The sequence below is a fragment of the Pseudorca crassidens genome, chromosome 17, assembly GCF_039906515.1.
Source record: "Pseudorca crassidens isolate mPseCra1 chromosome 17, mPseCra1.hap1, whole genome shotgun sequence".
Classification (NCBI taxonomy): domain Eukaryota; kingdom Metazoa; phylum Chordata; class Mammalia; order Artiodactyla; family Delphinidae; genus Pseudorca; species Pseudorca crassidens.
Window position 1 is genome coordinate 22,288,640 of NC_090312.1, and position 144,179 is coordinate 22,432,818.

At 38.9% G+C, this 144,179-nt stretch overlaps 2 protein-coding genes across 3 annotated transcripts; one reads left to right on the top strand and one right to left on the bottom strand.

The window, feature by feature from the left end:
• Positions 1-7,002: 7,002 nt before the first annotated feature.
• Positions 7,003-12,926, bottom strand: UTP23 (UTP23 small subunit processome component). Its single transcript, XM_067711435.1, has 3 exons — positions 12,627-12,926; positions 9,013-9,187; positions 7,003-7,825 (listed from the first exon to the last, which is right to left on the bottom strand). The coding sequence occupies exons 1-3, from the start codon at positions 12,812-12,814 to the stop codon at positions 7,442-7,444; spliced, it is 747 nt and encodes a 248-aa protein (XP_067567536.1). The 5' UTR covers positions 12,815-12,926; the 3' UTR covers positions 7,003-7,441.
• Positions 12,927-26,675: 13,749 nt separating this feature from the next.
• On the top strand, positions 26,676-113,900 carry EIF3H (eukaryotic translation initiation factor 3 subunit H). Of its 2 annotated transcripts, none has more exons than XM_067711437.1 (8): positions 26,676-26,848; positions 46,654-46,810; positions 98,973-99,140; positions 100,660-100,759; positions 101,978-102,127; positions 109,681-109,798; positions 111,807-111,939; positions 113,677-113,900. In XM_067711437.1, the coding sequence occupies exons 1-8, from the start codon at positions 26,717-26,719 to the stop codon at positions 113,772-113,774; spliced, it is 1,056 nt and encodes a 351-aa protein (XP_067567538.1). In that variant the 5' UTR covers positions 26,676-26,716; the 3' UTR covers positions 113,775-113,900. The 2 variants fall into 2 exon arrangements, with proteins under 2 accessions (XP_067567538.1, XP_067567537.1); XM_067711436.1 differs by having other exon boundaries at positions 26,677-26,848; positions 109,678-109,798.
• Positions 113,901-144,179: the final 30,279 nt, after the last annotated feature.

Here is a 144,179-nt window from a genome sequence, read left to right on the forward strand (position 1 = left end):
TAGCTGCCCCTTAGAAACATCTAGAGTGCAGAAGTATATTTTGTTCCATCCACTTGGCTGTATGACTAATTCATGAATAAGTATGTATTGTATACCTGCTGTGTATATATACTTTTTTAACAGCTTTATTGAGATATAATTTACATAACACAATTCACCCTTTTAAAGTGTACAGATTCAATCGTTTAATATATTCACATTATTGTACACCTAATCACCAGAGTCAACTGCAGAATGTTTCATTACTCTGAAAAGAAACCTTGCACCCCTTATCCCCTGTCCGCCTGTCGTCTCTGCTAGCCCCTAGGTATCCACTTTCTGTCTCTATAGATTTGCCCATTTTAAACATTTCATATAAATGGAATCACACAATATATATTTTGTGACTGGTTTCTTTCACTTAGCATATTTCCAAGATTCACTCATGTTGTAGTATGTATTGGTATTTCATTTCTTTTTATTGACAAGTAAATTATATGGATATAGCACATTTTATTTATCCATTAGTCAGTTAATGGATATTTGTATTGTCTCCACGTTTTGGTATTATAAATAATGCTGCTATGAATTTTGTGTTCAGATTTTGTGTGGACATATACTTTCATTTCTCTTGGTATATACCTAGGAGAGGAATTGCTGATAATACAGTAATTTTATGTTTAAGCATTTGAGGAACTGCCAGACTGGTTTCCAAAGCAGCTGCACTATTTTACACTCCCACCAGCAATGTATGTGGGATCCAATTTCTCCGCATCCTTGACAACACTTGTTATTTCTTGTCTATTTAATTATAACCCATCCTAGTGGGTATGAAATGGCATGTACTTTCCATTTATCTCTTCATCTTCACAATAATTTTATTTGGGTGGTTTCTGTAGGGGAGAAAAAGGTTGTGAAAACTTCTTCTTTTATAACCTTTAAAGATGATGTTAATGCTTAGATGTGATTTTTTTGCCTGATCCCTTCTCACCTCTCTTTATAATAGTACCCCATTTTTTTCTTTCATGAGGACTATCCCTTATCCACTCTCAGTCTATATAATTTGAGTAGAGCTGACCTCCTCCCCTCTAGCGCCGGAATGAACACCTGAATCAGGCCTGGGTAATTGGAAACGTTGTATTAGAACAGGGCCTAGTCGCAGAGGAAAACCACACCAGTCATGTGAAAGAGATAATGTAATATAAGCATGTATTAATTAAGTATCAAGTTGTTGACCAGGACCCTAAATAGGTAGAAAGAGAACCCTAAAGCTCCTGGAGGTACAGCAACTGCAGGAAGCAGCTTCTGCCCTTAAAGCAAGGGGATAAAACGGAAGAGGTGAGAATTACTAAAACGGAAGTGTGGAGAAGCAGCCCTGGGAGTTGAAACCTCGGAGAAGGCAAACTCCAACCCATCGGTGCAGACGTCTCTCAGCTCCGAGGAGGGGCCCCATGGGTCTGGTACCCACACACATCTCAGCAGAATGGGCTCCAGCCCCTTAGTGCTGATGTCTGGCTCTCTGGTGGGGGGAGAGGGGTGGATGCAATAAAGCTGTTTCTGCAAGTGTTGCAAATTGGATTCAGGGACCGTGTTAGTAAGAAACTGCAGCTGCTAGAGTGAAGAAGTGACCCTCGCAAAGGCCCCAAGCAGTCAGGGAGTCTACAGGAAGCTCACAGGAAGAAGCATGTCCTTTCTTCTTCCATCCTCCTTCCAGGTCCTGCCTCAGCGCCCCTCAGTGGCAGAAGCTACAAAAAAGCTGCCACCAGAGAATTGTGGTTTGCAGAGCTCCAGCTCCAGTGCCACAATGTGGAGCATAGAAAGGTGGGCTTGGAGCTGGCACAGGCCACCCCTTCGGCTACTCAGCATCCGTATGCACCCTTCTTTACACATTTAAACTTTCAAACAATTAACTCCCTGTTTCACCTAACATGATGCAACTGTCCTTCATACAAATGAAGGTATTCTCACACTCTTCACAAAATGAGAAGAGGCAAAATCCTAATGGTCATTGTAGCTGTCTTTAGGTTATGTTAATTACCCCCTCAATTTCAACCTCAGTCCCAGATGAAATTCTGTTTCTGAAGACCAAATGGTAAAGTTAACCGCAAATAAAAAACACTTGTAGGGGGTGGGGGAGGGATGGACTGGGCATTTGGGATTAGTAGATGCAAAGTATTATGTATAGAATGGATAAACAAGGTCCTACTGCATAGCACAGGGAACTATATTCAATATACTGGGATAAACCATAATGGAAAAGAGTATAAAAAAGAATGCATATGTGTGTATAACAGAGTCACTTTGCTATACAGCAGGAATTAACACAACATTGTAAATGAACTATACTTCAAAAAAAAAAATTAAAAAAACACTTGGGGCTTCCCTGGTGGCACAGTTGTTGAGAGTACGCCTGCCGATGCAGGGGACGCGGGTTTGTGCCCCGGTCCTGGCAGATCCCACATGCCGTGGAGTGGCTGGGCCCGTGAGCCATGGCCGCTGAGCCTGTGCGTCCGGAGCCTGTGCTCCGCAACGGGAGAGGCCACAACAGTGAGAGGCCCGCGTACCTCAAAAAAAAAAAAAAAAAAAAAAAAGAGCAAGATGGAAGCTACTTTTTTGTAGCACCTAGCTTCAGAAGGTACATGCCATCATTTCCATAGTATTAGTATCTATTTGTTATATGGGTCAGCTCTATCCAGTGTGGAAGAGGACACACAAGCTTATGAATACCAGGAGGTGAGAATTTGGGGGCACCATCTTGGAGGCTGGCTGTTGCAACCATGTGTTCCATGTTTCTTTTGACATCAGCCAGAACCTCAATTTGTTCTTTAATTGGTGAAGCAACACAAACCTTCATTCCTGAAGTGTTTGAATACACCGTGGTTCTGCCTCTCTTTGTTTGTAGTGGTTTTTTATTAACTTTTACTATCAGATATAGAAGTAATAAGAGGCATCTTAGAGACTCTCCTCAGTTCCAGAAATAGTCCTCTCTACTCTCAGCCTGTAGCAGGAATCTAATTTGCTCTTTGAAATTGGGATCAACTATCCCAGCCAGTAGAGTAACTCTCTTCTCTGTCTGTTGGTTCAGAGGCATAAGAAAGAAACCCCCAAATGACTTGGTGGCAGTCTCATCTTCCAAATGAATGGAATTATTGTTGCACCCTTGGTAGGAGCATTTTACCCTTAGAAACAAGACGTCCAAGCCAGCAGAGCTCAAAGTTGTGAAGGGAGGAAGCAAAAATTCTCTGAGTGGGTTATAAAATGTAATAGTGAGAGGATCTCCTCCCATTTCTATGCTGGACCCATGTATTCTAGATGTGGAAGAGACACACCATATATTGACCTCTGGTTCAAAGTTTATACTGCATCTTGTAAGAGAATATCCATCCTTTCAAGGTGTTGTCTCCAAACTGGCATTACTTACATAATGATGTATTATAGCAAGACCATTTAATACCACAAATTCCTTGATTAGAAGCAGTGTTGGGAGAATACCATGATGGCAAACAGGCATTTTGTTAAGTGATACTGACAGATGCATTATGGGAAAGAAAAGAAAACTCATATACAGAACAGACTCTGTTCCATTAAGGATAAATTTCTATTCCCTCCATGATGGAAAGAATCCAGTGTAATCAACCTGCCAGCAGGTGGCTGACGGGTTCCTTTCCCCTCCCCACCAGAATGGTGCCATACTGTGGGCTGTGTTGTTCTCAGCAGTAGTGATAACTAGGTCAGGGATGTTGTTGAAGCCCATGCATAGTCCCCCTTTTGTCACCATAGCCACTTTTTTCATGGGCCCAGTGAACAAGCACTCAGCGGCGGGAAAAGACATCTAACTGACATCTATAGAAAGTGCCATTCTGTCCACCTGATTTTTGAGAGCCTCCTCTGCAGTGAATGCCTATTGATGGATTTTCACATGCGACACAATTATCTTCATACTTTGTGCCCATTCTAAAAGATCCATCTATATACTTTTTCACCACACATCTTTCTCACAAACCTTCCAATCCTATTCTTTCCAAGTCCCTAACTTGACTAACATGTTTGTAGTACTTGCACCTTCCTGCTCATCAGAGTCAATCTGCGTAATCCCATCAATGTAGTGGGTCAGTGCGACATTGTGTGGAATATCAAGATGCTCATGATCTCCACAGACTATACTATGGCTGAAGGCAAATGAGCTGACTTAGCATGAAACAAGACTGTAAAGGTATACTATTGACCCTGTCAAGGAAAAACAAACGGATTTTTGGTGGTGGTCCTAGCAAATTGTTAAAAATAGAAGGAGAGAAAAAAAAAAAAAGGATTTTCCACATGAGGTGCCAGGAGCTGTGTTGATTTGTTCCAGCGAAGATATTACATCTGGAAGAGGTCCTGCAAATGAGTTACCCTCTGATTAACATTAAAATAATCTAGTCATGCTTCAAGACCCATCTGCCTTCTGCACAGACCAAATAGATGTGTTAAATGGAGATGAAATAAGAGTCAACATTTCTGCATCATTCAAGTATTTGGTGATGGTAGTAATCCCTGCAATCCCTCCAAAGATGTCTTATTCTTTTGGTTTACTATCCTGGTAGGGAAGAGAAATTCCAATAGCTTCCCTTTGACCCTTCATACTCTAATGACCCTTCATAAATGAGAGAGCTAATACAGGGACACAATCAGTTGCCTAGTATGTCTTTAAGTTGCACATTCTGGAACTGGAGAAAAAACACAGGGTGGGCTCACGGACCTACTGTGACTCAAACTTGGCATGTAACTCAATTTATCACCTGACCACCATAAAACTCCATTTTGAATGTTGGACCAGTTGCATTTTGAAACCCTAGCAATCAGCATCAATTCAGAGTCAGGGTGTAGTAATCTCCAAAAGTTCTAGATATTTCTATTCCCCAAAGCACATTCACTCTAGAAAATGGCCACAGGTCCCTTTGGGGAAGGCTTCACGCGGACTTCAGTAGTTGTGGCTCGCGGGCTCTAGAGCGCAGGCTTAGTAGTTGTGGTGCACAGGCCTAGTTGCTCCGCGGCACGTGGGATCTTCCTGGACTAGGGCTCAAACCCATGTCCCCTGCATTCTTAACCACTGCACCACCACGGAACTCCCTGTATTTTATTTTTTATATTTTAACTTAAAAATTACTATTTTATAAAAGTGAGTTGACTTTTCCAGCTCTCCAGTTTGGACTCTAATAATAGGCAATCAAATAGCACTGAATAAATATAAACCTTGTTAAAAATACCTAAAATTTGTGCATTTGAGGATATTGAAACAAGTATCATCAGTGTACATTTCACTTGCTTTATCACTTCATCTACACTTGATTTGCTAATCTTAACTCTTGTCATGATTGAAAAGTTATTTCTCCTCACAAGAACTACAGAACTATATTCACTTTTTTCCAGTACCTTTGCTTTCCTTTGAAAAAAATGTTCCTACCATTAAGAATTTAAACCAGAATCATGAAATGACAATAGAAAACACTCATCTGGCTTGACAGGTAATATAGCCTGTGTGGTCCTCCTGGTGTAAAGCTAAAATTCCACCTTCCACCAAAAAAGCACCTCTTGAATTCAACTGAGAATGACATTTCTACAGGAATAAATTTGAATTTTCTCATATTTAAGAAGTTATTTATTTTAGCCATAAATAAGAACTTATTCATGACGTACTTCATACATGATCATGATATTCTAAGGATACAGATTAGAAACACTATTTGAAGGTATCACAGGCAGCTGAAAGGAGCTACTGAACAATCTGACAACTTTACACTTCAAACTTACAGGGTTACTTTAATTTTGGCCTGAAGGATGATTAAAACAATTGGGGAGGGGGCCGAAAAAGAAAAGCTTGATTATTCAATTCCTAATTGAATTAACCCTTTAGACAGTTTTTTTAAAATTTATTTATTTTTGGCTGCGTTGGGTCTTCGCTGCTGCATGCAGGCTTTCTCTAGTTGCGGCGAGGGGGGCTACTCTTCATTGCGGTGCGTGGGCTTCTCATTGCAGTGGCTTCTCTCATTGTGGAGCATGGGCTCGAGGCACGCAGGCTTAGTAGTTGTGGCACACGGGCTCAGTAGGTGTTGCTCGCGAGCGCTAGAGTGCAGGCTCAGTAGTTGTGGTGCATAGTTGCTCCACAGCATGTGGGATCTTCCCTCACCAGGGACCGAACCCATGTCCCCTACATTGGCAGGCGGATTCTTAACCACTGTGCCACCAGGGAAGCCCCACCTTTAGACATTTTTAAAGTAACATTTAAAGCCAACCTGAAAGAGTATTATTTTGGAATTTTTGCCATTTAAGATAACAATTACATCTAAAAGAAAATCGTCCTCCAGAACTCAAAAAAAGGGATTTTTTTCTACCTAGGACCTTATAAACAATTAAGTTCTCAAGAAAAATTGAGAGAAATGATTTTTCAACAAAGAATTCTTTATCTTGCTAGATTATGAGTGCAAAAAATACAGGTTTAGACACACTGGTTGAGCCTCAAAAAATATACCTCCTACACACTCTATGTTCCACCACAGCAGAAGAGGAAATCAAGAATGAGTAGAATGAAGAATCTAGGCTACAGAAGTGACAAAGTAGATTCTCTGGATAAGGACAGGAAATGTCTGGGTGATAGCTGAGCAACATGCTTGGCAGAAAACCTTTCCACATTGGAGGACAGAGGGCTGTCTCCAGAAGTATTCCAGGGGTAAGAAATGACCTGATATTATATTGAAAATTATGAGATCCTTTCCAGAGTTACTGGAGAATATAGTAAGATCAAGTCAGAGGCTAGAAGAAAATGAGACCATTATTAACTTCTGGAATAACAAAAAAGTAACATAATCAACCATAGCAGGCTACTTGGTTTAGCGGTAAACAGAGTTTATAGTCATCAAAATGAAAATACTGAATTTGGGATGTATAAAGATTGAAATATTAATATATTAGAAAAATGGTGGAGTAAAATAAGTAAGCAAAATTTCTACTCTTTCTAGTAGGAAGTCAATAAATAATGGGCAGATCCAAAGGTAGCAGCAGATTCATTTTTTTGGAAATGTACATGTAAATTCTAAAACCACTACATGAGTTGAAAGAGAAAGTTTCCTTTGTGAATGTGAAAAAGGGATTACCTCTTTTTTGTCACAAGTGTTTTGGTACTATATGATTTTTTTAAACTATCTGCATATAATGTTGGAGGGTGGTGGGCAGCAGTAAGACAGAAAGAGACAACAGTTTTACATTAAAAAACAACCTCCAAATTCTCTAAGAAAAGTGAACATGATCACACCTAAATCCATCCATTCTGGGTTTTTTTTTTTTAACAAATAATTTTATACAAAGGCTTGTGGGCCAATATTCATTTACAAAAATAAGTTTAGTCTTTTAACATAAGTACTTCTACAGTTTCAAAAAGAAATTCATTTTCATATTTGCATGTCTTTAAAAGTATCCAAAGGACTCATTACCCTTCTGCATTCTGCTTTTCGGAAAGTATTTTTGAGGTAGATCTGTTTCGGATTCTTTTTCTTTTTCTTTTCTTTTCAGAGGCAGATGAGTTTGTATCCTGTGTTTTTTTCTTTTTCTTCAAACAGCTAAGAGGATTAGGGCCACTTATTTTCTTGTGCTTTTTTTTCCTTCTCTGTTCAGGGTCTTTTACTAAACCCTGTTCCTCTTTGAGTTGCTTGATACTTTGTTTCTCTTGCCCTGAGACAAGCTGACCTGACTCTACTGCTTTAGCAAATGCAATTGTTTTTGGAGAAGGTTTGTCCAAGACTATAGTGTTCTGAATAATGAACATGAGAGGAATTCCAGGCTTTTTCTTTACTTTCATAGACAAATTCTGATCCTATTAAAAACAAAAATAGAACTATTTACTTCAAATATATCAATTGAATCAGATGCCTTAAAGAGATTTCTAAGAACTTAAAGTGGGCTATATTGAAAATAAAAGAGATCCCAGGTTTTACTTTTCAAATCAGTTAGGTCTTACTAATGGGAGTATATTTTATGATAAAGAAAGGAAGAAAAACATAAAAACTGACCACAGTTAAGTGGCAACAATGTGAATGGGATTTATCAATATTTTATATTGATCAATATTCTAAGACCATAAATTTTCTAGGACCTCGAATTACAAACTAATGCAAAGGTAAATATACTAGGTGATGTTCCTCATTTCTACTCTGAGATATGTTTCAGAAAGGGTCAAGAATGCTCACAGAGGGCTTCCCTGGTGGCGCAGTGGTTAAGAGTCCGCCTGCCGATGCAGGGGACACGGGTTCGTGCCCCGGTCCGGGAAGATCCCACATGCCGCGGAGCGGCTGGGCCCGTGAGCCGTGGCCGCTGAGCCTGCGCGTCCGGAGCCTGTGCTCCGCAACGGGAGAGGCCACAACAGTGAGAGGCCCGCGTACCACAAAAAAAAAAAAAAAGAATGCTCACAGAGATTGAAAGAATAAAGTTGGAATTAGCTGATTCAGATTCTAGACTCAGCTCTGCTTCTAATTGTGTAATTTTATAATCCTACAAGCAAATTTAAGGAAATCTGTATGTGTGTAAGCTTATTCATTAATATCGACCCTGAGAGTCTCTCCTCCCCTGCTTCCCAGTCTTTAAAAGCCTGAAACAGTTCCATACTGGAGGTATAGTCTCAAACAATATGAAACACGACTTTCTAAGAAATAATATGAAACACGGGAACGTGAAAAAACATGCATAAACATAAAATGTAAAATCTTTGCTCTACTTCCCTTCCCTTCAAGAGCCCCAAAACATATCATCACATCTGTCAATAATTTTTATTTTACAAAAGGAAACTTCAGTAATTTAGAAGAAAATCATTATGCTTAATGTTCTCTCCTCAAGTTCTGAAATGACAATTGCTTTTGTTGACTACAAATTAACTTGAAAGCGTGCATTTTAAAAAGTTGAAACACTTAAACCACTTCCACCTAATTTTTTCTAACCATAAATAGCTCCATACGGAGTATAAATAGAAATGATTAAGATTGACTCTGGTTTTAAAAGTGGTATCACCTGTGTTGCCACAAAGTAATGGTGAGGATTCCCATCTTCCACCATGGAAAGCAGACATTCTGATCCACTCACTGAATTCTTGAAATGGGGACAGTTTCGAACCTGGCATTTTTGTGCAATCAGCTTTGCCCCATATAAGTCCTTTCCCAATGTTTCCAACTCTTTTAACACACACCTGAAAAAAAAAGTTATTAGCAGCTCACAATTATAACAGACGCATATCTGTTGTTCACATAAATTATAAAAAAAAATACCCAATTCTTCTTTTTAAACTACAAACCATACATTAAGCATTTCACTCTTAAAAGACCCGAAAAATGCATACACCAAGTAGAAGGAACATAATAAACAGTTAACATGTACTGAGCATTTATGTGCAGGCAGCATGCTAACTGCCTTTACATAAATTCTCGCTTATCTCAAAACAGCCCTACAAAGTTGGGCAGCTTACTTTATTTTTTTTCTACTTTTATTCTATTTATTTATTTTTATTAATTTTTCTTGGAGTATGGTTGCTTTACAATGTTGTGTTAGCTCCCACTGCAAAAAATGAATCAGCCACACACAGACAGATATCCCCTCCCTTCTGGACTTCCCTCCCATTCAGATTAGCACAGTGCATAAGGTAGAGATCCCTGTGCTATACAGTATGAGGGCAGCTTACTGTAAAATTATCCTTATTTTAGAACACCTCATTCTGAGAGATTTCAAGTAACATGCCCCAATTCAAACAACTAATAAGAGGTAGAGTTGAAATGTGAATCTAAGTAGTTTGACGATAGATGCTTTGGACCAACCACAGTGCTACAGGCTTCTTCAAGTGCAAATCGGTGCACCTTCAGAATATTTTCAGCTTAGAAAAGTAAACATTCTCAAGTCACTGGCGTGTTTAAAAACAATCACAACTTTCTTTCACTTTGCATTTTCATATTAATATCAGGCAATGTTTTTCAAAGTGTCATCTATAAACTACCCCTATCGGAATGACACAGTGATATTAATTTCTAGCTCCTTTCTCATCCCCAAATCTGAACTCCTTGTGGAGTCAAACATTAGCATCTTAATAAGCTCCCCAGGTACTTCCTCTTAAACATTACGACGAGAACTACTGAGTCAAAGATTTCTCAACCTTAGCCAGCCCTTGCCTGATTCTACCTTGCCTCACCTGCTTTACCACACCATTAGTTTTTGATTTTTTTAAGAGATTTTGCTTCTAAAGTCATCCATTTTGAGTTTCAGGCCTAAATTGCCAACTACTTATTGAATATTTCTTGTGGATGGCCCGCCATCAGCTCTTTGTCAAATTCACGATGTCTAAAATCAAACTACTTTCCTGCCTCCAGACTTCTCCAGGGCTTGCTACCTCTTTGAATTTATTATCTTCTCAGATACTGTTTCGAAATCAGAAATCCTATTTAACCTTTGCTTCCTCACTCCTACCCCTGCCCCTACCCCATCAGTGGTAGTCCTATCTCAGCTGTTGGAATCTACCTCTGTAACGTCTCCTTGTGAAATTCCCACCTCTCCTCTCTCAGGTTCAGGCTCCCATTATTTCTTGACTAGACAACCACAAACAAAACGTGCATGTCTTCATTCTCTTGCTTCTTCTTCTTCTTCTTGCTCTTCATTCTCTTGCTTCTCCAACTTACCCCTCACATAGCTGCAGTTATCTTTTCTAGAAGATACTTATCAGGTCTGATAGCATTTATCTCTTGATACACACCAAGAATTGACAATAATATGCTTTAAAATAAACTAGCAGTAACTTATTCTTAAATGAATAAGAATGACCATGTTGGGACTTCCCTGGCGGTCCAGTGGTTAAGAATCCGCCTTCCAATGCAGGGGACGCAGGTTCCATCCCTGGTCAGGGAACTAAGATCCCACATGCTGCGGGGCAACTAAGCCCACGAGCCACAACTAGAGAGAAGCCTGCACGCCTCAACGAAAGATCCCACATGCTGCAACTAAGACCCACCCGAGGTAGCCAAAAAAAAAGAATGGCCATGTAAATAATTGCAATAACTGGGTGACAGACGTTTCGTTATACTATTCTATTTTTGTGTATGTATAAAATATCCCATAAGTTAAAATAAATTCTTTAGGGGGAAAAATGCTGCAGAATATAATTTCATGCAGTACTTCTCAACCTTTTTTATATTACAGCCCTGTATTAAAAATGTTAATATTTCTATGGCAGACAGGGGTAAGTGGACAAGGCTTGTAGCCAGAAGCAATCAACTCTGGGGCACACACCATCTGAGAACTTGTCTGGGAGCTCTGAAGGAGATGGGGATCAAAACTTAGGGGGTAACTATGACCCATTTGAGGCTCTGCTTGAATGAAACCCACATGAAGTTCTGAATATAGAAAGCTGTTCATGGAGTAGTGTTATGTGAGAAAAGCAGGCCATTAATATCACATGCAGAGTAAGAGCCCATTCGTGTGTGTGTGTGTGTGTGTGTGTGTGTGTGTGTGTGTAAAGAACTGGATGATACACCACATGCTAACAGTGGTCAGTCACTGGTGTGGTATTATAGGTCATTTAAATTTTCTCTGTTCACTTTTTAAAGGAAATATTCTACAAAGGAAAAAAAAAACAAAACTAAGTTTATGAATAGTAGTTCTTCATTATGCAGACTCAACTTATCTTCTTATCAGCTTCTTTCCCAAATATACGCTGTGCTCTAATCTCTTTCCCTGGCATTTCACAACTCCACTCCACTCCTTTGTTCAAGAGGTCCCTACAAGTCACTTCTCTTTTCTTTCACTCAAAAAATGTCCTTCCCCTCAGAACTGAACCGTGACTGGGCTCAAAAGTTATCTCCTCTGTGGAACCTTCCTTGATTCCATCTTTCCTCCAGTCAACCCCCCAAGATTCCATCTTAGGTGTTTGAAGAAGTGAGGAAACTAGGGGTCAAAACACACCAATTAGAGGTTGATTTATGCACTTCGCTGGCCATACGGGCTGGGAGATCGTCCTGTTCACCAAGTTATCCTCTGCTAGAGCAGTGCTTGGCGTATGGCTGGTGCTCAATAAACACAGCTGAATAAACAAATGACCTTGCACAAAGTTAGGAAACATCGAGTCCTGACTTATCTTTCTGGGAATCGAAGATATTACATCATGGGGCAGTTGTGAAGCTTCAAAAATTCTTAAACTGGGAAAAGCTATGCAAACAACAAGCAATCACTTAGAGGATACAGGTCTGAGATACCAATAAACGCTCTACACCTCGTCCGACTTATAGGAAGTGTGTTAAGTAGTTACGAGCTTTTTTCTACAAATGAGTAATCCAAGGCTCAGAGAGGTTAAGTAACTTGTCCGAAATCACAAAGCTGGTAGAACTGGGCCCAATACTGGAAACCAGGTCGAACGGCAAAGCACGTGTTCTTAGCCTCCAGGTTAAGATGAATACTCGCCGGACCTTATACTGTCTATCTACTTGGTAGATACTCGCCCACCCTCCTTAGCGGTCCCGCTGAACTGTCAGCTCCGCGTGGGCGGCGCGCTTTGCCCCTCGAGGGCTCCCAATGGATGCCTGCGAGCAGCGGCCTCGCCTCTACCGCACCCGCGGGGCCCCCGCGCCTCCACCCGGACCAGCCAGGCCCACCTGGTGGTGCACAGCTGAATCTCCCCCATGAGGTAGCGGGGCAGCTGCTCCCGCAGCTGGATGCGGCCCCGCAAAGCCGCCTGACAGAAGGTGCCGTCCAGCAGGATCTGGTACGGCTCGCGGACCCCAAAATTGTTGCGGAAGAAGCCAAGATGCTTCTTGGCGTGTTTCTGCCTCGTGATCTTCATGCCTGGCTTTCCCGGAGCGAGCCACCGGACCAGAAAGCAGCAGCAAACTCCCCCCACACAGCCCGCTATCGGCAAGACGAGCTTCTCCCGGAAATGAAGAACCCTTGGCCCCGGAAGCAAACGCCCCATCTGTGGGCCTGGTTTACGTCACTCCCAAACGAGAGCGCGCCTTACCCGGTGCCCGCGCTTTAAGGGACACGCCCTCGGGGGCGGAGCTTGTCTGTAAGTGGGAAAACGACTAAGTGCTCGATTAGAGGCGCACATGCGCAGTCATGGTCCAGGTTAAAAAAAATACACACTGCCTCTTGCGCGTTACCTGGCACGGCGTCTGAAAAATCCACGGTATAATAATAATCAGTGAAAATATTGAGCCTTAATATGTCCTAGGCACTGTTCTAGGTAATATACCTTATATTTTTCCCTTTAATGTTAATAATTCTCAAATGAGGGAAGAAAGCGACCAAAGTATATTGGGCGACTATGATTGGGCAGGTTTGTAGTGATTGCCTTCCTATAAAGAAGTTAAGCACGTTTACTAAGGGCACGTGGTTCTTTAGTGTCAGAACTATCACCGGAACTCAGGTCGCCTGCCTGAAGTTCAAATATTCTTGCACTCCCCCTCACCTCCCGCACACATTACCGCCATAGGACCACTCCCACTGAAGAGCCAAATGTCAGGGCAAAAAGTCCTCATCGTTTTGCATTTCCTCTTCTCCTGGAGACCATCCTAAATCACTCGCATGGAGTGTTTCCGGAAGACTTATTCAAGAACTTCGTTTTCCAAGAGTCAGTGTCCCTAAACTAGAGTGCTAATTCTGCCCCTCACCCAAGCCATTTGACCTTGAGCAACTCCCCAAGAAACGGGTTCAGCTTCCTCACTGTCAAATAGGTTGGCAGGACTAGATGACTTTTAAGAACGCTTTTTATGTCTATAGTCTCTGAGGTAGGAGAACGACATACTGGGCTACTAACAGGGAGGTACAAAGCTGACCGAAAGTTTAGAAATTACTTGCTCAACTTGATTAATGAAGAGAGTAAATCTGAAAATTTTGAGTTCCCCCGTGGCTAACTGCCACATATCCACTTCAATTCTAGGCAAAATAACCGAAGAATGGGGAGTATGGAATTTTGCATTTTTTCTTCTGGCCTGGAATCTGTCCCAAATCTCGTTTTAGCTAAAGATTGAGAGAAAGAACCAATGCAGAAAAATAACTTACAAAGTGATCGAGATGTGTTATTTGCATTTGGGGTTTTATTTGAAGATATAGATTTATGAAATTGGAACCAAAATCTTCTATAATGTTAACCCTGTCTTGATTCACAGCACAACACCCCTTAGATGACTGCTTTCATTTAACTGAAAATAAATTTAGGAATTGGAAGACATGAAGAGTTATTGTAGGATTGGATTTATGGTTCTTGAGTATAATTGCTCATGACCTTCCAATCTGAATACTCTCTTTATCCCTGTGTGCCAACACCCCACTCTGACTATAATCCCGCCAAAGACAGAAAATATACTATCCCAGCCTTGCAAAACAGTTAAAACAGTTTTAAAAACAGGCTCACAGATTTATCTACCAGCTCCATCCTGTTAGCCACGTTTCACTACTAAGAAAAATGAGGTTCAGGACTAGGGATTTGAGTCATACTCTAGTTTTTTTGTGTTTTTTTTTTTAATTTACTAGACTGTAGCATTTTTTTCAAGCTCTATGTATATGACAGTGCTATTTACACAACTGACCCTTATTTCACAAATAAGAAGACAGTCTATACTGCTGATTATCAAATCTAAAACAGAATTTTCTGTTACAGCAGTGTTTCTCAAAACATGATCCTGGGACCTGCAGAAAAGTTCTTAGTGTGCTTGTTTAATATGCCCATTTCTGATTCAAAACAAGTACTGAGGGAGAGGGATACTAATCAGAGAGGAAGTGACATTTATTACAATATCCCCAAGTCATTTATTATGCATATTGGTGTTCCAGAAGGACTGTCTGCAGTAAAGCATCACTGTTTACCCAATGGGACATTTTCATTAAATGGTCCACTGAATACGTTTTGGCCTGATGCCAAATGACCTGGTATTGGAAAATCAATATTTGGCCACAACAAAAGGCAGAAGCCAAATATTGCCATTATTGGAGAAACTATTTGGTTATAAGTTTAAATCTGAAATTTTACTTTGAAAATTATTATAATATTATTAAAAATTTTTAATTAAAAATTTTTAATAGTCATTGAAAATTTTTTTGACCTTAGAGTGCAGGAACAGTAATGTCTCAGCATTGCTAGCTGCTATTTTTTTCCTCAGGTCAGTACACTGGATATTTTCCAGGCCAAATAGACATTCAGTTGAGGTAGGAGATTCATTTATTTTTCTTTATTTTTTCATACTCTTCATATTCTTTATTACATCTGGATCAAATATAATTTATAATATGATGTTGTTGTACATGATTTTGAAGTTCTTCCTTCATGAAATTTTGAGGAAGCCAAGTTGACCTGAAAATGATTTATTCCTGCAAGGTATGACTAATTCCCAAACAAGAATTTTCATGAAAGATTCATGTCCTAAATGGAATTAAATAGGTAAATATTAAATACAATTCATAAAGGTTATTTTGTTTAATTTCATAAATACTAGTATACCAAATAATTCAGCAAAGATATCTATTGTGATATTATTCTGCCTTATATTCATATTTAAATATTTGTTAACATCTGTTAGCTCCAAAGGAATACAACATTTTCCCTAACGTTATCCAGCTAACATTCTTTAAATAAATATTTTCCTGAAATAAATAATGTAAAACAACTTAGGTAAACTGGTTTGTATTGAGGACTTATTAGTCCTTCACTAAGATCCCCTAGGATAAACTCCATCTGGGACTTGCTTACTGTGAGTTTTTATATATAGGGGAAGGTGTTATGAAGGTTGGTTCTGGAGGCTGCCACGTTTTTAAAAGTCATCCTTACAGTTTTCAAATTAGAAAAATAACACATGCCTGTTATAACGAGAGGAACAATGGAACAACACAGGACATTCATCTACTCTTCCTTGCCCAAATAACACATGTTAACCTACTGTGTAACTTCTGTAATTTTTTAATATTCATATACTTATTTGCCTACATATATGCATACATATGTAGAGATTTTTGTCACTCTATGTTATTCAAAGATAGAATCGTATTTTATCACTTCTGTACATTTTGCTTTTCTTACCCAACAAGCCTTGTGGAAATCCTCTCCACACATACTCCAAGTCAGTTGGCATAGTTCTTATTCATTATTTTTAATGGCTGCTTGAAATTTCCCACAAAATCACCACATTTAACATAATGACTGTGACACAGACTGTAAATTGATGCTCAATATCTCTTCTCTTTAGTAATAGGATCCTAATTTTATTCTGGACAATAGTGTGCCCAGAAAAGAGAATCCATTTCCCAGCCTTCTGTGCAGTCAAGTACAGTCAAACGATTAAGTTTTAGCCAAGGGTATGTAAGTATAAGTGTGACAAGGGACTTCTGGGAAAGCTGCTTAAAGGAACTTAACTTGGTGATGAGCACTTTTTTTTTTTTCCATTGCCTTTCTAACCACTCCCTGGAATTTGGATGTGACGAAGGGAACCCTAGCAGTGTATTTTAGACCAAGAAGTAAACTTGAGGATGGAGGCCATGTGCTAAGACAGCAAAGTAGATAACAGAAGCAGCCTGGCCATCAATGACTACGAAACTACCTTTCCAAATCTAGACTTTCTACCTCTGGCCTTGTTTTACATGAGAAGAAAAATAAACTTCTATTTCAGTTTTAAAAAATTATTTTCTTTTTATTTTTTGAGACTATAGTTTTTAGAGCAGTATTAGGTTTACAACGAAATTGAAAAGAAGATATAGAGACTCCCCATGTAGCCCCTGCCTCCACACATGCATAGCCTCCCCCATTATCAGCATTACTCAGGACTTTGCTGGTAGTACAGTGGTTAAGAATCTGCCTGCCAATCCAGGGGACATGGGTTCGAGCCCTGGTCCGGGAAGATCCCATATGCTGTGGAGCTACTGAGCCCACATGCCACAACTATTGAAGCCCGTGCTCTGCAACAAGAGAACTCTGCGCATAGCCCCTGCTCTCTGCAACTAAAGAAAGCCTGTGTGCAGCAACGAAGACCCAATACAGCCATAAATAAATAATTCATTAAAAAAAAATCACTCACCAGAATGGTACATTTTTTTCAACCAAGAAGGAACCTACATTGATAAATTGTTTCTTTTATATGCAGCCAAACCCAATCTTAATTGACAGAGTATGTTAAAACTACTTGCCAGAATTAGAGAATTTTATATTGGCAGATGTTTTCAATAAAAGTTTGATGTTGGTTAGTGTTTGCCAATACAATTACCCTTTCTTTGAACAGGTTCAAAATCCTAGTTTATAAGTTTTGTGAAAGGTAAAAAACTTTTTCAAAGTAAAATAAACTAAATCCATTTTACATACTATAGAAGTTATCTTGACATTTGTTTCTTTTGAACGTATAAACAATTTGATTTGAACTGAGAATGTCAGTGGGATATATCCCCTGTTTGGAAAAGTTAGTTAAATATGAAGAACCCCAGATGCTTGGGCAAGAAACATCAAGGAAATGTTAGTGTCACCCAGTTGTCAATCAAAGAAAGCGAGCAGAATTTCTGTCTGTTGGCCCAGCTAGTACCAGTGGGCTCTTCCTTAAATGACAAAGGAGAAAGTGTATCTTGGAAAAAAAATTCAAGGGATTGCTCTTTGTCAAGGATATTTCTAAGCAAGACAGTGATCAGGAAGTAGTTCACCATTGGTTATCAGATGACTGTTGTCAGATGGCTGCAAAATTAGACTAGCAAATTTGCTTGCTAAATAGTTTATTTGAATGAAATTATACAGAGAACAAATACTGCCATGTGAGGTAAGTTGAAAGGAATTTACTATTACACAATAGATCTGCATAGTGCTCTCCATTGGGATTTTACTACAAAATGTTCAGTGGCATTAATTGAAGTAGTAAAAACATACAATGGTAGAGAAAAAAGAAAAGTTAAGAAGTGGTAGCAATGTGCAAAATGTTTTACTTTGATACATACATAACAAACTGCCCTTTGAAATTTAATTAAATCATAACTGAAACTGGTAGAGAAGTTCATACTGTATGGGGTCATTCATTTTTAATCTATCAAAGCATTTTTAGAAGATTAATGAATCCTTATAAAATTACTCTAAGTAAGCAAATATTATTACTGTTACTTAAAGGAGTTTAAAGATTGAGAATTATGTCAGATTATGACATTAAACGAGTTCCTAAAAACACTATTTATTTATATTGAACAAAATGTTGAAGACAACCTTTTCACTCATGGTTTCGTATATATTTTTAAGCAGCAGGAGGACTTCAGGGCAGAAACTGAACTTCTGGTGGCAAGGCTTTCAATAATTCAGTAGAATATTATTTCAAAGTCTTATATTTATAATTGAATTACACCAATACAAGGTATTAGTTACATGATATTATACCAAATAAAAGTCGCTCTTAGAATCTGTGCAAATGTTTTCAATGTGCGATCACTTTCTTTTAATATTAGTTGATAAGTCATACATCAAAATACTGGGATGAGAAGATCAAACATCATTTTAAAATTATTATTTTAGCAAACACATAGAAAATACCCACATGCTGAGTCATAAGAATAATGAATATTATTTTCTTTTTACTGGCTCTCTCTTTACCCTCTCTATTGTGACTTTTCATAATTTTGAACAAATCACTTAGTTCTTCAAAGTATAACCTCACATAGTGTGTATGTACACAGAAGAAGACATATGACTTAAATTGATCCCAGACTAAAGAGAAAGACTTTTTCCCCATGGTTAGGAGAAGAGGTTTTCTTTTTCTTACAATAAACATTAAAAAAGAAGCACATTGTGTTCTTTGCTACTGGCAGGTATTTTGAGGTTATAGGGGTAGCCAGTCAGTTTGTGGACAGAACCAAAACACGGTAAAAGAGCAACGGGCTTCCCTGGTGGCGCAGTGGTTGAAAGTCCGCCTGCCGATGCAGGGGACATGGGTTCGTGCCCCCGTATGAGAAGATCCCACATGCCGCGGAGCGGCTGGGCCCCTGAGCCATGGCCGCTGAGCTTGCGCGTCCGGAGCCCGTGCTCCGCAGCGGGAGAGGCCATAATGGTGAGAGGCCCGCGTATCGCCAAGAACTGGAGTCTTTATGCTGCTTCATTTGGAGTCTGCCCCCTTCTATACATTTAGTTATGTGATAGAATACATTTCCTTCTTGTTTAAAATAATTTAAATTGTTTTTTGTTTACTTTTTTTTGGTTGCTTGTAGCCCAAAGCATCTTAACTGATGGAATATTTGTTAAATCTATGCAAGAAAATGTACTTTTAAAGGGAAAATGATAATATTACCTGTATAATATTTTACCTTAAAGAAGTTTAAGATGTTCTGCATATGTTCTTGTTTTGTCCTGGACACCATTGTGAAGAGGCTGGGATGCAAAGTTAAGTGTTGCTATTAGCTGCTTTCAACTATCTCTCAAAGGCATTTTTTCCATTCTAGTTAAATATTAAAGAAAGCAGTTAGTGTTTTAAGCCAAATGATTTCTTTTGGCCAAATGAATATTTGTGGACTTCTAAAGAGTTTATGAACTTAATTCAGAGCTTCAGTTTTGCCCTGTTTATATGTTGTTTCTTCTGGCTTTGCTTATGTCCAATTTTTGTGTCCCAGGCCTTGTTCATGAATTGTGATGGCACGGCATATTCTTTTGGAGAGGAGGAGATAGGACGGCTCTTGCCCTTTCCTCCCATTTCTATGATCCCCTTCTTATGAGTGAATGTTATTGGAAGGTAGGTTTCCTGTTTCTCTCTATACCTGGTTACTTATGACTCCCTAACAATGGAGTGACTAATCTGATGTTTGGGGAGATCCTGTCACCATGCCATAATGGTATCTCCTTCTCAAGGGGAAAAAAAGATCTTTGTGTTCCTTTCCTAGAAAATAATCTACAAAGAAGAGATAAGAACATACACCCCTTACAGGCTTTCATTGAAAATTTGATTGAAAATGGCGCTTCCTTGACTCCTTTCTTTCTAATGGGTACTAAAGCAGAACAATTCCTCGGTTGTATGTCACGAACATGTGGTTACTTTCCAGAGGGACAGTAAATAGAAAGGTCAGATGACTTTCTACCCTCTTCCTTCACACCAAGGCTAGAACCAATGCTATGTTGGTCCTATAGAGGTTGCCTGCCAACCCTGAGCTCAACTCAGACTGTCAAGATGTCCAAAGGAACCTTGCCTTCCATAGAGGTCTGGAAGAAGGCAACAACTGAATAGGAATAAACTGACATTAAAAAAAAAAAATCCTTTGGCTCATCTGAATACTGAATAGGAATAAAGTGACATTTTAAAAAATCCTTTGGCTCATCTTTGGTGTCTTGACTCTTCTATTTTATTGCCTTGAGAGGGATTTAGGTAAATCTTAGCCAAGTGAAAGAAAACAGCTCTAGTACTGGCTGGGTCTAAGGCATGGACTGGTCACAGTCTGACATTCACTGGGCTGTGTTTTCCGAATGGGTTGAGTTACTATGCCACAAAAGCAGAACTAGTCAGACTGTTTATTTTTTCATTTTTTCGCTCAGGCATGGCAGGCTATCCTTTGCTTCCTGTCCTCATGCGGTAATCACCGTGGACAGGGCCCACAGCTTGCTCTGGAAGGCCTTTACCATCCTCTCTCTTTTTGCCTCTGACTAAATTTGAAATATTTCCAGCACATATAGAAGTATGCTAAAAACTTTAGCTCCAGTGACAGAGAGAATGAAGAACATATTATTGGGAATACAGGATAAATTTATTTTATCTGGTATATGAATATCCACAGTGAAATTAATAACCACAACATCAAAACTGCCTTTTGGAGGGCGGCTAAAGTACAATTTAATGGTTGTGAGCAATCTTCTTTGGGTGATCAAGTATATTCAGTATTCTGTTATTTAATTTCTTCTGCATGTTTGCAGGCTTACTTTGCTCTAGGATCGTGAAGAGGAAGTTTAGTTTATTGATTTGAGATACATCCTCTTCTATAATGTATACATTTAGCTATAAACTTTCCTCTCAGTACTGACGCAGCTGTGTCCCACAAATTTTAACATTTTATATTTTCATATTCATTCAGTTTACTGTGTGTTTTAAAATTTCTCTTAAGACTTCCTGTTTGATCCACGGGCTAGTGGAAGCATGTTCTATAGTTTCCAAGTATTTGGAAAATTTTCTGTTATTTTTATATTTTGATTTCTAGTTTGAATCCATTGTGGTTGCTGAACATACTCTGAATGATTTCAGTTACTTTAAATTTGTCAAGGTTGGTTTATGACTCAGGATATGATCTCTATGTTCCATGGGGATTGGACAAGAATGTGTATTTTGTTGCTGTTGGGTGGAATGTTTTATAAATATTGATTAGATCCTGTTGATTGATGGCATTGCTAAATTCCTTTATATCCTTGCTGATTTTCTCTCTAGTTGTTCTATCAACTGTTAAGAGAGGAGAGTTGACATCTCTAACTATGACTGTGGGTGTGTCTATTTGTCCTTTGAGCTCTATGAGTTTTTTCTCAACATAAGTTCAGCTTTGTTGCTAGGACACACACATTTAGAATTGCTGTGTGCTTTTGGTGATTGACCATTTTATCATTATATATTTCCCACTGTCTCTGGTGATTATCTTAGCTCTGAATTCTCTTTTATCTGATATTAATACAGCCAGTCCTTCTTCTTTTGATTGACGTTTGCATGATAGATTTTTCCATCATTTTATGTCAACGTGCCTATATCGTTATATTTGAAATCAGTTTCTTTTAGACAGCCTATGGTTAGGTGGTTTTTATCCATTCTTCCAATAGTTGTATTTTAATAGGTGTATTTAGAACATTTATATTAATCTAGTTATTGATATGTTTAGGCTTAAGACTGCCATTTCATTTTTTCCCCCTATAATTCTCTGTTTTTATTTCTGTTTTCTTTTTATTGCATTCTTGTGGGTTATTTGAACATTCTTTAGAGTTTCATATTGATTTATTTATGCTGTTTTTGAGTGTCTCCCTTTGTAAAGCATTTTTAGTGGTTCCTCTAGGTATTATATTAGATAAAAATAACATCACAGTTTACTGTTAAGTCATTTAACCAGTTCAAGTGACTTGTAGAAACCTGACCTTCCTATATGTCCCTTAACCAGCCCTTATTTGCTTTAAGTGTTTCTTCTACGTATATTTAGAGCCACACTAGGTAATGCTATAATTTTTGCTTTAACTCTCAAAAATAATGTAGAAAATTCAAGAGGAGAAGGAAAGTCTATTGTAATTACTCATATTTTTGTTTACTGTGTTCTTTCTTCCTTATGATGTTCCAAGGTTTATTCTTTTATTGTGTCTTTTCTTTTTAGAGAACTTCTTTCAGTCATTCTTTTACGGTAGGTCTACTGGTAACAAATTGTTTTAGTTTCCCTTCATCCAAGAATGTTTTGATTTCTTTTTTATTCCTGAAGGATATTTTGGCTGGATATAGGTTTCTGGGTTGGTAATTCTTTCTTTTACCAGTTTGAAAATATTAGGCAACTTCCTCTGGTCTCTGTGGTTTCTGTTGAGAAATCCACTCTAATCTAATTGTTTTTCTCTTATATCAATATAAGGTGTTTTGAGGCTTCCCTGTTGGCGCAGTGGTTGAGAGTCCGCCTGCCAATGCAGGGGACACAGGTTTGTGCCCCGGTCCGGGAAAATCCCACATGCCGTGGAGCGGCTGGGCCCGTGAGCCATGGCCGCTGAGCATGCGCGTCTGGAGCCTGTGCTCCGCAAAAAAAAAAAAATTAAAAAAAATATATATATAAGGTTTTTTTTTTTTGCTTTCAAGATTTTTTCTTTGGTTTTCAGAAGTTTGACTGTAATATGTCTTGGTGTGAAGTTCTTTGGATGTATCGTGTTTGGCATTCACTCAAGCTTCTTGAAACTGTAGGTTATGACTTTTCCCCTATTTGGGAAGTTTTTATTCATTATTTCTTTGAATACCTTTTAACCCCTGCTCTCTTTCTTTTGTCTTTGTGAGACGTCAATGACAGGATTGTTAGATATGTATTTTTTATAGTTCCAAAGACCTCTGAGTCTCTGTTCATTTTTTGTTCCAGTCTCCCTTTTTTAAGTTGTTTTTAAAATATACATAACATAAAAACTTATATTTAAAATCCTTTTTTGAGTGAACAATTCAGTGCCGTTAAGTATGTTCACATTGTTGTGCAACAATTACCACTGTTCATCTGCAGAACTGTTCCATTATCCCAAATTGAAACCTGCATCCATTAAACAATAACTCCCTACCCCTCCGTCTTTCCAAGTCCTGGTAATTGCTATTCTACTGTTTCTTCTCTACAGATTTCACTATTCTAGGTGCCTGATATAAATGGAATCATACAATATTTGTTTTTTTGTGTCTGGCTTATTTCATTTAGCATACTGTTTTCAGGGTTCATCCTCGTTGAAAAGGTTCAGCATGTCTCTGACTTTCATTTCTTTTTAAGGCTGAATTATATACCTTTGTATGTAAATACCACATTTTATTTATTAATTCATCTGTTGAAGAACATTTGAGTTGCTTCCACCTTTTGGCTATTATGAATAATGCTGCTATGATACTGGTGTACAAATATCTGTCTGAGTCCTTGCTTTCAATACTTTTGGCTATATTCCTAGAAGTGAGATTGGTAATTCTACGATAATTTTTTGAGGAACTGCCATACTCTTTCTCACAGTGGCTGTACCATTTTATATTCTGTTAATTTATGTACAGACTGGGTGATTTTTATCATTCTATCTCCAGTCCTCTGATTTTTTTCCATTGTCCTTTCTTTTCTGCTGTTAAGCCCATCCATTGAGTTTTTTTATTTTTGGTTATTGTATTTTTTAAGTTCTAAATTTATATTTCATTTTTATTTATATCTTGGCTGAGACTTTGAACTTCTTTTCTGACACTCTTTTCATTTGTTTCAAGTGTGTTTGTAATTGTTTGTTGAAACATTATATGGTGACTGCTTTAAAATCCTTGCTGGATAATTCTAACGTCTCTGTAATTCCAGTGCTGGCATCTATTTGTCTTTTTCCATTCAGTTTGAGATCTTCCTGGTTCTTGATGCGATGATGAGTGATTTTTTAAAATTGAGACATAGACTTTTGGGTATTCTGTTACAGAACTCTGGATCTTCTTTTTTTATTTTTTAAACTTTAAAAAAGTTGAGGTATAGTTGCTGTAGAATATTATATAGGTTACAGGTATATAGTGATTCACAATTTTTAAAGGCTATACTCCATATATAGTATTATAGAATATTAGCTATATTCCCCATGTTGTACAATATATCTTTGTAGCTTATTTAATAACTAATAGTTTGTACCTCTAATTCCCACACCCCTATTGCTCCTTTCCCCTTCCCTCTCCACACTGGTAACCACTTGCCCTCCAAGTCCATCCATTTTGCTGCAAATGGCAAAACTTCACTCTTTTTTATGGCCAAGTAGTACTCCATTATACATACATACCACTCTTCCTTATCCATTCATCTGTTATTTGACACTTAGGCTGATTCCATATCTTGGCAGTTGTAAATAATGCTGCTATGAACATTGGGTTGCATGTATCTTTTTGAATTAGTGTTTTTGTTTTTCTCGGGTATATACCCAGGAGTGGAATTGCTGCGTCATATGGTAGCTCTATTTTTAGTTTTTTAAGAAGTCTTCATACTGTTTTCCACAGTGGCTGCACCAATTTACATTCCCACCAACAGTGTATGTGGGTTCCCTTTTCTCCACATTCTCGCTAACATTTGTTATTTGTGCAGAACACTGGATCTTGAGACATATGTTTTAGCTGGTTTCCTCTGACACAGCTCTGGCAATGGAAGGAGGAGGGAGTCCTTCTTATCACTGCCCTAGGAGGGTACAAATAGAAGTTTCACGTTCAGCCTTCATTGATTCCCTTGGGGGTAGGACTAGTTCCTTGTTATTGCTGGAGGATGGGAGTTCCAGCTCCCACTACCCGTAAACTTATATCTCCTGGATGGGAGGGGTAGTAATGCTTCATTACTGCTCTTCTTGTTTCCTTCACTGGCATTAGGAGTGGGTGGCCTCATTACCAGCTGTGGTGAAATCTTTAGTCTCCACTAGGCCTTCTTTGACATCACTCCATTGGGGGATGGAGTGGGTGCCTATTACTGTCTGGTGGGGGTGAAAGTTCAAGCTCCCCACATGGTCTCTACTGGCAGTGTGCAGAGAACAGACTTTTGTTGGAGTTTTTAAATCTGTGCCTGTTGATATTTTCAGGTGACTGGACTTCAGCTCCAAGTCTGGGATATATGCGGCAAATAGAAACTGGGAAATCACCACTGTGTTGCTCCTTGGGTCTCCATGTCCCTAACCAGTCTTTCTCCTTCTCTTCACCTTGCAGAGTCTTCTTATGTTTCTTTTATATATAATACCCTGGGATTCTGTTGTACTTATAGGGAGGAATAGGAAAAAATATTTCTGCTTCATCTTCCCAAAAGAAGTCTGGATTTTGAATACATTTTTAATGTGGAGCCTACAGAAGTTTCCAATGGAGCAGGGGTAGGGTGTGAAGGAAACAGAGGAGTCAAAGATGGCCCCAAGGGCTTTGTTCTTATCAACTAGAAGAATAACACTGTCATCAAATGACAGGGGGAAGACTGTGGGAAGAACATTTTTTTCGAGGGAGGTGGTATTTGGAGCTCAATTTTTGAAAGGTTAAGTTGGAGGTGCTTGTGGGACATTTAAGTGGAGATGTTGAATAGACAGATGGATATGCTGGTGTGGAGTTCAGTGGAGAGGTCTGGGGAAATATAAATTTGGGAATCATCAGCATTGCATGATGACCCTTGAGATAGGGAGTAAAGATAAGGGAATGAAGATGTACAAGGACTGAACACTACTGCTGTTCTTAAATTAAATTAATTTAATTAAAATAAATTAAATTTTAATTTTAAAATAGGGAAGGGTAAAGAGATCAGCAATGGTGACTGAGAAGAAAGGATCAGTCAGTGAGATAGGAAGGAAACTAGGAATCCAAGTGAAGGAATGTCATTGCTTCTAGACCCTTTCTAGTTAGGGTGATGATCATATTGATTTCCTGTTTAAAATTCTACTTCATTCTCACTCTCTCTCTTTCTCTCTCTCTATATTTGTATCTTTTGGCTCTGGGCTATTTCATGCAGAGGGCCCACATACACTGTCTTTGTTCACATTACAAGAACCCATGTAGTGTGTTTAGCATACATGACTGGAAAATCTTAGTGGGATATTTAAAAGGACAAAAATTGCAAAGAAATTTTAAACAAACTGCAATATGGCTCACCACTAATGAACAGAATGACGTTAGACAAATCACGTCTCAATTTCCTAACATGGGAGTTTGTATAGCTCTTCATAGTTCCCAAGATTGGAAATGGGGATTAATTTAAAAAATTAGAAGTAAAAGCATTTTTTACGAATAGGACGCTACATAAATGTGAGCTATAATGCAGTTATGATCAACTGCCTAGTGGAGACCGACTAAACATAAAGTGCAAAACATTTTAAAAAGTCCATTTTTCCTTTCGTAAAGCTTTCTGAAAGCCGCTAACGCACAACGCGCATGTGCAGAGGATTCCGTTGCCGAAGAAGATGACTGAAGTGAGAAAGGAGGTGGGGCCTCCCCGGGCCTTTCCTAAGAGCTCCGCCTTTCGAACGACAGACTGCGTCTGACGTCACGTGAAGCTTGTACTTCCGCTTCCGGTTACTCACGTTTTTCTCTTTTCCTGTCCGGCAGAAAAGATGGCGTCCCGCAAGGAAGGCACCGGCTCTGCTGCCACCTCTTCCAGCTCCACCACTGGCGCTGCAGGGAAAGGCAAAGGCAAAGCGGGGTCCGGAGATTCAGCCGTGAAGCAAGTGCAGATAGATGGCTTGGTGAGTGGGGTTCCGTCTCCCCAGGCCCACGTGGGGAGCTCAGTTCCCAGCCCGGTTCCGCCAGACGTGCTTCCCGGCAGCCTCCCCACTGGGCTTGCTGAGGCTGGGACAAGGGTTTTCCCTAAAACCTTTCTTTATCTTCACTTTCTGCTCGGGAGACGCGGCCGCCTTCTCTGCCATCTGGTGGGGGAGGTGAGGGCTGAGAAAGGGGACCTAGGCTAGGGTGTGTGTGTGACAGATTCTTGGGGTCTTGTTTTGAGATGCCTGGGAGAGGCTATTTGGAGAATGACTCTTCTGGGAGAGAAGTAGGTGACGGAGGTGTCGAGAGGGACCTAGGACTCTAGGGCTTTTGGAAGGGGAGAGTAAACTTTATTGCTTCACTGCTGGCATCTGACATCTGTAACTTCACAAGTGGAGATTTACTTTGTAGCCACTTTTGAGCCTGTGGTTCAGCGCTTACCTGAAACCGCGTAATTGGAATAAATATCTTTTATGCCTTCCTTATCTGTGAACATTGGAGTGCCTCAGGATTTGCGATTAAGCTTCCTTCCACCTGGTCTCTGCTTGACAAAGTAGATGAAAGCACAACTCTGGAGTCAGACTGCTTGGGTTGGAATCCAGCTCTAAAATTAGCTGAATGACATTGGGCATGTTACTTAATCTCTTTGTGCTTGGTAAATTAAATGGTAAAACGTGTTACCATTTAATTTTAGCTGCTGTTATTGTTTGTAGAAGTTACAGTGGTAGACTTTAAGGCCCCTTTTCAAAGCTTTAAATATTTGTATTTTGATAACTCCTAGATTTATATTTCTTGCCAGACTTGGTTCTTGAATGCCACTCTTATATATCTAGCTGCCTGCTTGCTATCACTGTTTGGATATCTCATAGGTACTTCAAATTTAACATGTCCAAAATAAAATTATTGACTCTCCCTCTCCTTCTTCTCTCTCATGCATTAATCTTACCTCAGTCTCTCCCATCTTAATAAATGGAACTACTATCTCTCCATTTGAAAAAGTCAAATGGAACTACTATCTCTCCATTTGAAAAAGTCAAAACCTAGGGATTAATGTATGCATGTTCTTTTTTTTTTACCCTCAGCAAATTCTGTTTGTTTCACCTTCAAAATATATCAAATTCATCTGCTTCTCATCTCTATGCCACCAACCACTTCTTATACAGACTTGAGGGTCCTGCTACTCTCGTCTCTTTCTTCAAACTCACCTCATACTTTCTTCTAGGCTTCAGTCACAGTGAGCTTTCAGAGTTTTGTTTTCTTGGCCTGAAATACTCTCTCAAATATTTTTCCTTCTCCGTGGCTTCTTTTGAGCTTTTCGGTATTGGCTTAAATGTCAGCATCTCAAGAAAGGCCTTGCCTAACAACCCGGTAAAAAATAGCCCCATCCCCATCACTCTTCATACATCACCTTTATTTCCTTTGTAGTATTTTCTACTGCCTGTAATTGTCTTGTTTGCTTTCTTGTTTGTCTCCCCCACTAGAATGTAAGCTACTGAGGGCAGGCAGGGATTATGGTTTTTCACCTATTCTGTTCCCAAAACTGAACAGGTTAATTGACATAGATAGGATATACTGATGAATTTTGTACTGCTCCTGTTTCATGTCCCGATATCTTCTTTTATAAAGATTATTTTAATGGCATCTTGACTTGTTTTCTTAGCCTGCATACTTTTATTAAAACATTCACTTAATGTGAACGTTCAGACCTTGTTAACTTTCCTCTTGAAATGGTTTTTTTTTTTCTCTCCTGGCTGCCTTGCACAGCATGTGGCATCTTAGTTTCCCCTGACCAGAGATTGAACCTGTGCCCCCTGCAGTGGGAGCTCAGAGTCTTAACCACTGGACTGCCAGGGAAGTCCCTTGAAATGTTTTTAGTGACTTTGCAATGAATTCAAGGCCCACCAAGATGTTGTCCTTGCTTTTGTGTTCACATTTATTTGCTACTATTTCCAAGCTTCTACGTAGGAACGGTTCATTCCAGCCACACAGGACTAATTTGGTTAGCCTCATGTTTAATCACATTTGTTTCCAGTGTCTTGGTAATGGCCAGGGCCAATTTTTCTTCTTATTTTCTTGAGCCTTTCCTTTCTAAGCTTTAGTCCTGTTTCATCAGTTTTTTTCTGTATCTTTAATGTTACCTTTCTCTTAACATGTGACCATTGTCAGACTTTCCCATATTAAAATGTTCAGCCCTGTCTCTTTTTACTTAGTACTTTGTGTGCATTCTTAGTCCCCACTTTTTTCCTTGAAGTCAGTGGTTAAAGAATTTGTCTATATTTGTGGTCTTCCATTCTTTTTTTAACTCACTGCTACTAGAATCTGCCATCACCAAGTCCCTGACTTAGTTTTTAAAAAGGTCATTGATAACATTATCAAAAAACTGTAAAAAAAAAAATCAAGATATATTATACATGCAAAATAGTGTCTGTAGTACATAATTTAAATAATCACAAAGTAAACATCCACTTACCTGGCATTTAACTTGAGAAATAGAACATTGAGTACCTTTGAAGCCCCTTCCCCTGTTTCATCCTTTTCTCCCATCCCTTCTTCGAAACCTATAATCACTCCTGTGAGCTTTGTTTCAGTGATTTCTTAGTTTTCTCTATAGCTTCACCACACAGAGTATTCCCAATTTGTTTAGTTTGTTCTGTTTATATTAACAAAAAATGAAATATTAATTAAATCATAGCATATGTTCGCCTGTGTCTCTCTTTTTTTTTTTTTTTGCGGTACACAGGCCTCTCACTGTTGTGGTCTCTCCTGTTGCGGAGCACAGGCTTTGGACGCGCAGGCTCAGCGGCCATGGCTCACGGGCCTAGCCGCTCCGCGGCATGTGGGATCTTCCCGGACCGGGGCACGAACCTGTGTCCCCTGCATCGGCAGGCGGACTCTCAACCACTGCGCCACCAGGGAAGCCCTCGCCTGTGTCTTGAATCATATATATGCGTATCTCATACCATGATTTTGAGATTATTCTGTTCTAGAGTGAGGAGCTATAATTCATTCATTTTCATTACTATATAGCATTTCATTGTATGACTAGAACATAATTTTCCTCATCTAAATGTTAATGGACAGTTAGATGGCTTGTTTTCGTTGTGTGAAATGATATCTCTCAATAATCTTAATTGTGCATTTCAGTAGGCTTGTCAGTGTGTCTTTTGTTGTACATTGTGCAGAGTCATTGCTCAGTATATCCTTGTAGAACGGATGAGTGAGTCTTCATTGTAGTCAAGTGGTCTCATTGTTCCTAGAGAAGATCAAGCTAATTCTTCCTATTGGACTTTTCATGTAAAACCCACCTTGTTCCCCCCAAACCAGGCTGAATCTTACCTTACTTATGTACATTATACTTTTGATACTCAAAGTATGGTCCAAAGACCAGCAAGACAAGCAGAATTGGCCTCGCCTGGTAGCTTGTTAGAAATGCAGAAATACAGTATTTCAGAATTTTTCCTGATCTACTGTTTCAGCTAATTTATAGCATATTAATGTTTGAGTAGTACTGCCCTGGGCCACGTCGATCTCTTCCTTTCTCTGAACTTTTTGTGGTGACAGCTTGTGTTGCTCATCTTGGCGTGTAATCATATGCTGTTAATGAAAGGTTTACTGTATATTAAGGAGAGTCAGGCAGAGTACTAGTAGGTACCTGTAAGTAAGGTAGTTTACCTGCCTTAGGTAGGCAAACCTAAGTCCATCTGACTTTTTCATCTCTGGTTGCTTCCAAGGTTTGGATAACCCTGCAGACATCCTGGACATTGTTTCTTTCCCTTAAGGCGAGAAAGCTTGTTGAAATCCATTTCCTTTTTTAAAAAAACTTCATGACAGTGCTTGCTTCCTGTGTTTATGGCATGTACACCATTGGTGACGAGCTATATTAGTGTTGTTCCTTGTAGCTTTGTGGGGATGATTGAAGGAGCTTAGCATACGTGGTACTTCACATGGAGATGATTTAATAAATAGCATTTCTGGACCTTAGTTTGTTCTGCTTTAATGTGAGGATAAGGCATGGCCTTCCTACTGTAATAAATAAAAGCTTAACATATAAAATTTCCTACTGATGTTTAATCATTGTCAATAACAGTTTTAGTAGCTGGGATTGATTTTAATAGTTGGTATTAGTTACAATGGGAATCCAAACTGGATGCCTGACCAAGTAAATGGAATATAATGAGAAATTTAAACTATAGTTGTTGCAGTCCAGATGAAATGGCATATATCACTTCCCAAATGCCTGCTTCGACATTAAAAGGTGTGGGCACAGTAAGTCTTTTACATCAGACTACTGGTTTTTTATCTTTTGCTTTCTTGTCACCTTTGGCTTCAGCTAGCTCCTGTATAACTAGAAGTTCTGATCTTATTATCCAGGATTCCATAAGTTTATCCAGATATTTTAAGCCTTGGCAACCTTTTTCTGGGCCTTTAGCACCGATATTGGGGAGAAAAGCCTCTATAAATCATTAGGCTTTGAAGAGGGTGTTTGCCAGTTCTTATTTTTGTGGTCAGATACTCTAACTTTTACTTTACCAAGTCTCCTTTAGATAGCTTTTTAGATAAAAGTTCCTGATTTCAGCACTACATGAAAACTTGGTTGCATTTGCTTTTCTCTGGGAAATTAGTTCATAATTTTGTTTTTGTAAAATATTTAAATTACAGTACTTGGATATTATTTCATTTGGCAGGATATGGGAAAATATACTTAAAGAGAAAGTAGCTTTATCTTTTCCCCCTGCAAACTACTGTTTGTAGAAGATTGTTCTATAAAATGGTTATCTCCTGTAAAGATTAGACTTGATAGCAAAGTATAGTGTAATTTACATATCCATCTATTTGATGACAAACTGTACTTGTTTCATCAAAACCGAAGGGCTGAAGTGCGTACTGGTATATACCAGAGCCGTATTCTGGAGTTTTATTGATGTTGGTACCAAGCCCAAGCATACAAGGAAAAAAAAATGGATTTAGCAAAATAGTGGTAACTCAGTATTAACTTACTCAAAATATAAAACTTTTTTGCTCTTTGAGTCTGAATATCAACTGTATTTTAGCATAAAATTTTAAGGGTTTATTTTCCTCCCAAATAGTACCAAAAGCCACAGGTATTCATTGTATCTTGATGATTAATACGAAACATTTTTTTTTCTCAATACCTTTACCTTCTATCCCTGTCCCCAACTAGTTTCATTTGATATAAGTAGCAACTGTTTGTTTATCTATGGGATAGCAGTAATGGGCTAAAATTGGATGTTTTAGAAAACAAAAAATGGTATACGTTCATAGTAAGAAAAATTTGGAGAAATAGAAAAAACACAAAGGAAATTAATTTATACGCTCATAACTTGAGGGTGGGTACACTATTAAGAGTTCAGAATTTTCTTTTCTAGCGTTTCTTCAATGCTTTAATAAATATCTATAGTTGAAGTTAATGGGTTAAAGGTGGTTGTGCACATTTTTAAGCATATTAAGCATGTTGCCAAACTGTTCTCCAGAATAGTTGTATAGTTCAGTGTGCTTTCCCACTTACAAAGTATAGAGTGCTGTTTCTTGACACCATTGCCACCTGAAAGTTATGGTTTCTAAAAATCTTAGTCTTTATTTTTAAAATTAAGTATGCATGTTTAGTTGCAGTGATTCATCAATTCAGTAAATATTTCTTGTCTGATAGTGGTAACACTCACAGATCTGCCCAAGTCACCCAGTCTTCTGGTATTATCTTTGATTGTTCCTTAGGGTTTCCCTTGGATTCTCTTAAAGTCACTTACTTAGTAGCTGTGGTCCTAGAATGCAGAAACTCCTTGGAAAAATCCTCATTACACAAAATAAAATCAAACTTTACAGCCTGACTTTTAAGATCCTCTTTACCTTTTGTTTATAGCCTCCAAATGAGAGCTTGTAGATAGACTGTTTTCAAGTTTGGTTTAAGGGTAGCCTTTAAAACAAAACCAACATCTTTTCCTTTTGGGTAGAAGAAAACCCATTTTAGATTTTGTTCAGAAATGCATAACCTTCAGTTTTGTTCTGAAGGACCTCTTGAGGATAAATAAGGTGAATAATCACCTTCCCCTGGGATTATTGTGGTATACTTTTTATGCTGGAAAGTTGAAGTGCTTTTAATTTATTAAACCTGTTTAATTAAACACAGCCATTTCTCTGGGTACACATGGTACACAAATCAAAATGCAAAAAAGAGTAGGTAGTGAAAAGAAACTGTCACTTTCATTCCTATCTTCACCCACCCTCTTCTCAGGGGCAGAGTCGCAGTTACTCTTTTTGAATGTTTCCTTCTGGACCTATTTTGGCAAGTATTGCCTCCTGTTAAGGAAGCAGAAACAAACTGTAATCGAAGCACCTAAAAATCACCTTAAGGCCTTCTAATTAAGCAGTGGTTCACGCTCCTGAATATAATAAGCTTAAACTGTGTTGGGAAGCAGACAGCTCATAACAGCTTTGAAATTTTGTTTGTTTTGTGTGAGAGGGGAAATGAATTTTGTTCCAGCTAAGCCTCTTACTTTAGGAAAATTATCTTCTAGCTATATGTGGGAAAATTTGCTTCTTGGTTATGTATATTGAGTTGGTAAAGTAAACATTTAATATTATAAGTTAAATATCCTTCTCAGTTAACATTTAATTGAAATTATACATTTGTGTGTTTGATTGCATCATTGTACTTTCTGATGACTAATTTTTATGATGAGAGCAGAGCTATTCTGTTGAATTTCTTGAGACTGCGTTGTCCTTCTTCCCCTTTCCCCAACAATTAATAGTTGATTTAACTTTAAAACTGTGGACCATCAATGAGCATTAGATCCAAGAGAATAATTATGAAATACAGTCTTTCAACTGCAATATTATAGAAGCGATATTGGTTAAGTGTATTGGAACATTGTAACTGATCCCATATGTGTCAGGAGCAAAATATCTTTTTTTTTTTCTTCTTCTTCTTATTGAAGTTACTTGAATTTCTTTCACATCAAAACTTAACAGCAGTGATTTAAATCCTATTTATTATTTGACTCAGCCAGTTATGAAATGGAACCCCATCCCACTTGAGCCATAAAATGTGTTAAATTTAAGACTAATGCTGCTTTCTGTTTTTTGAATTTACATTTTGGCAGTAACTACCTTCTTTGTTCGGTGTTAGAAAAAATGATCCAGGCTTAACCAAATAAGAAAACTGCCAAGTTCACAGATCAGTCAGTGAGAGAAGCCAGAATTAAATGAAAGTCTAGATATTGTCTTTACAGAATATGCTAAGGGGAGCATATTCTGTGGCATTACAGATTCTTTGAGACTAAAATTCTTCTACAGTAATAGCTGTTCTTTGACGGTGATTGATGTGAGAAATTCAGGCTGTGGACCTTACTTCCCAGAATCTACAAAACTGGAATAAAGCCAGCTAGGAATCATGCATCCTGTCTGACCTCTTCTGTCTGGCTAGCAACTGGTGCAGTTTGGGCTTTACCTTTTTATTTCAGACTTTTAAGAAACTCTTGTGGTGGATCTAGTCTTTATTTTTAGCAAGGATAATGATGTTTTTAAGGAAACTTACATCCATCTATCCATACACAATATTTTGAATAAATCAATTAATCAATTTACTCACACTCTTGACTTTTTAATGCAGATTAAAAAAATCTTGCCCTGAAACCCTGTGGTATTGGTTGTTATAAGAGATAGCTCTAGGTACAGATGCCTGGTAAGTCTAAACAAAAATGGAAATTTGGCGTTAAGTGGCTGATTTTTAATAAGTCATATTTATATCTTATAAGACTGAAAAAAATCTCTGAGGAATCGACAGTGAACATTCTGAGGAGACAAGGGTAAGTGCCATGAGGGTATCTGGCATATTCTAGTCACTCACTAAATATTTGTGGGATGGATAGATGGATGGATGAATGAAAGAGATTAGGTAAAATATTTATTGTAAACTAGTGGTTGTAATAGTTGCTAACATTTATTGAGGCTTTACTAGGCACAGTGTGATAGGTACTTTGGGTGGGTTATTTTTTAATCCTTGTAACTATGCTGTGAGAATAGGTACTGACTGATTTATCTCCATAGGAGATAGGTGGTAAGGTAACCTGCTTAAGGCCACGGATCAAGCTTAATTTTGAATTCTAGTGCCCAGACTAAACTATGCTATATGGTTTTCCTGTTTGTACAGACCAGAGGTTCACATTTGTGTGTACTTGTAAGAATTAATTTTAAGCTTTTACTAAAGTTTTCTCTCTCACTTGAACATTATTTTTTTCCACAAAAATAAAGATTAATTCTAGAGTTACTGTGTACTAGACAACAAATGGAAGACAGCAAATCAAGGTTTGCATGTTGGGGCTTTAGCTGGGCTTGCTCACTTGATAAATGATTTACTGTCTTACTTCTGTCTTACAGAGCATGTGATTCAAAGTGAAGTTCTGCTGCTGAAATGAGTTTGTTTTTACCCTTCTTAAAAATACAGAGTTCAGAATAGAATCAAAACTAAGAGAATCGTGGTCTGAGCCCAGCAAGTGCCTGTCCTCTCCTGTAGCAAGCGGGGGTTGGGGGGAAGCTATGGGTTTGATAGCTACACAGTTTAGAGTTCACATCTATTGAGATAATGTTATATTTTGAGAGACTTCGTTATCAGTGACATAAATTAGGAAGTGTTTGATTATAAACTCTCAATGTTCCACTCCTGGAGTTGGGAGAGAACTGTACCTGCCTAACGTTACAGGTTCTAAAAACCAGTGCTGATTAAGTGTGAACTGTTACTGGTCTGCCTGAGACAAGCACGGGATTCAGACTAAGTCTTTAGAAACTTTGACAGCAGTTTAATACTGCTTTATAGCCAAGCTTGTGACCCCTGGGCTTGTATTTTCTATGTCTTTAAAAATATGTTTTCACTGTCTAGTAAGTAATTTTTATTCTTTGACTAAAATACTGGTCTGTGGTAGACGGGAGGAAAATGAGTTCTTTGCTGCTTGTAGTTTGAGAAGCACTGTTATAAATGATTTTTATGCCTATTTTAGATAATAGCATCTTCCTATAACCAGAGGAAGGCCACTTCCTATAACTAATAATATTTAGTAGAACCTACCTAAAATAATATTGTGATCACTAAATACCACTACTTTTACTTTTTTTATTATCAGGTTTAATGGTAAAACATTTTAATAATGTCAACATTTCTTATCTGTGAACTCTAACAAGATGAACAAATAGATTCAGTGTTTGTTTACCCTAGGTGCACAGTACAGGTTGCAACCTCAGAGCAGTCCTTATGAGCTCAGGTTTATAAAAGAAGGTTAAAAATGATAGATGGTATAGTTCTAACAATTTGGAACTACTTAGGTCCCAAATCATTTAAACTGGGCTTTCAACAGATCCTTTTTATGTGTAGTACAGAGACAGTGGGAAACCTGCTGCTTTTCCTGGTGAAGATTTATTGCCATAAGTTTGAATTGATATTTTGCTGATTTATAATTGGCTTAGGTTAGGCTTCTCTTAAACAGATCTGTCTGCTTGTTGAAAACCAGTCTATGTATCTGGAAGTTACCTCTTTCACCTTGATGGTGTGTACATATGCATATTTTCTGGTAATTTTTGTACGTGTGCAGCGACATCTGTGAATTGAGTTGAAGAGTAACCGTATCAACAAGAGATTAGAATTTAAAGTCAGCAGGTGCTCAGGCTTATAGTGTGTGGATTTTTTCTTTTTCTTTTCCTTTTCCTTTCAGAGCCACTTAACCATGCTTCATTCAGTCCATATTTTTTTTTTAATGTACCCCAAAGAACATGCTAAAATCAAGATACATTATGTCCACACCATTCTGTCAACTCAGGAGCACTGTCAAAAAAGGAAATTAAATTAGTTAGCTCTTCTTTGTGCAACTCCATACAGTAAATTGCAGTGATTGCTGTATTTTAAAATCATTTCCCTTAATTTTTTTTATTTGATGTTTTTTGAATTAAAAACAAATACATGCTTATTAGGACTAAGTAAATAATACAAAAATTCATAGAAGAAAAGTATGTCCTTCCACACCATTCTTGTTCATACAAACATAAATGCATAACTGCACATATATAATACATTTTTTTTACTACTTTTTAAAACTCTTTCTAACCCTTTGTATGTCATGGGCCTCTGGGAATCTGGCAAATGCCATGGACGTTTTTTCCAAGAAAATGCCCTTAAGTATGTAGACACAAAATATTGCATTTGATTTTAAGAGGTTCTTAGATCTCCTTCAGTTCCTTTGTGACCTTCAGGTTTGAATGTTTGCTTTTAGGGTTTATAGACGTGGAGAAGTATACTTGTTAATGTAGAAGTTTGGGTAGTGAGGATATTTTTTAGCCATGTCTTTTTTTTGGGGGTGTGTGTGTTTGTTTGTAAACATGTAGACATCCAATTTCTGGTGAATTATTTTTATATAAACAGATTTTTCTAGGTAACTGAAATTGTCTATTAATTACTTAATTAATCTCATTAAATTCTAAAATACTTCAAAAGAAAAATTCTGAATGTTACACTTTGACTTCTAAAATAATACAGATTTATTTTTGATTACTTAGGCTTATTATAAACTTGAGTTATTTTAAACTTGAGTTTATATATACACATATAAAATATAAATAATGTCAGAATATAGCAGTGGTTCTTAATCTAGTTCCTTATAGCATTTCAGGGGATCTTTGAAATGGGGGATAAAATTTGGAGTGGGCACATATAAATTGTTTCTTCATATAGACATTTTAAAAGTACATACAGTTTTTTAAAGTTAAGGTATTATTTATACACAATAAAACCCACTCATTTTAAATGTTCAATTTGATGAACTTTAGTAGTTGTAAGTAATTATATAATGGGAACCACAATTATACAATTATTTGTGACCTTCGGCCCTCAGTATCCTCCCCCTCACCTTGGCCCCAAGGCAACCACTTATCAGCTGTGGTTTTGCCTTTTCTAGAATTCCATATAAAGGAAGTCATATAGTACATAGCATTTTGTTGACTTCTTTCACTCAGTATAATGTTTTTGAGATTCTCTGTTGTTGTATTGATACTTTGTTCCTTTTTTTTTTTTTTTTTTTTTTTTTTGCGGCACGCTGGCCTCTCACTGTTGTGGCCTCTCCCATTGCGGAGCACAGGCTCCGGCCGCGCAGGCTCAGCGGCCATGGCTCACGGGCCCAGCCGCTCCACGGCATGTGGGATCCTCCAGGACCAGGGCACAAACCCGTGTCCCCTGCATCGGCAGGCGGACTCTCAACCACTGCACCACCAGGGAAGCCAACTCTGTTCCTTTTTAGTGCTGAGTAGTATTCCATAGAATGGATAGCCTATTGCAGTTGTTTATCCACCTGTGTTTGGTAGACTTTTGGGTTGCTTCCAGGTTTGGGCTATTATGAATAGTGCTACTGTGAACATTTGTGAACATATCTTTGTGTGAATATGTTTTTATTCTTCTTGGGTAAATTCTGAGGAGTAGGAATTTGGATCATGTAGTAAGTTTATATTTAACTATACGATACTGCAATTACTGTTTTCTATCTTTCCACCAACAATTTTCATGGAGCTCTAGCTTTTTGGAAAGGTCTTAGTTTCCACTTCCTTGAGTCAAACAAGTCAAGACCCCATCTGCTGACCCAGGACAGAGATTGGGCTGCAGCCCAGTTCCTTGCCCTTGGGGATTGTATCTAGGTCTGATGTACCTTTGGATACTGCTGTGTTAACTCACAGGGCTAATGCTCTGGTCTGTGAGTTTTCTCTTCTAGCTTGGTTGACTGTCTCGTAAGCTTTTCAGAAATGCAGCTTATTCATCATTTCTGCATGCACACAGGAGTAGAGGGGGTTGAGGTACTTCGTATTCATATATTGCAAGGCCAGAAAGTTCCAGATTCAGTTCTTAAATTACTTTTTAACTTTGAACTTCATTAGAGTTGCTACCTTGATTAGAAGAATTTTGGGTGGTAACTTCGTAGACCTATGTTTACCAGGTAAAGATTAACCTTGACAGTGGTATTAGAAATATTGCTGATTATAAAAGCCATGGCAAACCTTTCCTGAAAGGATTTTATTAATATATTGTTTCATAATTCATCAACAAAAATGATATGAAATTGTTAGTTTTGAATTATGTAGTAGTATCTTAGGATGTAACTGAGTCTGCTAGGACATTGGGTTTATTATTTATATACCAGAGCTTTTGGTAAAAACATGAAAGTGTACTACTCCCACCCTACTGTTCATCCCTCTTTAGGCCTTTTTGTTCCCTTAAAATACAACTTGTATATTTTATGAAAAACAAATATTAGTATTTTTTTGAACTAGTGTTTAAAACCCATAGTTGGCAAATATTCACTTCACCCAGCTCTTCGTAGGGCTGGCTGCTTGTTCTTCAGCTCTCTGCTCAGGGGTCATCTCAGAGAGAGGCCTTTTCCAGATCAACCTAGCTAACAGCACATTTCTCTGTTTTCTTCATAGTGCTTTTAACAATGTATACGCACGTTAATTTTCTTAATTGTCATTCTAGAATAGTGTTCTTAAACTGTGAGAAACCCCAACACTCTTTTTAGAGGGTGTCTGAGATCTAAACTATTTTCATAATAATAACTATAAACATTATTTGTCACTTTTACTCTCATTCGTTCATGAGTGTTTAATGGAGGTTTTCAGATGTTACATGATGTGTTATGTAAAAGACTGAACGCAGAAGCAGATAGGAGAATCCAGTTGTCTTTTATTAAGCTAGACATTAATAGGATTTACGAAACTAAAACAGTGTCATTCTCCTATCCTGGTTAAAATTTATTTTTGAAAAGGTAAATGTTTTACAGAAATGTGAAACAATATCATTTTTGTATCCTGATTTTAAGTTTTTTGTTTTGGAAAGTAGTTATTTTTCATAAAAATGTAATTTAAGTTAGTTTGTGAGGCATTTATTGTTTTAAGTGAATAAGGTATTTTGAACATTTTTGGTTTGAATTTTCATATGTAAATATCAATATAAAAGTTCTTTGAGGTCCACAGTAGTTTTTAAGAGTGTTAAAAGGGTCCTTTGATCAAAATATGTGAGAATTGATGTTCTAAAATATAAGTCCCATGAAAATAAAGGCCTTATGTATTTGATTTAGTTTCATATTCACAGGGCCTGGCATTGCTATAACTGGCCTGTAGAAGTCACTCAGCAAATATCTGGGTGAATGGATTAATGAGTGAATGAAAGAAACTGAAAATAACAGAATTCTGGTGATTCTATGCAGGGCTTCCAAGTTTTTCTGTAGTAATGGGTCTTTGTAGACATCATATTTGATAGAAAATTACTCCAATTCATCAGAAAACATAATCTTTAATTTGGTAAGATTTAAATTGTTCCCTGGTATGGAACTGAAAGTTTCTGATGTGCTTTTGATTAGAGATTCTGCTAAGTGTTCCTTTCCAGGAAGGATGGAAGATTTAACCCATCATGCTTATTAATTAACTCTAAGTTTAGGTTGATTGACTTCTGGTATAATTAATTTATTTGGATATTTTAGATTATTATTTATATTTTGTCCTATAGTATTGAGAATACTTTTTGTCTTGGAAGTTAAATTCTTTGTTGCTTTTAGCCTTTTGGGCAAAGTTAGGTTTTCATTTTTTTTTTTAAATGCCAAACACTTAAAGAAATAGTATTTTGTTCATTGGAGATTAGAAATAGTCTGCTTTGCTTTTTCAAATTGTCTGCACTGAATAGTAAACAATAGTAGGAAAAAATGGTTCCGCTAGGGTACTTTCAGCAGACAGGAAGTCTGTTTACTGTCTTGCAAGTTGGGATTCTTTGGCAAGATTTGCCCATCCTGAGAACATGCGAACTTCAGAAAGCTAGGAGATGGTTCCAGAGACTGCTGACCTATTCCAAGAACAGTACTTACTATGCAGGGCATATCAAGGAGGTTAATAAGCATTTAGACTCCGAATATGACAGTGTTGGGGAGGTGTAGAAGAATTTGGTAATTTCACATTCTGCTGGCCAGTTTGTTTCTGTCCCGTAAGGCATAATTTGTAGAAGAATCTTCATTTACCTGCTAATTTATAGGATAAAGGAACCTGGTCGGTTCATAAGTAGTAGTAGTTCATAAGTAGTCATAAATATGGGGTCAAGCTATAAAGAGTAAGTTTTACTCTGCTCTAGACACGTGAATACTTTTCAGATGAACTGCTCACATTACCTTTCCTCTCATTTTTTTTATTGTAGGGATCCTTCCAAGTAGGGCTTGAGTTTCTCTTTATGCTTTTATAAATAAAAGGTTCATTCTTGGGTCTGTGTTTCTCAGTGTACTCACTTTTTAGCAACACAGGGAGTCTTAAAACAGGAAAGAAAACTTGTGGTTTAACCAGTTGAGTGCATTGCAATCACCTGAGAAGTTATAACAGAACAAAAGGACTTCCCTGGTGGTGCAGTGGTTGAGAAACCGCCTGCCAGTGCAGGGGACATGGGTTCAAGCCCTGGTCTGGGAAGGTCCCACATGCCGCGGAGCAACTAAGCCCATGTGTCACAACCACTGAGCCCGTGTGCCACAACTACTGAGCCCGTGCGCCTAGAGCCCGTGCTTTGCGACAAGAGAAGCCACCACAGTGAGAAGTCCGCTCACCACAACTAGAGAAAGCCTGCGCACAGCAACGAAGACCCAACACAGCCAAAAAAAACAAAACCAAAAAAACTCACCTCATTAAAAAAAAACAACAAAAAACAGAACAAAAAAGGAAGGCTGGTCCATACTACCTGATTAAAAGTTAGAATGAAGTAGGATGTTAGAATCACCTGGAGAATCTAAAAACAAAAATAGAAACCAAAACTAAAAAAAAAAAAAAAAAAGCCCACAAAACCCCAAACCCAAAAAACTGTATAGGAACCCCAACCCAGGTTAACTAACTCTGATTTTTAGGGATTGGGTTTCAGGCATCAGTATTTTAAAAATACTGATGGCTGTCATATGTAGCCAGGGTGAAGACCTCTCTTCATTTATTTAAAAAAGCTCCTCCCCAGGTCATTTTGATAAGCTAAGAACATTTGTGATGCTTATAAACAAAGTATAATAGAGGAGTATGTTTTTGTTTTGGGGAGCTATTAAGTTTTTCATGTATCTTGCTTTTAAGAGTAAGAACAGGTAGCATGACATCAATAAACAGGATTAATTAAAAGTATATCAGCACTGTTTTATGGACAGAAGCATATGATTGGTTGGAGGGAGAGAAAAATGAAAGGCTAGTAAGCATGACTGAAACAGGACATGTGTGGTGGAACGTTCCCATCTTGTGGCTTGTGAGGATAGTGCTGCTAAAGATAAAGAGCTGAATCGCATTCTTACAATCAGTGGCAGTTTCCTGTTCATGATACTTCTTATCAGGGCACAAAAAATGTGACCACCAGTACCATTCCCTCAGTCTTTTTTTTTTTTTTTTTTGGGGTACGCGGGCCTCTCACCGCTGTGGCCTCTCCTGCCGCGGAGCACAGGCTCCGGACGCGCAGGCCCAGTGGCCATGGCTCACGGGCCCAGCCACTCCGTGGCACGTGGGATCCTCCCGGACCGGGGCACGAACCCGCGCCCCCCGCATCGGCAGGCAGACCCCCAACCACTGCGCCACCAGGGAAGCCCTCCCTCAGTCTTTTTGCTGCAGGTCCCTGTAAATCTTTCACTGAACTTTTCTTACTCCATGCAGAAACCCTGCGTCTACAACTTAGTTACAGAGACTTCTTCCAGAGCTGTCGCCACTGCATTCTGTTTCAGTCTTGTTATGAAAAACATATTTGGAGCCTAAAGTTACTCAGTTAACTGTGAAGTAAGTAATTAAATGTACCTTGGTGTCAGAAGTCAGATCTCACTTTCCTGATTTAATAAATCTATGTCAGATTATCTGTTTCATCTTCTGTAAAATGGGAAAATAATATTACTGACTTTGTATAGTGATTTTGAGGATTAAATGAGTAATTGCATGTGAGGCACTTGGTGGAGTGTTTGGCATAAGTGACTGATAAATGTTTACCATTCATTCCTTTAGCAAGTATATTTTGAGTATTTTTTATGTGCTAGTACCTGTGTTGGGTGTTGAAGATGCAGTGAGTAAAAACATCCCTTCATTTTTACGAGAACATTTTAGAGGGGAGACCATGAGCAGTACATGGGTTCTTATAAATACCAATAATATATGGAATATTTTTCTATATACAGTAAGTTCTTGGTTATTTGTGTAGAATTTCAGAAGCCTGTATGTCAGTAGTTTCCTCCTGCTCAGGAATTTCCTTTTGACATCTAAATGAGCCTACTCTGAAGTTTGTAATGCAATTCCAGTACATTATTTTTTGAACTAAAGAATTGAGATTTTAATGTGTATATAGGAAATAGGAAGGCTCTAAAATGTCAAAATGAAGAATGAGTTTGCTTAGTTTTGATAAAGTTGTTTTCTTTCTGAATGTTTTATTTCATCAGATTTTATTAAATTGGCAAGATCATTTTAGTGATCACCAGGCCTTTCCTAAAGGCTTCTGTTTTGGGCAGCCATAAATGCTAGAGAGAATTCATCTTTAAAATTGAAATACTCTTTTCTGAAACTGTCACCTGTGGTCCTTAGTTTGTCTTTCAAAGTAAGACACATCCTCTAGTGCTTCACTATTTGGAAAGTGCTTTTTTTTTTTGCTGTACGCGGGCCTCTCACCACTGTGGCCTCTCCCGTTGCGGAGGACACGCTCCGGACACGCAGGTTCAGCGGCCATGGCTCACGGGCCCAGCCACTCTGCGGCATGTGGGATCTTCGTGGACCGGGGCACGAACCCGTGTCCCCTGTATCGGCAGGTGGACTCTCAACCACTGCGCCACCAGGGAAGCCTGTGGAAAGTGCTCTTTATGAGTGTCCGTAGCCTGGAGAGAGATTTGAATTCATTGAACTGGTTCTCATCACAGAGTTTTAAACTTTCTCTCTTACAATTAGCCCTTTTGGGGTATACTTATTCATGTTGATTGTGTTTAGCTGATGGTTAAACCGCTGTGCTTTTCCTATTGCTCAGTTGAATACTGTTACTGGTAAATTTTCTCTTGATTGTTGTAGAGAACTGGCTGTAACAGGTCAGTGATGCTAGAAAGAGTGAGATAATAATTTCTTCTACTTGGAGCACTGTACTTCTGTGGATGCTGTATAAATTGCATTGATTCTTGGGGCAAGCATATCAGGCTGCTATGCTGTTTGGTTACATTGCTCCCAACCCCTTTACAGTTCACTTTGGTAAGAGTGAAGACAGTGTTTCAGTATAAGATATATATATATAGTTTTTTGCGGTACGCGGGCCTCTCACTGTCATGGCCCCTCCTGCTGCGGAGCACAGGGCTCCAGACGCGCAGACTCAGCGACCATGGCTCACGGGCCCAGCTGCTCCACGGCATGCGGAACCCTCCCAGACTGCGACACGAACCCGTGTCCCCTGCATCGGCAGGCGGACTCTCAACCACTGCGCCACCAGGGAAGCCCATAAGATATTTTTAAACTATGCTAATTTGTTTTTAAACATAATAATTATTTTTTCTTATCTCTATTTTCTTTGTAAAAGGAAATAAGGTTATTTTGGCCGGACTTTTTGTGAAAGTATGCTGGGCCTTAGTCATCAATACTGTTTTTTGCACACACAGGAACCAGCTGTTAGGAATCAGTTCTAGGATTTGTGCAAAGATCTACATTAAGCTCAGGTATCTTCTAGCATCTCTCATTTACTTTGATTTCAACTGTGGTTCAATGATCTCATTAATAGGATTAAGTATCCAGGAAACTAGGTGAACTACACAAGTTGGTAGGTGTGTCTGTGATAACTGTATCAGTTTTGTTTATCCCTTCTTAGCCATTCATGTTTCTTCTGTTCTTTAAGTGTGTGAAATGATTGTTCTTGGCAGAGAGTCAAGTTGAATAGGAATTAAACAGTTCTGTTTTCTTTTTATTGATAAAGTCAGTAATATTGATGATTTATTGAGCATTTATTACATGGCAGACCCTGTGTGAAGTATTTACTGTACATTTTCTCATTTTTAATAGTGTCAATAATGATATGAAGTAGCTCCATTTTGCAAGTCAGAAGTCTAAGACTTAGGAAGATTAAATAGCTTTCCCAAGGTCACAGCTAATAAATGCTAGAGCTGTAAATCATTCCTATTCCTGCATGACCCCTTAAGCCCATTTTGTGCCTTTCAAGAAGTGGAGAGGTCTTTTATACAGGAATATGTAAGGTTTGTACACTTTCTCCACTTCACAGTATTGAAGTAGTACACCAACTAGTACTGCCAGTCCTTCTGCATGAAGCTCTTCCCTGCTGACAGCTTGCTGTTCTTAGGAGGTCTGGATCTTACACTGGTGTAAAGTCTTTTTGGGTCTGTTCATCACAGAGTCTTTGCTTCATATCTGTTCCTAACTCATGGTTTTAATTATTAAGTTACTGATATGAAAGTCATGTCCTTGTTAAAGTATGTACACGAGCTTTGGAGTTTGACTTGGTTTAAATCTTGGTTCTACCATTTCCTGGATGTGTGATCTTTAGTCATTTACTTCTCTCTGCTTCAGTTTTCTTATTTGTAAAATGAGTATAATAATGCCTTTTCCCTAAGGTAGTTGTGAGAATTACATGATTGATAATACATGTAAAATAATTAGAATACTGCCTGGCACATGGTGTTCAATAATTGTAACCTGTGTTACTGACTGGTTACCAATGATTTATTTCTGTCAATAATATACTTGTTTTAAATTAAATGCTAATCAGTAAGATACTAATTATCATTTTGTTGTTAGACTTATTTTTTCCCTCTGAGGACTTTCCATTATATTGTAGACTGTATTGCCCTTTAGTCTTCAGGCCATGGGCTTGTACTGAATAATAGACTACTATTAATAAATACTACGTGCCAAGCACTATTCAAAGCCCATTAATATATTACCAATCTCATATTGTAGGAATTATTATTAATCATTACTGTTACTGTGAACTTTTAAATTAATTACCTGTTCAATCATGTTACCTCTTTATCTTCATGGAAATATTAAAGGAGAGAGTAATAGTAAGAGCTGACTAATCCATTGGAGATTATTTGGTGTATCCTTCTGGTTGAGAAAAATTAGGTAGTGCTGGAGACTGGGTTCTCTTTTTGTTCTCTGTTACCAAGCAGATTCTTCTTAGATACATGTTCCCATTGTTGCTTCCTCTGATTAATTAGATGCTCTGTTCAGGAACCATCTTGAGGTGTTGAGAATTTGTCAGAGGGTTCTGCTTTTAGGTATTCAGATAATTGAGGTCTTTATCTCTGTGTTTTATTGATACTTTTATCATCTGTGGCAGGAAATTATCTTACTATTAACAAAGGTTAACAGGATCACTTTATAATGATCTCAGGTTGAGGTGATGTTGTTTGTTTTGAGTGAAGGAACTCTTGGATGCCAGACCTTTAGGGACCCTTGACTTGAAGGTTGTGAGTGCTATACATAGACACTTTTTTTTTTTCTTTTTTTTTGCGGTACGCGGGCCTCTCACTGTTGTGGCCTCTCCCGTTGCGGAGCACAGGCTCCGGACGCACAGGCTCAGCGGCCATGGCTCACGGGCCCAGCTGCTCCGCGGCATGTGGGATCTTCCTGGACCGGGGCATGAACCCGTGTCCCCTGCATCGGCAGGCGGACTCTCAACCACTGCGCCACCAGGGAAGCCCTGGTTAGGCAAGTTTTATTTTTTCTTTGAAATAAAGGAAGTGTAAACTGTAAGATGGTATTTAAGCTTCTGTTTGTTTTCTTTTAGGTGGTATTAAAGATTATCAAACATTACCAAGAAGAAGGACAGGGAACTGAGGTGGTTCAAGGAGTGCTTTTGGGCCTTGTTGTCGAAGATCGGCTTGAAATTACCAACTGCTTTCCTTTCCCCCAGCACACTGAAGATGATGCTGACTTTGATGAAGGTAAGGGTACTCGTCTTACTGTGTCTTTGCAGTGCACACAAATGGTTATTAATCCAATGTTCACCATAACCTTTGATGTTCTGTTATTGGGAGTCTATCAGGGTAGCCTAGTTCTGAGTTTCTTGAAAAAAAAATTATACAAATTCTCTGAAATGAAGATTTATTATAAAACACTTCATTAGTCTGGACTTTACTTATTTGGAATTTGTGATTCTCATAATTTGGATAGGAGCTGTGCTGAAGTTAACTTTCCCATTATGAAATCAGCTTGCCAAATACATTGTGAAGGACAGGGATTGTCATTGTGTCCAACACCCATTTCCTACTATAGCATTTGGCTTACTGTTTAAGAAAAGATGAGTTGAGCTATCTACTTCAGAAAGACGACACTCCTTAAGTATTTCAGGAGCATTTTATTTTTGTGCTACAGGTATAGTTGCTTTGTTAGCACAGGCTAATAGTAGTTAAAAGCTCATACCAAAGGCTAAGGTCAGTATCCTAAAGGATTAAAAAAAAAAAACTAGTTGAAAATAATTTCTCACTTGTCTGAACTCTCAGAACGCATTTTGTACATACCTTTTTTTTTTTTTTTTGGCGGTACCCGGGCCTCTCACTGTTGTGGCCTCTCCCGTTGCGGAGCACGGGCTCTGGACGCGCAGGCCCAGCGGCCATGGCCCACGGGCCCAGCCGCTCCGCAGCATGTGGGATCCTCCCGGACCAGGGCACGAACCCGCGTCCCCTGCATCGGCAGGCGGACTCCCAACCAGTGCGCCAGCAGGGAAGCCCGATACCTTTTTTTTTTAATGGCAGTTAAGACAAATAACATCTATCAGCTTAATTATCTTTAAGTGTACAATAGTGTTAACTTTATGCCACTTGTTGTGGAGCAGATATCTAGAACTTCCATTTTGCAAAAACTGAAACTCCATATCCATTGACCAACTCCTCCCCTTTTTGCCCTCCCCAAACCTGTGGCAGCCACCGTTCTACTTTCTGTTTCTAAGAGGTTGACTGCTTTAGATACCACTTATAAGTGGAATTGTGCAGTATTTCTCTTTTTGTGACTGGCTTATTTTACTTAGCTTAAGGTCCTTAAAGCTCATTCATGTTGTAGCATACAGCAGGATTTCCTTCATTTTTAAGGCTGAATAATACTCCCTTGTATGTATATACTATACTTTCTTTTTCCATTCATTCATTGATGGATATTTAGATGGTTTTTTACCTCTTGGCTACTGTGAATAATGCTGCAAATGTCTCTTCAAGATCTTATTTTCAGTTCTCTTGGATATATAATCTTGTCAGAAGTGGGATTTGCTGGATCCTGTGATAATTCTATATGTAATTTTTTTTGTAGAACTTTCATAGTGTTTTCCACAGTGACTACACCAGTTGACATTCCCACCAACAGTGTGTGAGGGGTCCCTTTTCTCGATCTTCTTGCCAACACTTGTTATTTATTGTCTTATTGATGATAGCCATTCTGACAGGTGTGAGGCGATCTTTCATTGTGGTTTTGATTTACATTTCCTTGATATTAGTGATGTTGAGCATCTCTTCATATGCTTGTTGGCCATTTTTATGTTTTCTTTAGAAGGAGAAATATCTATTCAAGTCCTTTGTTAATTTTTTAGGATTTTTTTTGGTTGTTGTTGCTCAGTTGAAGGAGTTCTTTATATATTCTGGATATTAACTCCTCGTATATATGGTTTATAGATGTTTTGTTCCTTTCACTCTTTTGTTTCCTTTGTTGCACAGAAGCTTTAATATAATTTGACTTATCTATTTTTGGTTTTGTTGCCTTTGCTTTTGGTGTAACATCTAAGAAACCATTGCCAAGACCAGTGTTATGAAGGTTCTTCCCTGTATTTTCTTCTAGGAATTTTATGCCAGTGCCATACTCCTTTGATTATTGTTGCTTTGTAATATGTTTTGGAATCAAGAAGTGTGAGGTCTCCAGCTTTGTTTTTCTTTCTCAAGATTATTTTGGCTATTTAGAGTCCTTTGGGATGCCATGTGAATTTTAGATGTTTTTTTCCTATTTCTGCAAAAAAAAAAATGCCATTGGGATTTTGATAGGGATTTCATTGAATCTGTAGATCACACTGGGTAGTATGGACATTTTAACAACATTAAATCTTCTAGTCCATGAATACAGGCTGGATGTCTTTCCATTTATTTGTGTCGTCTTTACTTTCTTTCAGCAGTGTTTTGTAGTTTTCAGTATACAAGTGTTGTGCCGCATTGGTTGAGTTTGTTCCTAAGTATTTCATTCTTTTTGGTGCTATTGTAAATGAGATTGTCTTTTAAATTTCTTTTTATCATTCATTTTCTATATAACGTTTAATTGATCAACTTTAACTTTGATAAAATGTTATCTCATTTGACTTCACATCCTCATAGTACCTTGAACATTTAATAACACAAAGTATATTCTTACTGAGGTTAATATAACCTTGATATTGCAGTTTGGTCTACACATCTTTTTTTCATTAAGATAATACTTCTAGAAACTAACCAAGGCTGTTTTATTCTAGGCACTTAAGTATTAGCATTATTAAAAAACTTCCGTGCAATATGCATTTTATTTTGTTTTATTTTAAACCAGTCAGGATCTCCTTGTTTCATTTGAACTACTGTAATATTAAATGTGTGTAATACTCACATAGGATTATGGTTGGGATTTCTCTTTAGACCATTTTGGCAGTATTAAGTTATCTCTATTCCCATATTCACCAACCTATCTGGAGATACTTAATTATAATTCAGTAATAACTATTTTAGATATGGAAGACAAGGGAGAAGACCAGGGATTGTTAGCACAATTTCTTTGATTTACAAGTTAGGAACCTGAGAGGTTAATTTGAAGTGACTTACTCAGTTTCCTTGTTAGTGGCACAGTTGGGAGCAGAATCCATTCCTGAACAGTTTACATTGTCACGTGGCTTTCTCGGGTAATTAATTTTGTTTTATAAAATTCTCAATTTAGAATATTAGCAAGAAATAGCTGTTCAGTGCAAATATGGTAGATAAACAAAGCAAAATGTCTGACTAATTTTAGATCTTGATCATTGGAAGCTAATTTTTTTTTCCTGCTTTTTAAAAAAAAATTTTTTTATTAATCATCCATTTTATACACATCAGTGTATACATGTCAATCCCAATCTCCCAGTTCATCCCACCCCCATCCCCACCCCCTGCCGCTTCCCCCCTTGTTGTCCATTTGTTTGTTCTCCACATCTGTGTCTCAATTTCTGCCCTGCAAACCAGTTCATCTGTACCATTTTTCTAGGTTCCACATATATGCGTTAATATACGATACTTGTTTTTCTCTTTCTGACTTAGTTCACTCTGTTTGATAGTCTCTAGATCCATCCACGTCTCTACAAATGACCCAGCTTCGTTCCTTTTTATGGCTGAGTAATATTCCATTGTGTATATGTACCACATCTTCTTTATCCATTCGTCTGTCGATGGGCATTTAGGTTGCTTCCATGACCTGGCTATTGTAAATAGTGCTGCAGTGAACATTGGGGTGCATGTGTCTTTTTGAATTACGGTTTTCTCTGGGTATATGCCCAGTAGTGGGATTGCTGGGTCATATGGTGATTCTATTTTTAGTTTTTTAAGGAACCTTCATACTGTTCTCCATGGAACCTGGCTTCTTTTATGGACTTGAGATAATTGGCCTTTGTACCTTTTCATTAACATGTGCTTTAAGAAGCTCATTAAAAAATGCTTTAATAACACTGAGATTAGAACAGACTTCAATTTAATGTTAAATAATAATAAAAAATTACAGGGCATTGTTCGCTGTGTATTATATGTGCATTTCCTATAATCATTTACTCTACATAGTTGAAGGTTTTATCAATCCCATTTTCCAGATTCGGAAACTGAGGCCAACTTGTCCAAAATCATTTAACTGGCAGTTGGTAGAATAGGGGTTGAGATCTTTGGGTCCCTGGTCCCAAATCCCATGATTTTTCCCACCTAAATGGTGTTGATTTTAGAAATTTAATGAAGTAGAAGCCAGTGATTAAAGGGTGTTGAGTGCAGAGCATCATTATTCTATATCTTAAATTTGTTTTTGGGAAAAAACAACTGAATTTGAATTCGATTTTCTTGGTTTGCCTTTGGAAGCTAGTAGGTTTTGCCATTTTTCTTATATATGTGAATAATCTAAGACAATGCTCTGTATTTCTTCATAGCCTCCTGTAGTAGTCTTAAATTTTAGGTTCTCTCACTTAATCCATTTATTTAAGTTTTTTCGATGTGAACCATTTTTTAAAGTCTTTATTGAATTTGTTACAATATTGCTTCTGTTTTACGTTTCGGTTTTTTGGTGGAGAGGCATGTGGGATCTTAGCTCTGCGACCAGGGATTGAACTTGCACCCACTGTATTGGAAGCCGAAGTCTTAACCTCTGGACCACCAGGGAAGTCCCCATTTATTTATCTTAATGGGCATTGGTATGCAGTCACCATTAGATGTTTATCAAACCTTGATAAAAGCTAAATTTTCCCATTGTAGTCCTGCATGTTGATTATTTTAAATCATGCTAAAGTAAAGGCCTTTTGTTTTGCTTACTGCTATTCCGGTATTATATGCTTGCTAAAACTAATATTTATTCAGGGAAAGATCTTTTCCTCTGCTTTTCACCCTATGGAAGTAAAAATCATCAAACATTAATAAGTTTAGTGATTATGTATTTCGAGTTGTGTTAGGTTGGGTTTTTTTGGTTTGTGTGTTTTTGTGCCTCATGTAAAGTTCAGATTTCTAATCTGTGGTCCAAAAGAGAGATGTTTTAAATTAGGGCCTGGCAAATTATGATCTGTGGGCCTGCTTTTGCATATAAAGTTTTATTGAAACACTGTCATGCCCATTCACTTATGTATTTTCTGTGGCTGTGTTCCTGCTACAGTGGCTTAGTTGAGTAGTTGTGACAGAGACCGTATGGGCACCGAGCCTGAATTTTTTTTTTTTTTTACTGTCTGGTTCTTTAAGAAAGTTTGACCACTTCTTTTTTATATATAATTTTTTCTTGTTATTTTCCTGCTCTCATAAGTTAAAGGTAGTTCCTTCTTTCATCATAAATTGATGGCTTTTTGTTTGTTACTTATTTCTTCTAGATGTTGCCCTTGACATTGACTCTCATCCAGAATGTATTATGGGCACTGTAATGAAAATGCTGGTATTATCAGGTGTTTGTTTCTCTGGTGCACCTGGAAAGTATCAGAATGGTATTTACTTTAATTTTAATGCATTTTTCTTATCAAAAAAATCCCACATATTATTGATGTATGTGGGAACTGTCTGTGGATAACAGGGAAGAAAGGCTTTCAATTAATGGTTGTAGACTTGTGACCAGGTGTTGTGGAAAGGTAGTGGTATGAGGCCTGAAAACCCGGGTGGAAATTTCAGCTCTATACTTAGGATCTGTGTGACGCCGAATAATTCACTTCTGAATCTATTTTTATCTGACTGACTAATGTTTTTCATCAAGCATGTATTAATTGCTTATATACTGAACATTGGGAACATAACTGAAGGATAATTTCCTTATGAGATTAACTTTCTGGGTAGTGCTACCATGGATGATGTTACAATAAGCTGATACAGAAAATGAGAAACAGTTGTGGCATGAAGTTTCTCTTGTTCTCTCCATGAATTCACATTTTTTTTTTACATATGTGATAACTTCTCCTTTGAGTGGTTTAAATCTCGATAAACTTTTGTTACAGAATTTACTTTCTAGAGAGATAATATGCTCATATTAGAGAATATATGGTTTTTTAAAAATTAAGTAGAAAAACTCATATTAAAATTCCCATTAGGGGGCACTATTATCAAGCTTAGGAGAACTGGAGACTCATTTGTTTTCTTACACATGCAACCCGAGGCTTGCTAAAAAGGAAAAATATTTTCATCTGATAAGATTCAGATACTGTTTTATACAACTGAATTCCTTAAATATGTTATAAAGTGCAGTGAATTAAACACAGATCCAATAACTCACTGTCTTGTTTTTCAGCAGACTAAATCAATATAATATTGCAGGTGATACAAGAAGCTTACTTTATTCTGCATCAGAGCCAAATCCATAATTTTCATACTTGGAATAGACAATTTTTTAAATTTTGCTCTTTTTAAGTCCGTCACAAAGGATGATCCTTGGCCTTCAAATAAGTTTCTTTCAGAAATGAAGCATGAAGACTGTATTGTGCTATTAAAATGCAGTTAGGGGAATGAAGTGATGCCTAACTGAGACAGTATTGACGTGTGCAGCATGTGTAATTACTGAAGTAATTCCACACAGTGAAGTGATATGTACATGCACATAGCTCTTAACCTTTCTGTTTATTTTCAGGTACTTGAAAATTATTTTCTTAAACTCAAGTTTAGTGTTAGACCAGGAAACACTACTAAAGACTGTGTTATATGCTATCATTTATCATTAAGCTACCAACAGAAGAGCAGTAAGTAGTATCGTCTTAAACAGACTCTTCAAAGGCTAAAATAAGAATTGGCAAAAATGTAATTAAAATAAAATCACAGTAATTTTTCATGGCATAGGTGTTATTTTTCTATCACTGGGTTCGGAGAGAGTGGGTTTGTATAGTTATATTACTTGCAATACTTTCTACATAGGTAAGCTATATTTTACACTGGAGAAAGTCTCTGCTTAATTACTTGCTTCCTGAAGTCTCGCCTTCCTTCTCCTTAGTTTGCTTGCAGCCCACACTGAGTGCAAAACTGCTTTAACCCTAGCTGATGATCGCTATTTCGGCTTTGTATTGCTTTGGAGTTCAGGGAAGGGTTGAGTCAGAATGGAGAAAGCTTTTCATGTTTTTTCAGACAGATGGGGACATTTTGTAAAAAGACATGATGTTTACTTACTATTTTGTATTATCTTCCATCTGTATGAACAGTCATTGATCACTGTGGTCTGTTCGACAGATATCGTTTTTTAAAAAATACTGTTTTATTGCTTTTTCCCCCCCAAAGAGCTTTTCTTGGTGGAAATATTGGAAATATTATATATAGATAGTTTTGAAGTGTGTTTTGAAACTTACTGGAGAAGTAGGAGCATGTTTACTTTGTGATCTCAGATCATCAAGTGGAGGTATGATAATGTTTCAGATATCAGAAAAAAATTTCCTTTTCAGCTTTTATCCAGCAAATTGCATTGAGTAGGTGATGAAAAAAATTGCATTGAGTGGGTGGTGAAAAAGATAGATATAAAATCCTAGTTACTGCTTTGAAAGATTTTAAGTGGGAGTGACAAGTGTGTAAATAAAGAATTGTGAAACAGAATTAATCTAAGTCTAGTGTGAGGAAGGGGAAAAATGATGGCAACACTCAGATATGAGCTACTAATTCCTTTTGGAGGATGACTTCACAGGGGAGGTACAGTTTGATTTTGTAGGTGGTTATTAGTTGCATTTTAAGTAATTTTTAAGGAAGTTATGTCTTGTGAGTTTGTTCCAATTATTCACATTTCTGGGCCCTCATGAATAACACAAGCATCTCTAGAATTTAATATATATTCATTTTGGCATCTTTATTGTTCAGAGCTAATTATGTTCCTTGATAATATCAGATTTTGTTGCTGATTTTGTATTAGGTGGAGAAGTTGTTTTTGACATCTAGGCTCTTTTGATACATAAAAAGATGCTTGACAATAATAATTGAGTGCCTTGTTTATGGAAACTCAGGACCCATGCTGCAGTTAGCTCTATTTAAAATATTTAATAAATATTTAAATAGGATACTTAATAAATTTTAAATATTTAATAACCTGTTTCATATATATTTCATTTTAAAAGAAACATTGTATATAGTCAGGTAACTAGAGAGAATCTGTACACTGAATTATGGCACAGTTCTCCAGGGTACTGATGTCTTTGTTGTTATTCATGGTAGTATTTTGAAAACGTTAAACCATTCACATTGAGTGATTTATCACTGAATATTCAGGGTAATGAACTTTAGATTATTGCTTACTTAAATTATTTTGCTCACTCAGAAAGCTATAGTTTGTGATTTGAAACTCACTTAAAAACCTTAACCTTACTTTATATGTTTAGTTTTTGGCTTATTAGGGTGATTAGAATATGAGAAGTAGAATCCAAATATAAAGCATCAGTCCTGATTATTTTTATGCCTTTTTTGTTCTCTCGGTTTGGGCGTCTCAAGGTTTTAAATACAAGAGTAGGAACAAAGTCTGACTTCATTTTAAAAGCTTGAAAAATATTTTTGCTTTTATTGCATGTTTTAAAATTTAGGGTTTTTTCCCCTTTTTAAATGAGAAACTCCTGTGCATGGAAGGATATACTATTGAAAATGTGGTCAAGGTAAAAGGTTTTTCTGCTTTAAGAAATTAAAGTGCTTTACAGTGTACCCTCCCTCAGTCCCTAAAGCGTAAGTGCTATGGTTTGGAAAGAAGCCAAGTAAAACCTGTTCAAATTTTGTCCAGACTTAAAGTAATACTTTAAGATTTGAAAATTACAGGTGGATACAATACTTAAATAGTATTTAAAATTCCTAAGTTTCCCAAGTCTAAAAATGTAATCCTTAAATTACTATTCCCAGTGGTTTAAATTTTAATTAAATAAAAATTGCCTTACTTTTGAATCACAATGACATTAGGTATAGATATTTGAATTTATTACTAAACTTTAAGGTAATAACCATTAGAAATGAACTGTTTTGGCACTAATTAAAATGTCAAAAAGCCACAGCTACAGTGTGTAATCAAAGACCTTTGCTATTTCTGTTTTTCCAAAAATTGTCCTACCCATCACAGTTCAAGCTTCCTGTCTTGCCCTGGAGAAGTGCTACCTGGCTTCACCCCCCCCAATTAAATACATTACCTGATCTGCAAGTTTTATAGATTGATAGATTACTTATAGTTAGATTTGACGTTTGGGTGCTAATACTGAGTTTTGCAAACTGCCTTTTAATATAGAGTGATATCTTAGTCATGCCAGTGAAGTGTTCTGTTTGTTTTGTTTTCATCTCTCTAGGTGAAATTTTCATAGCTCTTGAAACTTTTATCTGTTTGAGGTTACTCTTCAAGGCTTACCTATTATCAGTTTCAGACTGGTGTTTTCATACCTTTATCCCTTTTCAACATGAGGATTATTTGCTGCCCTTTTTTAAAATTGGTAATTTTTCCTCAGTACATTTTTGGTGCTTTCTGATACATTTGAGAACAAAGACAATATTTATTTTGACTTAAGTAACAATATGATGGCATAGGTTTATAATGCAGCCCTACATCTCCCCCCTTCTTCACCCCATACATCTTCACCCTTTGTTTTCTCTAATATGTAACTACAGACATTTTAATATACAGACAGCCTTTCTTCCCTCCTTGATCAGTGAGAGGATCACAAAATTACTCCAGTGGTCTTTGCAGAAATTTATCTGTCTTGTTGCTGTTTTGTAGAATTGGAAAGGTGAGGACCTTGTGGACATGGGTTTTGGTGGCAGGCTATTAGTCCCACAAGCAGCAGCAGTGGTCAGAAGAGTCAGGCAGCAGAGTCCTAGTTAGGGACCTTTGGATTTGGGGCATGTGTCAGCGACCCCAGCAGGCAGCAAAGGCAGCAGTCACTCCACAAATAACAGTTGTCCTCACGCTCCTGTAGCTTCCAGGCTCCTCTGCTCTCACTTTACCTTCTCCTTTTCTTTTCTTTCTTTATTCCATTGTTACTCGTTCATCAAGTCAGTATTTCAGCGGGAACTATGTGCCAGGCATTTCCACGGGCCATTTCGTGCCTGTATCTGCTAAGGATATTTCCTGAAGTGTTCGTTGAAGAACGTAGCTGTTCTAAGCAATGTGTTTGACTTGAAGCATGGGGAGATTTGTTAGCACATTACGTTAGTGAAACCAGATTATGGCATAAAGTGAAGATTATGTTGCTGTTCAGGTGCAAGTGTCTAGAAAAACTTTTGTGTAGTTGGAGAATGACTTGGGTTTATAAAGATGTGTCTGCAAGCCTACACATCTCCAGGTTTGGGATTCAGAGTGATTCCGTTATTTTGTAACTTAATTTGGTTCCTAAAGATTTGTAAACTCATCATGTTTTTCATTTTCATATTAGAAATATTTTATTTTTATTTTTGATCTCACTTGGTAGGGACTCCCAAAATTTTAGATGAAAATTTCTTTGTCAGTAATTTAATCTATAATCAAATGTACTCAGTTTTAAGAGTCTATTAGCAAGACTTTTTTGGTGAGGTGAATTATTTCTTCATTTCTTCTTTTCCTCCTCATAACACTCTTATCACCACTCCTACCTTGAAAACACAGATAACGCAAAACATTAAAAAGATTCATTACTGGAAGAGAGTGAAGGGTTGTATGAAGAGTGGTGATATAACACCTTTATGGGTATTAGCCATTTTCTCTGGTGAATGAATTGAGGAATGGGATGGTATAGACATACTGTGAAACGTTACATATTGTGAAATGTTAAAATCACGGTAAGCATGTCTGGGTTACTTCCCTGCTCCTTTAGGAGATGTTTGACATGATTAACCGTGAGAATGATGTTTTGCTATAAGCCAGATTTGTATTTCGTTTTTGTCTCCTCATCCTATGGGCAGCCTGATAAAAAATAAGTAGTAGCCAATTCCATATATATGGAAATGGTGTGTGTACACATTTACCATTATAGCTGTTAGTTGAGAAAAAATTTTAAATCATTTTTACACAGCTCTTGCAAACTTTCTGAAAGGCATAAAAGGAAGGCAATTTAGACTGAGTTCTGGTAAAGTGCTGGTTTATTACTGATTGTAAGCATTTGTCTCTAGCCTCAATTTTCACATTTGCAGAGTGGATCACAGTAGGAACTTTTGTGATTCTTTTTGCACGTGAGAAACTGAAGCCCAGAGAGGCCCAAGTTTAAAATGAGTGGCTAATCCAGAACTAGAAATTCCAACGTGCCCATCTAATATGTAATTCACACAATTTAAGAGGGTTGTCAGTAATGCCAGTATTTTGTTGAAAGCACTGTGAGTGCTATAGATGCATGCAATTGTGACTTGTAGGCATGATGTATTTACTTAAAAGTGACTTCTTGGTGTTATCATTTACTCTCAGCACAGCTGGAATCAAATGTTTGTTGAATTTAACACTAGATTCAGAAAGTTTCTTAAGTTTCTGCCTGTATACTAGGTATTAAATTAAAATGAAGGGCAATTCTGACCTTTAGGTCAACAGAAAATTAGTGGTAGTTGAATATATACAGTCACCTCCAGCACTCTAAGATCATTTCAATGCTGAAAGAATGGAGAAGCTAATTGAAAGTATAAATTGGTCTGGGTGGGTTAAGGGAGGAAAAACACATTCTCATTAAATGCTGTTGAATGCAGTTACAAACAATAGGTTGAATAGATGGTTTAATTTGACTTAGGAGATCAGCCTCTGACTGATGACACAGGAAGACTTTCTAGAATACATTGCTTTGCAGATGACTTAAACAGACAATACTGATAAAGCTTGTCATGTGAATTTCCTTCTTTACTGAGTACACAGTATGCTTAAGTGATATGTTGTGCAATGCTTCCAATCTGCTGTGACTGCCATCTGCGCAAGCAGAGTGAGAGAGAAGAGAACATGGAAAGGAAATGGATCAGTTAGTAAGTTGTAAGGAATCTGTGTGAACACTGGGTGCCACTCATGAAGCACGAAGCAGTGAGTGATTTTCCTTTGTCACCAGTACACCCAGCTGTCTGTAAACTGGAGGCTTGCGATACATTCAGCTCTCAACTTCCCCTTTTGGATGTTGTGGTACCTGTGCTTGAGACCAACTAGAAAATCCAGGGATGGTAACCATGATCATGCCAGCCTTATTTTTCTCTATTATTTTTTTAATATAAAATCTTTTTGCTGCTTCAGTGTTTGACACCATTGTTGAGGTAGATTTAATAATGCTAGCTAGCATTTTTATGTTGCATAAATGGAATCTTTTTGGAAACAAATTATGCCATACAACAAGTTTCCTGAGAAACAATTAAGTACTTTAAAAAGGGTCAGTAAGACCTATAGATGGGAAAATTGCTTCAAAATCTTACAAGTTGTAACCAACAGGGGACCAACCATATGAATGATGGAGAAGTTGTGTATGGGTAAGAGGAGTTGACTGGCAGAATCTATCCTGTATACCTTTGTCAGTGAGTAAATCTCTTATTTGGCTTTGAGGCTTATAACTTGTAAAACAGTTCTTTGTGTGTGCATATGGTTACCTTTTTGATGTAAACATATGAGCTCTTATGAAACTGTTAATCATGAGTCATCTGGTACCTCCTTAGGAATTAACATAACCTTATATAGATGACTAATAATACAAAGCCACTGTGGTTTCTGTGGTTTTACCAACCATGGCTCTAGTTCTAAAACATTTAAAATGAGACTTGCTCCCTCTTTAAAAATTTTTTTGGACAAAGAGATGTCTTATCAGAAAACTGCAGTAACTTAAGCAGATCCATAACTGGAGGGAATTAATAACAGAAAGTTTTTGTTGACACCAGGAAGTAGATTAAATAGTGCAATTGTGGTAATGAGTACCGTATATGATAAGCTTGAGCCACCTGGGTTTTATTAGGCTGCTTGATACTTTGATCACAATATTATTTCAAGGCTTGTCTATTTAAATTGCTAAGGTTTCTTGTCATCTTTGTGATTTAGACCATAATTTCTTTCACTGCAAAGAGATTTTTTTAAAAGAAAGGCTCTGGCCAAGCTGAGATTCTGGGGAGGTGCAAGTTCAACAGCTAAGCGAACCTTAGAACGAGAAAACCTTTTAAACAAAATTAAAAGCTTGAAAGTGCAGCAGTTGAGTATCAAGTTCATCCGACCTTGCTTCTCTTTAGTTTTTTGCTTGGATCATAATTACACTTTTGTTTATCCTGTGGTAGTGGAGCACTATAATGCTGTTTGGTGTAATTCAATTAATTATTGTTTGATATAAATACATCCATTTAAATATATATTTCATGTCTTGAGAATGTAGTAACTAACTGCTATCGGTTTCCCTTCAGCTGGTATTAAATGGTTTTGATGAGCATCTTTGAGAATTTATGGAAAGATTTTTAACTACTTCGCCCATAATGAATGAATTATACTAATCACAGAATTTAATTTGTTTGATAAATTGTCTTGCTTTGTCTTTGAACTTGAAATTTTAAACTTTAGCTAGCCTATTAATATAGATCAATGAAATTTTTAGTCATCAAAATCAACAGACTTTCCTTCCACTAATTTTAGAAATAGTCTTTCACAGGTATTTAATAGTATCTTTGTTGTGTAGTTAAGCAAATGTTTCGGCTTAGGAAAATAAATATTCATTTGGACTAGTAAATGGAGGACAGGGAAGATTTAATAACTTAAGATATTGTTGTCCTTAGCATGATAGTAATAATAATCATTATTAAAAGCGCTCTCTTGAAAATTTACATGTAAAATGCTTTGTACATTTATTGATGTGCTAATTAATTTTCACTGTCTTGATTCCCGCCCCCCCACCCCGTCTTGATTTTTGAGTACTCTTACAATTATTGTAGTTTGGCTTGAAGTTTCCATGTCCCAGTGTAACTTTTAAGCCTGGTGAAGGGCACTTAAAACTGTAATGGACTTCTTTTAATATACCTGATTTGCCCTTGGTACTGAAAGACGTATGGAAGTGATAATCAGCAGCCTTTTTGTTTTCCCTGATAAGACAAAGGAGAAGAGTGTTAAAAATAGGAAGAGATTTGAGCATTGGAAAGATTGCTTACCAAGAGTTTGTAACTTTCTGTTTTTAGAAAGTAGGGTAGTACTTTTAAGTTTTAGAGGTTTGTGACTCATTGAGGAAAGGTGAACTCATACAAAATGAAGAGGCATAGATTTAGGAACAAGCATGTGATACAAACATAGGAAAGTGAGGTCTGTCACTTAGAGCAAAGACTTAGTTTGGGGACATGGTCTGAAATTATGATAGATAGGGTCAGATTATGGAAGGCAGAATGCTTGAAAAAGAGGCTTAGACTTGAAACAGTTGTGTGTCATTCTGGGTTCCCCAGCAGAGGTGTAAGGGTATAAAATCAATCTTTTTTTTGTCTAGAGGCAGGAAAAACAGATGGATAATGAAGGTTTGAATGAAATGTGAGCAGTAGCATTAAGAATGAAAAGGTGAATACTAGAGAGACGGAAGAAATTGTAAAAGGTTGAGCTTAAGGTTATACACATATTTTGAGGGCTTGACTTCATGTATCAAATAGCTTTAATATCTGACATATCCTAGGAGAATTAAATCCTGTTTGTCATCCCTTTTCCTCTTGAATAATTTGTAAACAGCACCCATTCTGTGATAATGGTATGTATGACAGAGCAGGTGGGTACAGTAAATGTAAGCTGTTGATAACCGGCAGGGCAATACGAGCTTTACTAAAATATTAAATATTTAAGATTTTTCAATTAAGGGAGCTTTCGGGGCCATTTTGAAAAGTACATGCATTGTTTGGAATAGTCAATATGGTATAGATGTGGATTGATATTTTTAGGGCTGTCTTAAGGAGAGAGGATTGATCTTTATTATAAAGCTCCAAAGGGCAGAACTAAGATCTTCTAAAAATAGAAATAAAGAGTAAAGTAGATTTACTTCACTCTTCCAACAGCACTGTCCATTCATGGGATGGAATTCTTTAGACAGTTGTGTCCTGTCTTGAGAATAGTTTTTACAAGTTGGTGGATTCATTCATTCATTTAAAAGATATTTACTGAGTGCCAGCTACCACAGGAACTTTGGCAGATGTTGAGGGATAACATAATGAACACGTTGAGGAGAGAGACATAAGACAGTTAACCAGATAAAATAATTACAAATTGTGTTAAGTAGTGTGGAAGAAATAAACAGATGATTTAGTGGGTGGTGCCCCACCTTAAATGGGTCCCTTCAGAGTCCCTGATACTGAAGTGTGAAGGCCCTCCTTGAGGTGGGAATGAGCTTGCCATTGTTTAGCAACTTTTAGAAAGCTAGGCCGTCTGAATAAATCCTTCTGAGTTAGAAATAAGGGGCTGTGTCATTCAGAGCCTTATAGGAATTTAGGTTTTGTTTAGTAAGCAGCAAGAGGCCACTGAACTGAAGGGTTTTAAGTTAAATGGTTGAGTTAATGACTATCATGTTCTTTATAATTCTGTGACTTAATCTAAGACTTATTTTTCTTCTTGTTCGTGTATTTGAAATATTCATGAAAACTCAGCTTGGTGATTGAATGCATTGGTGATAGTGTTTATTCCAAGAAAGTTTATCTGTGGCTACTAGATAACTTTTGTAAACAAATTTGTCTGAAGTTTTTATTTTTTATTAACTTTTTTATTTTGGAAAAATTTGGGGTGTACTGAAAAGTTGCAAAGATAGTTCAGAGTTTTCCTATAGCCCTCAGCCCGGTTTCCTCTAATGTTATCATCTTACATTCCTGTGGTACATAAGTGTAACTAAGAAACCAACTTTGGCACATTAGTGTTAACTAAACTCCAGACTTTATCCAGATTTCACCAGTTTTTCCATTAATGTCCTTTGCTTTTCTGGGATCCAGTCCAGGATACCACATCACATTGCTTTTAGTTGTTGTGTCCCCCTAGTCCCCTCTGGTCTGTGGCCATTTCTCAGTCTTTCCTTGTTTTTCATGATATGGGTAATTTTGAGGAGTACTGATTAAGTGTTTTGTAGAATGTCCCTCAGTTTGAGTTTGTCAGATATTTTTTCATGATTAGACTGGAGTTTTGAAGTGTAAACCCACAACGGTGAGTGCTCTTCTTATTACATCCTGTTGGAGGGTAGAATGTTACCCACATGACATCACTAGTGATGCTAAGTTTGGTCACATGTGTAAGGTGGTGTCTGATATCCTTTTTGAATCATCACTCTGTCTTGGAAGTCTTTATAATTTACGGAAACCTTAGGACATTGATGTTTTGGCTGAAAAATCAGAGTTTCTCTCTTGGAAGAAACAACTTTTCTCCTTATACTGTCTATTCCTAATAGTTTAATAGCTAAACAACATGGGTAGAGTTATGTATTATGTGCCTTAATATGTAACTTTTCACAGTTTAGATGAACTTTTTTTTTTTACTTTTATGCTATACCATCTTAGACATACTATTGGGTATCTAAATTCATTCAGGCCAGTTGGGATCTGTCTCTGACAGAATATGAATTCGATGTTGGAGAACATTCATTGTAGCTCATCAGCACTTCAATATCAAGAATATTTGATGCAGAAATTATCATTTCCCATGTGTGATCCTACGCAGTGTTATTGGCAATAGTTTGTATCCACTGCAAAATGCCTTTTGTACAGAGGAACTCGCCAGACTTTTACATTTGGTGTGAATACAACTTTGTCCACTGACATAGCATATACTACCACTGTGAGAGCTACACAGTGTTATACAGTCTATGAAATTGTTTGAGAGGTGAAGAAAAAAGGCTTGAAATAATTAAAAACCAGCCTTAAATAGCTTGTGTTTTCTTTGGGATGTTTGAAACATTTCAGCTTTTAAACTACAAATTTTGAGTTTTCCAGTTAAGAAAATAAGAAAGGATGTACAGCCATCCCTTGGTATCCACGGGGGATTGGTGCTAGGGCCTCCACAGTGAATACCAAAATCCACGCATGCTCAAGTTTTTTATCTTATATATTCTTATTTTGGAACCTTCTGGAATTTTTTCCCCCTTCCCTGAATACTGTCAATTTGTAGTTGATCGAATCCACAGGTGTGGAACACGGGGGATATGGAAGCTGCCTGTATTCAAATTTTAGGGACATTCCTTTGATTTCCGTTTTATGCAGTTCTTAAACTTTTGATTATTGACTCCGAGTATCTCTTCATATTTGTTGACTAACCTTATTACTCTTCTTTGTATGGGGAAAAAAGCAATTGTACATCAAGATTTTACTATTATTAGTAAAATAGGTATTTTCCCTAGCTATTAGTAGGAAGAAATTGTCTTTTTTCTCTTTTTAACTGGGAAAGATCACTAAAAAGTAAAAATCTTGAAAGTTAGCCATGGGGAGGCAGTAATCTTTGAATGTTGTCATCATCATCACCATCATCATTATTATTGTATTGGTAATGATAACATTACAACCTCAGTTGTAATGGCTAACATTTATTGATCCCTTATCAAGTGCCAAAAATTGTGTTGAGCATTTGGTATGCATTAAATATAATCCCTATGGCTACTTTATGAAGTAAGTACTGTACTATTCCCAGGCAAATACTTGGTTATATACAAATGGCTTGTATAGGAAATGATTTCAGAAGAGGAAGTCACTTCAGCACTAGGTTGGAACTAGTGGAATTTGCACTAGATCTTGAAGATGTGTGGTTCCTGCTTCTCTCTCTGACATGTCCTTCAACATTACCCTCAATTTTCCCCCTAATATGCCAGCTGTGCTAAACCACTTGTTTTCTACCCAAACCAAGATCTGTCTTGTTCCTGGTTAGTGGATTATTCTGTTCTCTTAATTTGAAATAATTTTAGATTTACAGAAATTGCAGAGAGTTCTTGTATACACTTCACCAGGTTTCCCTTACTGTTAACATCTTATATAACCATAACATCTTACATAACCGTGGTGTTGTCAAAACTAAGAATTGGGACCATTAACTAAAGTGCAGATTTTATCTAGATTTCTCCAGTTTTCCTACTTATGTTCTTTTTCTGTTCCAAGGTTCAATCCAGGATACCATGTTGTATTTAGTTGTCATGTTTCTTTAGTCTCCTGCAATCTGTGCCTTTTCCTTGTTTTTCCTGACCTTGACATTTTGAAAAGTACTAGTATCCGGTCTTTTGTCCACTGTCTGTCAGTTTGGGTTCGTCTGATGCTTTCTCGTGGTTAGATTGAGGTTGTAGAATTTGGGGAAGAATACAAAAGAAGTGCGTTTCTCATCACATCATATCAGGGGGTACATCATCTCAACATGTTTTAGTACTGGTGATACTAACCTTGGCCGCTCAGTTTAGGGGGTGACTGCCAGGTTTCTCCACTGAATATTTACTATTTTTCCCTAGAAGTGAGTTACTACTCAAGAGGAGGGGAGTTAAGTTCCATCTCCTGGTGGGACAAGTAGCAAAGAATTTTTGGAGGTAAGTGAAAAACACCCCAGTAATTAATAAATATTATGAGGACTATCAGGATTAATCTTAATTATCTTTTTCAGTTATTCACTTTTATTAGACTGGATGTTTATTGAGCTCAGGAACTAAGACTGATGTATTGTTTCCCTTGTATGTAGAACAGTGGCACATGGTAAATGCTCAATAAAATATTTGTTGAATGGCTAGAACCAAAAAAAGGAGATTGTAAATTGCACACAAAGCTAAATTAGTTAAACTTGATCCTTTAGGTAGCAGAATAGTATTAACAGTGTTTGAATAATGTGACAAAAAATTTTACTGTTTTAGTTTCCTTTGTTTTAATTTTGTTTGTGATTGAAGAATACATTCTTCCCTAATTTTAACATATATAGAAAAAGTATTTTTTTTTTTTAGCTTTGAAGGAGAACTGATTAGAATAAAGAAATTTAACAAAATAAATTTAGGCCAGAAGTCTTATTATATGATAGCTGGTTGAATGTTTTGAGCATGCTCTATATTTAGAAGGGTGGATTTAACTTGGGAAAGCATATAATTTCTAAGTAAATTAGCAGTGATAGAAAAATCCCATCCCATTTCTCAAAAAAGGTGTTTAAAAGTTACAAATGTTATGTTTAGCCTAGCTTTTGCAATATAAATGGACTCTGAACACCAAGCATGCTAAATTTAACTTCCATATTGGATGCCGGTTTTACTTATGGATGCTTCTGGCTTCCCTTCAAACTGTATAAATCTTTTTTTTTTTTTAAAGAGTGTCGGTTGATCCACTAAAAACAGGAACAATAAACCATACTTGCATTTGACCATTGGTGTTTTTGCTAAGTAGTAACTAAGAAGTGAAGAGGAGTTTTGTTTAAGATGTTGAAGACTTCAGGAGATTGAAATTGGTTGATCAATTGGATAATCTTTTGTTTCAGCTGCAGTTGCCACCATCCCACTAAGGTTTTGTTACCTGCTTTTTTCCCTAGATGGTTAAGCAGTCTTGCTCCAATGCCAGATTATCGTTGGCTACTTGAGACTGTTAAAATACTGTCTTCTATTTCATTCTTTCCATTAAAAAAAACTACACTCTCATTTGCCATTGATCTTAAGGGCCCTTGCCATTTGAAGAGAATAATCAGAGCACCTATGTGTTCATTTAAATAAACTGTTAAGGAAAAAGTTTGTTGAGCTTAGAGGAGTCAAATGTCAAGTGTTTTATTGATGACGAAAATTGTTGGGAAATTGAATTATGAAATGGATGGAAATGTAAGCAAATGTTATCAAATCAATTTTAATTAATAAAATGGGACCTATAACTCAGTGAGTTTTGGCATACACACGCAAATAAATGTATATATGTCTGTGTGTAAAATTTATATGTATAAATTCCTAACAGCCCCACTGCTGTCCCTTGTTAAGATGAGCCATTGATATTAACAGTGTCTTGCATCTCAGTAGAAAAAAATCATAAACAATGAAATTTAGGGGTTGGCAGCATTAAAGAATTGGCGTTCACATTGACAGATTAGGATTTCTAAGAATGGGGAAAGAGGTTGATTGCGGGGAGAGGTTTTAAAATAGAGGCTGTTACGTGACCAAGGTACTGATAGACAGATGCGGAGTATGGTAAAAGTCCTTTAGCTTCACTTTCCTCATCTGTAAAATGGAGACAGTCGATACCTACAACATAGATTTATATTAGTTTTGATCATGTTGTTCAAGAGTTTGACCTTTGTACCATTGACAGTGGGCAACTATGAAGGCTTTTTGTATTATGACAGTTCAGATCTGTTTTAAGACCATTCTGAGCACTGGTGGTGGGAATGAGAGAAGGGGTAGATACGAGAAATTTGATGACTTCTGAGTAAAGGAGTGATTTGCATTAATGAGCGACAGCTAACTTGACTTGTAGACTAGACTTAATATGATGATCTAGAAAATTGCAGCTTAAATTCTGTTTTGAATTAAATGTATGAGAAATGTATAGGTTTACTTTTTTGAATAATCAGCCATGTCAAATTTATTTTATATCACATTGATCAACTTGTTAAAAGCTAAAGGTAAAAATTACTGCAGTTATAATTATTTTGCATGTGAAACAATAGCTACCTAATAGCCAAGCCATGATAATAGCTCTCTAGTGTAATGGTCCAGGGGTAGGCTCTTGCTGTGTTTGAATGTGATCTGATCTGTACCATGATGATACCATCTACCTGTAGGGTTGTTCTGGGGATTAAGTAAGAATGCATGTAAAACATTAAAACAGTACGTGACGCACGGTAAACACTTAATGAGTGTTAGGTATTGTTATTTTTCACAAAAGCATAACTTTGGGTACATTTGGGGTAAAATTTTGAGTTCATTATAACTTGGAGGCATATGAAATATGTAGGGTCTGCCTTCTACTGGAGCATAATTTAACTTAATCAGTTGAGATTATGTTTATCACATTTCAAGATCAAGCCTTATTGAGTAGTCTAATTTGCATTGTATAATTCAAACTAATCAGGGCAAGTTGAAATTTAGAAGATTTTTAAACAGTGTGACATGTAATAGGAACAAATAAAGGTTTAGGCCCTGAGGGAAGAAACATAAACCTTTAGTACTAATTCAGTGTGAGGAGGACAGGCTCAGCTAGAGGCTCCTGGTAAAGTGGGTAAAAAAATGTTGTAACATAATGCAGAGGGAGCCTCACCTCTTGGTAGTGGCTTTAAGCAATAGGGAAAGTGGCTGGAGTACAGACTCAGAGGGCTGTGGTCATCCTAATTCCATTTTAATTCACGAGCTCACTGGTGGAGTGAACTCCGCTTTGTTCCCAGTCTGTAGCAGAACAGAGGAGGAAAGTGAGCAAATTTGCCAGCCTTTGGGTTGGTGAAGGCAACAATAGGTCTTCAGTGTCCATATGTATGCAAATAGGCATGCATTAAAAAAAAAAAAAAGGCTTTTCTAAAATCCTAAAACTCTATCCTTTTTAACTTTTTTCTTTTAAAAAAATTTCATCCGGGCCCAGTATTTCCTTAGGGGTGATCTGGAACCCCTTGGAAAAGCCACAGTGAGACTATTATGTCTGTGCCCTTATTGTAATGATCGTATTGTAATACAGGCAGGCTTGGTGTCCTAGCCTTTTTTGTTTGACTGCATGTACTGCCTTAACTGTTTTCATTTTATTTTGTTTTCTTAAAAAACTTTTTTTTTTGGTTTTTTTGTGCTTTTCATTCTGTTTTTGGAGCAAGGGTGTTCTGCCTTACATATTTTGTAGTCAGATTTACACTTCCGCAATTTTACCCTCAAATTATTTTGATTTTTTTTTCTCAAGGAGACTAAGCATGATACAAGGATTAAATATATGAGTATGTAGTGGAAATTCAATATCATGCTAACAGCACCTCCCCCCTCACCTGCATTGTAAGTATTCTGAAGCCCTAGTCATTGAACCCTGTATTTTAGGCAGAAATAACAAATTATTTCAGAAACAATTTGTGTAGTGCTTTGGGATCTGATTCTTGATGTAGTCATGAAATATGCTTATCTTTTATCAAGCCTTAATTATTATTCATGATTATTAATTATAGGGCTAGAAAAATTTGAGTAGTATGAGGAAAAATCTTATTTGCAAGTATTTTGGGGGATTTTCCAAGTATTTAGGGATACTTTGAAAGTATGCTATTTGAAAAAATTTTCAGTTTATTCATATATCCTTATATGTATATATACTCCATGGTTTCCTATTTTATTCAGTGGGTTACTATATGTTGCTGTCACTTTATTTTGTTGTTCATTTTATCCTATTTGATCAGTGGGTTATCATTCAAGGTGGCTGTGTCCTTCAGCAATGTCTCCATCAATTAGTTGAGCATTTTATTGCTTTGTGGCATAATATGATGTTCCAGGCTCATTTTGTACTTTCCCTGTCACAGCTCTGGAATCAGTCATTTCTCAAAGGATCCCCATATCCTCGTAGAGAAGAATGGTATCTAGGAGAGAGAACTGGGCATTGCGTGTACTCATTGCTATTGGAGTATAGCAGTGGGCCTTTTGAGGCTGACAGATTAGAGAATGTATGTATTTAAGTACACAAATAACACACAGAAAACACATTCACATCTGTACTTCTTTATTTATCTGTATTGAAAACCATGAGTTCACACTGAAATGGCCAACTCCAGTGTACTGCAACAGTTTATTTTAGGTTTCTCCCTTTCCATATTTATAACTCCCTTCTCTGACAGTGAACACACTGGCCTTTGCTATTCTTAATATGTTTACTTATTTGGTTAATTTCTTCCTCATGTAACTCAGCTGTCTCTGCTGTCACACCTTTTCCCATGCCTATGTCCTCCTTACCTTGCTCAGGCTCTGACTCCACCTTCCATCCCCTTCTCCCATGTGACCTTCTTCACCCCACTTGGGCTCTGATACCCTATGCCAGACCACCTGTCCCTCGGTTGCCCTGCATTCCTCACCCTGCTTAGATGCTGACCCTCTTTGCCTTGCTCCCTGCGCCCCCAACTTTACTGAGTCTCTGACTCCCCATGCCACCTACTGCCTTGTGAGGCCGCCTTTCTTACTCTGTTTAGTATTGGACAACCCGCTCACCTGCTTGGGCTCTGACACTCTGCTCTGGACTGTTGCATCTCCGCCCCGCCCCCGGCCCCCCCCCCCCACGCCCAGGCTATGAACTTTTTAAATTAATTACCTGTGCACAGTAAGGCACAAGAATTTAGGAGGTTGCCCCTAGTTTTTTTTTCTTTTTTTTTGACCCTAGTTTTTAAGACCTTTGCATTAGATGGGATTTTCTTATTGCTGTTTTGTTTTTAAAGACAGTATGGGCATGGATATGGGATAAATAGAGGATGCATGAAGAGAAACTTTTGTTTTCTTATTCCCTGTTACTGTGTTGCAATACCCCTTCATGAGTCAGTTTTAGCTCATGCTTCCTTCTTTGAAGGGTTAAACTATTAGCATCACATAGTATTTCTATCTGATCTGAACATGATTTAGTTTTAGGGGAACTTTTAAGGAGAGGTTGTAGAACTACTTCTCAAGAATAATTTATATATAGGTCAAAGATTTCAACAAAACAAAAAAATGAAATCATGAAAGAACTAAAAGAAAATGTAAGTGAATTATTTAATATTCATTCTTAGATTAGGTAAGACCTTTCTGTGTATGTTACAGAACCCAGAAGGCATAAAATGAATGGTTGATAATTCAGAGAATAAAAATACAAACATATATGGCAAAGCGAAAGAAAGTATTTGCAATTCAGCACTGACAAAAGGCTAATTTCTTAATTATATAAAAATTGTTTTTACAAATCGAATGGGGGGAGAAAAGAAAACAAACAGACCACTAGAAAAAGTGGACCAAAGGTGCCAGGCAGTTCATAGGAAAAGATAAACAAATCAACCTTTCATAATGAAAGAAATGCAATTTAAAGTGTTTAAGAAAATACTAGTTTTCACCCTTCAGATTTGGAAAGATTAAAAAGTTTTATAGCACACTGCACTGAATTTGATAGACACCGTGTAGGGAAGCAGATACACTCATATATTACCGACGAGAGTTTAGCCTGGCACAAACGGTATGAAGAGAAGTTTGGCGGTATCAAAAATGGAAATGTTTGCTCACAGTTCTTTACCTTGCAGTTTCACTTACAGGAATTTGATTTGCACATCTCCTTACCACGTATGTGAAGTGATGTATGTACAAAGATATTTATTACAGGATGTTTAATATCAAAAGATTGAAATAACTTAATGCCTGCCAGTAAGGGAATGATTAAAATACGGTGCATCCATTCAGTGGGATGCCACACGTTTGTACAAAAATATGAAAAGCTTTATGAGCAAGTGTGGAGAACCCCTCAGATATATTTTTAAGGGAGTACGTTTTTCGGTTGTTTGTTTTTTGAGCGTGCTACTATTTTGTTGAAAATATGTGAATTTATGTATCTTTATGTGTAACAGACGTGTATATGCTAAGACTCCCTCTTTAAGGATACATCTATAAACCAGAAAGCGTGGTGATGTCAGAGGGCATAGGAGTGAGAGGGAGACCTACGTTTCAACTCATTAAGCACATTACTATGAAGAGTGTTTGTAAATAAACATCTCAGTGCCACTATATAAGATGAATATACAGTGAGGGTAGCAGGAAAAGGATTTCTTTTTTGAAAGACAGATAATATTTTCCTGAGTCTTCCTTAATTGTGGTGTGGAATCCTGTCTTGATTCTTAGTCATTTATTACGCCAATACATTCTCTAAATGTTTTGCCTAAGTTCCACTTAGGTTTGATTTTAAGGCAGTACTTACTTTTAGTAGAAGATAATAAGCAAGGTGGTCTTTTCTGTAAACCAAAATTTAATTGGCCTTTACTGCATTGATGATTTTTTTTTGTATAATCGAGGTCCTGAAAAAATGCATAGTTTATATGTTTGTAAATCTAACAGTCTTTTCAAGTGCACTGAGAATTTGCCATTAAGAGGATTCTTGGGTGAGTTTTATAAAGGGAGTGGTTCTTTCCTCTAGTTTCTTTCAGTTTGTTTCATATTATTCACGTCATGGTAAACTTTTATTGGATTTTGAGAGCCTTTCAGAGTGCTTGCAGAATTATGTGTATATCCTTCTGTGCTTATCCCTGTAGTCTATTAGATTTAGTTCAGTCCAGTAAGTAAAGAGGGTTGTGCCACAGTGGGATGCTAGGGAGTATTTCTTAGGAGGTTGTTAATGTAGAACACAAGACCTTATCTGCCAGTGTAAAAAAGTGAGCATTGGGAAGAGGCAATTTCATATTTGTGATTTCACTAGCTATGAGAAGAACCTCTGTTCCAAGAGGAATAATATAAAAAGTAATTTTGTCTAATCTACCAAACCTTAAAATTGAAAATAGGGACTTTGTACATCCCCCTCCTCATTTTTTTTTAAATAGAAGGGCATTTCTTTTGTAGGCTTTAAAAAATTTATTTCTTTTTAATAGAGGTTCCTATGGTGGTGTTTTGAAACAAAATTAAAATGACTGAAGAGTACATATAGAGTGACAGGCAAGAATTGCAAGATTATTTAATACATGTTAAACAACCAAAACAAAGAACACTTGAGTACATTATTTGGAGTGTCCTTGGGGCTTTATAAGCGCACCCCCCCCCCCAATGCTAGGTTTGTAGGGGGTGGGGGAGTGATGGTCAAACCCAAAAGGTGGGATTTGGTCTTGAACTGGAGTCTGCTCTTAGCACTGTTAGCAGCATTTTTTTCAAAGTGTAGTATGTATGTGTATCATGGATGCAGTGTACAAATGGGTTGTTATTTATAAATGGAAAATGAAGATTTTTCTTGCATTTCTTAATAGTTTAAGCAGTGTTTGCTGTCATTAGGAGCTGCCATCAGGCTTAGTAATGGAATAAACTATGTTTGCACTAAGGCTGTTTATTAAATGCACCTTTGATCTAAGAACACTAGGAAACAATGTTTACCTGAACAGTGAGCATTGGGGTTGAGTGCATTCTGAGAGATACAACACTGTCACTAATTTTGGTGAAAATTCTATGGATTAGCCATGATACCTGTTCATATTGCTCTCACATTTTTTTTGATTGTCAGAGCCTTTCATATGTTGAGTATAATGGCCTTCTTCTTAGTCACTTGCTTAATTTAGCACATATACCTAAAGCATTTTCTACCTGTGTTTTAAATTTTCTCTTTATTTAAAATGAATACACAGAGCAGAACTAATCTTTGAATATTTGCTGTATCAGTTGTATTAGACATTTTTCTTTTACACGCTGAGAATGATAAGCAGAGTAGGTTATAATTAGATCCCAGTGTAAGTCAACCTAGAAGTGGTAGTTGGGATCAAAAAGTAATGTTAACAGCAGTCTGAAGGATTAATAAATCCAGTATACCCTTTCCTGGGCTTCAGTGTCTGCACCCTTTCAGTAAGTTGCCTTAGCTCAGCTAGAACTTACTTTCAAATTTCTTAGCCCCCACCACCACTCCCCCCGCCCCGCATTTCCAACAAGTGCTATTGTGCTGGGGTTGAGAGATAAAGGAGGAGAGGAGCTATTTTTCTTTTTAATTTTATTGCCCTCCATCTGATTGTTTCAGGTTGCTGTATTTTCAGAAATAGACTAGTGACTTCGGTCGTTAGTGTTAGTGGTCCATCAGAGAACTGTCAGCTCCAAGTCGTAGGCCAGCTCTTTGCTTTTTGCTTAAGGCCAAATAGTAGGAAAAAAAACCATAAAGAAGCAGGGCCAGTGAGATGAGGATCCTGGGCTTGGTATCTTCTAAGAACAAGTATGACTGACTTTTAGTAATAATTGTGAAAGTAGAAGTGATTTTCAGCAGTTATTAAAGTGATAGTGATTATTTTGGGTAGAAATATATTCTCATTTGTGGGAGGAGTAGATATGGCATTAAGATATCAGACCCCTTCGATTTTCTGGGATATGTTCATGTTTTTTTTAAAAAATAAATTTTATTTATTTATTTATTTTTGGCTGTTTTGGGTCCTTTTTGCTGTGCGCAGGCTTTCTCTAGTTGCGGCGAGCAGGAGCCACTCTTTGCTGCAGTGTGCGGGCTTCTCATTGTGGTGGCTTCTCTTGTTGTGGAGCACAGGCTCTAGGCACACGGGCTTCAGTAGTTGTGGCATGCAGGCTTCAGTAGTCCTGGCTCGCAGGCTCTAGAGCGCAGGCTCAGTAGTTGTGGTGCACGGGCTTAGTTGCTCCGTGGCATGTGGGATCTTCCCTGACCAGGGCTCGAACCCGTGTCCCCTGCATTGGCAGGCAGATTCTTAACCACTGCATCACCAGGGAATATATACACTTTCCTATTGGTGAGATTCATTTCACCTGTAATAGTTTAATTAAAATGCAGAAGATCTGACTTTTCAATGTGATAGGGCCTCTGACTACATTTGAGTTTTTAAGAACATATACAGTTTTAAAACCCTGTAAAAATGCCCCAGATTAAACAAATGTCTCCTGGCCCTTCTAACTTGAAAAAAAAAAAATTGAGGGCCAAGTAGAAAATACTTCATAAAGCTTATCAAATGGCTGAGTCAGTTTCTCTTAAATTCCTACGTCTGTTTACAGGAGAAGTACATAAAACAAACACAATTTGTTGAATAATTATAAAGCAAGCATCCACATAACCGCTACTTTAGTCAAGAAATAGAACATGGATAGCACCACAGAATCTCCCTGATCATAACTCCCTTGCATTTCCCCTAGAAGTAACTAGTATTCTGACTTTTCTGAAGCTTTACTTTTTATAGTTTTACCAGGTATGTTTTTATGCATTATGAATTTAATTTTATCTGTTTTTGAACTTTATAAGTGTAATGACAGTATATGTTTTCCTTATGTCTTGCTTGTTTTACTCAGCATTATATTTCTGAGGTTCATCCTCTGTAGTGCATTCATTATTTTCTTGCTGTATTCTATTTGAATATATCACATTTTATTCATTCATTCTGTCCTCAGTGGGCATTTGAATTGTTTCCAATTTTTATGTGAAATTTCTAGGTTTTTAAAAGCACTGTATATGTCAAAACATTTTGTATGCTAAAGTTGACCATTTATGACTCCTCCTTAAGGTATGAATACCAGAGAGATTAGACAGCATTCTGTGTTTAGCGCTCGTACTTGAGTATATTTCAGAAGAAGGCATTTCACTACTGTCTAATATATTTGTGGTGAGTTTGACAGTAGGGGCTTGTTGCAAAGTTTTTGGAACTTTTCCCTTGGTATTCAAATGTTTCTTTAGTTTTTCTGCGTTATATGAATATATAGATAAAAGTGAGGGAAATTATGAGTTAAATTGGGCTGACTAAATATGGTATTTATCTTTATTTTTTATTGCTTTGCGTTGACAGTAGCATTTTGTCGTGTTGCATTTAAGCCGTGGTCGGAATGTGTCTCTTGACCTTCTGAAGTACTATATTTTTAACTAACCTTAGCTTGTATTTTATAAGTATACGTAGGCAGTAGTCAGACCTAATTCATTCTAGCTTAGTGTCTTGGGCATTTTAGGTTTCTTACTTGAATGAATGATTGCTTTTGTGACCAAGTTTTTATTACAAGTATCTTTAAAAGGAATCATGAAGTATATAAATAACTTAGCAACCCTCATTGTTAGAGGTTTTTGTAAATTTAGGTGGTTTTCAGTATATTTGAAAATTATTCCAGAAATGAAAGCAGTCATGGGAAAAGCAGTTTGGAAATGATGCTGTTTTTTAAAAGCCCATAAAAATGCCCCCAGATTAAACAAATGTCTCTTGGCCCTTCTCTTAAAAGGAAAAAAAAGAAAAACTTAAGAGCCAAGTAGAAAATACTTCATAAGCCTATCAAATGGCTGCATCAGTTTCTCTTGAAGTCCTACATGTATTTTTCTTTAGATAATATAGTAACAAATTATGTAATCATAAATTATCGCAGTTATTTATTTGGAAACTTTCAGGTTGCACTTTTGATTTGTGAATTTTGTGACACCACTTTGTGATTTGTGTTTCTTTTGCTGGAGCACCAAGGTTGGAGCAGGCACGATGTGGATTTCTAGTCCTTTTCTTGAATGTGTGAACTTTGTTGATTCCTACTAATTGAAATTGTTTTGCAGTATTCCTTTAATGTGGCCCACAACCTAAAATGCCTTTTGGAATTTTGATGTTTTCTTGGTGGCTCATTTAAACTTTTTGCACGAGCTAGTTTTAAAGTTACCGTGCAAAGTTGCTGAGCATATTCCATTTTTCATGTTAACTGCTTAGTCTGTCTACATTACCTGACTTCAGGCTTTCATCATCATCTCTTGCCTGAATTATTGTGGTAGCCTTTTAACAGGTTTCCTTGCCCAAGTCTTTTCCTTTTTAGTCCATTCTCCCCTCTAAAGTGATGCCTTAAAAAAAACCAGAAGTCTCAGAGTGTCACTTTCCTACTTAAAACCCTTCTCTGGCACCCCTGTATCTGCACAGTAAAGTCCGTGTCTCCCTGGCCTATGACGCTTTGAGATTTGGCTCAGGCACATGGTTTCCACCTTCTTTCTTACTCTTTTTCCTCTTTTTATATAGTATGAGATTGTTTTACAGAGTTCCCTAAAAATTTGGAGTCTCTTACACTTCTGTGCCTTGCATGGTGGTTTCCTCAGGCTTGACTCCAGCTCTTACTTTTTCTGTCTGGCAAGCTCTTACCCATCCTTCAAAACTTAGCACAGGTTTTGAACCTCTGCAAAGCCTTTCCTAATGCCCCTATCCCCATAGTTCCCTTTGTGTCAACTCTGCAACCCGTATACCTTGAATTTATCACATGGTATTGCTAATGTGGCTTTCTTACCTACTCTGAACTGCTTGAAGGCAAAGATTATGTCTTGATTCAAGGCTGGCTGTTGCTTTTACCTTAGTGCCTAGAAAAAGAGATAGGTGCTCAGGAAATGCTGGCAGAAGTCATCTGGAACTGGAGTTGAGACTCACTCTGTAATGACATTTGAAAATCTTTTCACATCCTCCTATTTTTAGCATAATATGGATGATTTGAGCCCATTTGGTCACTCATTTATTTTCCAGGATATGTAGACTGTATTATCCTTTCTGATTAGTAGGTAGTCAAGGTATTTACAGAACCATCACAAATTATATAAAATTCCCTCCATAGGGCTTATCATTGACTTTGAACTTGGTGTAAAATCAATTCCTGATGTGATGCTAAATGTTTTATATTTTAAGTAATATGGTTTTAATTCAGAATATGGAACCCCAGATAAGCTTCATAAATAACACTTGTAAACTCTTCCCTAAGGCATTTGTGATTAGTTGTTTAGTCCAGTAGAGAAGCGGCAGAAATGGGAAGTTGAGTATTCATTTTCTTCATTGATGACTTCCTGTGTTTAATAGTAGGATTAGTCTGTAATTGTGTTCTCTTTTCTACTGTCAGTAAAGTTTATTGTATTGAAATGCTGTATAAAATCCATGTCTCTTTCATGGATACTAATGGAAGTAGCTGATAGTGTGAGGTGATGGAAACATTTGATTTCTAAACACTTTTCAGTTTGCATTTGATTTCTGTTACTCGAGGGGACTGATCCTTCACAGCTGTTAGAAAATGTAAGTGGGTTCCTCTCCTGCTGTACAGATCTTTCCTTGTTTGGGAACCTTTGATGGCACGGTAGGGGCTTTTAAAAGTGTCGCAAATGTAAGGCAGTTTATACTGTAGTAAGCATAGAATTTTATTGTTGCTGTTTATGGCATAAAATTGAAAGTTAAAAGTAAATGGAGGAGAAAGATTGCTGAGCATGGTGTGCTTGTGAAAGCAGCCTTTTTTGAATTAATAATGCCATCTCTCCTGGTCACCTGGGCTTTCTCTCAGTTTTTCTCTCCTATTTCTTCTACTCCAGATTCTCTTATTGGTGAAATGAAAAATGAAAGCAGAATAGATTGATGAATCACAGACAAGAAATAGCGCACATTTTGTCTTGATTAATGTCCTAGATTAATATACTTGGGGGAAGGGACGCAATCAGCCATCCCATGGTAGAAGCAGTCTACTGAATAGGTCCGTGTTTTGAACTGAAGGATTTACTTATTACAGAAATAGTTCTCCAAGTACTCTGTGAGGCCCAGTTGTTAGAACATTGCTGAGAAAAAGAAAGCACTCTGGGGTTGGAGAAGATGCCTCTTTAGTACCTTTTTATTCTCTGTTAGGCTTTTACCACTTAGCATGGAGATTACAGCCATCACATTGGAATACTAACCTTAGCAACAGATGTGATCCTGAAGCATGTTACTCATTTCACCAGATGTTCCATTTCTCTTTAGGGCAAACTTCTGGTTAGTTTCTTGTATCAAACGCTATAAGAAATCAGAATTTGAAGTTTATTTTAGGCAGACTGTGGTTGTTTATAAATAAGAGAAAAGGCACGGTCTTTTATAACCTGAAAGACTGAGTGATTTGCATAATATCAAATAAATTGTGCTGCAGCTACATTTTACATTTTGTAATTGATATTGCCTGTATATTCTGTTTGAAAAGGTTTGCGAAATATGTATTTCAACAGTATACTTATTTCTTATGAAATAAACAGTCAAGTAGTATTCTTTGTTGATTGTGCAACAACTATTTATGATTTACATACTCCTTCCAAAAAAGCGTTTGAAGCAGATATGAGTTTCTTGCTAATTTGACAATTTAAAACATTTTATAATTGAACAAATTGTGGATATTCTTAATCATAACATCTGCAGGATGTTGATTTATAAAAACAATAAAATGTTTTCATGCTATGCATACTTCCTGTAGTGTATGCTTACAGTTCAAAAGAATTATTTTCTTATCTGTTTCCTTCAATCTTTGAATTTTAGCACTAGTCATAATTCTGAGTCTGGAAAAGATTTCACGATATTCCAAATTTCTGTGTTTTTCCTTGCCATCAATAATGGTTTAGCAGTTTTATGTAACATTAGAAGCATTACTTTGTAAAAGTAGCAGTATCGAGGAATGCATCATCTTGTTTCTTTTGAATAATATGAATATAATAGCTGCAATGTAATTGAAAAATGTGTATTAATTGGAGAAAGGGAGGGATCCTGGCATCTTTTCTTTTGGAAACTTTGCTTTTTTCGTGTTCATTCTACATCTTCACTGTAGGGGGGTGGATCCAGCAAGAACAGTTTTATAGTGCATTTCAGAAGATACACTCTCCCTTCTTCCTTTCAATCAAATATTTTGGTAAAAGCTCTCATGTCTGCAAGACTTCCATCTGGTGAGAACTTGATCCTTTCTGCCCAGTTTCATCTTGGCTCTCTCCAGTGGTTATAGCATAATAGCTTCTCTTTGAGATTAAAACACAGAACAAAGACAGGCTCTTTTTATTAATAGTCAAATGAAAGGCTGCAGATTTGTGAATAGTCCTTTTTCCAGATAGAGAATTATTAGAGACAGGTCTTATTTTCTTCTTTTAAACTCTGTATTCTAAAATTGTACTACTATAATGGACAGTTCTTACACTTTCCTTGTCTGTAAAATGGGGATAATAGTACCTACACAATAGAACCGTTGGGAGGATTATCATAAATACATGTGAGGTGTGTAGGCTAATAAACAATGTAGACTATTATTATTCATCTTGTGGCTTAAAAAAATAAAGCTGGCTAAAATTAAAAAGAATTCAGCGTATATAGCCTGCCAGGGTTATATAAATCACTGAATATGCTGTGACCAGAGCATTTACAAAACAGCATCTTCATGATAACCAGATTTTTTATTTTTTGCTTCTGCCCAATTTTGATATTGTTTTCTTGTAGTCCTTTTTATGAATATTAATATCAACCTTTTGTATTCAAAAATCGTTATAATTTAAATAAACAGTTTTAACTTATGTCATCATCCCTATGCATACACCCCATTGCCAAATTGAGAAATTTAAATAGAAGTTGTTATAGACTGAATGTTTGTGTCCCTCCAAAGTCCATATGTTGAAACCCTAACCCCCAATGTGATGGTACTTAGAGATGGGGCCTTTGGGAGGTAACTAGAGTTAGATGAAACCGTGAGGATGGGGCTTTGGTCTGGTAGGATTAGAGTTCTTCTAGGAAGAGATAACAAGAGCTTGCTCGCCTTCTTTCTTCACTATGTGAAGGCATCAGGGAGAAGGCTGGCAAGCCAAGAAGAGAGCTCTCACCAGGAACCGAATGAGCCAGCACTTTGATCTTGGACTTCCCAGCCTTCAGAACTATGAGGAAGTAAACTTCTCTGGTATTTTGTTATGGCAGCCCAAGGGAAGCTCAAAATTGGAGTAGTTAGGTAGGAAGGAAGCTGATCTCTCTCATACTAAAGGGATACATTCATCATATAGGGCATTGTGACAATGAAAAGGCATTCTGTTTAATGTCTGGGGTATGGCTCTGTCTGTTCTTATTCCTGATACAGCAGATGTCTATTGAAATTTTTGTTTTATGACACCATGTGTAAAACGTTATTGTTTGTGGATGGTAGGTATTCTGAGATGTTTTGACCTTAAACAATCATGTGAGTTTAGTTGATTTTCTCTGGACAGGCACTTAATATAGTAGTCATAATTCAGCATCAGATGATTATCATCTAAGCAGAGGTCTCAGGAAAAGTTCATGTACCACAACCATAGCAAACAACATATCACAACATTTCATTTTTATATATTCTCTTGATTAGGTTGTTGAATAGAAGTAACAGGCAGTTGGAAGCTAAGACTTTTACCCCCAAGAAATCAAGTATTTCCTGCTCAATTGGCTTCATACCATCCTGCATGTCCTCAATAAAATTCCATTTTAATTTTGTAGGAAAGGTAAATTTATTAGGTACAGACCAAACACTTAGAATAATTTTTACTTTTTACCTATTGTGAGTAATTTCACCAGAGTATGCATCTTCTACCCTCTTGAAATGTGACCTGTAAAATGTTTTGTGAGGGCATTTGAACCATGCTGCCTCTGAAGACAGCAATATCTTTTTAAAGAGTTTTTCATTTGGTTTTGAGAAGTCCTGGAGAAAGGACAGTAACATTGCCTAATCTAAAGAAAAGTAAAACAGAAGAGAGATGCTTAGAGAGAGAGGCATTGTGGCACTGAAAGCAAATATCATGGGTATTTGCTAATTACTGTTGGTAACTTTTTATGGCCTCACATGAGACACTGTTCACTTAACTTATGCTTTTGACCGCTTTGTTTTGACCCGATTCCCAAGCGTCCTTTTCCCAGTGAAATGCTTGAGGAAGCAGTCTTCTCATCTTGCCATTGCTTTCTTACTCAACAGCTTTCAACTGATTTTAATTGTGAGTTTTGCTGAGAGCTTAGTGTGGCTTGATCTCTTCAGTGTAACGGACAGTTCTGTAGCAAATGGACCCTACTTTTATGCTCTTTGATCTGATATAACCTTTGACGTTATGAATTTGTCTCCTGGACCTTCTGCTGCAGTTCCATAGGAGCATCTGGTTTACCTCTTGAAATGCTTCTGTTACTGAACTTCTCAAATTCTTGCATCTCTTTTTTGCTTTTTCTCTTCCTATCTTATCTATATCTTTAAACTTAACTATCATTTTTGTGAGCATGTGAATTTTGTTATGAATTAGAGAACAGAATGTACTCTGTTTGAACTTTTAGCCCCTGCTAAGTTTTTTTTTTAAATAAGCTTTTTGAATTATAAAAAATTAATAGAACAATATTTCAGAGAATTTGGAAAAGAGGAAAAATTATCCATCTTTTATCTTTAACGTCATGATGGTTAATAATTTGGTATATTTACTTCTAAGTATGCTTTAACATTTTAAATTTTAGAGTGCTTTTACCTTTTGTATCTGTTTCATATTATGTTGCATATTATTGTGTTTTTGAATGCTTTTCACCATTGTTAAAGCTGTATTGTGAACTTTTTTTTTTTTTTTCTTTTGCGGTACGCGGGCCTCTCACTGTTGTGGCCCCTCCCGTTGCGGAGCACAGGCTCCGGACGCGCAGGCACAGCGGCCATGGCTCACGGGCCTAGCCACTCCGTGGCATGTGGGATCTTCCCGGACCGGGGCACGAACCCGTGTCCCCTGCATCGGCAGGCGGACTCTCAACCACTGCGCCACTGGGGAAACCCCTGTAATGTGAAGTTTTGAAGGCATAAATGTATCACAACTTCTTCCTATTGTCAGACATATTAGTCAATTTCTAATTTTTTGTTATAAACAGTTTTTGATGATCACTTAAAAACATACCCCTCCTTCCAGTTATGAATTATAACCTTTTTGCTGATTTCCAGCAGAGGAATCAAGAGTTAAAGGACATAAATATTTTTATGGTATATTGAAAAGAACGTGGGCTTGGTAGCTGGGAACATCTAGCTTTGAGCCATGGTGGTCACTTACCTATTATATGGGCAATTTACTCATGTAACAAATGGAAAAAGTAATATCTTCCTTACATATAAAGTATAGGGAGTACCTGATTTATTGATTGAAATACAGGTGCTCAGTAAGTAGAAGATTTTCTTAGACCCAGCATTTTTCCTTAAAGGTTGTTGCTCTCAGTAGTATATGAGAGTATCATTTAAGTGTGACCATATACTTTAACACACAAATTGGGAAACTTTAGTTCCAAACCTATGCCAAGTAATGTGGGCTTTGGACAAATATAAACTGGAGCCCAGCCACACTTGGAACATATGTCACCCTGCAATTAAACCACATCTTCACCATCATTGTGCATATTTTTTTAAAGTTACATGTTTTTCAGGTGAAAAGTGACATATTTTGGTTCAAATTTATTTGATTACAAATAATGTTGAATTATAGTCTGCCCAGTGGAGTAAAATTCTCCATTTAAACATAATCTTAGGGCTTCCCTAGTGGCGCAGTGGTTGAGAGTCTGCCTGCTGATGCAGGGGACACGGGCTCGTGCCCCAGTCCGGGAAGATCCCACATGCCGCGGAGCGGCTGGGCCTGTGAGCCATGGCCGCTGAGCCTGCACGTCCGCAACGGGAGAGGCCACAGCAGTGAGAGGCCCGCGTACTGCAAAAACAAACAAACAAAAAACAACATAATCTTAAATATTATCTTCATTTTCCCACAATATGTTCTTCTGAAAAAGACATAAGTAAATTAGCTACGTAACGTCGGTTCATTCTTTCTAAATATAGACAGTCTTCTGCAGTGCTCATTGAGGTTTCTAATCCAGTGTTTGCAGTGTTCCAGATTGCTTTCAGGATTTTTTTTTCTCTTTCCTTGATATTAATTACTCTGGATAAACTTACATTTATTATTATTCCTTTTGTATATCATAAGGAAAGCTATCATAGGATTCATCTGAGTTTTTTCTTTTAAGAAGGACTTACTAAAGCACCACTTGTACCAGGCAGTGTACTTGGTGCTGAGGACACAGTGGTTTTATTGTGAAAATGTAAACACAACAAGGTGATTATAGCGTAGTGGAATAATGTTATAAAAGCAGGAGCACGGTACACAAAGTAAGGGCACTTAGCCTGGACTAGGGAACCTGGAAAGTTTCCAGAAAGAAGGGGTTTCTGAGCTAAGACCTGAAAGGTGAGTAATATATGTCTAGCCTTTCCCTTGTCTGCCATGTATATTAGTACTGTTGTATTAATTCAGGCTTGTGGTCTACCCACCCTCCGGTCTTTCTATAATTAGTGTTAGTAAATAGTATTGTATCAAGAGACAAGTTATAAGAAAGCATGATCGCCATAATTGGCCCCCATCTTGCAGATCTCAACTGCACATGTATTTGTTAATAGTTTTTCTAAACCAGTTGAAAGTCCTTCATGTCCCTGGCCTATATCACAGTTCGATAGTAGTGAATTTTATATTAAAACACTTAAAATATGAACATTAAAAAAATTTATCCTTCACTTTCTGCCTTCAAATTTTGGTGTTTTCAGAGGAAAAGGCATTGAAACAATTGTGGTCATATACATTTTACATATTGAAGTGTAAGGTTGATTATGACTTTCCTAGAAGACTTCTCTACATTCCTAATAATTGTTCTTAAAGCTTGTGTGCTCTAAAGGATAGTGAGTTGGTCAGTGTGTCTCAGATGATAGTTAATATGGTAGTTTGTTTTGGTTACCACTTTTACATCATTTACATATTTTTGTTTGTCAAATTTGAATTTTTCATTCTTATTATTGTATTGAAATTCCATCTCAAAAATGGGGGGCGGAATGGTTCATTCAGTCGTAAAAATAGTAACAAAATCACTGTGTCTCAGAATAATATGTGATAATCGAACAGGGTTCCAGTGCCTGCATCAGTGTTCTGAGGAGAGTTGGGGTTTGCTCCTCAGGGAACATTGGCAGTGTTTGGAGACATTCTTTCTGTTATCACTTTGGGGAGCGCTGCTGGTATCCAGTGTGTGGGAAGCAGAGGTGCTGTGCAGTATGCTACAACGCACAGGATAGCCACCATGACAAAGAACTATCTGGCCCAGAATGTCCGCAGAAAACTCTGGCCTCAGTGGAATGTGGATCTGTATATGCTGGGAATGAGAATCTAAGAATGTGGTGATTTATACAAGCAATAAAAGGAAAGTGAATAAGAATCACTTAAGAATCACTTATGTGGCACATACCTCAAAAGTAGGTTTTATGGACTTCTTGAATAATTTGCCCCTGGTCCCCAAAGTTTTTGGTTATTTAAGAAACTTTGTCAAGTGGTGGCACACTGCCACCAAAATGTGTGATTTAAAACTCCAGTGACAATTTTTATAAATCAATAAAGTTTTTCCAGGACAAATGTAATACTTTCCAAAGAACTATTTCCAAAAATAATGAATCTTGTCGCTAAAGATGGACCAGAGTCCCAACTACCAGAGCATCATTCAAAGTAGCACTTTTTTTTTTTTTTTAAATAGCACAAGTAGAGGGGCTTCCCTGGTGGCGCAGTGGTTGAGAGTCTGCCTGCCGATGCAGGGGAAGGGGGTACATTCATGCCTCGGTCCGGGAGGATCCCACATGCCGCAGAGCGGCTGGGCCTGTGAGCCATGGCCGCTGAGCCTGCGCGTCCGGAGCCTATGCTCCGCAACGGGAGGGGCCACAACAGTGAGAGGCCCGCGTACCGCAAAAATAAATAAATAAACAAACAAATAAATATAAGTAAATTAAAAAATAATAATAACACAAGTAGAAGTTGCACTATTGCAGATAACCTTGTAAAAGCAGCTGTAAAGTTAATGTCAAAATGCTGTGTTTGGAGAGAAAGCAGAGTACCTATATCCTTTCCTTTACAAAACTACTGTTAGTTAATATTTCGTAGTTTCAACCACATAGAACATGCAAAAGCACTTCCTATTAAATGTGCATGTTACTAGATACTCAGCTTCACTGTTGATGTGCACAAAAGCATTCATCCTTAGCATATATGTGATTCTTGTATGAAGGAGAAGTGCCAGGTGATTTTTTGTTCATTATGGAAAATCCATGATTCAAGAGAAGAGTTTTTATTTAACAACTATTTCGTGAGTTATATGGACTAGAAAAAGTGTGTTAGAGTACTGATAGAGTACAATTGTATTTCTGGCAAGAAAAAAGCATTGTTGCCACAGTGCCTGCCCACACACGACTTTATTTACAGGGAACAGCTTCAGTGGCTCTAGAATTCTCCTCCCCTCCTCTCCTTGTTTTTGCACCTGAACATCTATGAAATTGAGATGTACTTTTTAATCCATGGTGTTTTATAATTAAAGTTGCTAGCTCTCTTTCCTTTCTTATGCTTTAGTGGAGTTTTAAACTTGATGAAATAATGCTATTATGCTTTTCAATCTTAATTTAGTATGGAAGAAAATAGTGAAGATAATAAAATTGAAATTTCAATCTTTCAATACTTATCTTTAGAATATGTTCAATGAAAAATGTGTGGGAAGAGATTAAATCTGACCCTGCTTTTCTAACCTGCCTATGAGGTGTAAAGATACCTGTATGAATCTTTGACATGAGAGTAGAGGTTACATTTTTATACCTTCTTTATAACAGTGACAGTAAAAGCTATTTTCATTCCTTCCTTCAAATAATTTGCTAAAGTGGCATGTTTTAGCTAAACATGTAGTATCTTGAGTAGTTTTATAGTATTAATTTTGAGTAAAAATACCACCGTTTTTAACATTGAGATTATGATACTGGGATGAGGAAAGTGTTCCCACTTTACTAAGCCTTGATAATTTTAATTTATTAGAGGAAGAAATTGATGAGATTGCTAGACATATTAAACTACATCTAAATAGTGCAACAGGATATGAATAGCTCCAGAGTTTAATGAAGTCAAGGATTAGAATCTAGTCTATTTCATTCATATATGTAGCATCATCTGACAGTAACGAAATGCTGGCTGCTTTTCCTGATGAGAGCTACAAGTCTGAGTAAGGAGCTGCTAATTTAGTAGAAATAGAATGAGAAAAGAACCTTCTTAGATGTATAACCTGTAATTCAAGTCATCCATCAGGCTGTATATTTAAACCCTGGAGGTAAATGCAAATCATCTCTGTCACTGATATACAGCAGTTTTGTTTCGTTTTTAATTTCATTAAAACTTTTATTTATATAATTAAAATTAGGATAACATTTAAAAAACTTGAAATCAGTGGTTTTCATGAGTGCAGAGGTCCATTAAATGTTCTGCAGATGATTCACGTGTGAGAGAGGTTGTTCCAGTGCTTGTTTGTCTGAACTAAAATTGTGTTGGGAGGAAAATCTAATGATGTTTTTTGAACCTCTGCCTCTTCCTTCAGGGATTAGCCTCAGGCCTGTTTTCTGTGTGAGGAACCCACTTATGCTCTGTAGTCTAGAACTCTAGTCACTTCTTAAACTGTGATCCTTGTTATACTTCTCTCCTTCTTTTGACCATTCTTATTGTTAGGGTTTCTAGATCATAGTTTTTAGTGAAACTGACTTTGTCCCCTATTTATCTCTGGAATATTAGCACCTGAAGGCACAATAGAGACAGTTGATTCCAATTTCAAAACCTAGCAAAGAAACACATGAAGTTTTATTCATGGGGGATTTTTATCTGGTCCCTGCCTTAACTCTTTTAAAAAATGTCAGTTTTCTCACAGGGGTAATCATTGCCACTTTACTACTTGTTTATTTGATCACCGTTACCATGTGATAAGCATTAATCTAAATCATTTTTTCATTTGAGATACATTAAAAATTAGATGATTTTAAAACTGTATTTTTAAGGGCAGTTTGGTTATTTGGAGCTTTTCCTCTGCTTTATTTTATTGTATTTAATGGCAAAGCCAAACATGCCATTCAGGTCTGCTGTTTTCTCAGCCTGCAACTAGTCTTCTGTGCTGTATTATTTTGCAAAGTAAGAAGCCAGGCCTTTGATTCCCAAGCTTGATTTCCTGGTTGTTATTAACAGAGAGAGTTTGTTCATTTTAAAGGCCCAGAGAACTATATGTGATTATCCAGATATTTTCTTTAGGGAACATTAAGCATTTGAGTAGACCCAGGAATGCTGGCTCCTCTCTACTAGAATGTCAGCTGCAGGAACCTTTTCTGTCTTTGCCCTCTTGCTGGACAGCACCTAAGAGTCCAGCACATTATAGCTTGAAATAAATACTTGCTGTGTGAATGTATGAAGGGATGAATGTATGAATTTGCTGTTCAAGATTTTTCTTCCCCAGAATATAAGGAGGAAGCCTCTGTAAGCTGTTTGTATTGCCTTTATCTGACCATCAAAATGTATTCTGCAAGGAAGAGATATATATCTTTGGGGATAAAAAAGGGTTTTTTTTGTTGTTAAGGTGATATTACCTGGTTTGAAAATGCTTTGAAAGATTGCAAATGGCACCTTTTTTCAAGTCTCGGCATACCCAGCTCGCTCTGTATCTGGACACTGCAGTGAGGGACAGTTTTTTTTGGCGGTTTGAGTGGGGGGTGAACAATCTGAAACAAGTTCAGGGAAAGTAAAACAAAGATAGCCTTTTCGTAGATAGTTATTTATGCTTCCCTAGATATTTATTTATTTATTTATAGTTGTGCAGTGTATTTCTGTCAGTGCAGCCCATAGAGGTTAATTCTATTTCAAACATCTGGCAGGATCCTGCCTGCCAATTGCGGAAGAGAATTATTTGGTCTGTTTTGTAGCCTTCCAGCATCTTTCTGTAATACTCTTCTTGCCTTTCAATGATTTTTATTTCTCGCCTGTATGCTCTATTTCATCTTCCTCTCTAATCCAAGAGGTCCGCTGTAGAAAAGCATCTTTAGGAACCTCAGATTACATAATGACAACTGATTAGACAAGTCTCAGTAATGGCTTCTAGAGATCCCTGTGTAAAAACTCCAAAAGATAACAGGATTACTGAGTTGCTTGAAGATGGTTTTTAGTGTGTGACTGTAGAACTGTATTTCAAGGTACGTTTGTAACATAGCAGGATACAGTTTGTGCTAAGTGTATTTTTATAACATAACATTTTTGCTAGAGACCAGCTTTCCCCCAAAATGTGTATTCTTCTCAAATGGAGAAAGGTTACCTCTCTGTTGGGATCACCACTCCTTGCCTTTAGAACAGTCTTATCTTACTAGCTCCGGTCATATCACCCGGTCGGTCAAGGAGTGTATTTTCTCTTGGGAATTACTAATCTAAATCACAGAGTTGTTTAGATGAAGCCTCCATCCAGCTTCCCACATGATGGACTTCCTGGTCTTGGTAGGACAAGGGTAAAAGTGACAGTCTGTTGGGTGTCCTGCTGGGGTTTCCTTGGGACCTTTGGCCTGTCATTTTTACTCTCCCTGAATGGTGTGTCTTTGGTGATCTCAGTGCTGTCTGTGCTACTGTTTGGCTGCCCCTGAACTGAATTGATTACTGCTTCACATCTTGCCTCCTTCCCACCTTCCCCCTACATGTGCACAGAGGAGTGGAAGTTCCCTGAGAGCCAAGACCACATTTGGCTTGTTCTCTATTGCATCGCAGTGCTTGTTACTCTTTTTTGGATCTTAGCCCTTTTGAGAATTGAGTGAAAGCTTCACACCGTCTCTCCACAAAGTGCATATTTGTATGGTTTTGGGAAAAGGAGATTGTAACAGGAAAAGTAACATGGCCTCATTAAAAACAAGCCACAAGGATCAAGCCTCAGATTTATTGTGGTGGCTGTGTGGGTTTCTGCTTGTTCTTTTTCTCAGCATAGACCTCTTTATTCCTTACCCCATAAAAATAAGTTTGCATGAAGCTGAGTGTGTAGGGGAAGAGATGGGGGTAAGAAAGGGTTGGATGGAGAGAGTGGTTACAAGTCCTTTTGTTTCTATGATATAAATAATCCATAGGAAATTATTTGCTTTTCCTAGCCTTTTCTTTTCTTTAACTCCTGTCACTTTCCATTCTTGCCAGCTTTCCCTTTGCGTTGCAGTTAAGGATACTCTTAAAAGACTCGTGTCCTTCAAGCTTTCTTCTTATAGCATCTTTAATACTGATTTTCTAATCCAAATTGTCCTGATGTTTGAAGGTAAAGGGCACTATCTTTGGACAGTTGAGGCTGCAGGAGTGGATCACCCTACTAAGTGATAGGTGGCACATTAGAAAGCTGTTTGCTATATTGAACTGAGTTTAGCTCCGTCACTTGGGTGGGCAGTATTTCCAGTAACCTTTACTCAGTCAGTGCCTTGTGTAAGGTGGCACTGCTGCTCACTCTTCCTTCCCATTTCCACCCGTATTCTCAGTACGGTTTCTAAAGTCACCTGTTGGGGAGGGGGCAGGGAGCTTATTTCCTTTATTTGGAGAGTTACAAATGCAATCAGGAGATAGAAACTTATATAGCACAATGCAACTATATTGTTATATACCCAGTAATAATAGAACACCCAAGATTACCTTTTCTCGAAATCTAATTTCTGTAGCTTGTCTCTTTCTTTATTGACTCTGTTCTTTATTGTACTGAAAATAATTAGCTTATAGTTCTAGTGTCTAAGAAGTATATTTTCCTTTTGTAATCCTTTTTCACGGTAGACTGTTTTTTGATCATGTTCATATTTGTACATAAACTTTCCTTTGACTCAGATAAACACCATAACCTCTAGATTATAAATAGCATTTCTGAATGATAGGTGATGGTGAAAGCCCACTGAGCTCTTCTTGAGGTTATTTAGTGCACCAAGCTCTTGTTGCTAAGGCTTTCCTTTATCCTCTTTACTACTTCATGAAGTCGATACTGTTTTTATTCCCATCTTACAATGGCAGACACCTAGGCTGAGACAGTTTGTCATAGGTCACACAACTAATACGTGTTAAAGATGGTGTCTTAGTCAGCTTGGGCTGCTGTAACAAAATACCATAGACTGGATGGTTTAAACAATTGGATGGTTTAAACAACAGGAATTTATTTTTCAGTTTTGGAGACTGGAAGTTCAACATCAAGGTGCCAGCAGGGTTGATGTCTAGTGAAGGCTGTCTCCTTGGGTTGTGGCTACCTTCTCACTGTGTCTTCACACAGCCTGATTACTCAGTACTGCCTATGGATGGAGAGAGGAAGCAAGCTCTGAGGTGTCTCTACTTATAAAGGCACATACTCCATTGTGAGGGCCCTACTCTCATGACCTCGACTAAAACTAATTACTTCCCAAAGACCCTATCCCCAGATATCATCACATTGGGGGTCAAGCTTTAACCTAAGAATTTGGGGTGGGTCACAGTTCAGTCCGTAGCAGATGGTATTCAGACCAGGTTGGCTACTTCAGATTCTTCTGTATAGTCTGGTACCATATTCTGTTCTCTGCTCCCACAGTTTAGGAGCTCTGGTATCCAGATTATTTGGTGACCATGTTAAATGTAATAAGTTGGCCAGCAAAAGAAAATGCTGTTGATACTTGTGTACGTACTCCTATAATACTGTATGTATTGCACACTTCTTTTGCCGAAAACCATGGAAAATAAGGGTAAGAATAAATAAGAAAACAAAAATCATCTATGATCCCACTCCCTGGAGAACTGTTGCCATTACCATTTTAGCATATTCCTTTCTAGTTTTTCTCTTTTGGAGGAGGGAGCAACCTAGGTTACTCACATATTCTGCTTTTTTTCCTCCTCTTGGCATCTCACGAGCATTTTCCCAGTTCAAATTTTTAGAAACATTCTAAATGATTTTTGCCTTGGAGAAAACAGATTTGAGAGCTACTAAGAAAGTAGAGGACTATATGAGCTGAGTGTGGGAAAAGGTGGACAAGATTGATGACTCAGGGCCTCTCACTGAGGGAGAAAACAGAGTTAGTAGGCATGGAGGGTGGGATTGATAAAGTCAGTGTATACTTTTACCGAGTGCATTACCTATGGAACTCCCGCCGAAAAATGCTCGTTAAGCAAACAGCCATCTGGACTGGAGGTAAGTTTTAAAAATTACCATCATTATATGGTTGGAAGTTGAAACCACCATATTCTAGGTGGGGAAGTTAAGGTTCAGAGAGATAGATGTGTTAATTGACCACCAGCTCCTATTGAAGAGGGGGTACCTTTAAAGCTCATGTCACTATAACTTTTATCAGGCTCCCAGCACAGGTGATACTCAGTAAACGGTTTCAGAATGGACAGTATTGCTTGTATGCTGCAAACAGTTCTTCCAAAAAGTGATCATTTGTTCTCTATTTTGAGTATTTAGTGCTCACTACTGATGCATCCCATTCTATGTTTTGAACAGCCTGAATCTGATAGGTAGTTTCTTACGGGATGGAACTATTAATTCATTTTGGTAGCCCTTTCTTCTTTTATTCCCCTGCTGCTGCTGCTTCTGCTGCTTGTAACTTGTACAAACTGTTTTCTGTTTTAAGACTCATGAGCCATTCTCTCCTTGTTTTCCTTTAAAAACCTAGATTTATAAAAAAGGTAAATAAGTTGTGATTGTTCTATTAGAGAAATGCTTTTGTTCTCAAAAAACTGTACAATAGTTTTCCTTTGAGACCCCACATGAAAATTTCATTTTAGGCTTAAGAACTAGATAAAAGCCTTACCTACTTTGGGATCTTATGTTTTTCTCCCTTTTGGATAATATAAATTACCATGTTTCCCTTTTTGATTTGATTGCCAGAGCCCAGAACTAAATTTGTGTGTTTTAACCAAAATATCTATGGCTTGCTTCACTTTGTTCAGATCTCTGCCTCACCTTCAGTTTCCACCTTCTTTAATCTAATTTATACTTTCCCTAGATGTGATTTTACTGGTTATGCTTTTTAATGCAAGCTACTTCATGTCCTTTGTGAACATGGTAAGATGGAGATGGATTGATTTATCGATCTATAATTTCCTAATAATTGTGACCATCCTCTAGTACATTAACAACAATTAGGTTTCTGAAATATTTCTTATAGTACCTAACTTTGTGCCAGCATTAAACAAGTACTTGATATATAGCTGTAAATATGACAGGGGCGTTACCTGTCCTCATGAAAGAGCATGAAATGTATATTTTTCTAAACCCAAAGATTCTCATTTGGTCTTCTAACATACTGTGCTCCTAATTGTAGCAAGTGGTAGCAGTAGTCAGTAGGTTATTCTTTAAGTGAGAATTCTTCATGGTGATAGGTAAGGAAAGGGGGTCTATAACCCCTTGCTCCCATCAAAGTGAATTTACTTTGTTTGTGTAAATGGATCTCAAATGACATACAATTAACTTAGTTGCTGTTCTCTGTCATTCACTTACGTGCATCTGTTTTCATGACCAAGGACATAAATGTATATGTATATTTTAAAAATTCTCGTAACCTCAAAGAAATAGGATTTCTTGGCTGTGTTTCATGATCTGATTAAGAAGATACAATATGAATTTGTTGCAGGATATACACAGTATTTTCTGTGAAGAATCCAGTTTATTTCATAGGAGACTTCTTGGGATACATTAAAACCTCTAAAAAACCCTGATTTCCAATAATTTTCAAAGCTCTTACTAGTTTTAAAAGATACAGTAGCACACACATCCTCTTCTCTTATTCCCAGCTTAGCATACAGAAGAAATTACTTGTCAGAATTCATAAACACTTTAAAGAAGAAATTAAACCACCCAGGACAAATGAACACTTTAAAAAATATTTCCGGTAAGATTAAGAAAGGCAGTATTTTTTGTTATTTCTTTTTAAATAGAACAGGTTAATATCTAGGTAGAGTAGAATTTCTATTGGACTGTATATTTCTCTATATTGTGAGAAATTGAACTCTTACCATAGTTCTTAAACAGTCCCAGCGTGGCCTTAATAACAGGTGTATTAATTGGGGGATCAAAAAAAGGATGAATACGTAATGCAGACTGAGTGAAGAGAATATGAAAGTTTTAAGAAATATGTACTCTATAGTTCTCTCTACCCGAAGTAGACTCTTATTTAATTCTTTTTTCAAATGCACATTCTGTTTGCTTAAATCTACATCTGCTCCTAGCTTTGAGCATTGCCTGAAACGTATGTGTGGCTTGGCAGAAAATATGATATGAAGAGGAAAGCACAGAATAGTTTGTCTTATTAAATAATGTGGCAGAGCCTTCACAGTTGATAGCCTGTCCGCGCTCACCGTGTCTCATGGTGCTGCTGGGAAGGAGGGTTGTGATAAGTTTCTTAAAAGCCCTCCTTAGGTTAGCCCTAATGCTAGAACAGATATATTTTGATGTATTCCAGTTTCCTGTCATGTTTGTTGTTATCATTAATTTGTTTCAGAATTGTGGGGTTTTGTTTGTTTGTTTGCTTTTAAAGCCCTTTGCATCTCTTGGTTGAGCTTAGTTTGTTTCTTTGTTTCAAAGAGCATGTACAAGTACATCTGGTCTCTCTTTGTTCCTTTTCTTGATCTGTTTGTGCAGGTCATCTTTGATCTGGTCCAGTGCTTAGTTTCAAATAGTAACATAGAATGCAGTGTTTTAGGAGTTTGATTACATGTTTGTGATAGTTTCAACTTTGACATTTAAAAATCTTTGAAGGTGGTTTTATCACTTAAAATCTTACTGGTAGTGCTAAATTACTAGTTAATTTAGTGATCAAACATGCACAAGCTGTGGTTTCTGAAAACCTAGAAATTGTGTATTTCTGCTCTATCTCTGTTATGCTTTATTGATTCAGAAATAATTCACTCTACACTTTACTAATAAAGAAGAGATGAGATTCTGTAAACGGATGGTTGCCTGGGCTTTGGAGTCAGAAAGTCTAAAGTCCAATTGAGTCCTGCCACTTTACAAGCTGTGGTAAACAGCTTTTCTAAAAGGATTTCGGTGATTAGCTCATTAGAGTTATTGTGAGGAATAAAGTCAGATAACATATGCAGACCACATAGCAGGCAGTGTGACATATAAGTGCTCACTAAGTGCTGGTTTCTTTCCTGGTGCTTAGTCTTGTCCTTTTCCTCCAGACTATATCTATGTATATTTTTAATAAGATTTTATTATAATATATTTTTAAATGATTTGGATTTGTTTGATACAATATCAAAGTAGTCAAATAAGACAATAGATCCATTGAATTGTTTTTAATTTTTAAAATTTAAATTAGTTTATTACTTGGTCCTTTAATTGTTCCCCAATAAGACATCTCTAACAGCCCCCCCCCCCCCCCCCCCCACCGCGTGCGCGCGTGCGCGTGCAATCTGCCAGACAGATAGTTTTAAAGTATGCTTCAGCTTCAGTTTTCTACTTTCAGCTCATCCCAGCCTGGCCAACTGTGGTAATTCTTTGTTCCTGTTTTTTGGCAATAAATTGCATTTCATGAGGACTCACTTAAAATAATAAAATAAAGATGGTTTTTAAAATGAAGGTGAGGAATTGGAGGTGAAAAGAATGCTGATTAATTATTGTGCTGAACTGAAAAGCTTCGAATTCAGTGTCCTTCCCGGTGATCTTAAGGAGAACTCATATCTCAAACTCTTGTTCGATTGTTTGCCAGCGTGTGAGTCCAGATACAGCATTTAAATATAAGGCAGCATAGTATTTTCAGTGTTTTCATATTTGGAGATAAAACGGGAGAAAGCCCAACAAATGTGGTAGATTTTTGAAAGCAATAGTTATTGGGCAGCCTGCCTCAGTTAAGACTGTTTAGCTCTAGGCAGTTTAAAATTGACTGTTTCGCAAAGGAGGGTATCTGGAAAAAGTGAATGTGCATACACTGGTGCCAGATTGCGGGCAGTTCCTCAGTGTTGTAAACCAGGCTCTCCTTTGCTTGGGAGCGGCTTAAGCAATGAAGGTAATTGTAGAGGTTGAAGAGATTTATAAAACTTCACCTCATTTTTATAATCCTTCCAAATTTTGTAGCACCACCTCAATTGCATCTAAGTGTAGCTTTTGTATTAGTAATTTGAGTTGGCTTGGTAGTAACTACCAATTTGTCTTTGAAATTCATTTGCTGTTCACTGTTTCTCCTCAGTCAGTCGGCAGGGGGTTTGCTTTTTAAACTAACAACGTTTAAAATGTTCTTTCCTAAACTTCTCACTACACAATTCTGAGCCTTTCTATTGAATATTATCATATTTTAAAGTAATCCCCCTCTCCCCAAAAGTTTTCCCTTGCTCTTCATCTTTGGAAAGTTCTCCAGAAATATTTAGCCATTAACTCAGAAGTTAATATCGTTGGTTGAAATTGCCACTTGGGCTTCTGTTAAATACGAGAACTTTAGAACAAAAATGAAAGTGTCTCTAACCCTGAGCCAACTCGTCAGAGTTGCCAGTAAATGCTTGTCTCTTATTTCATTGATCTGCATTAACTCAACTATAGGGAGGTGTGGCACTTTAATATCAAGGAACTTTGGTTTTCTTTTCCTTCTCCTTTCTCTTTTGTTTCTGTTGCTGTAATTCTCTTCCTTCTGAGAGATAGGAGTGAACCTTATCTGTCTAGCCACATCTTTTCTACCCTTCTTTTACAACTCCAGCGGCGGGTGGTGGCAGGGAGAGGGTACGTGAGGATGGCTGGGAATGAGAAGGAAATAGCACCAGCCCCTACTCCCCAGAGCCTGCGGGCTGGGACACACGTCCGTCCTCACAGTCCTTTCCAGTTAGCATGAGCCCTTCCCCTTTCTGTTTACCCGGTGTCCTAGCTAAACTGGGTCTCTTGTTTGTGTCTCACCTGCCCACCCCCAGTATCCCTCCCCTCCACCTCCAGCATAACTCCTGAGAGGGACTAGACTAGCAGAGCCACTAAAGCAGTGGTATTTGCCTGGGAGATTAGAATCTGGAATGATCGTTCCTTATTTCCTGTGTAAAGTTTACTGGCATGTCACTGTATCACGACTTTTTTTTCCGTGTCAGAGGGTAAATGGGTGTCAGCCGGTGTGGCAGCTCAGTTCAGTTGATTGATGGGCGTGTTGGGAGCACAGTTTTGAGACAGTTTAGTGGGACAGCCTGCTGTGCATTTCTTATCCCCACGTAGGTTTACCGGGAAGCTTTTTAGGGTTTTATTTTGTACTTTTTGAGAACTTGGGTTGGAGGAGGAGGAAAAACTGTGAAAGGAGACAAGGGTCACATGTCTGTGTTAACATTAGAACAAGGACATAGACCTAAAACACTGCAGAGGTAAAAATTCACATGGCTGTTTCTGAGTTGTCTCTTGATTGCATATAATAGAACAAATATGACTTCCTTAAAAAAATTTTTTTTAATTAAATTGAAGTAACCTCTTTAAACTGTGCATTTAATGGAGCCTCATATGTATAGTTCCAGCGAGGACTGGGCCTCAGTGCACCCCAGCTTCACTTTGGAGCTCTAGCACCCTTACCCTCACCTTTTCAAGGATCACTTGTAGTCTTTTTAGTTAGATCCTTTCTTTCTCTGATACCTCCAAGAGGACATGCATTTAAAAAAAAAAAAAAGTTGTGTTTTTTAATTTAAAAAATTGGGGTGGTAGGTCTAAACCTAGATGAAGAATGACCTGAAATTTCACATATTTTTTTGTGTGTGTAATAGTGAAATTCCAGTTCATTGTAGATTTTCAAAAGCAATTTTATTAACTCACCTGTCATTGGTCTTAACCCTTAGATTTGTATTTTCATCCTATGAAAACTCTTATGACCTTAAAAATAAATTTTTATTAAAGCCTCGTAAAATCTTGTATGTCATGATTTTCTAAGCTGTAGAAGAGGAAAATAGAAGTGCTCCCCCCACCTCCAGCCTCACCCGTAATATAGAGGTTTATTTCTTCATCCCTCAATCCCCAGAAATAAATACATTGGCATTTATTACAATGGTATCTCCGAGGGCGACAGGCTTCATTCATAGGCTTATAGTCTTTAGTCTCTTCTCTAGCTGAGAGAAACACTTCATTTTCCTCCTTATCGTTACCAAGGGGCTGTAAGATAGGTAAGACTCTGGATGAAGAAGGAATCTGGAGGTTTGCTACTGATTGTAAAGTTTTCTACTTCATGCATCCTGAAAATGCTATTATAAAATCTGTTGTATTCAGGCTGTTTGACAGTAAGATTACAGAATATTTTTCATAGGAAAGCACTTTTATTTTAATTATTAATGCATGCTACCTGCTTTAGTTTATAGAAGAATCATTACTTGTAATTAGCATATCCAGTGAACAGTGTGGAATCGTAGCATTTTGACTGGGATGAGCTCTCAGATCTTTTTGGAGATGGGAAAACTGAGCATCAGAGAAGGACAGCGAGATGCCCCACGGCAGAAATCTCAGAGCCGACATGAGAACCTAGATCACTAGACTCCGGGTCTTTTCTTCTTTTCTACTACTGCCAGTTGGTAGAATCTGCCTTCTGCTTATATTATAGCTAAATTGTACATTGACAGATGTTTTAGAAGTACCAGTTTTAAAAAACTCATCCTATAAAATCGTGTTTGTACTGTCAGTTGCTTGGTAATTGCTCCCCATCTCCTCTTTCCTATCCCTTTAAAATAAATAATTAAATTTAGTTCTGGCTCCTGTTTTACTGGTGATATTTGAATTTTTCATTCATAAGTTACATTTGATTAAATTTTACTAGCCAAATCAGTGATTTTACTTTAAAAGAGTTATGAAATTTTAAAGCAGAAAGAAACAATAGCAATGGTTCTATCCCAGTTTTATGTGGTTGATAGGAATCTGTTAAACTGGCTAGGAAGGGGGATATCTTATATGCTAGAAGCGAAAAAATTAAGATAAAGGGTAATTGATTCAAGATTACCATGTTAATTTTATACTGCTTCTTCTTTTTTTTTTTTTTTTTTTTGCGATACACGGGCCTCTCACTGCTGTGGCCTCTCCCATCGCGGAGCACAGGCTCCGGACGCACAGGCCCAGCGACCATGGCCCACGGGCCCAGCCGCTCCGCAGCACGTGGGATCTTCCCGGACCAGGGCACGAACCCGCGTCCCCTGCATCGGCAGGCGGACTCCCAACCACTGCGCCACCAGGGAAGCCCTATACTGCTTCTTCTTGAAGCCTTCATATTGTATATGAAAAGAAAACTTCAAAAAACACATAATTCTTGAGTAGTTGATGAGTTGGCTGCCATCTTTTATCATAAGAAATATAACCTTCCTTGGAATAAGCAGATTTATACTTTCTTTACCTAGTAACAAATGTTGGAAAGACCGTGTCCATCTGGGGAAGGTTCTTCTATACTTTATGATTCTGAATTTTGTTTGCTTTGTAAAACTGTAGTGCTATAACCAAGGAAATGACAGACATTTAACTTTACTTTTGCTAAAACCTGATTAAGAGTTTTGAAAATGAAATGGTTAGATTTTGAGTTAAGCAAATATGTTTACTCAACACAGTCATGCATTTTTATTGTAATAGAAATAGCTTGAATATTATGTTAACTATAAAATTTTCTCCTGTTTTACATATTTGCTACTCATTATTGGACTATATTGCTTTTCAGAATACATTATTATAGTGTCTGCACCCATTTTTCTAGTAATACAGCTTTGAGTTAATAATATACGTTATAGTCATTAATTTGACATGTAAAAGTCATCCAACTGTTTCATTCTGTACATGGTGATTAAAATATAACTATTCTAATGAAAAAAAATACTGTTGATTACTTAACACAAAGGAACACACAGACAAGAAAAAAGAATTCTTTTCTAAATTTAGCACATGCAGCAGGGGGCACCAGTTGAAGGCAAAAATGAATTCTTCTATTTTTAATCAGCTACAGCTTGTGTCCTGTTCATACTTAAATAATGTGGTAGTTAATTGTTTTCCTGTTGGTTTTCTTGATGGTTTTAACTTCTCAGTTCTAAAAGCTGTGTTGAAGACGTTGATAACTACTCTCAACTTATTAATTCAAACATAACTTCTTACAACCATCCAATTTAGTAATTACACAAATTTTTTCCTTAAAAGTGGAGACACATTTAATAAATAATTACTTGTTTGGAATAAGGCATTATTATTAGATTTTTAATACTGTTTCTACAAAATGTGTTTTTGTTAATGAGAAAAGGAATGCCCTAATGATTTGAAAGCTTAATTTGTTTTCTTTATATGTGAAGCAAATGAATTTAAAATCTGGAAACCTGTTCCCTTTAGCTAATAAACAGTTGTGTAGAAGTTTGTTTCCAAAAAGGCTTGTTTTTAATATGGGTAATGTCATTAAATAGTTTTTCTTTTGTCCCCCTTGTCCCCATCGTCTAGTCCAATATCAGATGGAAATGATGCGGAGCCTTCGCCATGTAAACATCGACCATCTCCACGTGGGCTGGTACCAGTCCACATACTACGGCTCGTTCGTCACCCGGGCGCTTCTGGATTCTCAGTTCAGTTACCAGCATGCCATTGAAGAATCTGTCGTTCTCATTTACGGTTAGTAGGAGTTTCCTTTATTATTCTTTTCTTCCCTTAATATTATTACTACTACTATTTTTGCTTTCTGTCTTTTCGCCTCTAAGAGCAGCCTGGCAGGCCTTCTCAAGTAAATACCAACCCTGTTTCTGCAGCAGCCTCAGCAGCAGCTAAGTCTAGACAGGGTTTCCTTCTTTCTGTTTATTTTTCTTGCTATCAGAGCCCTGATGTGTACATTTTGGAATGCTGGAGTAGCTGCTTCATTTTTATTCCTCCATCTCCCCTCCCTCATTTGAAGGGGCTGGTGGAACTAGACCAGATGTCTAACAAACCCCGATTGCTAGAGTGTCTGGCTCTGTACGTGACTGACCAATCATAACACAGTGTGCCAAGTTTTTTTATACCTCTGACAGCAGCGTACAAAACCTGGACTGTTTCTTAGCACAAAGATTTTTTTCTTTTCGGCCTATTTAATGGTGTTTCCTCAAGCTCTCCAGACCAGATGTTCTGTGCTGTATCAGAACTGTAGGCAATTTAACAGCTTTATAGCCTTCCCCCTCCCCAAACACTCACAGTTTGCCATATCTGGCAGACTTGCATATAGTTTCCAGCTGAGAAGTAAATGTAACGTCCTGAGTATCTGTCAGAAAAAATACTAATGAATACGATCAATCTTATGAGCTGCCCCCAAATTGTTTCAGTATGTTAACAATTGGATTACAGTAAAGAACAAGTTGTTAAAGTGTACTTATACTGGCTGGAAACATTGCATCATCAGACCTTGATGAATTTTCCACTTGTTTCAATCTATTTTGGTTTTCATTTTATCACCTATTGCTAAAAGTTTCACTGTGTTAAGTTTCAGGCAACATGAATGTTAACACAGGTTTTAGGCGAATATGGGCATGCCGGATCCGTTATGCAGCAAGTGCTAAGCTCGCTTACTCACGGAGTGTTTAAGCGTTAGCTTTGATAAAATTAGTTTCTCTAAAACTAAAGAGACACTGTGATTGCACTTTGACTTTAGTGGTTTTGTTTTTAGAATCTGCTTTAACTAAAAAATTTGAACAGTGATTGTTAGGACAGATAAATTTTGGAAGGGCTGTTTATTTAAATTAGTGGACTAAGAACTACACAATGTGTCCAGTGAATTTTCATGTTTAATATTCATTAGTACTTTCCTTCTAATTATACAAGATGTATGTAAGATGTATAGAACATATGCTATATTTAATTTTTGTCAAGATTGCTGGTTCTAGCTGAGGAATAGATTTGAAAATAACTGTATTTTGTATCTTCTGTTTATACTTTCGGGAGGAAGTTATTCTGCCTATTATAAGTAGGATGATAGGTTCCTGCATTTTCACTTACTGTTTGCTATGCTGGTTTGAATCTGCTTCAAATTGTGTTCTGATTATTTATTTTGATCTTCATTTTGCAAAGACTATGATAATTAACAGAATGTGCCCAGAACCAGTGTCATTTGGGCACTGGTAGTGACAGAATTCTTAGTAATTTCTTTTTCTTTTCCTTATTTGAGATCCCATAAAAACTGCCCAAGGGTCTCTCTCACTAAAGGCATACAGACTGACTCCTAAACTGATGGAAGTTTGTAAAGAGAAGGATTTTTCTCCCGAAGCGTAAGTGTTTGGGGGCCTATAAGGCATATGTTAAGGATCGGGTGTTTTTCTTTTAAGATATTAGTTTGCCACATGTATTGAATCCTCGGTGGTGGTGTGGTAATGCTTTTGCCATGTGGACGGTAGAAGTTTCTGCATGGCTGAGTGCCACTTGATTTCTCCCTTTCCATGTTTAAACTGTTCTTTATGGAATGTCTCATCCGTTGTTCTCAGCATGAGTGAATTCAGTTAGAGTGGGGATTAATTAGCTACTGGATTTGAAGAAATGTATGATTAAATAAAGGGAGGTGGGATGAGTGAGTGTTCAGTGGCTGTCAGATTGTAAGTTCTGTATCAGAACAGTCGTGAGCTGTTTGTCTTATTGTCTGACCTGTTTCATTGGGGGTGTGTGGAAAGATATAAATATTTTTGGGGGTTCAGTAAGGAATGTGGATTTTTTTGGATATTTTATGGGTGACAGGTATGCAAAGAATTAATTGAAAAAGCTGTTTTGTGATCCTACATAATGGCATTGGAATATTTACATTAAAATTTTAAAAATTCAGAATTCTTTCATTTTCTGTTAATTATAGGAATTTTTATTTCTTATTAAAGTTAGTGCTTTTGACTTCATGTAGGACAGACGATTCATTACTAGTTTACCATTTGGCTCCTAAAGAAATTAAGATGCGAAGCATTTAAAAAGAAAAGCTAACTCTTGAACAGTTCCTGGGCATGGTAGTTATAACTAAACTCTGAGGAGTTGCGTTCTCGCCGTGTTCTCAGCCACCGCGTGTGGAGTAACGTGTGAGTGCCCTGCTACTTGTTAATCTCTTGAGTTCAGTTGGCTTTTAAAGTGAACTTCCCAAAAACTAGAGTATTTCTCTTTTCTAGCTATTTTAAATATTTTAGATATAGATTATATAGCATGATTTCCTATGGCATTTACATTTTAGTATCTGAAATTTTGAAGATAACCTGATTGTGAAGAAACAATAGTTTCTTTTGCTAAGAGTCTTATTTTCTAGTCTTATAGCCCCAACTCGGATCATTTTCAGAGTTGTTCAAATCACTCGACTTAGGCTTGACTCTGTAAAACTCTAGTTTCTCTCCCTTTTTAAAAGTGCTAATGAGACAAAAATCCTGAAGAGGGCCTGTAATTAGGGAAAATGTATGAAATAATCAGTTTAACACTTACTTCTGACCATCAGACTAATGTATTTTTAACATGCTTCACAGATTGAAAAAGGGAAATATCACCTTTGAGCACATGTTTGAAGAAGTGCCGATTGTAATTAAAAATTCACATCTGATCAACGTCCTAATGTGGGAGCTTGAGAAGAAGTCAGCTGTAGCAGATAAACATGAATTGCTCAGTCTTGCTAGCAGGTAAGCAGCCCTGTCTAATGAAAAGTCCCTTTTTTATCACTTTCTGCAAAAGAGTCTTTTACTTAGACTTTAACCTGTGAAACAAGAAGAAAATTACTTAAGCACATTTTGAGGTTCTTAAGACATAGTAGCAACATGTAGTACTTGTCCAGCTCTACTAAAATCCAAGGAAAAACACCGTGGTTATTGATAAAGTGAGGTGGTGTTTGAATACTAATAGCTCCTGTTATCATAGGAACGCTCTGCTGCCTTCTCTGTGTCATTTTTGCTTTGAGATGGTCCATGCCCACAGGGGAGGGGTTTTGTGATTTGGCTCAGCTTTATTTATTGTACAGTATCCGTAGAGGCCGTGGTATTAGGTCTGGATATTTAATAATGCTTGGGAGAAAACCAAAATGCTTCTTTGTTTTACTGTGGCATTTGCCCTTGTTCAGATGTAGACTCTATAAGCAGTAAGCTTTCCATTTGAATTTTCAACCAAAATTAGAATTTTCTGAACCTCACACTGGCTTTTGCTTCTTAGACAGTGGTGACATCATTTGCTTCATTGTGACTGCTTTGGCTGTCTAGTTGCTAAGATATTATTTATTATATTGATAAAATGCTGACTGAGGTGTTCTAAAACAGATTATTTCCTTTATGAAATTAATGTTTCATTTCCCCTCATTGATTGCTTTTAACAGAAATATGAACAGAGTCATGTATATAGCTCCTCTTAAATTCCCTTTAAGCCTGATGTTAGTGATTGTTTTGTGGCAGGAGAAGGCTAATAGCAAGTAGGTAATCTATCAGTATGCATTTGCTGAATGGCTTAGAAAAACAAGGTGTGTTTTCATAAAGCAACCAGTTTGGAACAGAAGCTCAGTTATTTATCAGGTTTCTAGTTATCCCAGATAGAAGCTAGTACAAAAGAATATGCAGGCTTTGTACTTCTTCAGTATAAGACAAGTAGGGGTAAACCCAGAAGGACCAGTATACCCAATGTTCTTCTCCATGCACTGGGATGGGTGGCACTGTGGTTGAAGTGCCACCTTCATTGCATGAATTCATCACAGAGGCCACTAGAAAGTCTTAACAGGGGAAGGAGATGGAAGCTGGATGGTAAACGGAGGGCTCAGTAATACAGCCAGGTTGCAAGGGTCATTTGGCACTAAAGAGTGTACTGTTTGACTGCAAATGTATGTTCATAATAGTCCTTTAATTTGTCTCTTTTAGAAGGTCATATTTTTCTTCATTGCTTTCACAAACACACTCGGCACACCTGTATTTAAAGCATTGAGCTAAGAACCTTTTTCAGCATGCAATTTGATGTATTAAGTATATAGTTATATAATAATTTTAAATTTACTATGTGAAAGCTTTTGCTTACATATTATTTACGTCTTCACCTTTCTCCGAGCTTCCTTTATTGAGGATACAAAACAAATACAGCCCTTCTCTGCTTTCCCATTACCAATGAGCTGGTCTGTAATGTCTGTTTGTCCAAAGCGGCATTTAGAATAGCCAAGAAAATGTTCTCAGTTCGCCATAGCAACTAAGATCTGGACAAATATTTTATTATAGTTTTTAATCTTCTGTATTTTATATGAAATAGGAAGAGAATATGTTTGCTTTCCATGTGAAGTTATTTAAAAGGGTAAATTGGTGTTCCTATTGGGAGAAGAGAAAAAAAAAGAAGCAACCTTGAAGCAGTGCTTATACGAATGGACTGTTACTTTGGCCCAAATTGATAGTACTAATTTAAACGACTGTAATGTAACCTTTGTACCTCTCAAATTTTAATTTCTAACATTAGTAGCATGATGATTGCTAATCATCATTTGCCATAAAACTTTTTCTAAGAAACCGCATCAGAATCATTCTGAAGTAGCTCCTTAAACATTTTGCTTGGTCTTGCTTATCACAACCCATATGCGTGTTCCAGTTCTTTCATTTACCTGATAACTTTGCTTTATGCTATGAATAAAACATATTGCATTCCCTTCATTTAAAAAATTCTAATTCTTAATTTTAATATTATTAGACGGAAGTTCTGGTAATGGTTATTTCATAACAGCCTTTATTAATTTTTAAAAATCAAGCCTTTGGCTTTTCACACATGAAAAAACAATTCTGTTCTTATTTCCTCTTTAAAAAAGTAAACTAAGGGTGGGCATCATACATGAAGGATAATAAGGACAAATTGATACTGTAGCCAGAGCAGACTTATCACTGCACCTCTCCATTCACATCTGTTTAAGTTATCTGTTTTCAGTTCTTTCTTTCCTTGGAAATAAAAGAAAAGACTATATTATTGAAACTGCCAACAATAACTCCGTTTCACGATTCTAGTTGAACTGGTACTGAAAAGATCCCCATAAAATTGCTCTTGGTAGTGGACCTGATTTCCTATGAGTGTTACCTGTGAAATAGTTCTGTATTATTGTTAATTCCTTTTGCCCTTCAAGACCTGTACTGTGCAGATTTTCACGTATTTCTTATTGGTTAGATTTCTGAAGAGCACTATAGTAACAGAAGTGTTATGAAATGTTTAAAGTCCACATACCTGTGCTTGTGCTCTTTCACTATAATTACATATACCTACAACACGTAATGTTAGTACTTCGCGTTAAAGACACTTTTTAGTAGAGAGGGAAGTTCTCTTCTAGTAGCACCTTTTTCATTGCTAAAATCAGTGTAGTCAGTCTCCAAGATGTAAGGTCTGGAAAAAATAATAGATCTTTCTCTGCAATGGCAGTTAACTCTTCTTAATGGCTTTCTCCAGTGTCATTGCTCTCTCCTCGATCACCCAGTCAAGGATTGGTGGTGATCTTTCCCTTCTGTGAATTTCTTTTGCGCTTCAGAACATAAGTGACTTATTTAACAAGTAATCATGTAGTTAATTACAGTATTTCTTGTATTTAATATAGTTCTTTGGGCCTCAGTTCTTTAACTGGTGAAAATGAGGGATCAGTGTCTCCCCTGAGGCCTCATCCAGCTCTGTCTTTTTCTGCACCCTCTCTCCTTGGGTATCTCCAGTTCCTCTCTGTACTGGTTCTTTTCTGTTACATTTATTGACTGGATTTTCCCATTAATTTTTTTTTTTTTTAATGCTCGACAGTTGAGAAAAATTGAAAGGATAATAAGTAATACAGTGAACACCCATAAACATTGACCTGTATTCACCAGGTGTATGTGTTGCTACATTTGCACCTGTTCTCTTTCTCTCTCTAGACATAAATGGGTACTTTCTTTCCTGAACCATTTGAAAGTAAATTGCAGATGTGGCACTTAACCCCTAAATACTTGAACATGCATCTCCTAAGAGTAAGTAAGGACATTTAAACTTGTTTAAAGTCACCATCATCTTAAACAACAAAGTTACAGAAAAAACACCTTTTGACCTCGTGCCATTAATATCCATCTCCTTTAACCTTTTACTTCATTTTCTCCCCCCCCCTTTTTTTTACAGTCAAACTCTTAATAGGATTTTCTATATGTCGCTGTCTGTATTTACTCATTTTCCACTTATCCTAAACACTTAGTATTCCATCTATTCTGTGTTGTTAGAGTTCTCGCTGAAGTTGCAAAAGGTAACTTTATCACGATATTGTTGGATGTTATAGAGTGTTGAAAATTTAATATGTTGATAAACCTTCTTCCTGAAATACTTTCTTTGTAGTTTAGGATACTACCACTGGGTTACTTCTGGGTTACTTCTCATTCTCCACAGTCAGCCTTCTTCTGCTCATCCCTAAATATCGGTGTTCCTTGGGGTCTGTCTTCCTGTGTGTGATTCCTGGGGTGATTTCATCTTATTCCTTGTCTTTTGCTACCTTAGGTCAGGGCCTCATTATTTCTTTTCCTGATCACTTTCACAGTCTCCTAACTTCCTGCTTCTAACCTTTTCCTCTTTCATTGCAGTGATCTTGCTAAATGCAAATTGTATGATCATATTACTCCTTTGCTTAAAATATTTGGCTGAGTCCCCATTGTCCTTGGAGTAGCATCCAAACTTATAGCCCAACTTCCAAGAGTCTTTGCCCCGTGAGGTCGTTTGCCTCTTCAGTTTCATTGCTCTCTTTTTTCCCAGTCTTGCCCTTCTCCCGTGCTTCTTCTGATGGACTGTTACTTGCAGTTCTTCAGATGTATCGTGCTTTTCATGCCAGTGTCTCTGACCATGCTAACTACACACGGTATCTGCAGTGTCCCTCTGCATCTTCCTTGTCTCCAACTCCCATCTTCAGCTCCTTCAAAAACTCAAAATTCAGCTGTCACATAATCTGGAAAGTCTCATCTGATCCCACCAAACTGTCTTTTATGCTTCTGTTCTATTATAGAATCTACTACCACTGTGTTGCATTTCTTTTTGTGTTCCTTGCTTCTCACTAGAGTGCTTTGAGTGCAACATTGTCTTATATAGTATCTTATAACAGAGTGACTGAATATAGTATCTTACAACAGAGTGACTCGAAAAGTAAGTATGTACTCAGTAATGTGTGTGAAAGAATGCATGTGAGAGGGCACAGTATAGTTAAATTTCAGCCCTTCAGTTACTTGGAAAGCATTGTAACTAAATAATCAGTGGATCTGGACATTTGATTAGCTATTGGGGAAAAAAAATCATTTTAATTCCTGATCTTGCACCATCAGCTCAAATTATGGATGAATTAAAATCAGATTATTAAGAAATTGGAAAAGAACAGAAAAGTGAATACTTAATCTGATGTCCAAAGAAGAAATATTTAAAAGTGAAAAATGATTCACAAAATTACAATGGAATAAGATAAATATGAAATAAAATTTAATTTGAAAAAAGCACTTGATTCTTCAGTTAAGTCATTAGACCAAGTTGCTGGATCGAGGTAATATAGATAGTGCCAGACTGGGATTAAAAGATAAATTTACACACACACACACACACACACACACACACACACACACACACACACACACACACACACACACACACACACACACACACACACACACACACACACACACACACACACCAGATCTATCTATGCTCTTTCTATTATTTAAGATAAAGAGCCAAAGCTTTCTAATTATTTTCTTTAGGTTACAGATGGAATCCATGTTTTAACTGGATTTACTTTTAGTCATTCCCAATATTCCCAGTCTATTTCTTCCTCAGCCTTTTCTTTCTCTGTAAGTGCTGTAACCAACCGTTTAGCTGCTCAAGCCAGGAAACTGGGAGTCTCCCTTGATTCCTCTCTCAGTTCTGCCCACTTTTCTCCATGTTCACTGCCACTGGGCTGTTCCAGGCCGCCACTACTTCTCTCTGCAATGCCACAGTAGATTCTGTGTGTGTGTGTGTGTGTGTGTGTGTGTGTGTGTGTGCGCGCGCGCGCGCGTGCAGTTTTAAAATAAAATTCATGTAAAATAAAATCTAACATTTTAACCATTTTTAAAGAATACAGTTCAGTGGTTTTTAATACATTTGCAGTATTGTGCAATCATTACCACTAATTTTGAAACATTTTCATCACCCCAAGCAGAAACCCCATGCCTCTAAGTAGTCACTTTGCCTCCCCTCATCCCCTTGCAGCCAGTAGTTACTTTCTGTCTCTGTGGATTTGCCTCTTCTGGACGTTTCCTATCAATGGAACCATGCTGTAAGTGGCCTTTTGTGTCTGGCTTCTTCCACTTAGTATAATGCCTTTAAGTTTCATTCATATATCAGTACTTTGCTCTTTTTATAACTCAGTAGTATTTCATTGTATGTACAAATCACAGTTTGTTTATCCATTCATCCTTTTCGTTTTTTTCCCCCAGTTTCTGTCTGTTTTGAATAACGCAGCTATTAACATACATGTACAAGTTTTTGTGTAAGCAAAAAGTTTTCAGTTCTCTTGAGTATATACCTAGGAGTAGAATTGCTGGGTTATATGGTAACCCTATGTTTAACTTTTTGAGGAACCACCAAACTGTTCTCCACTGTGGCCGCATCATTTTACATTCTCCCCACAACGTATGAGTATTCTAATTTCTCCACATTCTTGCCAGCACTCCACAGTGGACTCTTAACTGTCTCCTAGTTGCTACCCTCCAGTGTATTCTCTGCATAGCAGCCAGGCTAAATCATTTTAAAATTTCAGGCAAAACATGTCACCAGGGATTCATGTCAGAGTCGCGGGTTCTCATTCACACTAAGTGACCGTGTGGTTGGGGTGTTGTGCGAGGCAGCTAATGGCTCCTGGTGTGTGCTTGTCTGGCCTCCGTAGCCTGTCTCTGTGCTCCTCCCATGCCAGGCCTCCTCTTTTTACCTGTCTAGTTCTTACCCACCTCAGGCCTTCAGCACTTGGGCTTTCTTTCACCTAGAATACTTTTTGCATGGCTGATTCCTTCTAATCTTGTGCTTCCAGCCTGTCACCTTTTTTTTTTTTTTTTTTTTTTTGCGGTACGCGGGCCTCTCACTGTTGTGGCCTCTCCCGTTGCGGAGCACAGGCTCCGGACGCGCAGGCTCAGCGGCCATGGCTCACGGGCCCAGCCGCTCCGCGACATGTGGGATCTTTCCGGACTGGAACACGAACCCGCGTCCCCTGCATCGGCAGGCGGACTCAACCACTGCGCCACCAGGGAAGCGCCAGCCTGTCACCTTTTAAAAGAGATATTCTGACCACACTATCTAAGTGTCTTATCTCCCCTCTTCCCTCCTCCCCCTCCCCATCAATTGTAAGCTCAGTGAAGACCGAGACCAGGAATGTCTCATTCACTAGTGTCTCCTTATTTGCTATCACTGAGGCTGGAACATAATAGGTGTTTAGTAGATACCTGTGTGGAATGAATGAATGAGTACTATTTGTCAGCTAGTGATTTTTAGAGTACATATACGTGTACTGGGCCTTAACATGGTAGGAGATAGTTGTGGGCAGAAATCAGTGAATATGGTGGGTGTTGTACTAACCATTAGCATCTCTTTGTAAGAAGATTTTGGTAAGTAAGCTGCAGTAGAAATTTATGGAGAGGAAAAGAAAGATGAATGACTGTACTTCAGATTTTAGGAAGGGCAGAGGGGAAGGAGCCCTCTTGCTTCATTTGACCTTGCAGAATAAATGCTATTGTTACTCTTTCAGAACCTGCTAGGTAGAGAAATCATGTGCCAGACGTCTCAGTCCGGTTGCCGGTTCTTCCTTTCTGTGGCTACTGATTTGAATGCTCTGGAGCACAATTGGGGAGAGCAGAGGCGGGGCTCAGGAAACAGGTTCAGGAGTACTGAGCCTAGGTTAAACTTGATTGTTCAGAAAGTACCCATTTTAGATACCCTGCTAGATATGTTTAACTCTTTCTACTCTGACATGTGTATGCTCTGACACTAAGAAATTGAGCTATTTCAGATACCCTTGTAGTTAATAGTTGTGGGTTCGGTATGGAAAGTTTAATAACAAGCCGACTCTCATTCTCTCCTCTGCCTTTGCTTTCCTGTATGTGTGTGCTTTCATTTTTTTTAGCAAATGGCAGATCAGTTTAATATCTCAAAACTACTTAGAGCAGTGACAGAGCTATAACTTTAAAGTATGACACGTCAGTATACTTACTTTATATTTCAGCAGTCATTTGGGGAAGACCCTCCAGTTGCTGATGGACAGAGTGGATGAAATGAGCCAAGATATAGTTAAATATAACACATACATGAGGAACACGAGTAAACAGCAGCAGCAGAAACATCAGGTTGGTATTATGGGAAAATTCAGCAAACATAGAATTTCTTTCGAAGTATGGTGCTTCAAGAGTCATCTTCAAAACGATCTTAATTATCTTTGATAAAGCATTGACTCTTAGCTAGTAACTCTATCATGTTTTAAAAGATTATTCTTTATATATATATTCTTAATATATTATTTACAAGTTGTACTTAAAAATACCTATCTTGAAGAGAGCTGGTAGATTAAGCTCAGATTGTAATGCCAAGGTTATGCAAAAAAGAGATACATTTATTGAGAAAATCAGAGGCAGAGAGATTCTAGAGGGTCACAGCTCATTTCTTTACTAACTATAATTGGTTTGCTAGTGGCTCATTGCAGTACAGTTAGCGGTCTTCAGTTCATTTAAAAAACTGAGCAATTGTGATTAAGAGCAAGCAATTTTGATAGGAAATAATAGATCAACTGTTGTGAAATAGATAGTATAATACAGATTTATCTGGAATTACCTGGATATTCTCATATGCACATCCACACTGCTCTGGCCATTTAATCTTAATCTTTATTAGTGTTGCCTGAAGACCACATGATTTTCACAGTTCCTGGAATACTGTTTTGGACTATATTGCTCTGAAATGTTCTTAGCATTTGATTCATAGATAGGTTGATTCCAGAATGTACATATATGTGAGTGTTTGATTACTCTGTTCATTAAAATGTACTTTAAATTAGATGTTGGTAACTGTAGGATTTTAAGCACAACTAAGTGGTTCTGCGAATATCATATTTAAAAAATTAATTTAATACCAATGTTCATATATTTAGTGAAATTTAAAATACTGTGTTTCTACACACATAGAATTTTTAAAACACATATAAATCTATAAAGTATCATTTTTTTAACTGAAAAGATGGTGGTGAAGATGGTGATGGTGAAAGTCTCTTATAAACTGGGGAGAATAAAACCAGCTTGATCCCATTCCCTTGCTGGTTCTTCCTGTAGGTAAAAGACCCAACTGGAGGATCAAATTGAAAATCTGTCACCAATGAAACAGTTGATTCTGGAAACCAATCTTAGGAGATATTTTTTAGAATTCTAGTATGATATAAATTTTTGCATTTGACATTTATTCCTACTTAGCACCATTCATAACCCTTTTTAGATTTGTCTCACTTCTACTCTCATACCCCATAATGAGTAGAAATTTTTGCAAAGCAAGTTACTTCCCTTATCTAAGGACTTAAAATTTTTACTAGCCTACCCTGGTTTCCCATTATCTGACCTTTTAAGGCTGTGTGTGGGATATTATTTCCTCTGCTGTTGTAAGCAATCCACAGCTATTAGCGTCTTGATTGTAGTTGGAACTATAAGTTTATAGTTGATATATACCTTTATATATAACCCCACTTTGTCTGCATTGAGTCTTAAGAATCCAGAGTTTGAAAGTTTTTGAAGCATTATCTGTGCTAATATTCTTTCTTCGGTGTAGAGCTAAAGCACAGATGATTATCTGTTGTTAGGAAATGATAGTATTTACTGTTATAATAATAACAGGAATGGTGACGTTATAATAGTAACATCATCAGTATTATTGTTACTTTGGTCAATAAGGATAAAGCTGAAAAAATTCCCCAATATGATATTTCATTACTTAGTTCTTCAAGTTAAGATGAATCATACTTGCAGTGCTGTTTACCCCGTTGTCATAATTGGTCAAGTTACTCCCTTTCGCTCATGAATCTTGAGCTTCTTTGCCTGTAAGCCCCATGTTTCTCACATAACCAGTTTTGTTTTTCTAAATCATTAGTTATATAATCTTAGAGCTCAGAGTGACACTAGAGTTTACAACAAGGAAGTTTTCTTTGACTGTTAACCATATTTAGCCTCTTAGAAGCAAGAGTTATGAAGGGTTACATTTATAAAACCGAGATTGGAGTTCAAAGCAGTGGAGTTTTGCTGATCACATAAGTGAGGGAGGTCTTTTTTCTCCCCAGGTAGAGAAAAATAACCCAATCATTTCCTCTCTGAATTTTAGTATCAGCAGCGTCGCCAGCAGGAGAATATGCAGCGCCAGAGTCGAGGAGAACCCCCGCTCCCTGAGGAGGATCTGTCCAAACTCTTCAAACCACATCAGCCCCCTGCCAGGATGGATTCTCTGCTCATTGCAGGTATTGTTAGCCAGTGCAGAGCATGGCTGGTTTTCTTTATTCTTTAGGAAGCAGGAGACAGGGAGAGATTCACAGGGTAAGACATCTAAAAGTTAGTGTATTTAAAATGGTTAAATGATGGACTTGAATCTAGCACCTGTAATTTCTGAAATTTAAGAATTTGTCAGTCTTTGTTATTTCTGAGGTCCTTTCAGTGCTTCACTCTGTGTTTATCTAAACAAACACTTTTGAGATGGGATTATATAAACTTTCTAAAATGGGAAGGTTTTGTGTGAGTCATCTTTCATGGAAACCAAGAAAAAGTGTTTATCATCTCATAATGCAAAAGACCATTGAGTTCAAACCCCTTACTTTTGATGTTCTAGCCTAGCCTTGAGCCCAGTCTGTAAGTGGGTGTTTGAATTGAACTGAAGTTTTTGACTCAAAGAAGTATTTCCCTTTCTTTGACTTGTATTGTAGCAACATGAATGTAACTCTCCATGGACTTTCTCTGGGGATAAACATTTAACACTGCCTTAAGGTAGTAGAGCCATTGTGTCCTGTGCCAGGACTTGATTTTGAATATATAACATTCATGCCCTTATTTAGCTATAATCACCTTATTTCTGTATGAATGTTGTTGAATACTGTTTGATTCAGTCAGCCAGTTGTCTGAGAGATTTGTTAGAGTGAAAATCCAACTCAGAGAAAAGAGGGTCTTCTGCAATTTCTCAATTCTGTTGATATATTTTTAGTGTGGGGGAAATTCCAAATTCCTTAAAGCTTTCTGGTACCTGTATAAATGAGATTCGGGAAACTGAGACACCTTACTTACTTAAGGGCCACTTCAAGCAGAATTGTATTTCTTATACTTTCAAGAAATGTGTAACTGTTGCATCAGATTAGATCATTAGTTTTAAGACTAATGCAGTGGTGGAGCCCTTTCCTCACATGGGCTCCTTGCTCATGCTCTGTCTGGGCTCTGGGGGTGCAGGAGCAGGCTGTTAATATTTCCGGAGCACGGACTGAAAACTACTGTAGTTAACATCTGGGTCAGGTGGGTCTGGTTAGTTTACAGTTCTGTGATTTGGTGTCTCCTTTCTAGCTGGCTAAGAAGAGCTACTGCTGTTTTCTCACTTGTCTTAGTTACAGTGTTGGTCTGGTCTGCACAGTCAGTACATTTTGATTGACAACTAATATGTGCTTGACTGCTGATAATCTTTTTAAAAGTTGTCGTTTTTCTTCATTATCCATGTAACCAAGAGTGGAAGATAGCTTATTTAAAAAAAAAATTTATATTCTTTATTAATCCCTTACGAACGAATAGAATTCTTAACTCTTTTTTAAAAAAATTTTATTGAAGTATAGTTGCCCTACAATATTATATGTTCCAGGTTTACAATTTAGTGAATCACAGTTTTTTAAGGTTATACTCCATTTAAATTTATTACAAAATATTGGCTATATTCCCTGTGTTGTACAATATAGCCTTGTAGCTTATTTTATACCTAATAGTTCGTACGTCTTATTATTCCCTACCCCTATATTGCCCCTCCCCCCTTCCCTCTCCCCACTGGTAACCACTAGTTTGTTCGCTAAATCTGTGTCTGCTTCGTTTTTGTTTTTGATTCAAAACATAACAAAATAAAATTCTGATGATTCTGTGTTATGCTGATTTTCTTGTTTGACTAGTATTCTGGGTCATTTTACAGTTTGTGGAACATTATGACTCTCTTTCTCACTTTCCCAAATGCACAGGCCAGATTAACACTTACTGCCAGAACATCAAGGAGTTCACTGCTCAAAACTTAGGCAAACTCTTCATGGCCCAGGCTCTTCAAGAATACAACAGCTAAGAAAAGGAAGTTTCCAGAAAAGGAGTTAACGTGGACTCTTGAGATCACATTGGGGCAATTCTCGGAAGAAACATGCTTGCATATTGAAAAGTCTTTCTAGCAAATAATAAAATAATAATAAAATAATCTCGACTGCTTGCTCATTTGGTTTTAGACATATTATATTTATCTTCTTATTTTTATTTAGCTTATACCTGTGTATTTCCAAAGATAAAGCAGGCTTGACCAGAAGCATCACCAGGCTCAGACCTACAGGCTCCATCACCTTTGTTATACCTCTGTGGTGCCACATTTCAGCCACCAAGTCCAGTGCTGCTTGTCCCGATGCCCGAGCCAGAGGCCCTGGTACCTACTGTGCATGTAGTACTTCTTCGCTCCCAGGTGAGCGCCCCTGAAGCCCCAGGCTTTGTGTGCTTGCCCCGGCACCCCTGGTCCCCAGGCCTAGAATCGCTTGGCGTGCTTCCCGTGGGTCCGCCTTTTCATTTCTTCAGGTGATGGTTGCCCAGGCCCCATGCTCATAGGCCATTCATCGGGCACAAGAATTAAAAAAAAAAAAAATCATTTCACCAAAGGACCATGTTTTTGTATGAAAATGAAATTGATTCTGTGTGTGTGTGTGTTTTCTTTTTAATTGAGGGCTTCATGTTTATTTTTTTTATACTGTGAAATATAATTATGCTAATAACAAGTTCTATGAGTGGGGAAAGAAGAATTGGGAGACAAGTGCTACACTGGAGGGAAAAGACTATTTTAATAATTTTGTATTTGAAAGAAAAAAAAAAAATCCTGCCATTTGTATAATCCCCAAGTCAGTGAGATTGACCAGCCGGCGGAGGTGTGCCTGTGAGACTCTTACGGATGGTTTTCCCTTTGAAGACACGGCTCCTGGGAAGATGATCGAAGGAATGGGTGGTGGGTAAGAAGAGTTGAGAAATCCTTTTTTTTTGCAGTAACATTGTTTTCGAGGCAAGACTGGGGCTCTGGGATCAGTCAGCTGGATCGCACCCTGGCTCTTTTCCCTTTAGTGGGTCCTGAGACACGTCGTATCTCACTGTCCTCGTGCAGAGGAGGTGAGAGAAGGAGACCAGTGTAGGGTGCTGTGGGCGCTGACAGAGTCCACGGGGAGCCGTGGTCGGTGTGGAGCAGCCTCGGAGTGAGCTGTGAAGCAGGGCGCGCCCTGGGCCCTCGTTCAGGATGTTGGGGGTTGTTAGCAGGTTTTTGCTTTTAAAAAGATCTGGCCCTCGAACATCCTAGAATTCAAGTCCTTGCTCACATGTAATTAATTTTCCTAGGATAAATTCCTAGAAGCGGACTTACTGGTCAAAGGGTATATATAATTCTAAGGCTTTTAGTTGCTATATTTCCGTCAAGAAAGGTTATACTGATTTGCACTCCCGCCCATGGTGATTCCTTATTAGAGTGAACACATTTGAGTGTGACTGTGTTAGACAGAGGGGGTATATTGATAAACAAAGCTGGTCATGGTCCCTGCCTTTGTGGATGGTATATTCTTGGTTCATTTCCCTGCATTCTAGTTGCCTAGATTTGGAATTTTGTTGTGGATAAACAAAGCGCCCTTGAAGTATCAAAGAGCAAACTAAAAAGAAGGAAGGGGACTTCCCTGGTGGCGCTGTGGTTGAGAATCTGCCTGCTAATGCAGAGGACACGGGTTCGAGCCCTGGTCTGGGAGGATCCCACATGCCGCAGAGCAGCTCGGCCCATGAGCCACAATTGCTGAGCCTGCACGTCTGGAGCCTGTGCTCCGTAACAAGAGAGGCCCGTGCACCGCGATGAGGAGTGGCCCCCGCTTGCCACAACTGGAGAAAGCCCTCGCACAGAAACGAAGACCCAACACAGCAAAAATAAATAAAATAAATTAAAAAAAAAAAAAGAAGGAAGGAAAGTCAGTTCAAACATAATCTTATATACTCTTTTACTCATGGTATATGTTTAATTTAACAGGATTCAATTGTATTTTTTAAAGATATGGCTATTTCTGCATTCTGTATGACTGTTTAGGTCCTCATAACTCAGTAATGTGTGAGTACACACTTAAAAGAAGATTTCAGTAGTTTTTGAGTTAGGAATTACTGTAGTGGGAAAAACTGTTTAGGAAAACATGTCAATGGAAATTAAATCTCCACAGTATGTAGTGTTAGGGAATAGCTTCTGTTCGGCATTTGATTTGAGTGCTATATTCTGACAACCTTCAGGAACAAATACATGTGGTTCATCTTCTATAAATATTTGCAGTTTCTTCAAGTTGAAATGAGAAAAGCTCGTAAACTGAGTACCAAGTCTGATAAATCATTCACTTACCCAAGAACAAGAGGAACAGAAAAAACTAGCGTATTAACCTAATGGAAAATTAAATGTTACAAAGTAAGAAAAGTAAAACCTATTTGATATTTAACCTCATAATCATGGATAATACTTTGTAGGTTTCTAGATAATGTAACATTATATTTAATTGAAAATACCTGAGAATGAATCTTTAGCCTCCCCCAAATACCTTATTTTTTTTAATATGGAGGTAAACTAAAGGAACTTTTTTCTCCATTTTTTGAAGCTTGGAAATGGAGATGTGGTTATCTGATGTTAATGTCATTAATGGAGTTCGGTGTAACTTCTCATTTGCAGCATCTAAATATTTAAGTTTTAGTGTCTTCTAAAATGTTACTACACTGTTCACAGTATGTTTTTACAACATTCTTTGGAAAACCTATGTCAGCTTTACTTTGAAACCATGCTGGCATTGAACTCTGATGTGGATATTAGAATGTTATGAAAGAATTTTTTATTTAAGTTGTAAATTCCATCTTATAGTAAATATTTCTCATTCAAATTAAATATGTAATATACCATTTATCAGTTTTCTCTTTTCATTAGGCATCTTTTTCTTTGATAGTTCTGTCATAGAGATGGGGCTGATAATACTCAAATTGGGTCAAACCAAATACCTATAAAGGCTTATTTTAGCAAATGACTCATGTGCCCATCTATAGAAAGCACAATCAAGTTGTCATTGCCAACAGAGGATTCTTTCTTTATTTGGCATGTATGGAAGTGGGGGGAACAGTGGTTAGTAGATAAGTAATGAAGGGAAGGATGAAGATCTGAGTCTGTTAATATTGACAAAGATGAGAGAAAAGCAGTAGATGGTTTCTGCATCCCACAGCCTAAGAATGTGCAGTGGAGGAGTTCAAACCTGCTTGTTGGGCAATGACTCCCAAATTGGAGTCTGAACCTCTTTGGATGGATTGGAACAGGGGTTGATCTGACTCCAGGTTACTTGAGATAGGAAAGGAGGAATGGGGAGCCAGAGCTATTGGGAAATGAACATTTGCTGGAGCAAACAGCTGTGGCCTAATACCCGTTGCCTTCATCTTCCTTTTTACATAGATGCACACTCCCTATAATGTACCTTAAGCCTGCTTGGCTCTGCAGCATAACCCAGAATGGCTATACTGAAGCCTCAGTAGTGATTTTTAGGAATACAGTTCCCGGATGTGGAATGGTTTCCAAGAGCCACCACCCCCAGCTTGGGGAGTTTGGGTCATTCTGTAGGGGCTTGGTCCGTCCTAGATATTTCTTTAAATACCTGTATCCTCCTTGTTCTCAGAGACTAAGTTCTCATATGAATTGTCACATGATCAGTTTATTAGAATCACAATTTGATTTGGTGGGATTGATTTTGAGGTCAATTGCATTTTCTTAAAACTGTGAGTTAGGCAGCCCATTTTCAATCCTTTCATTGAATCAATGGCTAGCAGACTACCAAAGATTGAATGCAGTCTCAGAGTCTCACTAAAAGTATTCCGTGGAACTTTCAGGAGTTGAGTGGATAGTAGATGGGGTGCTGAATCCATGCTCACTCCTAGGACTTGTTGGAAGTCCTTTTCAGTAGGTTGCAGATACACATTTACTTTCCATGTGCATTCTCCCCTACTCCAAAAAGAAGTATAGGAGAATTGTAATTGACAGATGCTGTACTGTAAAGAAATGTAAAAATGATTTTTCTCTTCTTTTATTCCAAAAATCACTGTTTTTACATTTGGACAAAAGTGAAGGACTCTAGCACTTCATAAGACCTTTAATGCAGGGTGGCCAATTTCCAAGTGTCCTTATTTACAGTCAAGTTGATTGCAGTAGGAAAATATTGCTTCTAGCATTTGTGTCAACCTCAAGACATAAACCCAGGTGTCATTTCTATTTCCTTCAGTAATGTTTTTTTTCATTGACCCTTCTCCAGGGCACAGACATTTCTGGCATCTTCCATCTTCCTTTGTGGACCTGGAGGCAAAGGATTTGTTGAACTTTTCAGCAGTGTTTACTGCTTCTGACGGTAAATGGTCCTTGCCTTTTCTTCTTGGACTGGAGTCTCTTCTTGCCAGTGTTTTACTTTGTATGTATTGGAAACAGTTCTTGTTTTGTCAGATCCCCTGGGTAATCTTTCCCCGCCTTTGTTTATCTTGTCATTTGGCTTTCACTTGCTTAACTCATTCTTAGATTCAGTCTGCCTATGATTCTTTAGTTTTGATTCTCGCCCTTCTCCATTTTGAGGCTTTTAAATTGCATTTCATTCTTCCTAAACAGTTACAAAGATTTTAATTTTTTCCCTGATGGAATCACGCATCTCTGAGTGTCATAATTGTCCAGTTAAGCAGGCAAGTGTCCCAGTAACCTCATCTCCTGATCAAAATGATGAGGGTCTGTTTTTCTCCTTGATGCATGCAGCCACCATTACTGCTAATGAAAGGTGGGAAACTAGACCTCTGATGAGATACAGAGAGGAATTACAGTCGATGACTTCTAGCCCACCGTTCCATAACAGAAATGCACTCTCAGGAGGCAGTGGGCCAAAGAAATACAAAATGCATGTGCTGCCTACATTGAATGTCTAGTCTGGTCTTGATGGGTAGTATTATTTTGGCTTGTAGTCCCTCTGATATTCCATACCTGTGGAAGGGGACCCCTGTTATGGAGGCGAAAGACCCAGATACTTGGAAAGGAAAGTGAATAGACTAATTACATTGCATTTGAAACAGCTCTTTGAAGAACAATTTCCTACATTAATACATTGTTTTACAGTTCACCAAGTACTTGCTCGTGTATTTTCTCATTAGAGATTGGAAAGGAGTATGGATGTGTTATGAAGCCAATGTGTTTGGTACTTGGTAATTCCTGCTCAGGGATGATGAAACCAAACTTCAAAAAGGTGCGATTAACTAAAGCTCCCACACTGCTAGGTGGCAGGACCAGGACTGGAGCTCAGGCCTTGATTTCTCTTATGAGTACTCGGCACAGTCTCCCTCCTTAACACAACTCTAGGAAAATAGTTCTCAGTTCAGCACGGCTTCCCATTTGTATGAAAGCTTCACTTCTGTGGTGAGCCACTCTCTCCCCTCCTCCCACCAATTTTGGCAAACTGTTTTGCCCCCTAATTCAGCCCACCCCCTAAATTCATAGAATCCCAGTGGTGAGCCCCCAACCTCCATGTTTGTAATTAGGCAGGGTGTACACCTCACCCAATTAGTGACGCTTTTCTGATAAATAAGAATTGAGATTAAGGGATTCCAGTGTCCATTTGGGCTCATTTCTTGCCAAGAGAATATCTAACCTTGTTAACCATTTTGTAATATAGGGCTGAGTAGCAGAGAAGAACCTAGGGGAAGAAGCAAGAGAGGTACAAAGGTGGAAGAATGCTTCCAAGTTCCTTTAACACTTGGATTTTCTGTTTCCAGTCCCTTTCTGAGGCCTGTTTGTGTTCCTGCCCTTGGGTCTTAGAAAAACACTTTTGAATCTTCTTAATAACACTGCCTTTTTTCCCCTTCAAATTTGAGTTGGTTTCTGTTGCTTTTTACCTCAAAAATGCCTAATCCAACTCATGTATATACTAAGGCTTATTTGCTATTAGGCCTGAATGGGTTGGAGAAGATACAGCCTTACAAGGCAATAGAAGAATCAAAGTTGTTTTGCAAATACATTAATGACATTTTAGAGCAGGAGGGAACCCAGCCTGAGCTGTTGGCCACCACATACACTTTTTTTTTTAATTTTTTTTTTACTTTTTATTTTATATTGGAGTACAGTTGATTAACAATGTTGTGTTAGTTTCAGGTGTACAACAAAGTGATTCAGCTATACATATACATGTATCTATTCTTTTTCAAATTCTTTACCCAATTAGGTTGTTACAGAATATTGAGCAGAGTTCCCTGTGCTATACAGTAGGTCCTTGTTGGTTTTCCGTGTTAAATATAGCAGTGGCACCACACACACTCTTATTTACCGATGAGGAAACAGCCTTCAAGAGCTATAAATATTGTTTCCAAAATAGCCTAGATCATTCACTCTTCTTTTGTATTATTCTGTGTCTCAGCATTTCTTCAAAGTGTTATCCCTTCATGCTGAACCTTTCTGGTTTTTTTGTGTGTGTGTGTGGTATGCGGGCCTCTCACTGTTGTGGCCTCTCCCGTTGTGGAGCACAGGCTCCAGACGCGCAGGCTCAGCGGCCATGGCTCATGGGCCCAGCCGCTCCGCGACATGTGGGATCTTTCCGGACTGGGGCACGAACCCTTGTCCCGTGCATCGGCAGGTGGACTCTCAACCACTGTGCCACCTGGGAAGCCCAGCCTTTCTGTTTTTGAGATGCTCTCTGATGCCCCCTGGAGTTGAGGTGTGTTCTCAGAAGCATTTGGAGCACAAAGGTCACACTCTTGAGAAAGAACAAGATGTTAGGGGCTAATTAAAAACCTTTTGTAATTTATCTCCTTGTCACCCTGACTGTTCCAGCTAGAAAGAGGATGGAAGAGGAGAGCTTTTGCTGCTTTGCTGGAGATTGGTGGTGTAAACAGGTGGCGGGGTATTCTAAATTTGGTCTGAGATGAAAACATTTCAAGCAAACAAAGTTAAGTTAGATTCTTTTGACAGTGAAATATTTCTTTAGAGATGCAGATGTCAGTTTTATCAAAGTACAAATCAGCATTGGAAAAAAAAGGCTACTTGATGGGGTGTGTGTATGTGTCTGTTTAAAAGATCCTCCTGACAAAACATGTTGGAATGCTGTGACTCACCTTTGCCTCTCTGCCTTTGAAACTTAGGATGAAATGACCTGTGGAGTGCGTTCTCTCCCCTTCCCAAACTTAGGGGAGGGGGGAACTGGAGCAGTTTGTTAGGAACAAAGACATTTGCATTTGTGATGTTCATGTCATTCTGCTCATGCTTCTGTGAATTCACAAATGTACAGAAATTCAGAAATCATCTGGGGTAGGAGAAGGAGAAAGGGGAGGTGTTGATTTTGCATTTTGACAAAGCCCTGATGTGGCAAATCTCAGATGACAATCTCCCGTCTGGTATGGATGGACGGTGGCGACTGGGGGGTGCTCTGCTGAAAGTGATTAGAGGCTGGCCATGTAAATCCTCCCTGGATTCTGAATATATTTAGTGTGAGCAGTAAATCATTGCTCCCACTTTAAGCACGCTTGGACCACAGGATGATTTTTCTCCTGATGCTCTTATGTAGTAGATGCTTGTCTCTCATTACTTCTAGGAAGAAAAGTCAACCAACCAACCAATTAAGAGCAGCATTTTTCCTTAAAAAGAATTGAGTGTTGCTTACTCTGTCAGTTCAGTGCTTCTGAGTCTCACTTTATGTCTAACTTGGCAAGTGGATTTTAGCTTTGCAAATGGAACATCACTGTGGGATAGAATCACAAACTTACACTTTCTAAATGGTAACTGTTGTGTGTTTTCCTCCGTACTATACGTATTAATGTTGGAGCACCTTCTGGCGGTCATTCAGCAGACAAATGTGTCACACATGGTGCTGAACCCTGGGACTGGAATTGCAGGCAGTCCTGACCCTAAGGGACTTCCCCATGGGCTGCGGTTCTCTTAAGTGTGGTCCCTGGAGAAGCATCACCTGTGAGCTTGTCAGAAATGCAAATTCTTGGGCCTCCGCCCAGATTTACAGAATCGGGAGCTTTGAGGGTGGAACCTAACCAGTGCTTTAACAAGTGCCCAGGTGTTTCAGAGGCTTGTGAAAGATTGCTCTGGAACAGTGGCCCCTGAATCTGGCTGTGTGTCATTATTGCCTGGGGAGTTGAAAGTCAGGTCTGAAATAGGCCTGGGAATCTTCTTATTTTAAGCTGATTTTGGGAGGACAGAATGCAATAAATTATTTTAGAGTAGTCACCTCTATTAGAGGTTAAGAGTAATAGTCATGTCAAGTCCTGGAGAAGGATTCCAGACAGAGTGTAAAGCCAGGCCTGCAGGCATACTTGGCCAACACCAGCACAGAGGAAGAGGTGGGAGAGAAGGGGAAGGAGACAGTGGGAGGAGGAAGAGGAAGAGGGACGGAGAAGGCGAAGGGTGGAGGGATCCACGCCTCCAGAGAGCCCTGTACGCAGGCACCAGGGAGCCTTCTCGTGAGAGTCACCAACATTTCAAAGCAGGTGCGCAGGGAGCCCGAGACAATAGCTCTAGCAGGGCTTTGTTTACCTGACTGCTGATGGCAGCGGCCACCTAGAGGCAGCGGTGTTAACACTGCAGAGAAAGGAAACCAGCGTGTGCCACTTAACATCCTTGAACTGAGCGAAGGCTGAGTGACATGAGTTCTGTTTTGAAATCTGAATCCCGACAGCAGAAAGGAGAGGGAGTTGTGACATTTTGCCTTCTACCTTCACCCCTATCTCCCTCTAATTAGGGTTAAGGAGTCAGAGTTTTAAAAAACAGAGATGATTCAAATATATATTATTTTTCTAGCAAAAATGTAATTGCTGAAACACCGTCCCCGTAAGTTTATGGTGAAAAGCACGTTGATGTTAGAAAAAAAATAATCATACTGTATGCTGTCTCCGTGGTCAGTCCAAATCATGCGCAATTCTGTTTGAGCTGATGGCTCCCAAATATGACCCATTACATCTTTTGAGAGGTTTCTTGTATATGTGGGCACGATTGGTAGAGTGTTACACCAGAGTATGAGAGAGGTTCAGCATTCGGTGATGGGATTTCTTCTTCAGCGCCTTTATAAAATTGGCAGGGAGAGTGCATTTTTAGCAACCGCATATTCTCGGGTGCAAAGAATCTTTTTGGGATGGAGACTGGGTGGCCTGCGTGGGGAAGGCAGGTCTGCATCTCTTGAGGACATCGAAACAAATCATTGGAGGCATTGAGAATAGAGTTCTCATCTTGCTTGCTGTCATTATCCCTTTCTTCCCCTCTGTTTCAATTCTTTTTTTGCAGTGTTTTCTGAAATTGCCCTTTTTTTCCCCAAAGAAAAGCATATAGAAATTTAGATTTAATTTGTCACAGCTTGCATTTAAAACTCTGGAAAAATGAGAAGTAATTGGAAGATAACGGTAGCATCTGCCTAACCAGTTGTTCCAAAATATGGCAATAAAATATTAAACTCGAGGCTTGCTATTTTTGTGCCCTGATGTCTGCCATTGGTTATGATAGATTTCTAACCTCCCCACCAAATTAATATTTTAGGAGGGGGCAGGGGAGGATGCATATGACAGTTATGGACTTACATTATTCCTAAAGAAAATTTGTAATAAATGAGGCCCTGACTGTAAACTTTATATATACCATCCATTATTTTCTTTTAAAAAGGAGGGAAAAAAGTAAACCCGCTAAGCGTGTATATACCATGTTGTTTAATTGACCTGGACTAAAAGGCAGTCTCAGATTTTGGGTACTGCCATTGGAAAAAAGCTTGAAACTGATTCGGCACATAAATTCTATAAAGAATTTGGATTTAGAGGGAGAGCAAGCAGTTTTGATGGAAGATGCAGTTTATTTGCATTACAAATGGGAGGTACCGGATGGTTAAAGTGTATTAAATGAACATCCAACGCTACACAAGGATGGCGCTTCATTATTCCTGTAGATGGAATTAGCCAGCAGCAACAGCAAGAACTACTCAGGTTATTTTAGTGAAATTGGACTTCCATCTGCCAGTGGAGCAAGGTGCAGTGTGTCTCAAATTGCGCATGCCCAGAACAGTTGTGTGGGCCTTCTGGGGAGGCAGGCAGTGGCCGCAGCCAGAGGACTGAGGATGACAGTGCCTGTGAAGTGTTGCAGGCTCTTTGATGGGGATGGAGGGAGTGGAGGTGTTTCCCAAAATGTGTTTTGCCAAGGAAGACTGGTTTTGTGGGATATTCGTAGGTGCTACTTGGGGGAGGGGGGGAACCCCAGAACTTTTCTGGTCAAATAAATTTGAAAAAAGCTTGCTTAAACAGCCTTAGACTAGTTTTTTACTTCAGTATTAGCACAACCCTTAATACACAAAGTGAAGTGTAAAGTTTTAAGAAGAGGCAGTGTAGCTAGTGGCTGCTCTAGGCAGAGAGCTGGTTAGTATCTGAGCACTTTCACTTAACTGAGTGCGGATGGGCCAGTTGCCCCTGTGTTCTCATTTTCAAAATGAAGATAATAGTATTAGCTTGACCGACCTGAAATTGCCAGTATTTGACCTACAAAAAATTAGCAATTTCTTATTGCTTAGTCCAGTGCTATTAGCACAATATGTCTTTGTACAATAATGCGTACCTCATAGGATTGTTGGGAGAATTAAATAGGATAATGTGGGTATAAAAATTAGTGAGTAGAAACCTCACTTAAAATAGAGTCAGGAGGCCAGAAGAGGGCGCTCTCACATCCTATGCTCTTAGCCGAGCCCTACGATAGCAGAGCCCAACAGAAGGAAGAAAGACGACTTCTTGCCTGGCAAGAGCTCAGCCAATAAGAGACTGTCACAGCTCAGCCAGTGAAAAGCCGCTACTCTGAACTCCCAGTTGCCCCAGTGGACTCTGTTCACTATTGCCCTCCCAACTTCCTTTTCCCTTTTTAAAAAGAGTTCTTCTCTCTCTGCTATGTGGGGACTTGCACACAGCTTACTATGGTTGCAGAATGGCAATTCTCTGTTGATCCCAAATAAACCCTTTTTTGCTGGACAGATAACTGGCGGTCTCTTTGTTTTAGGTCAGCATGGGTGAAGCTCTTTGCACTCCTAGGAGCAAGCATTCCTGAAGGGCCAGTTGGTTGTGTGAGCTATGTGACTGAATCAGTGTGACCACAGAGCTCCAGGACTGACAGGATTCCAGGCGAAGTTTGCTAGAGAGCAGAGGTCAGCAAGCTTTTGTCTGTAAAGGGCTAGATAGTAGATACTTTAGGCTTTGTGAGCCATGTGGTCTCTACAGCAACTACTGAACTCAGGGGCTGTTGTAGTGGGAAAACAGCCTCAGACAATATGGAAAGGAATAGGTGTGGCTGTGTTCCAATAAAACTTTATTTACAAAAATCAGGCAATGGCCAGGATTTCGCTCCAGGGCTGTAGTTTTCTGACCCTTACTTTAGACAAAGAAAAGCAGTGGGTTGTAAAGGCAAGAAGACAGAATTGGGTATTTGGAGACTTGATCTGCTACTGGATGTGTCAAGTTGACTTCTCTGAGCCTTTGTTGAGCCTTGATCAAGTATTTTCTGCCCTAGTAAAGTTCATATACTGAGGACGGCATGGAAGGAGGTGCCATAAAGGCAGTCTAAAACCTATGCAAACATATAGTATTCATTTTCTAGGGGGATTATCTGTGCCTTTATTCATTTGTTCAAAAAATCCTTTTTTAGTATCCTCTGTGAATCAGCACTTTGGAGATATCGTGGTAAGTAAGACAGATGTTGTCTATGTCCACATGGAACACATGGGGGTATTTATTCCTGGAGTGTTGTTACATGATTTCAATGGAAAGTGGTGATATAAAAATTATTGGGGCTTCCCTGGTGGCGCAGTGGTTGAGAGTCCGCCTGCCGATGCAGGGGACACGGGATCGTGCCCCGGTCTGGGAGGATCCTACATGCCACGGAGAGGCTGGGCCCGTGAGCCATGGCCGCTGAACCTGCGCATCTGGAGCCTGTGCTCCGCAACGGGAGAGGCCACAACAGTGAGAGGCCCGCGTACCGCAAAAAAAAAAAAAAAATTGATTCCTCTACTTTTTACAGAAGACCCTTTGTCCTGAGTTGAAGAGAGTGAGCTAGATGAGGAGGTGAGTTCTTCAAATATAACCTAGTCCAGAGGAGGAGAGATTGCCTTTTCCCAAGAGACATACTAAATAGGACTTAGGATGAAGTCAGGCTTAGCTGGTATTTGAGCTTTCGCTACAGTCCTGTGTATAAGAATACTATATTCTGTTTATACAGCAGACTCCTCTTCCAGCCACAGATGTTTCCGGCACCTGGTTAATTTCTCCAGGAAAGGCCAATGCTCATTAAGATTCCCAAGTCCCAGAGCTAAGTTTTATGAGTGGGGAAACTGAGGTACTGAAACTGGTTATGGGATTGGCTCATATCACGGACGTAGGACTCTGGCCAACACAACTGGCGGGTCCTAGGAATGGGGCAAGGTCTCTCTCCCGGGGACTACCTGACTCTCCAAAGTGGCTGAGACTTCTCAGACCCCCTACTCCAATTAGGCTTAAGAAGCATTAGAGGGACCTGAGACTCTGCTGGGAGAGAACCCGTTTTCACAAAGGAGAGACTTGAATCAGGAAACCAGATGCTGCTTCAGGGCGAAAGAAGTTTGGCAGCATGAGAGCTGTGAGTCGGAAGGCTGCAGTCTGTCAAAGACAAGCGGCGCGATGTGGAAACAGGGTCTCTTTTCTTTCTTTCATGAGCTGGTTTCTTCCGTCCCTTGAGTGGCCTGTATTGAGGTTGTCTCTCCGGAGAAGTATCCTGGAACCAAATAGATTCCCATCTAGATGGTTGTGATATCATTTGTCTCTTGCAGTCTTACTGAACAGTAGTAACCAACTGGGAGGGCACAGCAGAACCTCCAGAAGTGTCCCCAGCAGGGCTGGAGGAGTGGGAGTGTTAGGTTTAGTTTGAATACACTTTTTAATATTATGGTTTAATTTTGTATTGGGGAAAATTAAAATAAAAAGGGAATCTGTTGATTTTGTAACTTGCCCATCTTGGCACTTGCCAAAAGGGAAGCTCAATCAAATTTTCTTGGTCACTTGGGATAACTAGTCAGTCTAAAAGTTGTTGGGAGATAGGGAGATTTTAATGTTTATCAAAGGAAGGCTGAAATAAAAGTAGGCTCTTTCCTAGTTGCCTGGCTAAAACAACAAGCTCAGAGTGAGGGGATTCTGGACACAGTCACAGCGATAATGTGGAGACTAAAAATAATAAAATGCCTTGTCTTTGGAAGGGCTGATGCCAGCTTTTATCACGGACAAGAAAGGTTAGCAAGTGGGCTTTGCACTGTGGATGGAAAGCCAACTGATTTGGTTTTACCAGAACTGGTGAGAGCCGGGAGTGTCAGTGCAAGAGCATGTCTATCACTATGACCTCAGGCCCCAGAAGCCCGACTCCAGCAAGTAAGTCACAGATATTCCCTGGTGATGCGAGGTCCAAGCTAAGCAGGACCTCAACAACTCAGGATGCAGAGGTCAGACAGCCCCTGGCACGGTTCAAAAGGTTTATCAGCTCCTTCTTTGAAAGGCTAGAAGGAGGAACAAGATGTCAGGAACACAACTTGTATTTCTGTATTGAATACAATACTTTGAAGCCATCAAGATTTGAGGGTTTTTATCACCACAGCAAAACTCTATCCTGATTAGCCTCAGTGTTCTCATCTGTAAAATGGGAGTAAGAGCAACCCTGTACTGCTATTGTGAGAAGGCAATAAATGAATGCTTAGAAATTGTGTGGTCAGTGCCTAACACATACAAGGTACTCAGTAAAATGTAGTGTTGGTGCTGATGTTGATAACAGCTTTTTTCTCCAGCCATGGGTATGGTCACTCTCACACTACAAAGGCTCTGAGGAATGGGGTACTGGTATCGATTCTATAGGGCATATTCCTGTTGTTGTTTTCCCAGAGGATGAATTAGATATGCTCTGATTCATCTACACTCTCTCAACTGATCTTCACCATGTCTGCGAGCATGTATTCATTTTACACATATATTTGAGCACCTGTTATATAGACACCAGGCCTTGTTCCAGGCCCTGGGGAAACAGTGGGGAATAAGCAGGAATTACTGCCTGTGTCAGTACGAGCCCTCCAGGTCCTTAGGAAGCAGATGCCCTTCGAGAGAGAAAGAGGAGGGAGCTGGAGGGGTGGGGAGAAACTTCTGATGGGCTTGTGAAGGGGAGAGGGCAGGGGGGAGCACAGGGTAGCAAGAGTCTCGGACTGCAGCCCGGTTCTGAGAAAGTTTTGGCCAGGTGAACAGGGAGCCCTTGAAGTGAAGTCGTCTACTGGAGGAGTCCCACATCTGGCAGGAACGAACTGCATTTTGTGCTGACCTTGATCAGTGGCTGGGAACAGCCCATGGGAAGCGAGGCCTTGGTGCAACACCATGGTGGATGCAGATGAGCACAGCGGCTGGGGCCAGCAGTCACTCACCCTCCCTGCAGCAGGAGACCTGAGGGGCTACCACACCGCTTTCCTGGCATGGACAGTCTGGAGGGGGAGACGGGCATTAAACAAATAGTCACGTGAGCAATCAGTGATTTGCAATTGTGATTAGAGCCACGGAGGAGAAGTATCGGAGACCACAAGGTGGTATCACAGAGAGCCTGGTGTTATGAAAGTCGGGAAGGCTTCCTGGAGGAAGGGATTTCCTGGGGCTGAGGGTGGAAAGATGAGCAGTAGTTGGCCAGGTAAAGAGGGGCTAGAAGAGTATTCCAGAGAGAGTGAGAGGCTGGGGCTATGGACCTTCGGCAGGGGGACGGGAGAGTGAGAGGGAGAGAATAGAAAAGAGAGAAGGGTAGAGATAGCAGAGATGATGTCTGACAAATTGTCATAGAAATTCTGGGGGTTTAAAAAATTCCCTTATGTTCTCTCCTTTGGGATTCAGTGGTTCCATTTTTTTCCCAGGAAAAAGACCCCCACTCCCACCCCAAGCATACATTCTAAGGAGACCCAACCCAGACCTCGTACATAAAGTATCAGAGAAGTCTGGGTTTATCTGCTTCTCAGGGGGGCATTGGGACATGCAGGTCTTATTGATGAGACTTTATCAAATCCTTGACACCAAAGGCCTCTCGGTGTTAGGAGAAGTCCCAATGATCTCTATTAAAAAATGATGAAATGCCAAAACAGGTTATAAAATTAGTCTTGCGAGTGTATCTCAGGGACACACTATGACACGCTAATGTTTGGAGACTGACAGCAAGAGTCCAAGCATGAGGCCGATGGCATCTCACCCACCCAACCCTGCTACCTCCTAGCCACAGGCCCTGTTGAGTCTTCGGCGTGTGAGTGGCTCGTGGACACTGACAAACAGGTTCGTGCAGGACGGTGTTGAGTGAGAAGGGACCAGGAGATCGTCCAGATTTCTTTTGAGCCTTTTTCTGAAATCCATGGCTTTTCTTAAACTCTTTAAACCTTAGCTGATTTCTAAAATAGGCTAATGTCCTTAAAACCTGTTTCCCTTCATCTATTCACCCCAGCTGGACCCTCTGACCTTGATAATCAAGGGCACCTGGCATTAGAGCGTCTCATGATTCCTGGCCTCTCCGGACAGGAGGACCCACCTTGAGCTCTGATGTTGTTTGTTTCCATTTAGTTCCCGTGATCCTGCTGAAGGCTGTTGTCCTCTTCTGCCTTAAATATATTAGCAATACGTGTAAATCTCAGCAGCTTTCCTTTGGAGGAAAATAACATTTCTAATATTAAAAGAAATCAGTTCTGCATGATGAAGCGTTCAATTCCGTTTTCTGCCCGTCTGTGCACCTGAAGAATGTTTCTTACTAGATTAGAATTTGTCTTAGGCTGTATTAGCCTCTAGTGTTTTATCTGCTCTTTTTTGTGGGGAAGACTCCCTCCCACGCACCCTCCGTAGCTCATTTCCAAGTCTGTATATCTCGTGCATCTGCTGTTGCTTTACCAAGGCCTGAGTAGCTGCTGACAGTGATTGGCAGAAAAGCGTTTCCAAGAATATTAAAAAAACAAACAAACGAAAAGAATGAGAAAGAAGGAGCTGAGGAAAGAGGGAGAAAAGTGTATCAAGTGGAGAACTTTTGCTGAAGGATGACAAAGAACCAATAGGCCTCTACTTGCTTCATATGATTGATTGTACAGATCAAAATGTTGGCCCTTTGAGTTACAGCTACCAGCTGGTATTTGCTGCATCACCCATATGACACCCTTACTTGGAACCGATAAATCCTGTATTCAAAGTGCTGATCAGGGATTTTCTTGCTCGCATTTTTCAGCCCCTACTGTTCTTGGCTTTTAAGCACAAGAATTCGGGGTTTGTAAAGGAAGGAAGCGTGGATATGGGGACACTGTTGTTTCCATTGCATGCCCAACCATGTCAGCTGTGGTTTAGTCAAGATTTAGGAGTTAGACACGATTTATGAGTCAGAATGCCTAGGTCCAGAGACAGTGGGAGGGCCAGCTCTCGCCTTCTAATCGTTGTGTTGTCTCTCCTCTCCTTCCCACTATCATTCCTTTTGGGAGAGAAATCTTAGGTAGTGTCTATATAGCATTCGAGAAACCATGTGGAAAATGTAAGCCCCAGAGAATAATAATCCTCCAGGTGCTGCAGGTAGATGACTTTTGTGACCTGATCTTTCTAAAAGGGAGCCCTGAAAATGGTCCTCCCCCTGCTACAAATGCTTCTGTGTTGGCCTTTATTGCTTCCTGGATACACCCCACCTTGAGCTCTGATGTTGCCGCCGGCAATTTGATGGGCCAGGAGTTCGGTGAACCAGCCCCCGCAATACCCTCTAGCATCCTCTGGTGCAGCTTCCTTTGCACACACCTTATGTGCCATAAGAGATGTCAAGCAAGGTCCCACCAGGAAAAGAGGAACCCTTGTGAATTCTTGAAACAGAGGGGACTGAATGCAGGGAATTGATCAGACAGGCACAAAAGGGCTGAGAAGCCATCAAGGGATGATGTGGCCACCCAGAGATTAGGCAGCAGAGAGTCATAGGTGTAGGGACAAAGGCCACAGATGGGGCTTCGGGCACCTGGCAGAAGCAGGGACCACGTGGGCCTGTCCAGCAGGAGCCACGGATGGGACAGAGCTGTCTGAGTCAGGGAAGAAGGGAGAGAAATATCCTGGCTTTTTCTTTCTCTTTCCTTCCTATCTTAGTCTGCTCAGGCTGCCGTAATGGAAATACCACAGCCTGGGTGGCTGAAACAACAGACATTTATTTTCACAGTCCTGGAGGCTGAAAGTCCAAGAGCAAGGTGCTGCTGTCAGGGTTGGTTCCTGATGAGGCCTCTCTTTTTTTTCTTTTTTTTAAGATGTCGGGGGTAGGAGTTTTATTAATTAATTAATTAATTTTTGCTGTGTTGGGTCTTCATTTCTGTGCAAGGGCTTTCTCTAGTTGTGGCAAGCAGGGGCCACTCTTCATCGCGGTGCGCGGGCCTGTCACTATCGCGGCCTCTCTTGTTGTGGAGCACAGGCTCCAGACGCGCAGGCTCAGTAGTTGTGGCTCACGGGCCTAGTTGCTCTGCGGCATGTGGGATCTTCCCGGACCGGGGCTCGAACCCGTGTCCCCTGCATTGGCAGGCAGATTCTCAACCACTGCGCCACCAGGGAAGCCCAAGGCCTCTCTTTCTGGCCTGCAAACTGCTGCCTTCCTGCAGTGTGTTCACATGGTCTTTCCTCTGTGTATGCAGAGAGAGAGAGCACGCTCTGGTGTCCCTTCCCCTTCTTATGAGGACTCCAGTCCTATCAGATTAGGGTCCTACCCTTTCGATCTCATTTCACCATAATTACCTCCTTAAAGGCCCCACCTCCAAGTACAGTCACATTGGGAGTAAGGGTTTAACATATGAATTTTGAGGGGACATAATATAGTTGTTTACATTTCCTATCTCCTACCAGCACCTCCATGGGCCAAGTCAGTGGCTGATGTGGGAACCTGGGAAGTGCAGCCCATTGGGGCCAGGGGCTGTGTGATATAGGACAAAGCATCAGGTCATTGTATGTGCGGTGTTGTACATGAGTAGTGGGTTTACGCTCAGAACTGGGGTTCCATTTGAAGAGAAATGGGAGAATGGATTACTGTTGGGCAACCAACAGTGTCCACCTTAGAGTGATATTTAATCTCTTTATGCTTCTGGAACTAATGATGTTTCTTGCCTTGTTCATGATTTCGCTTTGCCTGGAACTTTCCCTACCCCCATTTTCTCTTTGCTAGCCCTTTGCCTGGCCAAGTTCTCACCATCAGTGCCATCTCCTCTATAGCTTATAGGTTTTCATTAATTTGACACATATTTATTAAGTACTAGGCACTGTTCTAGGCTCTGGTGACATCAGAATCAACAAGGTTCCTGCCTTCATGCAGCTTACATTCTATTGGCAGGGGGGAGCAATACATAATAAGTGAGTAAAGACATAGTATTTCAGATGGGAATAAATAAAGGGGAAAAATCAATCAGGGTAAGGAAGACAGGGAGTGCTGTAGGTACAGGTAGTATGTTGATTTGATGCTAGATTGGCCAAGAAAACCTCAGAAATAAGTAGTGTCTAAGCAGAGAAGTTAAGAACAGGAGTCTTGGGGCTTCCCTGGTGGCGCAGTGGTTGAGAGTCCGCCTGCCGATGCAGGGGACACGGGTTCGTGCCCCGGTCCGGGAAGATCCCACATGCTGCAGAGCGGCTGGGTCCGTTAGCCATGGCCGCTGAGCCTGCGCGTCCGGAGCCTGTGCTCCACAACGGGAGAGGCCACAACAGTGAGAGGCCCGCGTACCCCAGAAAAAGAAGAACAGGAGTCATGAGGGTTTCAGAAAGCTGAATAATGGCCCCCCAATTATATTCACACCCTAATCCCCAGAACCTGGGACTATGCTGCCTTACCTGGTGGAAGGGACTTTGCAGATGTCATTAATGATTTGAGATGGGGGAGATTATCTTGAGTTTTTTTGATGGACCCAAGGTCATCACAAGGATTTTTATAAAAGGGAAGCAAAAAGGTCACAGTCAGTCATAGGAGATATGACAACCAAACTAAGAAGTTGGAGTGATGTGAGGAAGTACCAGGAGTGAAGGAATGCAGGTGACCTTTAGGAGCTGGTAAAGATAAGAAGACAGATTCGCTTCTGAATCTTCCAGAAGGAATGAAGCTGTGCTGATTCCTTTATTTTAGATTTCCAGCCACCAGAATGGTAAGAGAATGCATTTATGTTGTGTTAAGCTGCTAAGTCTATAGAAGTTTGTTACAGCAGCAACAGGAAACTCATACAGTAGTCACTGGGGGAAGAGTATTGCCAACAGAGGAACAGAAGGTGCAAATGCCCTGTCGTAGGAAGGTACCTAGTGTGTTGTTCCAGTTATTGATTATTTCCACAGTTAAAAAATTCATTCACATTAAATCTTTTCTCAGACACTTGTCACAAGTTAAGCACTTTTCTTCATTCCCCACTCCCCACGCTTCCTGGGCCTACCTCTCTGTTAAAATTGCTTGTTTGTTTCTGTTTCTCCTCCTTGGATGATAAACTCCTTGAGTGCAGGGGCCTTATGTTTTTCATTGCTTTGTTCCCAGAGCTGACGTAGAGTAAATACTTAAAAAACTGCTGCATTTTAAAAGTGGAAGACTCTTCAGGAAACTTCCCTCCATTCGGATAAACCCATACGACCATACTATGGCCCATTGAGTAATATGGTAATACTCCTTGGGTATTATCTACCCATTGTGGTCTGAATATTTGTGGACTAGGCAAAGAAGTTTCTGATAGGGGCACAGACTGACTGTTCTCAAGGTTTTCAGAACTCTCAGCTGGGATATGACATATTTGATCAGGTTCCCTCTTCATCCATGGGGGAGGGTAGGCCTGTTCTTTGTGTGAGGGGTGTTAATGGGGTCACTCATTAATGGTGATGGGGTGGAGGGGACCACTATGTCTGGTGAGGGGAGACTTAGGCCCTCAAGGTCATCACCCCATTAAAGACTTTGCTGCTTAGTTCCTGTGTAATCCTTTCTGAGCCCAGCTGCTGTGGTAACTGGGGAAGTTATCAAAATCCTCCTGTAGGTCTGAGGATGCACCCTCCCCGCCGTGCATCTCCCTGGGGTGGTCTTTGGCTCTTGTCTGCGTCCCAGCTCAAGCACAAGCCTCACCAGCCGGGGAGAGGCACTTTCATCAGAACCTTGGAAACTATTCAGGGGGATTGTATGCTGATTTTCGGGCTGTCTGCTTACCAGCATCTTCATTACTTCACACTCTAAATACTTGAAACTGCCATTGGGTCACCCTTAGCTCCCTGCAGTTAACCATTGGCTTTGAAAATCAAGCTGTGCTCAGCATTTCAGTGATGACTACAGATGCAGGGAAGGAGGTTGAGGCTCTCAAGTTAAGACAATTGTTATTGGAGGAGGGAGAGAGGGAGGGAAGGCGTCAGAAGGAAGATGAGTGTCTGGGTGTGGGTGCAGGGGAGAGGGAAGGGGAACAGGAGAGAAAGTCCAGAAGTGTAGGGGACGGCAGGGGATGGTCTGAACACTGGTCGTGGGGACAGGACAGGAAGAAAGAGCTCACAGGCAGTGGGGAAATGCAATGAGGACTTGGCAAAGGTGTGCTGGGCATATGTGTACACATCGGTTTTTGTGTTGCGGCAGCACTTAGAGGTGGAGGAAGGCTGGAGGGATGTTTATAGAGCACCAGAAGCAGAGTGAGGATCTCTACATTTGTTATCTCTTAGATCTCACTCCAAACGTGTATGTGGCAGGCATTAGTCTCATTGTGTTTTTATATTTTGGCTGCGCCGTGTGGCATGTGGGATCTTAGTTCCCCAACCAGGGATCGAACCTGTGCCCTCTGCAGTGGAAGCATGGAGTCTTAACTGCTGGACCGCCAGGGAAGTCCCCATTATTCTCAGTTTTACAGGTTTTACAGGTGAGGAAATGAAGGCTCAGAAAGGTTAAGCAACTGACCAAGAGGGCACGTGGCTAGTCAGGGCAAATGGCAAGTCAGGATTCAAACCCAACTCGTTCTGAGTGTAGACCTGTGGCCCACTCGACTACTTATCATACATTTAAAAAGCTAACACAGCTTATCATACATTTAAAAAGCTAACACACGTTGGGCAGTGGATCTGCCCCTTGGAGTTTCAGAGCCCTGAATAGGCTAATTCAGGCTGCAGTGACAAATGATACCATCTCAGTGACCTACAGACCAATGGTTTATCTTGCACTCGTGCTTCGTGTCCATTGTGGGTGGCTGCAGTCCATGATGCAGACTGATGGAACAACCTCTACCTTGAAAGTCGTGTTGCTTGTAGTGAAAGAAAAACAGAACATGGCAAACTCTCAGCTGGCTCTTAAAGTCTCTGCTTGGGAGTGGAACACAACTCCTTTGCTCATGTTTCTCTGGCAAAATCAAGTGGCACTGTCAAGGCTGCTGCCAATGGGGCAGGGTCGTAAGTCTTCCCCCAGGGACGGCATTAAATGCTTTTGAATATCAATATATCTGAACACAGGCAACGAAGAAGTTTCTATGGGACTTCACCATTCCCTGAGACCATCTGGCCCTGGGTGCGGCTGGTGCATGGCTGGTTCCAGGTGGTCTACACCAGAACAGGAACAGTAGATGGGAAGAGGGGCAGAAAGACTGTCTTAAGACCAGGAGCTGTGTTACCATGGGGTTACCTAACCCCTTGATCCTGTTTCTTCATTGGTAAAGTGGGGGTAATAATATCATGCTCTCAGAGCTGTTGAGGATCAAGGGAGATTGTAGATACATGGTTGCACGTATCAAGCGGTCAATAAATGTTATGTTTCTCAACCAGCCACTCATCCCGGCTCAGCAAGGACTAAACAAGGGAGGAGGTCACATTTTGAAGGTGAAGGAGTTTGGCAGATATACAGGTGATTGAAAGTCCTTACAAGCAAGGAGATGAAAGTGAAAGGAATGAAAAATTAGAGGATTCAACAGTGGAATCGGTAGCCGGTGGATAAAGTGTTGATTGTAAGCGGTCATTGGTGATGCAGCAGAGCTGGTTGTGCATGGCTTCCTCCGAAAAGCTTGTGAGAACTGAATAGTGGCTCATCTGCCTGCATTGCTAGAGGCAGACTTCCATGAAAGGCTGGTGAATGGACAGCACATGACTGGAAGACCAGTGCAAGGTGGAGCCTTCTTTCCGTCACCTCTCTGAGGACACTCTTGAAGCAGAAATAAAACGCTAAGAGACAATGGGAACTTGTCTGTCAGTCCCTCACTCAGAGCAGAGCCCTGGGATTCGTTATTTTCTGCAGCGCCGTGGATGATCCCAGCATCACTTGTGCATATGTTTGGCAGTTTCATGGAGCTTCTTTCACAAAATTCTGAGAACCCAAATGAATCAAGCTACTCAGAGACTCATTTTATAAAGGCAAGAACCGGCTTACTTATCTGTTGCTATTTTGCAAAGTTGTTGATGTATTTTTCCCTTGGCTGGCAAGGTTTTATGGTATCCATTGGTCAAGAGTTTTGGATAACCAGCCTCACTCCACCATCCTTCAAGATGCTGTCATCAGGAGGCCTTCCTACCACCCATTACTAGATGTGTTCTCCTGTATTTTTGAGGCTGTGGAGCAATTTGTCTGGACTTTCCTGGGGGTGACCTTGAAAAAGCTGCTTACTCTCTTTTTCTTTTTCTCCTTACTATTGTTTATTTTTAGAGTTTGGTAAACATTACTCCATATCAAGCTTCTTTGTGGTTTCTTCTAATATTCTCTGCTCTAAACATGACAGGTACCAGTCAGGGTCTCAGTAGGAATCATAATCATATCGTGTAGATTGAGGAGTCTTTAATAAAGAAACTGTTTATAAAGGCTTGGGAAGGATGTAGGGCAGCCACAAGGAGTGTTGCAAATCTCTGAACCGAGTAGCAGTAGGTACTGGTCAAACCCCTAGGTCTGGAGGGGCGAAGAGGGTGTATCAGTTGATTTTTGCTGTGGCAATAGACAGCCTCAGTATCTCAGTAGCTTATGACAACAAACATTCATTCCTTGTGCGTGTTACCTGAAGGGTGTAGGCTGGTGGTGGTTCTGCTTGACTTTGCTGGCCTCGGCTGGGTTCACTTGGGCTCAGCTGGGCTTAGCTAGGCTTGGGTGACCTCCATATATCTTCTCATTTGAGAACCCAGGCTGACAGTAGTCTTTCACTGAGACTATTCTCATGATGGAAGGCAAAATAAGAGGGGCGGAGCCAGACCATGCAAGAACACATATAATGCTTCTGCTCTGATGAGATGAATGTCATACCTGCTTATGTTCCATTGACCAAAGCAAGGCAAATGGCCAAGTCCAAAATAATTAGCAGGGTGAGGGTTATACTCTTGCGAGTGAAAATGGAAATTTGTGAACAAATGATACAGTCGATCACGGGGAGGGAGTGATTACTGGAACCCGGAGAGAGAGAGAGAGCTGTGAGGAGATGGCTGCCTGACAGGAGCGGTGACTGCATCGAGGGAGCCGTCAGCCATGGAGCACAGGAGAGGGAAATGGGGGAATAAATGCCTCCCTCTCTCCAGTCTCTGGCCAGTTCTTCCTGTGTCTGTACCCAACTAGAAACCAAAGGCAAGAACGCTTTCTCTGTATCTCTGCTGGTCAGTTTCCTGGGACAGACAGCAGGGTGGAAAACATTAGAGAGTAAATCTGGGGAAGCAAATGGAAGACGATTTGGTTCTTACTCAAGGGCATCATAATCTGATTCATGGTAAGAATATTAACATTGCAGAAAATGTACCACAAGCATTTCTTAAAAACCAGCAACTCCTCATTCCTAAATGACTTAGGAGGAATTCCAGGCTGATGGTTCATAAAGTTAAAATGGGGGAAAAAATTAAGAAGGCAATAAATCTTCTGGAGATTATGCTATAAATCTAGGGGAAAACCCTTCTGGGTGATGTAAGGCATAACCTTTAACAGCTAATAGTCTAAAAACTGTTTGCATCTGACCATTCTGAGTGCCTAAGTGGTTTCCATTCCAACAATGTCATTTATCTTGTGATATTTACTTTATTGTGGTAAGTTGCAAAGTTTTTTTTTCCCTCAGTGCGTCTGTGATAAAATAAACTCGCCTGAGTGAGATGAATGCCAGCCTATTAACAAATGTCACTTAGACGGGGATGGAGCTAAGCTGGCCCAGCAAGAGATGTAAGAGGTTTGCACTCCTCAACACCAATCTGGAGGAGATGATCATCTCCACATTTATGTGTTCTTACAGCCATGTGATGTAAGAGTTCTAAATTCTGAAAGATTCTTGAGCATGATGGTGAAACAGGGCAAGAGATCTTTGCAACGCCCTGTATCTTTCCATTAACCTTTCTCTCCTCAAATTTTCCTCCAATTCTTCCAGAATATGGGACTCTCATGCTTCCCCTGGTTGTCTAGATGCCCTAGACTCCAGGACCTGGAGTTTCCCATCAGGTCTGCTTTCTGTAGAGGGAGAAGGATGCTCAGGATCTTCTGCCCATATTCTCACCTCCTCCCAATAATGGTGCAGAATTCTGCCTGTCCTCCCATTGTTCTTTCCACCCATTTTCTAGCTTCCTCTTTCTCACCGCAATACAAGAGAAAGAGCTATGACTCTGGGTGGTCAGGTCCTGAGACATCGATGGAACTCATTGTTCATTCTCTCTCTGCCTGCTTCCTATGTGTATGATAAGTTCTCCTACGGATCCTGCCCCCAGGTGGTAACCACACCCAAGGACCCCTGTTACAGGTTGGCCATCCTCATTCATTTGGCCGCCCAGGTCAGAAGCTTGGGGTCTGCTCAGAGATCCCACCGTCTCTGTTGGAAGGGGAAGAAGCCTAAACTTCATGCACCTCCTCCATTGACCTTAGAAGCCACGTTATTGGAGTGTCAGAGGCTTGTTCTGTTTTTAAAAGAATAATGTTTTGTTTTTATTTGATAGTTGTTGCTGTGTGAATGCTTTCTTAGCCAACAACTCCAGAGGAGAGGGGGAGTTGGGAGTAAGATTTGGGTACCAAACCCGATCCCAAACCTAAGCCCTTTCCTTAGGCTTAATTTCATTCCCCCTTTCCATCCCTACAAAATGTAGTTGAGTGGATACCAAGCACAGAGGACTTAGTGTTGAAAGAACTGGGTTCTAGTACCAGCCTTGCCATGAATTCAACTCGGAGATGAAACTTCGGGTGAATTATTTAATGCCTCTGAACGTTTTCCGTTATCAGACAGGATTTAGTTGTAGCTAACGTAAACCAACTTAGCTATTTTTAATCAGAAAGGGAATTAGGTGCTCATAAAATCCTTGAATGGTTGGGAGAGTGGGCTGAGACTTCAGGAGTGACGTCCAGAATCATCCTGCTTGGGTAGCTACCACCTCAGCCTCAATCATGAAGCTAGAAAATCAGGAAGCTGACACAGCAAATGATGGGTCCAGGAATACACTCTCTGGGTTGTAATCCAAGCATAGATTTCAACGGCAACAACTGCCTTCGGAACTATGCCACAGCTTCCAGATCCACCTCTGCAAAACATGAACTCTAAAACTCCTTCTCTTACCTCCGTGAAGTCAGCAACTGGATATTGGGACTTCAGGCATTGCTACTGCAGGAAACCCAGTGCCGCCATGAAGCTGATCAGCAGCAACATCAGAAGGATCTGAAATGAGACCTTTACCTTCATTACATGTAACAAATGTCATGCAGTTATATACGGTCGGCCAACCTAATTCACGTTCAAATTTTAGCTATAATAGATGATGGGAAATACCGTTTTTAATTTTTTCAGTCTTTGCAGTTTTAGAAGACATGCCAGGATAGTGGGTCTAGAACTTTTTTGCCTGGAGACCAAAGTTAAAAATACATTTTAATCAGCCCTCAGATTTGTGTATGTGTGTGTGTGTGCACGTGCACGCATGGGTTCACATTTTATGAAACAGTATTAACTTTATATGTAATGCGCTTTTATACTTTCTATTCTATTCTGCTCAACTCTGCTCCACCCTACCCAACCCGATGCAACTCTACTCTAGCTAATTCTGTGCTATTCTATCTCATGCCATTCATCATGTTTCATTCCGCCCCATTCCATTTTATTTCATGATTTTAAGAAAGCTTGTTGTGATAAATGACTTTTAGATTTCCTAAGGGACTGTAGTCTCGCGTTGATAAACCCTGTGCTAGAGTGAGAGGGGTTGCTGGCCCTAGTGTACCATATCCATTGCATAGGGGCTTTCCTGGAAAGGCGTTTCTGCATTACGGAGTTCTAGATTCCGTAAGGTGGCACCGTCTTGGCTCCTAGATCCGAGAACCTCCTCTACTTTCACAAGTTGCTGCAATGGTTTGATATGACAAATCACTGAATGTGTGTTAACTGGTTGGACTGCCTTTCTTCTCAAAGAGGATGTACGAGTTTTCACACTGGTCTCCTCCGATTGTTTCCTTACTCCTTATTCCAATGCAGTGTTCTGAACGGTGGGGATTATGGAAGTGGGAACGCATTTCTGAACCCAGTGATCACACCATGGAGGAGGCCATCTATCACTGCCATGCTCTTCTTTCTCGCTACGAGGTGGTTGGTGGGATGGAGATTTTATATGGGTCTCTGAAACCTGCAGTGGGAAGATGTTTTAACTGTGAGTCTTTTCCTGGCATGGTCTTGAAAGTTCTTTTCAAGAGTCTTTTCTTCTCAGTCTGCCAGCAGGCACTCAGACCACGCATGGAATAACTCAGCCCCTGTGCTGTTTCCTAGTGAGGGGCTCACTGCCTTGGGTACCACCAGCTTGGCTTCCAAAACATGAGGTGAGAGAGAGAGATGATGGTGATGATGACGATGATGATGACGACGATAAGCACAATCTTCATTTCCATACTGTTCTAACTAGAAGAGAGTTCTTTCTCCTTATCTGCTGATTCAGTGCATTAACCACATTTTCCCTCTTGATTATTCATGATTTCTAGATCTAATACTTAAGGTTAGTTCCTAATCCCTCCTCTTCCATCTAGTAAACTCCTATTTATCCTTCAAAACACCAGTACCAATTTCACCTTTTTGGGGGAAGCTCTGAGTCTCCTGGGCATCGCCCCTCCTCTGTGCTCCCACAGCACCATTTACATTTCTTTGTAGTTATTATTGCATCTCATGATTTGTTCTGCCTGTGCCTTCTCTTAGGTTAATCATTGTGAATACAGAGCTGTGCCATTTTCATTTTTGTGTCCGCAATGCTTAGTTCTCAAATAAATGTTGAATAAATGAAGAAATGAGTAACTATCCCAACAGTTCCCTTCCAAGCCTGTTTGTGTTTTGTTGAAAATAGTTTCTTCGTGCATGTAGCTTTAAAAATGTTAAATGGGACACAACAACTTCTTTTTAATAGAATTTTTTTGGTAATATTATGATTCAAAAAACAAAAAAGGAGGAGATACAAAGAAGACAGATTCTTCCTTTCTGGGAACCTCCACCTAGAAGTGGAGACCAGAAATAACAATATAGAACTAACAAAAGCCTTTACTGAGCACTTAGCCATGAGCCAGACCTACAGTGGCTGCTCTTCAGTCATGACTTTTTTTTTTTTTTCGCGGTACGCGGGCCTCTCACTGTTGTGGCCTCTCCCGTTGTGGAGCACAGACTCTGGACGCACAGGCTCAGCAGCCATGGCTCATGGGCCCAGCCACTGCGTGGCATGTGGGATCTTCCCGGACCGGGGCACGAACCCGTGTCCCCTGCATCGGCAGGCGGACTCTCAACCACTGTGCCACCAGGGAAGCCCCCAGTCATGACTTTTAATCCTCATGCTAGCCCATCCTGGCATTACTATCTTCATTTTGCAGGTGAAGAACCTGAAGACTGGGGAATCTAAGTCGTAAGAGCATCTCACTTACTGGTGGGAGAGGTGGGGATGGTAGGGTATGTGCCGAGAAGCTCTTGTCCACTTCTAATACCACAGACCTTCCCCACCTGTGTTGTGACTTTACATCTTGACTCTGAGAGAAAGCAGTATAAAAATATGTCTCAATCATAACAACATAAAATAATATGGCACTCGAATTAGCTCCATGTACTGTACAATATAAGGCATATTCATATTTGTTTTTAGAGTAAATATTGCCAATTCTTTTTTGGTTATGATAAAAACTCAAGACAGGCACAAACCATGGTCCCCACAAATGGTGAGTGATAACCTCTTTTCCATGTTAGAGTCATTCCCCTTCTCTGTGAACGCTTTTTTCTTCCCACTCCAGGTATGTTTTTCCCATCAGTCTTTGTGATACAAACTCTTAGGTACCTCCTAATATCCAGTTCTTCTTTGTCCTTGGTAACAAGAACCCTGATTTTCAGCTGAACACATTGCTACCAGCTAAAGGACTATATTCTCCAGCTTCCCTTGCAGCTATGTGACTAAGTTTTGGCCAATAAGATAGATGCAAGTGGAAGTGATGGTGAAAATTGTAGAAAATGTGCTTAAAGAGAGAAAGTGGTCCCTTCTTCTGTTTTCTACCCTGTAGTCTGAAACTCAGATGTGATGGCTGGACCTCTAGCAGCCACCTTGGATGAACAGATAGTAGAGTAGAAGGCCAGTGGAATCTAGGTCCTGAAGTTGGAGAATCACTCTATCAGCCCTGGACTGTCTACCTCTGGACTTCTTTTTCTGTGAGAGAGTAAAATCTAGAGTGTTTAAGCTACTGTGAATGTGGATTTTTCTCTCACAGGTGACCACACCTAATTCTAACTGATGTAACCTCTCACTGGCTCACCAATGATTTTAACTTGTACAGGCATAACCTTGTTTTATTGTGCCTCACTATTGTGCTTCACAGGCAGTGCATTTTTTACAAATCTAAGGTTTGTGGCAACCTGGCATCAAGCAAGTCTATAGATGCCATTTTTTTCCAACAGCATTTGCTCACTTTGTGTCTCTGTGTCACATTTTGGTAATTCTTGGAATATTTCAAACTTTTCATTGTAATATATTTGCTATGGTGATCTGTGATCAGGGATCTTTGACGTTACTCCTATGACATTGTGTTTTAGACATAATGCTGTTGCAAACTTAATAAACTACAGTGTAGTGTAAACATACTTTTCTATGCCCCGGGAAACCAAAAAGTTCTTGTGACTTGTTTTCATTGTGATGCTGGCTTTATCGTGGTCTGGACCTGAACCTGCAGTATCTCCAAGGGGTGCCTGGATCTGTCAGACTCCAAGGTCTTTGTGAGGTCCAAGTGCTAAGTGCCTAGAGATGGGTCTGACACAGTGTTGTAGGGGGTCAGAAGGGGACACATCTCATTTCTTCTGGAGGTGGGTAGAATCTCTTTGAGCTGAGTAGCATACCAGTGTTCTAGTCTCAAGGTGAGCTCATTGCTTTGAGGCTCTCACACAGCAACTTGGGCTACAAAATGTAGGTTCCATTCACTCAGTTCTCAAGTGGGGCCCAGCCCAAGGACACCCTTACATTAGCTGCTGAGGGCTTGGCTAACTCTTAGCTTTCTCTTGACAAGGGCAGTGTGTGGAAATGTACCTCCTCACCTGAGACATCCTCATGCTGAGAGATACTGTCTCCTATGGTGCTGGTAGTCCTGTGGTCATAAATGGCAGGATGGGAGCTATAGAATCCAAGATGTGGAAGCCAAAAGAGAACTTAGAGACATCTACTCTAGCTGATTTATTTGAAAGATGAGGTAATGAGGTTTTTAGAAGTGGACTGACACACTAGAAAGGGACAGAGCTGGGATAATGACATGTTTCCAACTTTCTAGTTTGGTGTTTTTCTCGAGCATGGTATTTGATGTTGCCTGGTATTTTAGTCCAGATTCCCCAAGACGTAGATGCCATGACAGTATTAAATGTGCAAGAATTTTCTTAGGAGAAACGCCTGTATTAGAGAAAATGGGGAGGGAGCTGGAAAAGCTCGGGAGAGTTGACAGACTGTGATACAAGTCTGACTCAAGTGAAGAAAAGAGGGAGGGAAGTTTGGGCGGAAATGTCCTAATGTCCTAGCCTACTGTCTAGCCTAAGGAAGCCCCAGTAAGGCTGCTGGTAAGTCTCTGAACCACAGTTAGCCATCACAGGAGACCCGTGTTTCCCGGAAATAGGTTGGCCTTGGTATCCCTAATGCACCAGCAGCTCCCAGGAATTGTGGCCTCAGCACAAATGCAGCAGTGGATTTCAGAGCTGCATCCCTTGGTGAACTATGCTCCTTGTAATAGTTAGAGGTCTACAAGATATGTTCCCATGGCCGCCACACCTGGCATCGATCCTTTGCCAACCTTTTTTATCCTAAATATCATTTATGCTGGTGTGCATCCAGTCTGTGTTGTTGTAGAAAGTAGGGAGATAGGTACACTCTTTGTGTGGGGACTGACATGGCTGAATCTTCCATTTCTCATAACTTTGCAGTGGATTTTGAGCCATGCAGCTAAAGCAATCGAGGTGCCCCCTTTGATGGGGAGAGGTCTAGTCCTTGAACCTCACAGTCATGGCCTTAAAGGTAAACCATGGAA

Coding starts and splice junctions, on each gene's coding strand:
- UTP23 (XM_067711435.1), bottom strand. CDS start 12,814: ATGAAGATCACGAGGCAGAAACACGCCAAGAAGCATCTTGGCTTCTTC. Junction 9,188..12,626: donor ATTCAGCTGTGCACCACCAG/GTGGGCCTGGCT, acceptor TTTTTTTTTCAG/GTGTGTGTTAAAAGAGTTGG. Junction 7,826..9,012: donor ATTACTTTGTGGCAACACAG/GTGATACCACTT, acceptor TGTTTTTAATAG/GATCAGAATTTGTCTATGAA.
- EIF3H (XM_067711436.1), top strand. CDS start 26,717: ATGGCGTCCCGCAAGGAAGGCACCGGCTCTGCTGCCACCTCTTCCAGC. Junction 46,811..98,972: donor TGATGCTGACTTTGATGAAG/GTAAGGGTACTC, acceptor CCCATCGTCTAG/TCCAATATCAGATGGAAATG. Junction 111,940..113,676: donor GGATTCTCTGCTCATTGCAG/GTATTGTTAGCC, acceptor CCAAATGCACAG/GCCAGATTAACACTTACTGC.